Source organism: Phoca vitulina, unplaced genomic scaffold (genome assembly GCF_004348235.1).
Source record: "Phoca vitulina isolate PV1807 unplaced genomic scaffold, GSC_HSeal_1.0 scaffold1, whole genome shotgun sequence".
NCBI lineage: Eukaryota > Metazoa > Chordata > Mammalia > Carnivora > Phocidae > Phoca > Phoca vitulina.
The window spans coordinates 14,348,221-14,462,953 of NW_022589704.1; the positions used below are offsets into that span (position 1 = coordinate 14,348,221).

General features: G+C 43.6%; 2 protein-coding genes across 4 annotated transcripts; one reads left to right on the forward strand and one right to left on the reverse strand.

Annotated features, from left to right (window-relative positions):
- The first annotated feature begins 32,912 nt into the window (after positions 1-32,912).
- SERPINE2 (serpin family E member 2) lies at positions 32,913-93,229 on the forward strand. 3 transcript variants are annotated; one of them, XM_032401200.1, is made up of 9 exons: positions 32,913-33,141; positions 67,998-68,278; positions 70,982-71,209; positions 77,101-77,298; positions 85,122-85,320; positions 86,927-87,027; positions 89,120-89,206; positions 91,581-91,664; positions 92,582-93,229. In XM_032401200.1, the coding sequence occupies exons 2-9, from the start codon at positions 68,020-68,022 to the stop codon at positions 92,617-92,619; spliced, it is 1,194 nt and encodes a 397-aa protein (XP_032257091.1). In that variant the 5' UTR covers positions 32,913-33,141; positions 67,998-68,019; the 3' UTR covers positions 92,620-93,229. The 3 variants fall into 3 exon arrangements, with proteins under 3 accessions (XP_032257091.1, XP_032257086.1, XP_032257081.1); XM_032401195.1 differs by lacking the exon at positions 32,913-33,141 and adding an exon at positions 33,399-33,558; XM_032401190.1 differs by lacking the exon at positions 32,913-33,141 and adding an exon at positions 47,191-47,331.
- Positions 93,230-101,542: 8,313 nt separating this feature from the next.
- MRPL44 (mitochondrial ribosomal protein L44) lies at positions 101,543-110,621 on the reverse strand. Its single transcript, XM_032401207.1, has 4 exons — positions 110,370-110,621; positions 108,359-108,827; positions 104,457-104,635; positions 101,543-102,077 (listed from the first exon to the last, which is right to left on the reverse strand). The coding sequence occupies exons 1-4, from the start codon at positions 110,546-110,548 to the stop codon at positions 101,906-101,908; spliced, it is 999 nt and encodes a 332-aa protein (XP_032257098.1). The 5' UTR covers positions 110,549-110,621; the 3' UTR covers positions 101,543-101,905.
- Positions 110,622-114,733: the final 4,112 nt, after the last annotated feature.

Here is a 114,733-nt window from a genome sequence, read left to right on the forward strand (position 1 = left end):
ATTTAGTGGAAATGAAATACACACACACACACACACACACATATATACACACACTCTTTTGAAGTATATATATATTACTTTGGAAGTATGTATCTACTGGTTGTAAGAGATGTAAATCCAACTCAAACTAGCACTTAAGCCTAAAAGGTAAAGCGTTGTCAGGAAAGTCTAAGAAATGCATCTTGCTTCAGGTATGAGGAGATGGGGGGTGGGGGGCAGGTTGTGACGCCTGAACTTTCTCCCTCCCTCTCTCCATCTCCATCTTTCCACTCATCTCTGAAGAGTGTTAATGTCAGTCTCTTTCTCTACTTGGAAGCAAGGTGTCTGCTCATCATCCTAAACCCATTTTGTCCTTAAAACTTCTGATCCTAGAAGGAGAGAATCTCCTCCAGCTTTCACATACCAAAACTGGCAAAAGAGTTTTATCGGCTTTTGCTTGAGTCATGTGCTCATGGCTAAACCAATCACCATGGCCAGGGTAATGGTCTACTCCGATTGGCCAATCTTAGGTCAGGAGCCCACCCTAGAGTCAAGGCAAACAGGGCCAACAACTTAGCAATATGATGGGAGGGACAGTTTTTGGAAGGAAGAGAGGTTAACAGGCATACACAGAGATGGCTAGTACAAAAGACACTAACTTCCTGACCAGCACAGGTGCTGAAGAGCTGAAGATAAGCTTAGAGCTCAGCTAGCCTCCTCTTTCCTACACAAGATATTGCTGACGACTCCTGATGGTTGTGGTAACCCAAACCACATTTGCAAACCCTCTTCTCCCCAAGTAGTATTACTCCTCTCTGAGATGTTTACTGAAAGGAGACTTGAAACCTGGCACTCAGAAATGTAGTAAGAACAAAAAGATGAATGAGAAACAATGCCTAGAATCCAAAGAAAACATTTTTTAATTTACTTAATGAAAAATTGTGTTTTTTGGGGGGGGTTGGAGGGGAAAGGTAGGGACAGAGGGAAAGAGAGAATCTTAAGCAGGCTCCACACATGGATCCTGATGGGGGGCTTGATGGGGCCTCAGCTCAGGACCCTGAGATCATGACCCTGAGATCATGACCTGAGCAGAAATCAAGAGTCCCACACTTAACTGACTGAGCCACCCAGGCACCCCTAGAAAATTATATTTCATGTAGACCTCAGGAACTTCCTTTTTTCCCCCCTCCAGTTTGTAATTTCTTAAAGTTAATAAAAATATTTTTTATTTTTATTTTTTTTATTTAAATTAAATTAATTAACATATAATGTATTATTTATTTCAGGGGTATAGTTTGTGATTCATCAATCTTATATAATACCCGGTGTTCATTACAACACATACCCTCCCCAATGTCTATCACCCAGTTACCCCATCCCTCCACTCCCCTCCCCTCCAGGAACCCTCAGTTTGTTTCCTATGATTAAGAGTCTCTTATAGTTTGTCTCCCTCTCTGGTTTCATCTTGTTTCATTTTTTTCCCTCTTTTCCCCTATGATCCTCTGCCTTGTTTCTTAAATTTCACATATCAGTGAGATCATATGATAATTGTCTTTCTCTGATTGACTTATTTCGCTTAGCATAATACCCTCTAGTTCCATCCACATCATTGCAAATGGCAAGATTTCATTTTTTGAAGGCTGTGTAATATTCCATTGTATTTATATACCACATCTTGTTTATCCATTCATCTGTCAATGGACATCTGGGCTCTTCCCATAGTTTGGAAAAATATTTTTTAAATACTATCTTACTATCCTAGTCAAGTATTCCTCAGCCCAAGAACTAGTCAACCAGTATGAAAACTATAAATCACCTAATGATGAACACTCAATGCCTGAAGACGTTTGCTCAAGACCCAAGTAGAATAAATGATTCACGGTTTAACATTCTTTTTAAAATTTTGACTTGCCCTCTGAGTCATGGTTTTCACACTTGCTATTCCCCTGCCTAGAGCACCCATCTTCTTATCCGTGTGGTTGGGTCTTTCTCTCCTACATTTTCATCTCCACAGAGAAGCTCTCTTGTCCCATGTATAATAATATGTCACTCAGTTATTCACTATTAGATTAGAGCCCTATTAGATTCCTTCATACAGTTAACCACAGTTGATTATAGGTTTATTTATTTGCCTGTTTCCTGTTGATTCTAGTTTATAAGCCCTGGGAAGGCAGGGATGTGTTTTGTGTGTCAAGGCTCATCCAGCAATTAGCGTAATGCCTGGCATGTTGTAGAGAACAAAACATGACTGAATAAAATATACCAGAAGAAAGAAGTAACCTAGGGTTTCTTGGTCATTGGCCAGGCTGAGGAAAGCAAAGGGAGGCTAACCTACTGAGCATGGATCATTTCTTTCTGGCAGAAACTGAGAAGGTGATGAGACGGAATAAGGGGAGGGGGTCAGAGGCTCTGCCTTACCCATTATCTGCAATTCCTCCCATCTTCCAGTTCCCATTTTAGTATGTCTCCTCCACAGTCTGCCCTAGCAAAACTTGCTTTTAGGAAGGAGCAAATAAACTCCTTCACTGGGTTGTATGTGACTAAAAACAGCTTCACATGATAACCTTTTAATACAAATCAAAGCCTCAAACTCCTGGATAGATTTCAGTCATGGGGACTGGAGAGGACAGGAGAAGTACTGGCGTCCTTAGAGTCTGAAAAAAAAAAAAAAGGCAAATATGCAAACTGCACAATATCTTCAATTTATAAAGAAATAACATATTATGTATTTTTCTATACTTAATAGACACTCTATATTTCATATATATATATATACATATTTCTTATATATTATGTATATGAAGGGAAGGGAATCTTTAAAACTCACATTTTTAAAAAGTTCTGAGGCTGAGAGAAATTGGAGTCTTCTTGACTAGAAATAAAGAATGGGCAAGGCAAATAGTTTCACTCTCTGGAGTAATTTTCAAAAAAAGACTGTAAGGGAGGGCAAGGAGGGAATGAAGACAAGAGAGGACTCAAGGCAAAGGAGAAGGAGGAAGACGAGGACAAAAGGCCTCTTAATCTTAATGAGTTCTAAGAGAGCAGTTGGAAAGAAATATTTTTTGCCTGGGCCAGATTAACCAGGGTTGAAAGTGTGTTTACTTACATGTAGGAACATTGTTGTTGTTGTTGTTCTTATTGAGACTTGAAGCTGAGGCCTGAATAAATCCATCCGTAGCCACTGGCTCAAAGATCTGTCTAGCCAATGTCAATGCAATTCAGATTTGAAAGAAGTCGGCTCCCTCTGGGACCGCCCCATTGGTTTACAGGTTTCTAATCTCTCTTAAAACACAGAAATGCATTTAATCTCTCTCTGGGTTTAAGTCCAAACCATAGGCCCAGTCACAGTGCACTATTAATAAAAGCACTAGGTCATCCATGGTCACACGGATAAAGTCTGGCCTCTTTGTGTAGGGGCTCTCACTTCTAGGCCAGTCATTCTCAGCTGAGGTGGTGTTTTGAGCCCTTGCACCTGAACTTGCTTTCAACCTGTTACCTACTTCTTTGACTCAGTACTTCAGTCCTATGAGTAGTATTTATGCCTCCAAGTCAACTAAATACTTGATCCCAACTTACTTAGGAAATTATAAATAATGCTACTAATGATTATAGATGCTGGGACTTGCTTTCCATTTCTTCCTTCTGGAAGCCACCACTAGAGTTTTAAGAGTGACAAAATGAATAACTGGGTACCAGCAAACATCTCAATGCCAGAAAAGACTTGCTCATACCACAGACACTAAAAAAATTAGACATGACTTCCTTCTACTTGTGATACTGATGAAACTGACATCAACCTGTATGAAGGGACCTGAGCCCAATGCCATTTGCTCAAGTGACAACTCATGTCTGGGTCATGTGTTTCCATGAACCCTGATGATCACTTCTCTGTGATCAAAGAATAAACATGATGATGATTTAATGCCTTTGTCCTCACCAGTGAGGCTGTAAGGGTATTTCTCAACTTTTCAATATCTCTGTTCTTAGCATGAAAGAACAAATTGATACTCCAGTAAATACTGTTATTTCTTCAAACATTTGAAATATTTTGAAAAGATCACAAATCTTTGAGTTTCCTGTATCATTTGTAATCATTTTGAATGAACCCTACTGCTTAATTTAATTTGTATTGGGGATTTCTACACTGACTGACCATATTCTCTCTGTAAAGTGGTTTTGGAAATCATGAATACTGGAATTTAATTACATGGACATATTTTTCCAATAAGGGCTTGTTCAATTTTGGCTTAGATATGCCTTGGGTCAAAACAAGACGATCCATAAAAAATAAGGTATATAAACCAGTTAGAAAGAGAAACTCTTGAGTAAGACTACTGCGTGAAAACACAAAACTCCAGGATAATCACGATCAGTTTCAGTTCTAGTCACATAACTCTGGAGTTAGGATGAACCTCTACTAGCCTTGCATCTTATAGATGACTCCCAGAGAGGTTGAAGGTCTTGTCCAAAGTCACAGAATTGGTTAATGGCAAAGCTAAGACCAAGCCCAATACCTTGACTTTAAAATGAAGTATTGCCATTACCTTATGATCCTTTTCAGGACAAACTGTTCAGTACAATTTATTCAATCAATATGAATTTATTGATTAATCACAAGGTACCAGGCATTGGGATTTGCCTGTGAAATAATATAGTTGGTCCCTGCCCTTGTTGGAGCTTACATTCAAGTGGCTGAAATAGGTGAACATGTAAAAAAAAAAAAAAAAGATTGCAAACCGTGCTACAGATAACACATACAGGAAACAGTTAAGGGGCTGAGAGAGAGTAACAGGGAAGTATCCACTTTAGATACAGCTGTTATCTGCCAAATGATAGTTCCCAACTTTAGGCGGAAGAGGCATTGAAGCTCAGAGATCTGAAGGATGCAAAAGAGATAGCCATGAGAAGAGTTTGGAGGGGCGTAAGAAAAAGGTTCCAGACACACAGAGGTGTTTTCAATGTTGTTGAGCATGAGGCCAGTCTAGACCGTTCTCTGATGAAGGACATATTTCGATGTCCAAGGATGAACCCTGCCTGACCCTGGTACATACGTGGTTCAACTCTTCAATCAACTGAAGACAATGCTTCTTATATTCATAAGAAGGGGGCTCTTCCTGTTATTTAGAATGAGACCCACACTCTTACCCATCCTCTCCCCATCCATCTGCCATGAACAAGATAAGAAACTGAGGTTGTTCAGTTTCTCCTAGCCTCCTAGACCTGCTCAAGAAAGCTTGACTCCTTCCTGATTAAACTGAGGACACATCTTCCTAGCAGGTGAAAAAATTATAAAACACAGGACTTAGGAAGTGATTCGAATAGTTCATGAGTGGATGAAAATTCCACCTCCTTCATCAGTTATATTTATAACATAATGAGCTTGGTTCTCCATATTTACACACAAAACAGAAAAATGATGCTCAGAAAGTACAATTGCATTGGATTTGCTGATTTGATGACATGGAAAGTCCTGCTCACATCTGAATCCATTGACCTTTTTCAAATCTGTCCCATCAAGATATCCCAGAGCCACTAATGGTCATCTTCATTTTTAAAAAAATTTTATTTTCCGTTTTGGACATAAATAGGAATATTTTCTCAAAGTTTCAGCCAACCGCCTGTAGACTCCCTAGTGTCAGACCTCACACGCTATGATGTAACCATTTTGTAGATAACATGAACATAAACCCACCCCGTCTGTCTGACTTAGTAAATAACTTGACCTCTTGGATAATTCTAGATTTGACTGCTACAGTCTGCCCAAAGCCTGGTTGTTCTCCAGCCAGTTGATTCAGCTGGGATGATACTAATGAAGCTGGAGCTACAGATTCAGTTCCCCTGGGGACTAATTAGATTCACCCAGAGGAAAAAAACTTCCAATTTTCCCTTATCACCCCAGCCATTATTTTGGAAGTACACTCACTGGGGAAGGAAGGGTATTTTAATTCATTCTCCCCAAATTTACAGAATGCTTCTTCTCAGCAAAGTTTCTTGCATGAGAGGTTTACACTCGTTAGCTCAGTCCCCTAATTTCAGAGTTACTTCTTAATTATCTCCCAACACTCCATCGAAATAATTCCTGCCGAAACCACCAACAAAATGCTAACTGCCCTGAGTAAGGACCATTCAGGGCCAATCCATTTCTCCAGGGAGGAAAAACAATGGCAAACATAGTCCCACTCATGGAAGATAAATGAGCCCCAGTGGATACTGTGCTGCCAGATCCTTCGCCATCTGTTGGGGTAGTTTGGGGCTGAAGGCTCTCAGCTGAGTTGCTCTTTGGAAATCCATATCAGCTAAAGGAAGCTGCTTCCCCCCAAATCTTGTGCCTTCCAGGAGACAGCCAGCATCCAATGACTGGTTGGCAGGGGAGTGAATATGAAGGTTCAGCCCTCTTGCCTTAAATAAAGACAAACCTGAGGGCCCATTCTTATTCCCGGGCTCCCTGTGGGATAGACTGAAGCCTCTGTTGCAACTGCTGTGATATGACACCATCCCTTGGTGAGGACTACATTGGATTCTTTCCACCATGGAAAGTACAGTGATTGATTCTGATAGACATATAAACACATTGTAGAGGGTCTAGGTCTGCCTTTCCCTCCCCAAGGCTTCAGCTAGCAACACTTTCAAGGGCTTACAGAGCATTTGATCCACTGATATGAGTCCTATATAATATCATATTGAACCAAAGAATTCACTTTACAGAAAAGAGGTATGGAAGTTATCACACGACCTTGGGGTCTACTGGTTCTATTACTTACTGGACCACTCATAAACTGCCAGCCTGATAGAGCAACAGGATGGAATTTTGAAGGTGCAGTTAAGGTGCCAGCTTGGAGATGACACCCTGCAAGGATGCCCCCTGCCCCCAGGATTCAGCATATACTCTAACTCACTAACTGTTATATGGTGTTGGGTCCATAGAAGGTAGAATACATGTATCCAGAACCAAGGGGTGGAAGTAGGAGTGGTCTCATTTACCATCATGCCCAGGGATGTGCTTTTAGTCCCAATAATTCCAGTTTCTGTGGATTTAAAGATCCTAGTTCCCAGAGTGGAAACACTTGTACCAATGGGCAAAGCAAGAGTCCCATTCAACTTTAAGCTACATCCAGTCACTTCAGTCTTCTCATGCTAGGAAATAAGAAGGCAAACATCACTCCAACCTCTGACCCTGTGGTCACATTGCCTTTCCCTCTTCTGTCCCAACATGCTCTGTCTCTCTCTTAAAAGGACACTTGCCATTGGATTTAGGGCCCACATGGCTCATCTCAGCTCAAGATCCATAGCTTAATTACACATGGAGCCACCAGAAGATAGAAAAGGCAAGGAAGGATTCTCTCTGAAAGACTAGACAGGGCACAGCCTCTGGAACTGTGCAAGAATCCATTTCTGCTGGTTTAAGCCACCCAGTCTGTGGTAATTTGTTATAACAGGCCTGGTAAATGAAATTAGGGAGTTTCCATGAATTTGTTTCTGGCCCATCTTCAGAGAATACCACCAGCCATTACAGTAATTGAGTTTTTACTAGAGAAGATAGAGTCTACACTGACTGTATTCCCAGGCTGGTACAGGTGCAGGAGGCCTTAAGACCTAGGCTCTGGTCCCCTCAGTCCTCTGGCTCCAGACTACAAGCATGGCCCTTCTCTGAGGTTCTCAGGCCATTTCAAAGAAGCCACAGAACATGTGATCTCTTCTGTGTTCACTCAGGCAGTCTGGAAAAAAATGAGTTAAATTAAAGCTAATTGATTAAGCTGATTACTCCATTAGAAAGACTTCAAAATGCTTTCTGAGAATTGATGCAAAAGTTGGCTATTTATTCCACAAACATTTATAAGCTTCTCTGGTGTCCCAGGAATTTTTCTGGGTGCTAACTTCCCAGAGGCAAGAATCCCTAAGGAAAAGTAATGGTTGTTGTATTAAATGTACATTTATTGAAGTCCACATTCCTACTCTAGACAAGGGCTGTACATATGGTATGTCAAGGTAGAGAAGATCCACTTTGACTTGGATCAGTGTTCTGGCCCTCTGACCCTTTACTTGGGGACTGATGCTCATCCTGCTGCCCATTCGGTTCTGAAAGTGCTGTCTGGGCTTGGTGTACTAGAGGAGCACCATTCCCAGGACATGATGGATACAAAGGCCAAAATACCCACCAGAATTCCATCCATATCTTAAAGAACAACACCTGCAGGCTTGAAATAGAAGGAAAATAGGAACCTTCCCCCCATCCTTCCTGGACCAGTTAGTCCAGCCTCCTCCAAAATACTTCCCAGACTTTTCTAGCCCAAGTAATCCATCCACCAATGGTACTCTGGGCAAAACTGCCCATGCTGACCCAAGCATTTATACTGTTACTTACCTGTTTGGTTAAGTGTTATCTCTCCTGGATAGTGGATGAGGCCCTGGAAAGCAAAAATAGGACCCCAACACTGTCCTACCTCAGTAAAGCTAATAGATATTCAATAATTTGTTTGAATGATTATTGAATGAAATTGATTAAACACTTGGGGGAAAAAATGAGTGAATTTCGACACTTTTCTGCTCAAAGCCTCCCGCTGTTACACTCAAAGGAAAAGCCAAAGTTGTTACAGTGGCCCCAGGCTCTCTGGGACCCAGCCACCTGCCACCTCTAGGACTTCAACTCCCATCAGGCTCCTCTTGCTCCTGTCTCTGGCCTTCTCAGCATTCCCTGAATACGTCCACCATACTCTTTCCTCAAGATTTGGCAAACGCTGCCAGATTTAGCAAATAAAAATACAGCATGCCCAGCTCAAGTTGAGTGTTAGGTAAATGATTTTTTTTTTTTTAGTATAAATATGTCTTATGCAATATTTAGGACATACTTATACTAAAAAATTTTGGTTTTTTATCTAAAATTCAATTAAAACTGGGAATCCCATATTTTACCTGGCACCCCTATATACTACTCCCTCTGCATGGGCCGCTCTTTCCCTAGGTGTTTAGGTGGCTTAGTCCCTCACTTCCTCGGATATCACCTCATTGGAGAGGCCTGCCTTTAGCACTCTGTCTAAAAGAGCGTATCACCTTACCAAGTCTGTTCCTATCCCCATTTCCAGACTAATTCTTCTTAGCACTTATGACAACTTGACAGAGTACATTTTTATAGGCTATTGTATATCTTCCCCCACTGGCTTGTCAACCACATATGAGCTGGGGCTTGTTTCCTTTCCTGATATATTATTCCTCATTCCTGGGACAGAGTCTCGCACAGGGTGGGCCCTTAGTAACTACTTGCTGAATAAATAAATTCGAATGCCTTCTAATTTGCTTTAAATTATTGATTCCTATGGATGCTATTTGCAGGTAAAATCTAAGTTTTAAATTTTAATATCGCTCCCCTTCAAGAATAATACAGCCTTCCCACCTCCCTTTCATCCATCATGACAGACCCTCTCAATCAGAAAATGTCTCAGAAGAGAAGGGAGTTTACCTTGACTCTTGGGATTCTTCAGTTCAGTCTTTTCCCTACTTTGTTCAGTGCTGAATGCCAGCTTGGTCACAGATGTCATTTATTTAGAAGTCACAGAAAAACATTCAAGTTCTCATCCTTTAGTTGGTGGAAAAGTATTGCCCTAGAAGTCCCACTGACACTTAAATCAGAGACCTTGTTTGACCTTGAGTTTTTGCTGAAGTGTTGTGTGAGCCAGTTTATCTGTAATTGACAATCTGGGAAAGGCAAAAATAAACATTAGTAATTGAGGGGATGACCCATGTTATTCCATCCCACGTTCCACTTTTCTATTTGTCCCTTGCCCAGGGATAGGGAGAGAAATTTCCCTCTCTCTTATTATAGAGTTTGGGTGGAAAGAAAATTGTAGCTGTTGTATGAGCTGCCAGGTGAGACATGCTGTTCTCATTCCCATTTCTCAGGTACTTGAAGGACTAGGCATTGCTTGTGAGCAGCAAATAGGCATTACCCTGGTTTCTGCAAAGTTGACAATAAGGGGATCTCAGATTACCCATCCGCTATCCAACAGGACAGCTGTTGCCTTCTGAATCTTTGCCCAAGGCCGAAGTTTGAGCCAGGATAGCACTGGTCAGTCTAGACTAGCTGGGGCTCAGAAGAACCTACAGCTCTCTCAAACTCCCATAGTGAAGAGTCTCTGACTTTCTCCTGCCCCTACCACCACCGCCACATTGGGCCATGTTCCATCACCATGTGCCTGACTCCCTGCCAGCCAGCACTTGATTCCAAGCTCTGCTCAGGTATCTGCAAGTCCCCACCAGGGAGTGATCTTCATGATCTCTTTCACTTAATTAGGAATTGTTAGCGATCTGCCTGTCCAGGGTTTCCAGCTTGGCTTTCAAAACCCTCCATCACCTACTTTCTTCCTACCTGATCAGCCTCCCCACCCCCCATCCCCTCGTCTCTCTAATTTCTACCTTCTTTTCTAATCTACATTGCCCCCCCAAGGCATTTGTTCAGAGCAGCTCTTGGCCATCTCTCTACCCTGAGACTGCCTCACCTTCAGTAGCCACTCAGCCTTTATCAATCTCCCCTTGAAGGCCCTAAAACACCAAATTTAGCATTTGATGAATACTTGCTGCATTTCAACGTTTTCTGTTGCCTTTTGTTCCCAGCTGAATTGTAAGCGCCTTGAGATCTGGAATAACTACATGGAAAATAAAATCTATATCTGATGATTTCTTTTTAATGTTACCAGTAGCACAGCACCTAACACCGAGCACCAGCATCCAAATCGGTAGCTATCCCTCTGTTTCTCTCCTACAAGCAATAATGAGAAGAGAGATCTTTGTTGGTTCAATGGCTTCCTGACCCTGGACTTCAGACAGGCTTATTTTACCAAATTTGGGGAAGCTCTGGTATTTTGACACTGGCTCAGTAAAGGCTGGTCTATAGCCTCTTTTTGAGGAATCAAAGATAAACACTTATGTACTCAACACTGATTATACATTATCCCTAATTCTTACAATAAACTCGTGCAAAAGGATTGCTATCCTCATGTTAAGATTTTTAAAAAAGCTCAGTCAGATAAGACACATGCCCAAGTTCACATAGTAGAGTTCAAGTCAGGATCTGGATACAAGATAGGCTAACTTTCAAGCCCTCAAGTTTTGGCTTCCGGGGCATCTCCCTTTCATTCTATAGGGATCATTACAGAATTCAAGCACCAGCACCATTAGGACAGAAATGGGTGAACAAAAGGGTATGTGCTTAGAGGAGCTGCCAAACGTTCAAATACACCGGCAGCATCGTACTCTTAGGAATTAGTCAATACATCATTTATTTACATTTCCATGGGTATTTGGAAAAACTAAAATCACAAAGTCTTCAGAGAGCACTACATTTGCTCAAAATTTTGACATGCTAAACCTTATGGTGCTAAAAAAAATATTAAATATCTAAATATGATTGATTGACCTCCTTGGCAGGGAGGAAATCAATGTTTTGCTTTTCCTCTAGTTTGGAAGAACCTTTTTTCTTTTCTTAAGATCTTCCTTTAGAAATCTAAATGTTTAATCCAAATAAGTCCTGGGACCCCACAAAGCTCCTTCTTTCACAGCTGCATGGAAAAATGCATGGCTCAATAGCCGAAAAGTATCTTAATGGAAATTTCATTCTTTATTTGCATCTCTTACAGAGTATCAGAAGGGATCAAATTCCTAAACCATGAAAACACATATCCAAACCGTATTTCCTCTCACACCCATTTCTTTTTCTATACGGAAGTTGTTTGAAGCCTCTCATTTGCCAAATCCCCAAAATTCTTTCTGACATTCAAACCACCTGAACTCTCACTCTCCTCCACCCCCTCCTTTCTGTTTATTACCCCTCTCTGCCCATTCTTCCCGTTTGATGTTGCAAAAAATACCAGACTAGCAGAGTTGCAACATTCCTAAGTGTGGGAAATTAATATTGCCCCCAATGTTTTATGCCTCTCTATATCCATACCTTTTGTAATATGATTTCACAGCTCCTCCTATTGAGGTAGAAGTGACTGTGTACCAGTTCCAAGCTCAGACTTCCAAAAAAATATTTTGCCTGTCGTCTCTCTCAGAACGCTGACATGGCTATCTGAATAAACAGAGGCCAGCCTGCTGGATGATGAGTAGAGAAGAACCTCGTTGTTCCCGCTGAGAACATCCTAGACCAGCACACAGCCAACCAACCACCAAACATGTGAGTACAGCCAAGATCACAAAGCCAGTCAGGAGCTAGCCCCCCAACTCATCCCTGATTCATGAGCAAGCCCAGCTAAGACCAGAAGAACTAGCCAGCCAACCCAGAAACTCATGAGCTAATTAATGTTTGCTGTTTGAAACCCCAGAGCCGAAACTAGAGCAGAATAGAAAATACTCTTTCTTAAATATATTTTGTTTCCTTTTGATATGTATCAGTGAGAGTTTCTAACAGTCAATGGTACTGGGTTCAGTGTTATTTTCTTCTTTTGGTCTGATCTATCAAAATAACTCTGGTCAATTTTTTTTAAATGTCCATGGACCTCCTATTATAATAGTAGAAATCTTTTCTAACCCCTGCGTGATCATAACAATTTAATCTGCAATCTCCCTTATTATCCAAAGGAAAGGTCTTTTGCCACCACCCATATGGCTTCTGGTCAGAGTCTACTGCTTGAGGGTTTTGCTGAGAGGAGAGCCTATGTATCAAAGAAACATTTATCATAATCGTGAAAGGTTTATGTGTAAGTGACAGCAATGGGTAAGTCATTGGTTCCTGGGACAGAGCTATAATAAAATCTACATATTGGCTGCATCCACTTAGGAAATATTCCTCTACTGAGGATATTTGTTTGCCTTCAGACATTTTGGACATAAATTATTTTGAAGTTAGGGTGCCTGCTTCTGAGATATTGCCAAAGAACCGTTTTCACCACATCCAAATTCTGTCCCCACAAGACACTCTATAGCTAGGTTTTTAGACAGCAGAACTATAATGTAATCATGATGATAAAGCATTTCCTCAAGATTTAACAAACACACACATTTCGAGATAAATTGGATTAGGAAATAATATGTAATGTCACCATCTGGTGACTCCCCCAAAATGTTACAACTATCTCCATGCCAATAATCAACATTTTATTAATGCCTTAAAGCAAGAAAAGATAATATTTAAAAGGACATATGGGAATTGTTTTGTTGTTTTTTATAATCTCATAAAGAACAGTGCATCGGAGTGTCTTTGGGGGTTCTCTGTTTACAACACAGAAATCAACCGTAACTAAATTAAACAAAAAGGAACACACTGGGAAGGATATGGGATGGCTCTCATGATCAACAGAGAAGCTAAAAACAAAACAAAACATAGCAGACTCCAGAAAGATAAGGAACAGCAGAGCTCCAGGGATAGGGTGCTAGAAACTATTTAATGTGTCACCTCTTCAAGTTGCTATTGTCATGATGAACAACCTTCAGCTGTTTTCAGCCTTTCTGTACCATTTTGCTTATGATTCCAATTCCAGGAAGAGAGTGTCTACTTGGTCTAACTTGTGTCACCTACTCAATCTTGCCCAAGGGAGGGCTGGGGCACCACAATGGCAGGCCCATGAGGACTGCTCCCAGTAGGGCAGAGAATGTGTGAAGGGAAGGGAAATAGCTACATCAGGGTTCCATAACTTGACTCATGAAAAAAGTGCTGGGAAATCAAACAATAGAAGTCTACACAGAAGTCCAAGCTCAGGAGACTGTGGGAAGTTGAATAAAACCTAAAGCAAAAACCTCTTCCCCTCGTCCTCTATCATCTTCAGCTCTATGCAGAGACTTGTAAATATTGTCAAAAACACTCCACAGACAAGGCCTGGAGTGAAGGTGGAAGACAAAGTACTTTAAGGACAATTTGAAAGGAGAGAGGGTATTAGCTTTCAGCTTAATTGGTATTAAGAAGATCCTGTTATAATCACTAAGGCAATGTGAAAAAGGGAGTAGAGCATATATGGAAAAGGGAAAAGGAACACAGACAATGAAAAGCAAAGAAGGAAATAAATCTATTGTCACTAACAAATGCCATAATAATTATTATTTCCCTATGAAACCATGGAGACTAAACAGACCCAGAATGGATGCTTGCCTGTGTTAACATCACAGCATTTCCCATGTGAAATGTGATTTCATGGATACCTAGAACAATTCCAATTTTTGTACTTTCCAAGCTAGTTCTTACTAGAACTCTCTCTGTCTTCTTTTCTTTGTACCTCAACTGAATCTTTCTTCTTATAATGAATTTAACTTAATCTTGTATTATTATTGGTGATGGTGGAGAATAAGATGTCATTACCCTTCCTATAAATATCTTCTCATATACTTACCATTCTTAAACCTATCCCTGATCCCACTATGAATCAAGCTGAATGATCAGACAATCTTCTGCCATCAGTCCTATGTACTCAGCCTTTAACAAGCTATTTGGAAAGAAGAGGTGTCACTTTCACTGTGTTCCCAGAAGAAGCAGAAGTCTATTTGTTCTTCATTCAGAATGGAAATGATTTTTTAAAAAGGAACAATCCTATAGAGCTAACTTGGGTTTGATCCCCATCTTTCCTCTCAAATATATACACATGAACATCCCTTCATACAAGACAAGGACAGTTTACCTAGAGTGTATTAAGGAATCTCAACCTGAAGGTATATTAGCATCTCAGCATCTCAGATTGCTGGAGAAGGGGCAGAAGCCATAAGAAGGAGGATCCAGGGCAAGCTTGGCGAGCAGCCCCAGCTGTAAGATCAGCCCCCAACCAGCTCAGCCAATTGTGAGATATAATAATAAGCAAGTAGTGTTTATATGTGCTGGGCCTTGCATCAGATGCTTTACATGCATGATCTCATTCAATTCTCTTATTCACCCTTGCTTTAGGGTTATTTTTCTTACCTACAGATGAAGAAACTGGGGCTCAAAGGGTGAGGAAATATACTCAAGATCACACATGTAGGAAGTATCAGAGCCTGGAATTCAGACAATGTAATCTGGTTCCATGGCCTGGGCTGGAAATCACTGTCTTCCCAGGGGCAAAATCCAATGCTGGAGGTGGAGATGGACAACTCAGGCTGGTGGGAAGCTGCCTGAGGGTTCTGGGGGAGGGTGGAAGGTGGAAGGTGGAAGGGCAGGTATAGGAAATCCAGTTAAGCCTCCTGGGCTTTGCATGGGGGGTTGGGCTTGGTCTTGAGCCTCAGCGGGAACCCATGTGCCAAACAGCGTCAGTGCCTGCCTACCTCAGACGTGCTCAGGATGAGGACCGGCCACCTGTTACCTGATGGGTCATTCAGGCAGAGCTCCTGAGCCAATGAGAGATATGCCCAGTGACATATTAGCAGTTCCCAAACCACTAGGGCCAGGCTCAGTGTTTGGCCCTGAACCTAGATAGACGATCACACAAGAGTTCCAGAACCAGAACTAGAACATATGTACTTCCTCCCTACCCCACAACAGTCCCACTCACATTCGGTACTTCATGTGCCCAGTCACTATGTCCATCCAGGCTCCTGATCCATCCCCTGCTGGACCAGAACCCTGAGAACCTGCCCAGTTTGTTCCTGTCCCCTTCTTTCCCCATTGAGTGGAACCCTGTTCCTCAGCCTACCAGCCATTTGTCAGTAACACTGTTCGGTTCCAAATACATTCTCCCTGGATTGAAAATGCTACTATCCACTGATGCTGACTGCCGCTACTCCTCAGAGAGCTTACTACTGTACCCTCAGTCCCCAAACTGGACCACTAGGGTCCTGATGCCAGTCACATTAAACCTAATCTTTTTAAGATGGCTGGCTCCCTTCCTCAGACAGGATCTCCCAGATGGTCACTCCCCCCTTGTATCAGTCACTGTGACCCCAGCCCAGCTGAGTCAGCTTACCCCCATTCCCTACGAGTTTGTGGGCGGGGACCCCACATGCTTGGGGACCAAGTTTAAACATGTCATCACAACACAGGCTGCAAAGGAGAAGTCCAATTTTATTGACTGGCCCCACATGGTGAGGGGCAGGCTGTGGTGAGTGCAGATTGACGGCACTTACATGCAATTGCAGTCACGAGGATGGGCTGCTGGGAGCTGCCTGACTCCACACAAGCAGAGCTGGGGGTCACGGGGCCCACCAGCCCTACCCCGTCTCACACACCCTCCCATTTCTTGGCATCCATATGAGACGTTCTGTTACTGGGGACCTGCCTCTTAACTGTGGTCCAGGTTTCCCCTGGATATCCACTGGCTTTTCCCATTTGGAATTTGCATCTTTTCTCTGCTCATGGGAAAGAATAGTTATGAAAGCCCTTTCTGTGGCTGCCCCTTGGCCCATCTCCAGGCAGGTAGGGCTCTGCTTCGTTCAAACACTGGGCTGTTGAAGCTGACGGCTTCACTCATGTGGAGCAACATGGAACCCCTCCAGACAAGGCTCACAAAGAAGAACCTTAGCCTGGCTGGTGTCCAGGAGCTATCAGAAGCTGGAATGAAGAGGCAGTTTTTCTGGCGGTCTGAAACTACTCCCTAGAACCAGGATTTAAGCTCAGGAATGAGCACGGGTTTCAGGAGTCTGTAACAGGAGTCATTATGCTTGTATAAAAATTTTTGAGGGGCGCCAGGGTGGGGCAGTCAGTTAAGTGTCTGACTCTTGGATTCAGCTCAGGTCGTGATCTCAGGGTCCTGAGATTGAGCCCTGAGTCGGATTCCCTGCGGAGTGTGGGGTCTGCTTGAGATTCTCTCTCCCTCTCTCTTTCTCTGCCCTTCCTGCTCATGCTCACTTTCTCTCTCTAAATAAATAAATAAATCTTAAAAAAAATTTTTTTTGCATGTGAATTTCACTGAAAATAGGGTCCACAGCTTTGGTCAGATTCTCTCCCTTACCCCCTTCTTATGTCTTATCAGTACTGTCCCTGGACTATATCTGCACCTGCGTTCCTCTACCATCACCCTGGTCCGAGCTCTCCAGACTGTTACAATAGCCTCCCAATGGCCTCCTGACCTACACATGCTCTTGTCTGCTCCCCATTATCAGACTCAACTGTGGCCAGAATGATCTCCTGAAATGCAGATTTGATGGGAACCTATTAACTCATGCACTAAAATATTCTGGCTTTTGCTTCTTAATTTCTTCCCCTTTGCTCTGCCCTCTATGGTTGTTCTGCCTTTGCCAGCCCAATTCCCAGGATTGTTGTGATCTTAAATCAAGATGAATGTGTGGAGAGATGGTACACATAAAGGTGGGAGAAAAGGTGAAGTGCATGATAGAACAATGGCCCTGCAGGCTGAAAACTGGGGAAGAGTAATGGTCGAAGAAGGGAGGGAGAAGGAAGAGGTGACAGGTTCCAGAGCTGCCCTGGAATTGGGGATGATAGAAGTGGTGGTTTTAAGAAATACTGCTGTGTATTATAAATTATATCCTGGGTTAGTTTATTGTAGTGGGTTGAATAGTGTCCTCCCAAAATGTGTGTCCATTAGGAACCTCAGAATGTGACCTTATTTGGAAATGGGGTCTGTGTGGATCTGATTGGTTCCATTAAAATGAGGTCATAGGGATGCCTGGGTGGCTCAGGTGGTTAAGTGTCTGCCTTCGGCTCAGGTCATGATCCCAGGGTCCTGGGATCTAGCCCCACGTTGGGCTCCCTGCTGAGTGGGGAGCCTGCTTCTCCCTCTCCCACCACCTCGTGCTCTTTCTCACTCTCTCTCTCTCAAATAAATAAATTCTTTAAAATAAAATAAAATAAGGTCATACTGGATTGAGTTGGGCCCTAAATCCAACACTGGTGTCTTTATAAGGCCATCTGAAGGCACAGACAGAGACAGACACACATGGAGAAGAAACCTATATGAAGATGGAAGCAGAGATTGGGTGATGCAGCTACAAGACAAAGAACACCAAGGATTGCCAGAAGGACCAGAAACTATGAAGAGGGAAGGAAAGATTCTTCCCTGGACCTTTTGGAGAAAGCACGACCCGGCTGACACCCTGATTTCAGACTTCTAGCCTCCAGAAATTTCGGTTGCCGCTCAGTTTGTAGTAATTTGTTAATAGCAGCTCTACGGAGCTAATACAGTTAAATTACACCACAGTAACAAAGAAACCCTGAAAACTCAGGGCCTTAAAAGGGGAGGGTCTTATTTCTCACTCACCCAAAGTCTGATCTCTGCAGGCACCACAGCATTTTTACATCCTGCTGTCCAGAAAGATGACCTCCAAGTTCACAGTAGCAGGTGAAGCAAGGACGGACGGAAAGATCACACACATGTTTTTAAGAATCAGACCTGGAAAGGATTTACATCACTACTGCCAAACCTCATGGGCCCAACCAAATTGCAGGGAAGCCTGGAAAATGGAGAGGAGCAAATAGATACTGGGAGAGCTCTCATACTTTCTGTCAAGGATCCCCTTTAAGAGGCCCAAGTAATGATTAGAACACTCACTGACAGTGTTATGCATTTGAATGCAAGACTATGGCAAGACTGAGCCCAAAGATGCCCAAAAAGAATTGGTTAAGTCATGATTCTCAGAGCCCTTCATTATCCCTTTTTCTCTTAGGAGCGAGAGAAGAGTCCTTACTATGGTCTCCAAGATCAATCCTCTGTTGTCTGGAGCTTGCCAACCTCTTTAGTCTTAGATGTTCTAGTCTTTCCCCCATCTTTCCCCTTGTTCCACAGATCTCCTGCAGGTTCATCCAGGGCATCATGCTGCATCCCACCTGGAGGCTTGGCACATGCAGTACCCCATCCTTAATACCTTCCATCCCCTATAATGGCTCTCAGACCTCAGTTCACACATCACTTGCTAAGTGAAGTCTTACCTTAGTGCTTCCCTCTTCCCAGTCTAAATTGTATCCTTCAGTTATCCTCACATAGTTCCTTATACTTTCCCTTCTTCTTATTTATCATAGTTTGTCATTATATGTGCCTGTGATTATTTGCTCAATGTCTCTCTCTCTCTCTATCTCTATCTCTCTCTTGCTGCCATTTATTAGTATATATTTAGGAGAAGGAAGGGAAAAATGAAGGGGGGAAATCGGAGGGGGAGACCAACCATGAGAGACTATGGACTCCAAGAAACAAACTGAGGGTTTTAGAGGGGAGAGGGGTGGGGGGATGGGTTAGCCCGGTGATGGGTATTAAGGAGGGCACATATTGCATGGAGCATTGGGTGTTATACACAAGCAATGAATCATGGAACACTACATCAAAAACTAATGATGTAATGTATGGTGACTAACATAACATAATAAGATAAAATTTAAAAAATAAAAATAAATGGATGGATGGGTGGATGGGTGAGTTCTGAAAAGGGCCTTGGATCTAAATAAAAGTTAATAATTGTTTTAAAATATTCTAAAGTAGGACATGATTATTATGAGGCTTTTGGCTGTAAGTAAAAGAAATAATTCAAATTGCCAAGACAATAAGGAGTACCTACTATCTTACATAACAAGAGAATCCAGGGTAGGGGTCCCCTTGGGCTGGTTAGGAGCAGCTCAATGACATCATCAGAGACCCAGGTTCTTTCCATCTTTTGTCTCTTTGTCCTCAGCATGTTGCCTTAGTTCTTCTCATGGTCACAAGATGGCTGGTGTAGTTCTGGGCAGCAAGTAGAAGGGATCTCTTTCAGTATGAATCTCTTTTCATTATCAAGACAATCTTTCTCAGAAACTGTCCCACCAATTGACTTCCCTGTAAATTATTTCTACCTCTAAACCAAACATTGGCAAATAGAATGGAATTATCATGATTGGCTAAGATTAACCAGGATTTACTTCTGAAACAGCTCTCAGAGAGACAGATGAATAGATGGCTGAACAAAATCCAATTTCTGTGAGCAAGAAAGGGGGATGGCATTTGTGGTTGTCATTATATGTGCGTATGACTACTCAATCAATGTCTCTCTCTTTTGCTGCCATTTCTTAGTAAGTATTTGTTAAAAATGAATGAATGAGAATTTTGTAGGTAACTTATGTATTATAAACAACCATATTTGTTACATATTGGTTGGCAGCCAGTGTGCCACAGATATATTCCAGATTTTGATCTGAGTATTGGATTTATTATATGAGTACCTGTCTTGATGTGCTAACAGGTGTCAGAGAGAAATGCTATATTGAGCTGCTTGTACTGCTGCGGTAGGGTACAGGAAATTCTTTCCCATGAGTAAGATGCAAGGGGATATCAAATATTACCAAGCTGTGTGCCCAGGAACACATGAAAATCTTTTCTCATGGGTGAATCAGAGTAAGTAAGCTCTGAGACATAGGGCTAAAGAAGGACCATGTGGATTATTTAATACCTACAGGTATAATACCAAGACTTTAGCTTCCAAAAGCATTCCATGTCTTAGTAGCAATAAACACCCAGAGTGCCCAGATCTTGGTTTCTCAATCCTGTTCTCCAACAGCAGGAACCTGGGCTCTTTGAACAAATGACTGATTCTAGGGTTGGGTAGGTAAGTAAGATGAGCCTGGAGCATCCTGGAGTTCCAGAAAGCAAAAATGTTATCAAAGGACACTCTGGAAAACAGTATGGAGGTTCCTCAAAATGTTGAAAATAGAGCTACCCTATGATCCAGCAATTGTACTACTGGGTATTTACCCTAAAGATACAAATGTAGTGATCCAAAGAGGCACGTGCACCCCAATGTTTATAGCAGCAATATCCACAATAGCCAAACTATGGAAAGAACCTAGATGTCCATCCACAGATGAGTGGATAAAGAAGATGTGGTATATATATACAATGGAATATTATGTAGCCATCAAAAGGAATGAACTCTTGCCATTTGCAACGACGTGGATGGAACTGGAGGGTATTATGCTGAGCGAAATAAGTCAATCAGAGAAAGACATGTATCATATGATCTCACTGATATGAGGAATTTGAGAAACAAGACAGAGGATCATAGGGGAAGGGAGGGAAAAATGAAACAAAACAAAACCAGAGAGGGAGACAAACTGTTAATCTCAGGAAACAAACAGGGTTGCTGGAGTGGAAGTGGTGGGAGGGATGAGGTAGCTGGGTGATGGACACTGGGGAGGGTATTAGCTGTGGTGAGCTCTGTGAATTGTGTAAGACTGATGAATCACAGACCTGTACCTCTGAAACAAGATAGTAGGAAGGGAAAAATGAAGGGGGGGAAATCGGAGGGGGAGACGAACCATGAGAGACTATGGACGCTGAGAAACAAACTGAGGGTTTTAGAGGGGAGGAGGGTAGGGGGATGGGTTAGCCTGGTGATGGGTATTAAGGAGGGCACGTATTGAATGGAGCACTGGGTATTATATGCAAACAATGAATCGTGGAACATTACATCAAAAACCAATGATGTAATGTATGGTGACAAACATAACATAATAAAATTAAATTAAAAAAAAAAAAAGGATGGGGGCATGTCACAGGGATGGAAGAGAACTTGTCAGTGGCAAAATCTGGACAAATCTGAGCAATGAAATGAATAGGGTGGTATGGTATTACAGACCCAACTCTAAAATAAATAAAAATAAGTCCATATTCATAAATAAATAATTGAATTAAATATATTAAATAAATCTCCATGGGGAGAAGGGACAAATCTTCACCCATGGAAGATCTCCCATTTAATTTAAGTAGATATTGCTACCTCCAGGAGGTGGAGATCCACCTCCTTGTGGGTGTGCCCTGAACTGAGTGACAGGTAGCCAAAGAGCAGAATATGAGAAAATAGGAACTTAACAGTGGAGAAACACAGCAAACACTAGCTTACCCAAGGTTAACTACACCAGTGATGCTATTGATAGAATGCAGTCCTGATATGTTTTGCTGGGAAGGGCACCTCACCTTTGTGGTCTTCTCCCCCAAACCCACAACTCCAGTCTAATCGTGAGGGAGACTGCAAACAAACCCAAGTTGGGGGTTTATTCTACAAAGCACCTGCCCAGTATTCCTCAAACAGTCAAGATCATGAAAAACTAGGGAAGACTGGGAATCTGTCACAGACTGCGGACGCTACAGAGACATGACAGCTAAATAATTTTCTCAGGGGGAAAAAGAATGGTGAAATCCAACAAAGTCTGGAGTTCCGTTAATGACAGCGTGACAGCTACATTTCTAAGTTTTGACCGATGTTCGATGGACTGTCTATATTATCTCTGCAGCTTTTCTGTAAATCTAAAATTATTGTAAAATAAAAGTTTATTTTTTTGAAAAATGTGGTTTTTAGAATGAGGAGAGAGGGAGAAAGGAAAAGGAGGGAGGGAGGGACAGAGAGAGGGAAGATCTCTCTGTCCCGTGCTGCTAGTTATTGCACAAGTTGGCAGGATTTGTGGAATGTAAAAGGGTCCCATTGTCACTCTACTCAAAAATGTCTGCGCCACTGAGGGATACGGTGCTCACTATTTAGGGTTGAAGACAAGAAAAGATCTCATTAAAATGCAAATATAGGTGAGTGTTGAACTTGATTTATCACCTTAGTTGGCCAGTCCTCTGGGATGAAGCACAGGGCAGGTGACTTTTGACGTGTGGAGAGAAGGGCCCGAATTTATTAGGCCTCCCAGGAGTCAGAGGGAGGAAATCTGTAAGGAGCCCACATGAGAATGCCGGGGGCCCGAGGATGCCTACAGCAATGAGACAAAGGAGGAGAAGCACCCGAAAGCTGAGGACGAGCGTGGGCAAAAGCCTCAGCCACCTGCACGTTTCTCCAGGGGCTGGTTGGTTCCGCAGGACATCACGGAGAAGCCAAGTTAGGGTGCTGGGAGAGCAGGAGTCTGAGAAATCTCCCAGCTGTACCACATTCTATTTATTTTCTCTGGAAAAATGAGGAAACCCTTGTCCTCATTCTTTCAAACCCTAGAATCTAAATTAGACATAATAATCTCAAAAAGACCGAAGTTACTAAAGCACTATATCTCATTTCTTGCATCCTATATGGGATGTCTATAAGGCTGCACAGAATCAGGACATCTCAGAATAGTGATCGTAAAAGTTGTTTCTGGGTGCTTTTTACGTGCTTTTTATTGTATCTTCTCATCAGGCCTATGAAGTAGTAGTACTACTTTAACAACAACTAATTGAAGGCTTATAGCTATATGCAGGGAATTACCTAAGACTTTGGGGTAACAAAGGGGAGAGCTGGGACTTGAACACTGGTCCATCTGACTCCCAGTAAGGGCTCTTACCCAGTTATCTACATGGCCTCCTGGTTTACCTATGTGGCCTTGGGCAAGTCATTTGGGTTCTTGGACCCCAGCTGCCTTGTATATTAGGTAAGTGGATTAGACCAGTATCCTTAAACTTGAATGTTCGTATGACTCAAGTGGGGATCTTATTAAAATGCAGATTCTGATTCAGTAGGTTGGGGGCAGGCCTGAAATTCTGCATCTCTAACAAGCTCCTGGGTGATGTTGATACTACTGGTCTAAAAATTACATCTTCAGAAGTAAGGGCTCAGACTACATCGGTGCTTAGATGTGTGTGTGTAAGTGACATCTGGCAGGCTTGTTTAAAATACTCAGATTCAGATGAACGCTGAAGGAGTTGATCTTGGGATGGATTCCCAGGTGCATTTTTAACAAGAATCTCTCAGATGATCTTACAGACCTTCCTTGGACTACACTTCTAAAAAAATGCTGGACGGAGGATCTATAAGGTCCCCTCTTCATTTTAGAATTGCTGAAAAGATGTTCAATGCTAAGATGACACAGGCATTGACAGACTGTGTTATGAGATGCAATGAGTCAAAACTCACACAGACCGCCTCACAGCAAAGTTGCTTCTTTCTAGATTCTTTAGAAGTCTGCAGAGGGTAGACTGGAGAGGCTGAAGAGTGTCTCCAAGCAGTCCTTTAGGAGTTATTGCTTAAAAAGTGACTATGGGGGTGCCTGGGTGGCTCAGTTGGTTGGGCGACTGCTTTCGGCTCAGGTCATGATCCTGGAGTCCCGGGATCGAGTCCCGCATCGGGCTCCCTGCTCAGCGGGGGGTCTGCTTCTCCCTCTGACCTTCTTCCCTCTCTTGCTATCTGTCTCTCATTCTCTCTCTCTCAAATAAATAAATAAAACCTTTAAAAAAAAAAGTGACTATGGATCTCCGTGTCTGGTGTCACTTAATAATTGGCTTTTATTCTTTAATCAGAATCAGTCTTGGGGCGCCTGGGTGGCTCTCTTGGTTAAGCATCTAACTTGATCTCAGGGTTTTCTTTTTTTTTTTTTTTTGAGGGCGGTGGGCAGAGGGAGAGAGAGAGAAAATCTCGAGCAGGCTCCACGCTCAGTGCAGAGCCTGATGTGGGGCTTGATCCCAGGACCCTGAGATCATGACCTGAGCTGAAATCAAGAATCAGGCGCTTAAAGGACTGAGCCACACAGGTGTGCCTTGATCTCAGGGTTTTGCATTCAAACCCCATGTTCACACTGGGCATGGAGCCTACTTAAAAACAAAACAAAACAAAACAAACCAGTCTGTCCTCAGGGTCTCACAGAGATGAGGGCATCATTATCCTCATTAAATCTAAAATGGTGCGTGAGGAGAGGTGATAAGTGGAAGCAGATGGGGGGGAGGGGGGACACAGGGTCCTTCCCCGCAGTGGGAGGCTGGCGGCCAGGACCGGTGAGAAGTGCATTGCTGTGGAAGGAGATGCAGCGCTTGTCAGCTCCTGCCCAGTAACTAGCCGTGGAGCTGGTTCGGCAGCCTGCAATTTTTAAAAATTATTTTTTTTTCTCTCCTACTCAGAAGCTATTCTCTCCTACTCAGAAGCTCTTCTTGAGAAGGCTGGTTATTCCCCCCTCTTCAGTCTGAGTGTAATTTGATGATTCAGGGGTCTTCCTGAGCATTTGGAGACAAACCAACACAGTTCTCAGAAAGCGCTGGAACCGGGTGTAAAGGTCAGGACCTAAGAGCACAGACCCTTTCCTCTATTTAATCGCAGAACACTTAGCTTCACTTTCCCCTCCCCCAACATCTGTCCTTAAGGACTGGGAAAACAATAACAAATGCTATCATTTACCGATTTCGGCAAGGTGCCAACCACTACAGCACGCATGTGGAAGGTGCTGGTATGGAGCAGAATCAGCAAGGAACCTAACCGGACTAATGAAGATCAGTCGTGTGCTTCAGAATTAACAACAGCAACGTTATGGGCTGTCTGTTTCTCTACCTACCCCCAAATTCATCTGTTGCAGCCCTAACCCCAGTGTGACCGAATTTGGAAATAGGGCCTTTGTGGAAGAAATTAAGGTTAAATATGGTCATAAGGGTGGGGCCCTCATCTAATAGGATTAGTGTCTTTATGAGAAGAGATGCAGAGCTCTCTTTCTCTAGCTTTCTGCATAAGCACAAAGAGGTCATGTGAGCACACTGAGAATGAGGCCATCTGCAACCCCCCAAGGGGAGAGTCTGTTTGTTTGTTTTTTAAGAGGGAGAGGAGAAAGAGAATCTCAAGCAGGCTCCATGCCCAGCTCGGAGCCCAATGTGGGGCTCCATCTCACCACCCTGAGATCATGACCTGAGCTGAAACCAAGAGTCGGATGCTTAACTGACTGAGCCACCCAGGCGCCCCTCAAGGGGAGAGTCTTACCAGAAACCAACCATGTTTGCACCCTCATCTTGGATTTCCAGCCTCCAGAACTGTGAGAAAATAAATTTCTGTTCATTACTCCACCCAGTCTATGCTTCACAAAATACTTTCGCTTAAATTATCATACTCCTTTCTCACAACCCCAAAAAAGGTATTGTTATTCTTCTAGTAGACATGAAAAAACTGAGGCCTGGGATAAATCAAAGGACTTGCCCAGGATAACAATGTAGAGGTGGCAGCCCTGGGACCGGAACCCAGGCTCTTTGGCTCCCAGTGTGCCGTCTTCTGAGTTCCTCCCATGTGCAAGAGTTTGAAGAGCTGGAAGAAATGGAAGACTGAGAACATGCAAGCTGCTCAAGTGCCAAACGTCGCTTGGTCTGTGAGTGGCCACCAGTTTTGGGAACACTAAAATTAATTGCATTGTTGATTCATTCCACAAACATCTATTATGGCTTTTCCTGTGCCAGGCACTGTATGAGAACCTAAAGATATAAAAAAAACTATGGCCATTGCCTTGAGCCTAGAGCCTACACCAAATGCTGACATCCAGGGCAGGATGTGGTCATGTGAACTAAGCAACCCACACTTAGAGCTGCAGGAGTGCTGAGTGAGGACCCATCAAGGCCGGCCAGGCTGAGGGGGGAAATTGTGAAGGATGGAAATTATTTCAGTGGCGGAGAAGGGTGGTGGATGATGTCCAAAAGTGGGCACAGCCATCCCTCCCATCCTGCATGCGCCTTTGCCATGCAATTTTTCTACTCCTCTTGTTGTAGACTAAGTTGTGTCCCTCCAAAATTCCTACATTGAAGCCCCAACCCCCAGTGGACTATGTTTGGAGATAGGGCTTTTAAGGAGGTAATAGAGGTTAAATGAGGACATAAGTGTGGGGCTCTAATCCAATAGAACTGGTGTCTTTATAAGAGGAAGAGACACAAAATCTATCTCTCCCTCTCTCTCTCTCTCTCTCTCTCAAAGAACATGCGAGCACACAGCAAGAAGGCAGCCATCTACAAGACAAGCAGAGAAGTCTCACCAGAAACCAACCTTGACAGTACCGTGGTCAAGGATTTCTAGCCCACAGAACTTTAAGAGAATAAATAGCTGTTATCTAAGCCCCCAAGTCTGTGGTGTCTTGTTATAGCAGCCCGAGGTGCCTATGACCTCTCTCATCAGGAGGTAGTCTACTTCTCGTTCAGCCTGAGATCGTTCTGTGATCTGCTGTGAATGTAGCCAAAGTGACATCGTGCCAAATCCAAGGCTAGTCCTTACGAGGTATTGCAACTCCTGTTTTCACCCTCTTGGAGTCTTGAGCTATCATGTAAAGAAGTCTGAGTACTGCTGGAAAATCTGTAGAGGGAATGCCCTCCGTCTGAAATATGACAAGGGGAAGAGGCCCATGAAGATGAAAACACTGGAGGAGATGGGTGGCAGAGGGTTCCCGCTGTCCTAGCTGAGCATCCATACATGTAAGTGAGGCCACCTTGAATCCTGCAGCTGCACGAGTGAAGTTGAACACCGGTGAGTCAGAGATGAACCATTCAGCTGAACCTGGCCCTGCCAACAAACAGAATCGTGAACAAACAAAATGGCTAAGCGATTAAGATCAGGAGAATTTGTAGTGCAAGAGTCGATAACTGATACAGGTGGAACGAGAGAAGGGAATACACGGCTGAAAGGACAGTTTGAATGATGGTACAGTAGTGGAAAACTACAGTATGAATTTAGGTGAGTAATTCTGATTAGTAAAGCCTTTAGGACCATCTTAGAAAAAACGAGAAAATATGGCTAGCAAGGTAGGTTGGAGTTAAATCGTGGAGAGCTTTCATTGTAATAATTTTTTATTGAGCACTTACTTAGTTTACTCAGCTAAACCCCTTTCATGGATTAACTACTTAATTCTCACATAAATCTATGTTAAGCTTATACTATATAATCCTCCACCTTACAGATAAGGAAACTGAGGCTCAGAGGTTAAGTTACTTGAAAAAAAAAAATCACAGAGTGGTGAGAAGAGAATTTGAACACAGGTAGTCTAATTCCAGAAGCTGTGACCATGACCTCTACAGAAGATTGCCTAAGCCAAGGAATTTGGACCTTAGTGATAAACATGGAATTATTTTAAGTCAGAGCGGCATGATTAAAGCTGGCAACAAAATCTGAAAGCTGAGGGAATGGCTAGGTGTTATTGGAGTGGTCCAGGTATCAAGTGATAAGGGTCTCAATTAGTAAAGAAGAAGAAGAAGAAGAAAAAGAAGAAGAAGAAGAAGGAGGAGGAGGAGGAGGAGGAGGGAGGGAGGAGATGGGAGAATAAGAGGGATTTGGGGGAAAAACTTTTTTTTTTTTAAAGATTTTATTTATTTATCTGAGAATGAGAGAGAGAACAGGAGAGGAGAGAGGGTCAGAAGCAGAAGCAGACTCCCCGCTGAGCAGGGAGCCTGACGCGGGACTCAATCCTGGGAGTCCAGGATCATGACCAGAGCCGAAGGCAGTCGCTTAACCAACTGAGCCACCCAGGCGCCCTGGGGGAAAAACTCTTAATAGAAAGCAGAGAATGACTGGATATGGATGGATAAAGGAAAGGGGAGGAGTCAGAACACATTCTCATCTTTCTGGCTTCAGTGATCAAGAAGGCAGTCATTCCTCCAAAACACTTAGGGAGTGCAGAGAATAAGTTGGCTTTACACTCATTAGGTGGAGGTGACAACGGGACACTAGGTGGAGGTGTCCACCAGGCATTTGGAGATACTCGAGTAGGAACGGGGGACACAGGTCAAGGTCATCTGTAGATACGGGTGTGGGACGCACTCAGAACTAAGCAAAGCTACACACATCTAAGGATACATCTGTTAGGGGTCCCTGGTTGCAAGCAAAAGAAACCAAATCTAGCAAAAAGTGGAAAAGACTCAAAGAAATGAAGAGTCCACTGTGGACCTTTACTCACAAGGGGCAGGAACCACAACGGTGCTGGGGGCTCAGGTGTAGAACTCACGAACCATCTCGTCAGGCTGAGACGAGTCAGCTGCAATTACTTTCCCTACTCAGGATTCAAAGTCCTGGGAGGGGATCCTCTTGCCTTGGTCATATACCCACAGCTTCGCTAAAGGAAGTAAGGACACCTTGTCTTCCATTCCCAACAATGTGGCACAGAAAGAAAGCAGAAGTGATTTTCCAAAGGAAAGCAGATTCAGCTGTCAAAAGACAGGGGGAATAGAGGCTGCACAGGCCACGACCAGTCAACATTCACTCCCCTGAAAGAGTGTGCTGAGGAGAGGGAGCTGACCGCGGCGTGCACAGCAACATGCAAGGTGGAGGAGGATTTGATGAGGGTAAGATAAAGGCTGGTTAAGCAACTGGAAGAGAGAGAATAGGCTAAGGAGTTTCAAAAATGGGCAAAACACCAGAGTTAAATGCTGCCAAGAGATCAAGGGTGATAAAGAATGGCGAAAGCCTGCTGGGGCTGCGAGAGACAAGAGGGGGAAGGATGAAGGGCGTGAGACAGGCAGAAGACCCAGTGACGCAGGAAAGAAGGTAGATCGGAGAGAGGGGCAGGGGTCAGGAGGCAGCATCCATCGTGTGGCGGTGAAAGGAAGAAGACCTAGGTTGGGGATTGAATGGGGCAGTATCACAGTGATCCTCAGCACCGAGGGCTTTCCATCCCATTTGGCCAAATATAAGGACAAAAGAATACTCGGTGCCGCACTTACTGATATCTTTTCTCTGAAGCTCTTGTGAAAAGTAGTGACAATGGGAAAGTGTGAATTGATGCTCTGCCTTCATCTGTTTCAGAAATTATAGAAAAAGAAAATTGGATTTATTTAAAAGCCAACCAGTAAGGGAAATAAAAAAGACAAATGCCTTCTGTAAGCTTAAAAAAAAAAAAAACTTACACCGATGCAACAGTCCCAGAAACTAATTGTCCAAGTGAACTGTTATAAGCAGCCTCCTTTCCCCCCGTTGAAACAATCTTACATAACAACATTTGCATCCATAATGTTGTGTAACAAGTAGTCTTGTGGTGTAATGTGTTTTAAATAGAGTTTAGATAGCAGAGGAGTGACTATTATCTTACTATCCTGACATTGGTCACTCTTCCAGACAAAACACCATCACCCATTGGGAAGTAGGGATAGTTTTTCCTTAAATACAAGGTCATACTGTTTGGGTGTATGGGGGAGCAGTGGGGGTGGGGCAGGGAGATTTTCATCTTCTTCCAAAGCACTCAACACTGGATCTCTTCCAAGAGAGGAAACGAGACTAAATAGATCATTTGTTTTATTCTGTTTGGGCATTTCGTGCGTTTCTCTCAACTGCAGCTTATGGACACAAAGCCAAACTCAGAGACTGGCTGGAGCTGGCTAAATTCCAGGTCACTTTTGAAATATTTTTAAGGAATAAACAATTTGAAACTCTATCTGAGAATTAAGGCAAGCCACACAATTGAAGGACAAAATGAAATTCTGCTGTGACTGTGAATCGCAAAGGAAGAGGCAGGTAGGATAATAATTTGGATTTCTCAAATAAGACCAAGGTAGAGACAGGAGGAAAATGCACGTTGAAAGCATACATCCATGAGAAATACACTTCAAAGAGGGTCAAATACGAGAAGAGTGGCTGTTCCTGGGCACCAGCTGAAGCAGGAACACAGCTGCTTTGGGGCAAACCTCTAACGATGGATGTCAAAGTGCCTTGTCACTTGAACGTCATGGAAAGCTTAGGAGATTGCTTCTGTGTCCTCTTGCTGGAATCAGGAGGGCCAGCCAACACCAGCCATGCACATTCTGTGGCAAGCGTAGTTGGTATTCCCCACATATCCTGGTGGCAGAATGGGTCTTTGTCTTGAATCACTTCCCTTTGGGAGACACTCATTGGCAGTCCCATCCAATGTCCAAGGAGAGAGAAAGGCACATTCGTGGTTGGGCTTAGCTTAGCAGATTAGTTAACACTGCATCCTGTCTGATTTCAGAATTGACAAGTCATGGACAGTATTGCTCAAAATGTTCCTTTGACAGTACTGGGCAGAACAGGGAAGTGAATGGCAGTCATTAAAATGTAAACGAAAGAGGTAAGTCCCAAAGACTTCTGACTGTCTTTTATAGCTGAAGAGACCAGACCCTAATTACGCTCTAATTGGGAAAATAAAACGTTTTCTCCCTAAAAAAACATTGGCTCCATTAAAACAAGAGACCAAAACCCTTTAAAATAGTACCTGTGCATTCCTTCAAAAACTTAAACTGACTCTAAATTTTAATTTGCAAAAAATTAACCAAAGTGTTTGAGATATAAATCAATATATCAAATGTTAATCTTCTGATTGGGATATCATCTAATAGTTTTGCAAACTGTTACTATTGGGGAAAACTGGACAAAGTATACCAGGGACCTCTCTGTGTTAGTTCTTGCAACTACATGAGAAACTACAATTATCTCAATAAAGATTTTCAATTAAAAAAAGTGATTTGGCCAGAAATGGATGCAGGGCATCAGGCAGGCTTTCCTAAACGGGCTCTACCCACATTTCTTTGTTCTAATTTATTTCTCCATCCACTAGTTCCCTGAATGACTCCCTTCCATCTGGAAGAGGCTACTCCCAGCTGCTCAAACACAGCTCTGGGCTTTTCTGCTCTTAGCTTCTCCCTCCACTTCATTCCTCCCAGGTCCAGCTGGGCCTCCCAGTCTAGAGTAAGCCCTAACCCGTTGCCTGGAGCAATACTTAACCATGTCAATAGTCAGTTGGCCCTCGTTCACCTACCAGTCAACAAATATCTTTGAGCAACTACTGTACCTGTCATATTGGCTCTAGGCACTAAGGATGGGGTGAGGGGAAAACCATGGTGAACTGGTTTCTCTTCCCTGCTTTCTGGGAGTATATTTTCTATTTATTTATTTTTTTTATTATGTTATGTTAATCACCATATGCAAGCTGGTGCAGCCACTCTGGAAAACACTATGGAGGTTCTTCAAAAAGTTGAAAATAGAGCTACCATACGATCCAGCAATTGCACTACTGGGTATTTACCCCAAAGATACAAATGTAGGGAGTATATTTTCTAATGAGGAAGGGTGGAAAAGAACTAGCCAAGAAAAATGTAAAAGAAAAAAAATTCAAAGGATGATGAGTGCTATGAAGAAAGTAGTAAGTTGGAAAAAGTTGGAAGTGACTTTAGGTCAAGTGATCAGGGAAGGTTTCCTAGAGAAGGTGACATTTGAGTTGTGACCTGAGGTATAAGGAGGCAGTCATAAGCCGATCACGGGGGCCGGGGGGAGAGCATGTTAGGCAGACAGAACAAGGAAAAAGCTTTTATATCCTGCCCTGTAATTAAATATGATTATTAGGCACGACTGTAAAATAATGAAACAGGTTTCCTTTTTGTGGACTGGGAGCCAAGCCTCCCATAGCATACGTTTCCCTGTAAGAGAGTCTGTGAATACCCTCAGGCTGGCCCCGATTTTACACTTTTAAAAGTGACTCCTTCACCCCAACACACACATACACACACACCGTCTAGCATGGCCGCCTATACACCAATTGTAGATCATCCAAGTTGCTCTCACCAGGAGATGCAACCTTATTTCACGGCTGTGTCTTAGGAGATTTACCACATTTCCTTCTCACAGTCGGGGCCGTGGGCCTGCCGGTGAGGATTCTGCACTGAGGGCAACATAAATTATGTCATTAAAGTTGTGTCCCCACAAACCCAAGTTGACGCGAAGAAGGACTGCGTGTATGAGATCTGGGTAATACAGCTGGGAGCCAGAGGGTGATATGTCGCCTGCCTCCGGGGGCTGCGCCTCTGTTGCGCACAAGGTCCCAGCCGTTGTAGTTACCGACTGGGAAGGGCTGGATTGCCAGGACTCTGCGGGTACCTCACGCTGTCACCGCAGCCACGAATCCAGATTTCTAGACTCCCTTGTCTGCCATCCGCCTACGGCGACCAGCCGACCAGGAGAAGTCGGCTCCGGGTCACCCTGCGAAGCGTCTCGAGGGGCGCTCTGCCCCTCCCTGGCCGCGACCCGGCACCGTTATCCCCATCACCCAGACCGGTGGGCACGGTCCCGGGGCACCCCCGTGTTTCCCCCAGGGGGCAGCCAAGACGACTTGCCAGCGTCCCCGGGACGCGCCGCGAGCCCTTGGGTCCCTCCCTGTCCCCACACACGCCCGGACCCCGTCGACCCACGTGCAGCTCGGCGGGGGCTGGCGCCGCACCCCGAGCTCGGCGCGTCTCCCGGCGCGATCCGGGCGCAACCCCACGACGTGGAGTGTTTGGGGGCGGCAGCCGCGAGGCCGCGGCCGGAGTGGGGGCGTCCCGGCGTGCGGGCGCTGGGACGCTGCGGCCCGCTGGCACACAAAGGAGGCGGCGGGAAGGCGGGGCGGGGCGGGCCGGGGGCGGGGGCGGCAGGAAGGGGCGGGGGCGGGGCGGGCGGCGATAAAGCCCCCGCCGCCGCGGCCGCCCAGCCTGCGCTGTGGGACTGCCGGGCTGCTCGGGCTCCGCGGCGAGTGCAGGCGCCGCCGCCTCTTCGCTTCCCCGACCTGCCTCGCCGCCGCCGCCGCTCTCCGTCCTCCGACTCTCCGCCCCACCGCCACCCGGCTCCGGCTCCGGTTCCGGCTCCGGCTCGGGCCGCTCTCCGCCGCCGCCACCTGGGGATCCCGAGCGAGGGGTGGTGAGTACGGGCTGCGCGCCCCGCGGCCGATCGCGGGCGCCCGGGGGCGGGAGGGGCGCGGCCGGCGTGCCCCCTGCGCCGGCCACGGTCCCGGGGCTCTGCGCGCCGCCCGCTCCGCGACCTTGCGCCCGGCCCGGAGGCTGCGGGGCGTGCGGGGCGAGCGGGGCCCCGGGGCGGCGACGTCGAGGCGGAGGAACTTTCTCAGCCTCCCTCGGGCTGCCTCGGCCGAGACTGCGTGCGCGCCCGGCTCTGTGCCCGGCCCGCGGGGAGCCGGAGGAGGACCCGGGCCGGGCGAGGAGGGGCCGCGACGGCTGTGGCGTCCAGGTGTGCCCGCAGCTGGGGACAGTCCCGGGGCCGGCGTGGTTTGTGCGGGCGCATCCTCGCTGGCGCCGGTGACCCTGAACCTGAGGTACCCAGGTACTAGGCAGGCGTCCTCTACCCTGTACTTTGCGTGTGCGCTGCCTGTTGGGGAAAGACAAACCGACTCTGTGGTTACCGCTGCCCGATCAGGGTTGGGGTGACCCGTGGTTTGGGGGAGAGCCTTTAAATTGGCCTCTGGCAATCAATTCAACCCTATGGAGCAGATTTTTGCTATTTTCATCATCTGTAGAAATGGGAATCAAGACACTGATTAGTGGCTGCAGGTAAGGTGAAAGTGTACTCAGAAATTCTGGGCGGAATTAGGTATTTAATTTGCCTACGAACTGAGCGGGGATGGAAGGCTTCTATTACATAAGACAGCACTCCACCTTCAGGTGTTATGGGAGATGCTATTGAAGGTTTTAATGTTTTAATGAACGAAAAATAATCATGTGTGTCTCTCGAGAAATCTCAAATGCTGCTGTGTCTTGCTTTGACCACTTTGCAGGGAACGTTCTTATATTTAGCATCAACATAAAAAGGTGTTTGAAGGTTTGACTGGCTCTTTCAAGCCAGGAAGTGGTTTACTTCTCTGAACTGTTCAGGAACAATTTACGTGATAATTTTGTACTTTGGAGATTTTATATCCCAAGTTGAACAGAGATAACTGGAAGAAATGTAAGCATTGCTAATTTGTATATCTAAAAGCAAACTTCAAAAATTGAAGATACTTTCAATGCTGTCTGCATATCTGAATCAGTAATTGTTGCTGTTTGCAGTATTTCAGCAAAAATTATCTTCAGCTATGCAAATGAAGGTGTTAGCCTAAATAATCTAAGCATCCTTTCAACCCCCAAATTTTGATTCTAGATTAAAATGATGTTTGAAAATATTGTACAGTGTAGGGCAGTTACTGAAGGTCATAAAGATGTCATCCATCCTTTATTCTAAACAAAAATGAATCTATGCGGAAAATCTCTGCTTCCTATGAACTTCACATATTAGTGTAATTTTAAAAGAACAAAAAATGACTCAGTCTCCAAAGGACATTAGTTTTTAAGTTCCACCCATGGGTGAATAAATACCAGTGAGAGATTGAGGTATTAGAGTTGGAAATGAGCCATGTCCCGCCCACCCCTCTGTGTGACCATCCTCTGCCAGCTAGTCATCTCCTTCAGGGACTTTGGCTCCTGGGCTTTTTCCCTCTCCTGTCCCAAAGTCCATGTAGGGGATGCTCTCTATTCCCACTTCCTTGACCATCTCAAATCCAGTGACCTCCACCCGCTCTAGCAACTGAGTCCTCTAACTATATTGAAGTCTTGCCCTCGCTCAGAGATGCTCATCTTCTGAAATCAGAAACATCAGTGTCTCAGTGTCTCAATCACAAGTTCCTGCCTTCCAGGTTGCAAACTGGTGCTCCCATTGCAACTCTTGCTCAACACAAGAGACCTCTTTCCCTCCCTCCTTCCGGTTTAACAGGTGACTTCATGGCCCACTCTACCTGGAAAGTAGGGGCCACTGAATTGAAGTCTCTCCATGTCCTACCCCATTTCCCTCCTACAAACTTTTCCAAATTTACCCCCTCATCCAGGACATCTTCTTAAGTGCCTGCTGTGTCCAGGCGCTTTACTTGGCTCTGAAGTGTGATAAATACAGCAGATCCTTGCTGTCTTGGAACGGTCATTCTTGTGGGAAGAAACAGATGAAAAGCAAACATAATTATGCTATGATAAAATGAATAGGGTAGAATAATAGAAAAAAATCAAGTTGGGGCAGGGAACTCAGGGAAGATTAGAGAGAAGGCCTCCCTGTGGCACTGCCTAGGGTCTCTCCATGAACTCTTTCCTAATTTAACAGTATTTTTAGAATGCCATCATCTTCCTTGTCCCTGCACCCCCACCTCCTCTCTAGTGACCACTGTGTCTCCCGGGCTTCTCAAATGAGTTAACATTTCCCCCGTTCTCTGCTTTCTTCTCAGCTCCCTGTGAGCTGGCCAGAGGCTCCCCCAAATAGGAGAAGACCCCACAGTTCCTGAACAGTGATCCTGCACATTCTCTCTAGACTTCCCTGTAGCATTGGATATGGACCTTTCCTTCCTTTTGGATACTTTTCCTTTCTTCCCTAGTTGCCGTGTCCCCCTGGTTTTCCCTCTGCCTCCATTGCCTCTCCACTACCTCCTGGGGTTACCCAGGGCCCTGTCCTGATCTCTGTTCTGCTTTATACAGAGTCATTGGGTGAAGCACATTCCCCAAGCCTCAGCTATCTCCAATACAAAGTAAGTCCCAGATTGGTGTCTCCAGCTAGTTACCTACAGTCCAGTGGGCTTATCCATCCAGCCTCGTAGGCAAACAACCCACAGTGAGTCCAAGACTGACTGATTTTAGTTCTCACCATCCACCCCAGACCCATTCCATCATTGGCCAAAATTTGCCTTGCCTTTTTTTTGGTGGTGGCTCTGCCAGTCACCAGGATATTAAAGCAGAAACCTTCCGGAAAGGCTAGACTCCTTCAGCACTCCCCACATGCAGTCACCAAGTCCCGTTGCTTCTCCATGCTGTGAAATCACCTAACCCTCTGCTCTAGTCACAGTGGCCCGGCCCTGCTTCAGAGGCCAGAACCGGCAAAATGGTGGCCAGCGTGCCATTTCCAGTTGGCAGATGTGTTGTTGGCCTGAACAAAGTATACAAAAATTGAGTTAATATTAGAAATATTAAAATGCCACTTGCATTTATAGCTTCTCTTAAAAATCAGAAGACCTGGAACACGAGACCTCCAGTCCCATGTGGCAACACTTGGCTCGCGTGGAATTTCCAGCGCCCAACTACACTGGCGGTCGCTTGCTTCTTGGTTCTCCCTGGACCCGTGGTCTTCATTTACGGTCTCCTGGCTCCCACGGGCTCCTGAGTTTGCACCCACAGGCCGGGGAGGCCAGCGGCAGCCTGTGAATCCCTGGTGGCCTAAGTGTACAGCCTCCTGCCAGATTTCTCACATCCTAGCGTTGCACCCCTTTGAACTGTCTCCCACATCAGTGCTGGGGTGACTCTCCTCGGTTCCTCCAAATCCAAATCTGCTGGTGTCCCTCCTGATAACCACCCTGCTTCCCTCTTGCCTTTGGGGCAAACCCTGACCCTGTGGTATCACGGGCTAGGCAGCGCCAGTGAGAGGTAAGCGATTGTCTTTATGAGGTGCTGTCCCTCAGTTTCTCAACACGCCTTTGAGCTTCTGTAAGGAGAGTGGGGTATACATAATTCCAGCGTTACCTCACCTGTCGAGATGCAGTCCCTGCTGTTTAGAAACCCTTTCCACAGACCTCACCACCCTCCTGCTTCCTCACAACCACCTTGGGCGCAGATGGGACAGGGTGGATTCCACAGTAGGGGAGACTGTAAATACAGAGGCAGGGGCTGCCCCAGGAGCCCTCAGCCCTTGGAACATGGCAGGCTCCGTTTAACGCCTGGTGCCCAGAGTCCTATGGCGTGCTCCCGAGATCATTCTCTGGACCCTCGTGTCGCAGAAGTCCTCTGCATTCAGCCAGGGAACTTGCCGCGGTGCTCCACCATCTTCCCAGCAACCTCTCGGGCTGCTGGCCCTTTGCAATGACCTGACGAAGTCTACATTTTCTTCCAGTCCTTCCCCCTCCCCGCCTCGTGCCCTTCCCCAAACTTTATTTTCTTGCAAAACCGAACTTCCTGCAGACTCCTCACACTGCGGCGCTGCCATGCCTCTTCGCCTGTGCTCCTACTGGACCTCGGCCTAGAAGTCTCTTTCTCCATCCTCTGCGTTCATTGTCTGGCTCACTTCCCCCTTTTCGAGACTCGGGTCCTGTATCATCTGTTCCACAAAGTGTTTCCTGAAAACCGCTACCCCCAGCCCTCCCTGGCACGTGTGCACACACGTGTACGCTCCGCCCCGTGGGGGCCTCTCCGATGGGAGGTACCGCATTGTAGCTACGTGCTTTCCCCACTAGGCTCTAAGTGCAGTGAAGACAGACCTGTGTTTTAGCTTCATTTGCACTCACCATGGTGCATGATCCAAGGGCATTTAATGGATATCTGAACTGAACCATATTTCTATTTTTCATAAGTTTACTCCAAACTTTATGAAGGAGTGCTTATCTTTTGGGCTTGGAGGGGAGCTTCTCCACCGCCACTCCCCCACGAGGACCTCCACTCCTGTTTTGGTACTTCTGCATTAAGTATATATATTTTCACAGCAAAAAAAATTTAAAAAAATTAAAAAATTAAAATCTTTTTGATCAATCATGTCTTTTGAGATAGAACATTACTTAGAAAAAAGCAGAAGTCTAACCCAGAAGTACTTCTGTCCCTATATTCACTTCAGTTATCCTCATCTGAACCTCTTTTGGCTTGGTTCTGTCTTCCTTGAGATCCACTGGCTGGGCTGTGCCCTATTTTGTGGTTTGTACAAGGTAGGAGAATTCTCTCTGGCTTCCGTTAACCTTTTCAGTGATGGTGATGCGTGCCTTCTTGCTGACTTTTTTTGCCTCAGTAGTTTTTTGGCTAATATCTTCAGTCAAGTTTGATGGAAAGAGCCCTATGTTGAGAGAGAGTCTGGGCTGTGCCAATGATTTGTATAGTTAATCATCTAGAACTTAATGTTTTATCTATACAATGGGTGTGATGAAATCAAAGATGTCATTAAAAAAAAAACAAAAACAACCTGGGGCGCCTGGGTGACTCAGTCGGTTAAGCATCCGACTCTTGATTTCAGCTCAGGTCATGATCTCAGGGTCATGAGATCAAGCCCTGCATTGGGCTCCACGCTCAGTGAGGAGTCTGCTTGTCCCTCTCCCTTTGCTCCTCCCTCTACCCCTCTCTTTCTCTCTCTCTCTCAAAAAAATAAATAAAATTTTAAAAAAAACAAACAAAACCTAAAACTTCTTGACTTACTTTCCCTTTTGGTCCAGCTTTCTCATCAAGATCAGATCTAGATGAAATTTTTTCTTAAATGCATTATTTAATGTTTTTCTACATGAAATTCTTATCCCTCTCTTTCTCTCTCTTTTAAATCTATGAAATCACTCAGCTTGGCTCTTTAGTACTCAGAAATAGCATTGAGGGCCAACATGAAGATTTAGTTTGTATCCCCACTTAAAGGCATTTATAAAAAATGTTAAATAAATTGGGTCCCCTATACTTGATCTTTTTTGTAAACCACTGTCTCTACCCATGAATGTGCCTGTCTTCTCTTTCCCAAACCATCGTTCCTCATGAGTAGATTGTATGTCTGATCTGAAAGTCAAAGTTGGGTTAAAAAAAAAAATTACCCTTAGGTATGGAGTAGATTCAAATGCAGTAAACTACATCTTCAGGTTATTTCTTATCTTTTAAGTTCACAGTTCATCTAAGAGCACTGAAAGAGTAGTAGGATTTTATTTCTCTTTTGAGAAATGCTGCCTTTCACCCAACAGGGCGAGTCTATTTACACAGTCAATGATTCTCCCCTTATTCTGCTGTTAGGTTTCTAGGTCTGGATGTAAGCCCAGTCCAGAGAAGTTGGCATTCCTTCTGGGGCTCTTTTTTGTGCGTGGGGATGTACACTGAGCCTAAGCAATCCTCTGTTTGCAATTCCATTCCTGCATTTGGGCAGACATGTCCCCTATTTCATCCTTGAATTCCTTCAAAGGCTGGGGTAGACACCCCAGTTCAAGGTCAGCCCAGGAACACCTCATGCTCTTGCTTCAGGTTGACTGTAGATGTTGCTCTTTGCTTCAGAAGGGATAATTCCAGAATTGGAACCCACTGTGCCTTTCTATTTTTATTAGTTAATTCTTGGGAGAAAGAAAATGTGGAGGAGATTTTAATATAAAAGGGAAAAAATCCTATGAAAAGGCAGAAAGGATTTCTTGTAGCGACTGCAAATCTTGGTAAATGTACTTTGTTTTGTTGTTGTAACGCCCTCCCCCACTTGCTGCAGCGAGAACTCTGGTAACCTGGGGAATTTCTCTTAAGAGCATACCAAAAATAGCATCAGCGCTTTCTCCCCCCACTTTCATTTCTATTTAGTGCCAACTAATATAGCTACAGAGAAAATAACCACTTGTTTTTGCCTAAGTTTTTATGGACCAAATCTTGAAAGTGGGTGTGGGTATGTGAGAGAGTTTAACACCAAATATGAAGCCCACTTGAAAATGACTAAGGTGACTGCAAATGAAAATAGATTTTTCTTCCTTTCTTTTGAGAAAATGCTCTATAAATAATGGCAGTGCTTGCCTCTTCTACTAAATTTATTTTTCATTCTTGAAATAAGGAATCTGCTTAGGAAGAAACGATCTTGAGGGTTTGGTCACTGTTCAGATTATATGAGCTATTAACTACTGCATTATCTTTTGGTTACAAGTGCAGAAACCCAAGTCAGGGTAAGTGATGCAAAAAGATGGGGTGCAAGGGGCGACCTAGTGGCTTCCATTGCAGACCCTGAGATGGGGGGGTGCCTCTGGTGCAGGAGGTGACTGATACCAGAGACTCAGGGCTTTAGGGCTCTCTTCTCTCCCTCTGTGTCTCTTTGCAGGTGGTCTTTATCCTCTCAGGGACCAGCCTAATGACCCAAGAGGGAAGAGGGGCTTCCTGCCAGTTCCAGTTGGAAAAATCCTAGGGAGGCACTCTGATTGGCTCAGTTTGGGTCATGTGCCTTTCCCTGGACCAATGGCTGTGGTGAGGGGAATGGGGTACTGTGATTGGCCAAAGTGTGAGTCACATGTTCAAACCTGTGGTCGGGAGGGGAAAGAGCATTGAGAGGGGTGTGCTGGACAGGCAGGTTACCCCAACTGCCAGTAGTATTTGTTTTCAGTTGGCAGAGGCTCTCTGTTGTCTCCTGGAGCCTCATCCCTGTCTGTAGGACAGATAGTAGCATCCTCCACTCGCTCACTTGGGAAAGAGGAGTGTGCAGCAGCTGAAGTATCCATGGTCCTACACGCAGCCTGTATGTGGCAATGTCAGAGCCTGAACCCAGGTGTGTAAAGGTGCGAACTGTGGGCTGAGACCGTGAATGTTCCAAGATTTATAGCTCATCAATATTTATAACTTTTCAAAAATAAGTTCTTGTCAAATAACACGCCTCCTTTCAGAAGACCATCTTCTCAGTTGGATGCTTGATATCCTTCAGTAACACAACCAAAACTCACGGAAAGAGGCTAATATTTTTGCCTTCTGTTGGAAGTAAGCTTTTTAGACCTGTTGCTGCCCCACACCCCCGCCCAGTTTATTCCTTAGACACTTGTTTTTTGTTTTTCTTTCCTAGGAGTCGAACTCTAAAATTAGTACTGACCTTTGGACTGAAAAGGTAGAGTGCATTTATCCAGAGTTGAGGGAATAGCTTACGCTGAGCTGGATAAAAGTCAACATAATCAAACAAGGACTGTGACATGACTTTTAAAAGATGCCTAATTGAGGGGCACCTGGGTGGCTCAGTTGGTTGAGTGGCCAACTCTTGATTTTGGCTCAGGTTGTGATCTCAGTCCTGGGATCGAGCCCCGCATGAGGCTCCTTGCTCAGAGTGGAATCTGCTTGAGGATCCTCTATCCCTCTCCCTCTGCCCCCCACCCCATTTGTGCTCATGCATGCTCTCTCAAATAAATAAATAAATCTTTAAAAAAAAATACCTGATTGAACTTCACAAATGTGTGGAGACTTAGCTTAGAACATTGTTTGAGATATAACTTTTGTTTTTATAGGTTTTTATTTGAGAGAGAGAGAGAGAGAGAAAGAGTGCGTGCACACACGTGCACGAGAGGGGGGATGAGAGGCAGAGGGAGAGAGAGAGAGAGAGAATCTTAAGCAGGCTCTATGCCCAGCGGATTAGGCTCAATCTCATGACCCTGAGATCATGATGTGGGCCGAAATCAAGAGTTGGGCGCCTAACCAACTGAGCTACCCAGGCACCCCTTATAGTTTTTTTTTAAATAGTTACCTTTTTTTTTCAAAATTTGTCCTGTCTAAATGGTGTGCTTTCCCCTCCCCTCCCCTGTCCCCCTCCTCTCTTTCCTTAATACAGTGTAGTACTTAAGAGTATGGAAGGTTTGGAGGCCAATAGACTGGTCTGAATCTAGATTCTGTCAGTTACTAGCTCGAGATCAGGAGGCCATAGATGATTTACTAAACTTCTCCAAGCCTCAGTTTCTTCATTTGTGAGTTGGACATGAAGGTAACTGTGGTTTAAGTTTGGGAGGATGAGGTGGAGTATATACTTTAGGTGCTGAGCACAGGGGCTAGAATGGAGCTGCCTTCCAGGACATGACATGGCGGTAGGGTTCTGTTTGTCACCATAGTCCAGGTAAGCATTTCTCTCCTCCAGGACTCATGTTTTCATTGTGTCTTTGATCCGGTGAATGAGGGACTTGCTCTGTGTGTTCCCATGCTTGGTTTCCAGACCTGTAACACCCTCGGTAGGCAGTACTCCCAGTGATCAGCTGGTCATCTGTCCTTTCCCCAGGCTTCCAGCTCTTCTAATATTGGCTGTGGAGCAAAGGATGGTCAGTGCGGGGAAATAAACTCCCTCTCACACCTGTGTGAGGAAATGTAAACAGCTCTGGTACCAGGAGGTCTTTCTCGGGGCACATTGCAGGCTAGCCCTGTCAGGTTGGGTGCTTTATATATATATATGTTAATTATGAAGAATTAATAAATGTCTCGGCAGCAGAAAAATAATCTATTTGGTTTAACATTTGGGTCTTTGCAGATGTGGTACCCAGAGTCGTCTCTTTTTGTTCTTGTTTTTCAGACTGTGAAAAAGTCCTGTATCCAGTGATATCCACTGATATCCAAATACCCAGAAATAATCATTTTGAACACATACTGAATAGATTTTAAACACACAGTCCTTTAATTATGACTTGATTCCCTCAATATACAGAAGATTTTCTATGAATGTTGGACTAGCCTCAGCAAACCTTTCCGGATAGGAAATGTATTTTCTGCTGCCATTAGTAGGAGATTTTAGGATTTTACTGGCAAATAGCCATTTGGGATTTTGTACAGCACTCAGTGTATGTCCACACCTGAATTGTTGCTCGGACAATGGGATACAAGGTGCCAGGGAGATTGATTCTGTGTGACGACTTAATTATAAGGAGAGCTTCCTTTCCCTAAAGGTGTGGATATTCTCTTTGAAATTAATTTACAGATAGACTCATATCATCTTATGCCAAACCTGTGTTCATTTCTTAATGACACTTAATTAAAATAGCAATTTAGAGGATTGGCCAGAGATGCCAAAGTATGCATAGTCAACCTGTCCTTGTGCAGCACGGTGGTAAATCATGAGTATCAAAGTGCTAATCATACTCAACGGTGAATTAATTCAGCAAGTATTGAACACATAGTTGTTTCCATGCATGTATGTTACTCATTAGCCTACAATTTCTTTTAGGTAGGATAAGTATGTAGTTTTTACATGTACAATGGCAAAATCATGCTTTTTGTCTTACTCTCTACCTTGTGTTGTGGTTCTTTGTGTTTTATCTCCCCTGTTAGGAACCCTCGAGGATTTTTTTGGTTTATCTTATCCTCCTGGGTTACCTGATGCCGAGGTCCCCAAAAGGGAAGTAGGAAATGAAAGAGCGTGGATCTTGAGTGTGTCAAGTACTGTTAGGCACATTTTATACATGATCTTATTGAATCTCAACCACCCTTGGAAGGTTGAAATTAGTGCTGGCTGGCAGGCGAGAAAACAGGGATTGGGGTGTGTGGAGCACCCTGCTGAGAATCTCACCCATGGGATATTCACTCCCAAGTCTGCATGTCTCCACAATGGAGATCTTTCATCCTGAAACATTGTTTTCAGGGAGTGACTGAAACTAGACAGTGGTGTCTGGGCAACAGTGCAGGGCCCCACACATGAGAGGTCAGAGCATGCTGGACAGGGTGAACTTGGGAATCAGATGAACCTGGGTTTAAGCCCCAGCTCTACAGTTAGTCGTTTGATGTCCACAAAATACTTTCCTCTCTGGGCTTCATTTCCAGAGCTGGAGAATGGAGCTTATGAGGATATTCCCTTCTTTGTAGAGAAAGCTAGCATTGTTGCTGCTTCACAGACAGGGAGATAGCAAATAGTGACGTAAATCACTTGGCAAGGTCAGGGCTGAGGCAGGTTGAGCACTCGGGTCTCTGCTCCTGTCCCTTGTCACCTCTCCAATCACCAAGTCTGGGTACAGCAGCCAGAACTGCCATCACCTATCATCTGCCCTTGATTAGCCCCCAGAGTACCCCGCTGACTTGGGGACACTCACCATCCATCCCTTAGAGCCACTTGGCAGATTCATGTCTCCTCTTCTCTGTGTTTTTCACCCCCATCTTCTTGAAGAGGATTATTCCCAGAGAGTAAAGAGATTCCCCAAGACTTATTCCTGATGCATCTTCCCCACACAAGGCTTCAAAAGTGGCAGCCCTATTGTGTTTGGGTGCATTTGGTTTAAGAACTAGTTTTTCAGCCAGACACTCTGAGGGACCTAGAAGTCTCCATAACACAGGTTGACCTTTGAGGATCTTATATGTTTCGATTAGAAAGGGCATACCTGTGATACTTTAACAATCCAAGATGAACAATTTCACAGATTGGTGACCCTTTAACAGTTCAAGAACCATGGTACACTGTCGCGGGCGGACGCAACAAGGGGGTACATTTTCTGTAGAGGATTTCAGTGCAGTGGTAAAAATACCTCAAAATTGGTTAGCTTTTTATTATCATCAAGTACCATGGTGATCAACTCTTCTTCCCCTGGAGCAGACCCATCAGCCTGACTGACCCCCAGTGCTGCACTAGGTCAGTAATAATTCACTGCCAAAATGAGTGCTTTGCATGAGATGTCTGGGAGGCCAGACCGGAGGGGTTAGTGTGGGCTCAGTCACTGGGAAGGCTGCACAGAAGCCCTCTCCCTTCCCTCTTTGTGGGGAAGGACTTCAGGAGAGCAAGCAGTGTGTGATCCCGATGACTAGTCTAGTCGTGGTGCCAACGTAAGTCATGGGCTGTGGAAGCTCTTTATGTGCATGGCCCCCTGCATTCTCTTGACAGCCTTGAAAGGCTGGTGGCCCAAGGTGGTTCTGTAGATGAGGAACCCGGAGGCTCCATGAGATTCGGGAATGAGGGCAAGTGATGGATAGTCTCCGGGTCTCTGTTTCCTTCTGCATGAAATAAAGGTAGGAATGCCCAGCTTTCCAGGAAGCTAGGAGGCTCAGCAGTGCTAATGCTAAAGCCCTTTACTCATAGAAGGTTCTTAAATATCAGTTACTACCAATGGTCGTGCACGGGAGAGGTAAGTCTATGCACAATGTGAAATATTGTCAAGTAGCTGATAAACGCAAATGTCTAGCTAGCCCTCGTGGGTAATGCAGTCCTTATTTTTTTTCTTTTGCATTATTCTCCACAAAACCCTTTCTGCTCTAAATTTTGTCGATTGCTACTTACTGATTTGTAATAATAATAAGCGTTGGCCATTTAGTCTTTCAAGTGCTCTCCGTGAGTAAATACAAGGAGGTAACTCCTTCATGGAGGAGAGATCAGTTCTCTTAAAAAAAAAAAAAAGAAAAGGAAAGAATGTTAGTGGGCAACTTCGAAAAGGTGTAAAGCCTTACAGCTTTCCCTTTCATTGAATGCTCATGAATACAAGACACTGGAGAATATAAAACTGCATCAGGGCTTGGTCTCTTCCTGGTCAGGCATGCAAGGCAAAAGTAGTGCCAAAGTGATGCCTTAATAAGTTATTAAGAGGCACCAAAATGTATAATTTTTCTCTGTGAAAAAAGTGTTTTCTAATTTGAAAACTGTGTGCGTGAATACGAAAGGAAAAATTTCCCCAGGATCACTCCTCACGGAAATTGGGGGTTGCTATATATTAGGGTCCTTTCAAAATCTCCCATTTGCAAAGATCATGATAAGTTCATTAGTCAGAGTTCACCAAAAGCCCTGGATGGATGAGACTTATGAGTGAGTCTTGCAAACAAAGGGAGAAGGGCACATAAGCCTGCCATCCCCTTAATCAGTATTTATTCTGAATGTTCATAGAGGTTGCACTGTACAAGAGGGTTTTTTTTTTAAAAAAGGCACAGAATTAGAATACAGATTTAGTAATTATTCCTGAGGTCATGACTTCACAATTGCCAAATTTTAAATGCTGTGTTCATTAAGATAATGCTGATTGCTATAATAAATAAACCCAACTATGTACCATCTCACAAACTTCCATTTGCATAATGCCCAAAATGGGCACGTCTCTTCCAAACCTGGTGATTCAGGGAGCCAGCCTCTTTCCATCTTCCGGCTCCACTTGATTTAGCAGGCAGTTTCCAAGGTCATGATGCTTGGCAGCATCAAGCTGGTGGAAGCAGAAAGGTCACAGAGGTTTGCATATGGCAGCTCTTGTTGGGCCAGGTCTAAGAGTGGCATACATCACTCCTGTTCCCATTTTATTGAACACGTTTCAGTCTCATGGACACTCCCACGTACAACAGAGGCTAGGAAGTGTAGCCCTAGCTCTGTGTTTGGGGAGGAGAAGGAATGGGTTTGCTGAGGAGATAGCTACTCTCTGTTAAATGAAGTTTCATGAAGACTATAAGGCACTTTAAAAAGTCACACAGTAACATGCCGTGGCGATCGTGTATATATTTTCTTCTATGAAGGCAACTGTCTCGATGGCCTGTGAAGGACTTCGTATGGCTTCGGAGAGATTTTTCAGTGACAGTGTGGCACATAGATTTGAAAAGTGCTGTATCATAGGCAACTTGGACAAAAAGGAGATGATGTGCTTTGGAAAGTTGTTAGACAACTTGGAGTGATGACAGGCTTGGAGAAGATGTCTGGGAAACCTCTGAGTTAAATTGCTTCATGGAAGGGGAGAATGGAAAGAAAAGTACCATTTCTAAATCATAATATATGTGATTTCACATGTTCATCATGAAGTTTATTTAGTCAGGTTGACCAAAACTTGGGTGGGCAGGAGCGGGAGGTGTTGGGGATCTTCTCGTTGGGAGAAAGAGGAAGTCCGTCTTAAATGGGAGAGAACCATCTACTCCAGCACATATGGTAATTAGAACTTAATCAAAGAAATAAAGACTTTCACCCTACAAGACGGAGTGTCTTTCCAGTGTGGGAGAGGGTCGTCAGATACACTGGGAACACCATGTGGGAGCAAAAGGAAAGACGAAAGCTGGGGAATGGGATCAATGCCAATGCTGAGCTCTGACTGAGGAAATGAAAGGACCAGGGATTGGACAACGAAGAGGCAGGTGACAGGAGCAACTCTGCCCTCTCTGGGAGAAGCCTCTGGCAGCATCTGACTTGTGGGCATATCCGTGTGGTTTCTTGCTGTGTGATGTGGGCAGATTAGTCAGTCTCCCTGCATCTCTGTTACCTCAGCTGTATCCGGAGGGGCTCATGTGAGATTCAATGAGATGACATGTTCACAGGGCTGTGAACGCAGTAGGAGCTCTATAAATGCCCTTCCCTCAACCCATCTCCTGTGCAGCTACTCCCCAGCTCCACTGTTAGTGAACATCGTCTCTGTAGCTGGCTATGAGAAATTGGAGAGATGGTTCTCCCCTATAAAATGTGACTTGATGCTGAAAAGAAGCTCAGCTCCTCCATCCCTAGAGATTCCTCCATGCAATCAATATCTTACAGCAGAGGTTAGACAGAAATAAAGAGAACTTTCATTAAGTCATCGATTTTTAATTCCAGAATTCCTTATTCTTCTGCCTTTGCACTGGATGTGGGGAAGTAAAAAGCTGGTCTTGTGAGGAAAAGCTGTGTGGTGCCTAAGAGTAGTCACGTCGTTGTCCAGGATGGTGTCTTATGTGATCCTCTCAGCAACCTTCTAAGGTATGGGATGGGAGAGGAGGGTTATCATTGATTTTATAGATGAAGAAACTGAGTCACAGTTTGTGCGATTTGTCCGAAGCAATTTGTCTGATGCAAGCAGGTCCGGGGACTAGTCTATAGGCCTATCCCACAATTGTGTTAACGTGGACACAGGTTTCTTCTATGAAATAGCTGACACGCCCCCTCCCCGCCCCCCAAAATCCCTTCAGAAGCCATTAGCAAGATGCTCAGCAAGAGAAATAAAGTCAGGCTAAAGGAAGAACCTCGGTACTTGGGTAGCTAAAGCCAAGTTTGGAATCATGCTTCCCATTACTTCAGATGGTTTCTGAGCTTTGCAGAACTTTGCTGGTTTGATGGTTGCTTGCTGGAAATAAACATGAAAATATAGAGGGGTCATCTTTTAAAATATTACTTTGGGATTTTGTTTGTTTACAAACTCTTTGTACTGAAAGAAGTGAGCAGAGGATCAGAGATCACAGCAGAGGAGCCTTTCTTAAAGTTATTGACTATTTGATCTTCCCCATCCCTCATTCCCTCTTCCTATTTCAGAAGTATTTCTAGATCTTTCGCCTATAGATAGATACATGTGTATTTATTTCAGAAGATGTCTGCCTCATATAATTTCCCTGCAGAAGTTAAAATGAGGGGACCAGGGAACCATTCCCTGTTACACCCATTCCCAACCTCCTCTGCATGACTATTTCACTTGTAATAAATACCGAAAACTCACACTGAGAGATTCAGATGGGGTTAGCCTGTTTGGGTCTCCCAAGCCAAGACTGGGTAAAGAGGGGGCTTAGTCACCAGAACTGGACGGGAAACTGAGGAAGAAGAGAGGAAAGCGTGCCCAGGTGTCATAGGATCACTTTCTGGAGGCTGCCAAGCTTAACGTCAAAGCAGCCCTACGGCCATCTAATGACAAATGGAATGTAATGGCTCTGTATCCACAACTGAATCCAGTTTTAATACAATATCATTAATCTATTTAGAGGGAGGATAGGAAAGATGCTGCCTGTCCATTTGCCCTGAGCCTTTCGTTCCTGATCTGTGTCCGTGAACCTACCAAGGAGATGGAGGCATATCAGGAGGCTGATGGAGCCATACTGCTCTCTTCCTTCCCCGGCTCCTCAACACAAGTTCAGCCCTATCCTGCCTTCCTCTCATTTGCCTGGAAAATAAAAGATCATAAATAAGTACCCAGTGGTGCCAAAGGGAGAAGCAAAACACAGGATGGATCACTGAATGTTGTTGTATTTTATTTCCATGATGTCGGAGAAGCTGACTTCTCAGGTGGGCTCCCCTTAGACGGCATCCCTTAGGGGGTTGCACAGCACGCAGCACCAAAGAAAAACTCAGATTCCATCAGGAGCCCCAGGAATGTTGCAGATCAGAGAGGCTCACAATTACCACACTTGTAAGAGATGGAAGAATGAGAAGATGGTCCTTTAGCCAATTAACCTACTCCCCACTCTAACAGAACCTTCATAGGAAATCCACTTGCCATAGGAAGGTTCTTTGGTAAGTATCTCACAAAAGCACACTGGACAGTCGGTAGTCCAAGTTCTAGAATTCAATCTGGGTCAGTTCCAGATGGCCTGTGAAGTTCCTAGTCCATGAGCACTAGAGGCTAAGTATTGTCAACACAGTTCCACACAGTAGATGCCTTCATTCTCAAGTGGTGGGGGCTGTCTGTGTCTTAATTACAGATAATATAAGACATTAGCCCTTGGTGACAGGTTATTAAAAGAGATCATTTTTTAGTCCTTTCATTCTATCTAAATTCTGTTTCTTAATTTGTAGAACAAAAGCTAGGGGTTAAAGGTTTGCATACCTGAGGAACAACACTAATTTGTGAGTGGTACCATCATTTATTGAATAAATATATATTGAGTGTCCATTGTTGCTTTAAATTCCGATGCTTTTAATTCTTTGCTAGTATGGTTATCACTTGTCAGTTGCCGCCATTGCTGGTCACTCTTGTCTTGAGAGGGGACATTATGGCTGCTTTTCTGGTTTTCATCTCTTCTGACTAATTTTCTGTATAACGAGATGCTAATGGTCATATGCAATACAGTTGCATGTAAAGTAAAGGCTAACTGACACTTTTCTCATTTGCTTGGAACTCTTAACACTACGTATCAGGTCCACTTGGCTTCTGAGTCCCTTAAGTGCTTCTGTCTCCAGTTCGCCCATAGCTCTCGAGGTCAGGCTGTGTTTTCCCTTCATTTTGTCATTTCTACCCTTGTGCATTACTCAGGGCACAGGACCAAGGGAACTGTTTTGTTGACTGAGAAAGCACAAGAGTATTTTTGCAGCCTCTAAAGCTCTGTCAGAAATGGAAAATGATTGTGAATTTTGCAGCTCCCTTTCCCCAGGCCCCAAGAGTCTGGGCACTCCTTCTTTGGTACCTGTTACTTTGACAGCCCCTTTCTTTATGGCCACACACTCTGCCAGCCACCATTTGATCAACCATCGAGAATATTGAAGCATCTTTTCGCGCTCCAGGACAGTGCTGTAGGCACTGAAGAGATCACAGTTTGGATTCCTGAGTGAAGGATGTTACACACAGTCCCTTGCTCCTGGCAGGCATCTTGCTGCTGTTTTGGGAATTTTGTCTGGGCTGCAGAGATTTGAAGCTGTCAAGTCTGAGACTGTTTTGTTTTCTTGGGAAACGCAGCCCTATTAAAGCCATTGTTTTAAAAGTCGCTGGGAGCATTAAAATCCTCAGTCATCAATTAGTAGTGTGAAAATTTAGAGGTGGCTGGGGCTTCAGGCAAGCAATATTGACTTAAATGTGTAGGGCGCTTTAAGACAGCTCTTGATTGTACATTTTAAAATAGGGAATGCAAATTGAAATTCCTCCTGGGTGCTTTAAATCATGCATTATATGTGCAGTATTTTCAATTAGCTGCAGAAAAAATATGTTCCATGTGACTCTATTTTTACAGCTGGGAATTGCTCTGAGAACACAATTGACTATTTCATACATGTGAAATTTATTTAAATGACTCATGGGGCATTTGCAGTTTAGCCAATAATTGAAAATATTGTTGCAGTGTGGCAGGTAAAACTAGGATGTCATTTTGCATTCCTGAAGAGGTGCTCCAAGCTCAGTAGCATTACATTAGTCAAAGGGGTGGGCAATGGACAGGGAGTCTGTGCAGTATTGAGATCCAGTCCTTCACATTTCATTCCTGGGCTGTGCCACACCACAAAAAGACCAAGGATGCTTGACTGTCAGAGGGTTCTGTGGGTTGTGCACTCATGAAAGACCCCAAGCATGAAGGCGTTGTCTTGTTTCTCTTGTTTCTCTCTCCTGTTTTCACGTACCAGTTACAGACAAAAGATCATGTCAGACGTGGGGAACCCCATCCTTCCCCCAACTCTTCTCTTACCTCCCATTCCTTTCCCACCATGCTTTGCCAGCCATTTCATATCAGACATCACCTATGGTACTGATGCAGAAAGCTAAGTTGACTCTCAGGATGGACCGACCAGCCTCTCCATGGTCATTCATAAGTGTTACTGGGGATTTGGAATGCATGTTCTCACTGAAATGATGTTGTAAATGGTGGTTAGATAATTATTAAAATGCATTGTTGCTCAATGTGATTTAAAATAGGGGTTAATTAGGTATTTTATGGTCAGCATTAAAGTCCTAACCACCAATTTTTAATTTTTCTCTGGGATCAGTGGTTCTCAACCAGGGTGATCGATCCTCCCTTTCACCCCAGGCACATCTGTCCGTGTCTCCAGATGTTTGTCAATGTCTTGGAACATTTGGTTGTTGCAATTGGGTGGGGGGTGCTGCTAACATATAATGGGTAGAGGCCCGGGATGCTGCTTACCATCCTGCAATACACAGGACTGTCCCTCCCAACAAGGAATTATCCAGCTTAAAATGTAAATAGTACCCAAGTTGTGAAGCCTTGCTCTAGAATTTCTTAAAAAAAAAAAAGAAAAAAAAAGCTTCCCCAAATACTTCAGAATACAAGCTGCTTTTAAGATGGTGGTTTCTGTAATTGACATTAGTACATGAGGGGAGTTAAGGTCATAGTTGAAAACCTGGCTTTTTCATCAATGCCTTGACATATTGAGCACCTGAGTGTCCCCATGTACTATGTTGGACGCTGGGGAAGAGTGGTGAACAGGACAGACAGGGGCCTCCCCTCACTCACAGGCACAAAGAGAAGGGGAGATGGCAAGTTTTCCAGTCAGGGGGAGCATGAGCATGGAGGCCTGAGGCTGGAAAGAGCCTGGCAGCTCCTGTGAACTGCTAAGAGGAAAGTGTCTCTCTAGAAGGAAGCCAAATCCAGACAAGGCAGGTCAACTCATAGGCTGTGGGAGGGAATTTCATTTCATCATAAGAATTGGGGATGCCATGAGAGGGTTTAACGCTGGTCTTGGTGCCGAGGGTCGTGGTCAGCCTTCCTGGTCAGCAAGGTCACTGGGGTAGTACAGACAATGAGTTGGATATAAGAGACTACCGTTCTATTCCAGGAATGCTCGTGGCTTGACTGGGGGCAAAGGAGGTAGAGAGAGTAGACCATTCAGGAACTGTGTCAGAGGGAGAGTGGTAGAGTTTGTTGTGGGGTCAAATGGGGAAGGGAAGGATGAAGGGTGACTCCCACACTTCCAGCTTAGATTCTTGGATGGATAGAGTACCACACCAATTGGGTTGTAGAACCTGGAAGAACAGCAAGTTTAGGGATGACTATGTACTTTTCCCCTCCATCTTAGAATTTCTATGAAAATGGGTGAGGGGACTTCTATATGTCTTTCTACTTAATTTTTTTTTTAAAGGAAACTGTTTAAGTCGGCTCTGCTTGCTAAAATTTAGTAAGGTATTTCTCCTGTAGTCCCTCTGTTCTCTGCTTACCATCATAACAGGCTTTCCGCTGTAGCTTAGAATTGTTTCTAAATGGCTTCTTTGGGAAATCATCAAGCATTTTCTATATTAGATATTTTTCTGTCTAAGCAAGTAGAACAGAGTTGAGAGTCGGCTTACTGTCAGACTTGTACCATTGAGGCTTTTGACCACTAAGGCAAGTCTCATCTGGCTTCACTGCACTAAAATTTTTTTTAATTGTTTTAATCTAATCCCACCCTGTTTCAGTTTTAGCTGAACATTTTATCTTATTCTTGAGCCTGGCAGTCTTGGAAAGAACACAAGCAAGGTCCCCAGAGCCTGAGTCCATTTCCAAAGTCACCCAGTGACCATCAGTCATTTCCTGACCCCATCACCAGGGCCATTTTTGGAGGCTGCATGGACCCTGGCTGCTGCCCCCTGGAACACAAGGCCACCTTCCCTGAGGACTTGTGACCAGCTGCCGAGCTCTGATAAAATCACATACTAGACCTTTGAATTCCTCCTACAGCAAAGAAATGAAGGAAATGGCCCACAACTGAAAAAAGACCACAAGCAAATAGAAAAGACAGCTTTTAAAATTTTGATTTTTAGAAATTAGAATTTGGGGATGTTTTGCAATTGAGAGAACTATGAAGATAGGTTGGTGTGCAGCAGGCCTTAAGAGGCTGAGGAGAGACCCAAGGACTCCTGAGGCACCACAATGATGGTAGGAAGTGGCAGTAATGGTGAAGCCGGCTTTGGTTGAGCTCTTAATATCTTCAAGAACTGTCTAAAGAATCTGAGATGTGCTACCCTGTTTTACTCTCCGCAACAGCTCATTAGGCAAGACTGCTATTATACATACCCATTTTACAGATGGAGAAACTGAGGCACGGTTATGTGAAGTACTTGTCAAAAGTCAAATAGTTAATTGATAATGGAGCTGGGATTTGAACTTGTGTGGTTTGTCTCAGGAGCCTGCAGAAGCCAAGAAGACTAATCAAAGAATTATGAAAAGGCATAATTATGCAAAAACATATTGTTGGCATCTTTTTTTTTAGAATATTGAGTTTTTTTCGCATGCCTATTGGGAAAAGAATTAAAGTAAATTTAAAAAAGATCTGGGGCGCCTGGGTGGCTCAGTTGGTTAAGCGACTGCCTTCGGCTCAGGTCATGATCCTGGAGTCCCTGGATCGAGTCCCACATCGGGCTCCCTGCTCGGCAGGGAGCCTGCTTCTCCCTCTGAGCCTCCCCCCTCTCATGTGCTCTCTCTCTCTCTCATTCTCTCTGTCTCAAATAAATAAATAAAATCTTTTAAAAAAAAAAAAAGATCTGTCTTCAGGCGCATTTGTTTGCTGACAAAAATTTTTAGATAAGGTTGTTTTGTTTTTTACTTTTTTTGTTTTACTTTTTTATTTTGAGATAGTTGTAGATTCAGATGCAGTCATAAAAAATGATGCAGCGAGATCCTTGTACCCTTTCCCTAGTTCCCCTAGTGATAACACGTTGCATAACTATACACGAGAGTAAATACCACAGCTAGGAAATTGACACTGGTACAAGCCATCCATCTTCCTCAGGTTTCTGCAGGCACTCATTTGTGTGTGTGTGCACTTACTTGTCTGCAGTCTTATCACGTGTAGATTTGTGTGCCCACCACCACAGGGAAGATAGCAAAGAGCTCCATCATAAGGACCCTGCGTGTCAGCCCCCCACTCCCAGCCTCCCTGGCTCATGGTAACCACTAATATGTTCTCCATCTTTTGTCATTTTAAGAGTATTTTATAAATGGGATCATATGGTATATAACCTTTTGGGAATCGACTTTTTTCACTCAGCATAATTCCCTTGAGATCCATCCAAATTGCTGAGTGTACCATTAGTTCATTCCTTTTAAGCTGAGTGATATCCCCTGGTGTGGATATGCCACAGTTTCTTTAAGCATCCACCCATTAAAGAACATGTGGCTGTTTCCAGTTTGCAGCTATTACAAATAAAGCTGCTGTGTACGTTGGTGTACAGGATTTTGTGTGAACATGAGTCTTCACAGATGTGTAAGATTGCTGGATTATATGATTAAATGGTGTTTAGTTTTGTAAGAAACTGCCAAACCATTTTCCAGAGTTGGCTGTACCATTTTACATACCCACCAGCAGCGTGTGAGTTATCCAGTTTCTCTGCCTCTTCTCCAGCATTTGGCATTATCACTAACTTTTATTTTGCTACTCTGTGTAGTGATGGCCCATTGTGGTTTTAATTGGCATTTCCCTAATGGCAAATGATGTTTGACACCTTTTCATGAGCTTATTGGCCATCTGTATATTCTCTTCAGTGAAATGTTTGTCCATGTCTCTGTCCATTTTCTGCCTGGAGTGTTTGATTTTTCTTTCAATGTTGCATTAATATAGTTCTTTATATATTGTAGATACTAGTCCTTGGTCAGATGTGCAGTTTGCAAATATTTTCTCCCAGTGTGTATCTTGTCTTTTCATCATCTTTGTAGAGTCTTAGAGCAAGTATTTTTAATTTTGATGATGTCTGGTTTATCAGTTTTTCCTTTTTTGAGTCATGCTTTTAGTATCAAGTCTAAGAACAAATAAGGTTTTGATTCCTGCCTCTGCTAATGCAGTGGTCTCGTTGTTGAGAAAGAAGGCAGTGGGACAGGATGGACATTGGAGTGTGTATGGTTCTTACAGCTCCTGTCTAGTTTGGCCTCTGGTGTGTGTCATGATGAGCTGGTTGTCACGGTTATGGCCCCAGATTTGACGTCGTCTTAGAAACACTGTAAGATGATGATGGTGGGAGAAGAAGGATACTTCCAGAATCTCAGTTTCCCCATCCATTTATGATACCTCCTAACACAAGACCTTTTTGCACTTGAGATCTGTCTGGAATACTCCTCCTTGCCCTCCACTGTGTCCCCCTTTGTCCCATCATATCCAGCTCACCCTCCGAAGTCCCCCCTATGTGGCCCTTCCTCAGAGCTCCCCCTCAGCTCTGTTGACATTTGGAGCAGACAACTCCTTGTTGTGCAGGGCTCTCCTGAGCCTCGTAGGATGTTGAGCAGGATCTCTGGCCTCTGCCTTCTAGAGGCCAGTAGCACCCTCCCCGACACCCAGTTGTGACAACCAGAAATGTCTGCAGATGTTCCCTGAGGGATGCAGCTGCCCACGTTGAGAACCTTGGCTCCAGGCCCTCAGCTCTGGGAGAGTAGGTGCTGAGTCAGTCTTGTCCATGTTCTCACCTCGGCACCGTGCCTGTCACCCTGTTGTCCGTTAATGTTTGTGAAAAGTAAGTGGACAAACTGTAGCCACCGTCAAACCCCTCTTTATGTGGCAGCCTTGGAAATCCCACCCTGACTGCAAAAGAACCAAGTTGTGAATTTGAGCCTTAGAAATCTAGAGTCCTCTCTACACAGATGAATATGGGCTTCCTTGTCCTTCTTCCCGCGGGCTGAAATGAGGATGCCTGAGTCTTCCAGTTCCTGCCTGATTAAAGCCCACATCCTCTCAACACTGCCAGGGCCCTCACAGCCACTAACTCTGGACCTCCTTCTGAGAAAAAGAGGGCATCCCTGCAGGCAGAAGGGGAGCTCCTGCGGGTGGCATTTTTGGGTAATGTGGCGTAGGGCGCTCTCGGAGACCTAATTCAGCGTTCACCTGCTGGGTCTCCTTTTCCACTAAGCTGGGCTCTGCTCCCTTTTCATGGGGGAAGGGAGGAAAAGAGGGTTTTGGGCTCCGCTTGGCTTAGCAAAGCACATAACCAGATGTAATTAGTGCAGAAAGTTCCCAGGGAGTAAGTACAGTGGCCATAAGAATAATTTAGGGTATGTGTGAGTGATTTAGGTTTTTCTCTCTGTACCTGGTAGTTCTGTTCCCTGAGCCGGAATGATAGAACTGGCTTTGGCTTAGCAAAAAAAGACTGCCGTGGGGGTTGGTGGGGGGCAACCAGGCAGCAGAGGGGAGGACAAAGCCTGGTTATGTCGGCCCCGGCTCCCTGCTGCTGCTTCACGGGGAGGCTGTCGGACTCCCAGAGGCTGTGCAGCATTGGGAGGCTGGGGACTCATCCTCTTCCTGTGGAGAAGTCAGTGCCTGGTGACTCGGCGACTCGGCGACTCGGCCTGGTGGAAACGCTTTCCCCGGTGCTCCTGGCTGGAAGCTCGGTGTCACCCGGGCGTCCCCACACCTCCAGCCGCACAACTCCTTGACGACAGGCTGGAGGTGAACCTGATTTGATGAGGTGGGCCGACCGCCCAGAGCTTTAGTTACTGGTAACACAAACCTTCCCCCCTGGCATTGGCAGAAGGGCAGCCGCTGGATGCCCTCCTCTTCCACACGGAAACGGCTTGGATGGAGAATCCTAGGGAGAACTACCATGACAGTTGGTGTCCCTGCAGTTGTGGCTGTGACAGGAAACAGTCTTTGACTTCAGACTGAAGCCTTGATTCCAAATGAAGGAGAGCCGGTGGTGTCATGGCGTGACAGCAGGGGGGGAGAGTGGGAAGGGGTGCTTTCTTGTGCGTTAGCAAGGTCCTCTCTCACCCTTGGCACTAACGCATGCGGCCAGATAATTCCTCGTGTGGGGTGTTGTCTCGCACATGGTAGGATGTTTAGCAACATCCCTGACCTCAACCACAGGATGCCGGTAGCACCCCTCCCAGTTGTGACCACCCAAAATGTCTCCAGACATTGCCTAATGCCCCCAGGCGGGGGGGGGGGAGGGGTGCAGTGTCACCGCCCTCCCAGTGGAGAACCACTGTGTTAGAGAAACAAACATTCTGTTCAATTCTTGTGCCTCATAAAACTGTGGTGGCTTGTTTACTCCTAGTATTTGATGACTTAAGCACAGGACAGAGAGGTAGAAAGAAGGCAGTGTTTCTTGACTTTTTCCTTGGTTGACCCTTTAAACTCCATCACAGGATGCAGCATGACACATTGGCTAAGAGTGTCCATTTTCAGACGTGTCTTCACCCCTCACGATCTGGGCAGGCTATTTAATTTTTCCGGGCTTCCGTTTTTTGTCATCTGTAAAGTATAAATACTAATGCCTACTTAAGTTGAGGACTCAGCTGGATGTTGAATATGTAAAATTCTAGGTAGGGTGTCTGGTGTATAGTTGACATTCAGTGAATGATGGCCATTATTCTTGAGTACTTAAGATTGTGCTCCACAAGTTTTTTGTTTTGTTTTGTCTTGTTTTTTAAGAGAGGAAGGGAGGGAGTGGGGAGGCGGGGTGCAGAGGGAGAGGGAGGGAGAGAATCTCAAGCAGGCTCCACGCCCAGCTCAGAGCCCAATGCGGGGCTCGATCTCACCACCCTGAGATCATGACCAGAGCTGAAATCAAGAGTTGAACGTTTGACTGACTGAGCCACCCAGGCGCCGCTGTACTCTACAAGTTTTAAGCAAATTGGGATTTTTTTTTAATTCGCACTAACAGTTGCTGCTACTTAAAATAGTGATTGGACAGGTGATTACCACCGAACTACAATGTGTTTCATAAATACTGAGTTCCTGCTATATGCCAGGTACTATGGTAAATGCAGGGAATAAAAAAATTAATAAACTGTAATCCCTGCCTTTAAATATCTAATAGGTAGATTTAGCTATATAAATGTGTCAACTCATGTTCATCAAAATAGAGCCATCACTTACTGAAAAAACTCACCATGCAGTGGTCTGTGGGTTGGAATGGGGTGTGACATGCATCTGAATGTATATAAAGGGATCTCACTATATTTCTTAACTCTTTCTCCTTTTCCAATAACTACCATTTTTAATTCAGGTTTGTATGATCCTGTGACTTAACCACTGTTCTTGTGTCCTGTAGTCTTTTCTGCTCCCCCTTTCTATACATTTCAGCTGATCTAAGTTCCCACTGCTGTGGCTTTCTAAACAGAAAAAGGGATGCTTGTTTTAACGTGATCTGTTCAGTATAGAAATTTTGGGAAAAATACAGAACGGTATAAAGAATAATAAACTCCTCTTCCCACCATCAGAATAATGATAGAGATAATATCTGGATATCCATCTTTCTAGTCTTTTTTTTTTCTGTGCCATGTATTATTTTTACATAGTTAATTATACCATAGTTTTCCTTTTTCCATTGGGATATATCCAGAATCTATTACTATATCTTTAGATTTTCTTCCAGTATAGTTTCTCAGCAGCTGGTTGATATTGTGTTGAGTGGATGTCATGAACTGACCCTTATGCTCTCCCAGAAGCGGTCCCGAGCCAAGGAGAGAGTGTGAATGATTCACTGAGGAAGTGCTCTGGGGTAAAACAGTAAGGGGGCGGTGGAAGTGGGAATTGCAAAGGAAACAGCCAGTTAGGGAGTGATAGCGGTGAGGTCCCACAGCCCAATCCCATGGGGCCCTCCAGAGAGTCACCTCCTCCTTCAGGTGGTCTCTGCCACCTGGAGGCAAAGGAGCTAAGCTTTCCTACGCCTCGACCAGTAGTTGGTGGCTGTTGGCCTGGGAGGGCGGGGGGGGGGGGGGGGGGAGGCAAAAGAATGCTGTAGTGGTGAACTCCAAGCCACTTAAGGCCCACTAAGAAAATGGGCTCCAACTCCCAGAAGCAATCCGCTGAAGGTAACAGTTGCAAATATTAGCAACAAAGCACACAAAGCTGATAAAAGGTCACCCTCAGTGTCCCCTTCATTGAAAATTTAGGTTGCAATGATCATTGTTACTGCAATTATTTATTGCAAAGAATATTGCAATGATTCTGCTCTTAGAAATAACTCCACAGTGAACATTTTTAGGCCCAAATCTATTTGATTATTACCTTCAGATTGATTAACAGAAAGGGTATTACTGTTCTGATAGGTATATACATTTGTAAGGTTAGGCATGCCCCAAATTGCCTTTCAGAAAGCTGTTTTGTTTTGTTTTGTTTTTGTTTTATCGATATACACTTCCAACACCTCCTGGTTATTTTTTTACTAGCAATAACTTAGAGAGCATTGATTTCTGACCTATGAACTGAGGACCTATAGACAACATTAGAGTTATTCTAAGGGGTCAAAAAAGTCATGTTCCTAGTCCAGCTTTGAGTAGAGACTGAATAAGTAATACCTCAAAATATGATTTTTGGAAATGTATCCAGATGCTGTTATAGATAAAAAGATTTTGCATTTTATTGAACTGTTTATGAATTCATAGTAGTTTTTATCCTGTAGTTTCGCAAGTACTTTTTTAAAGCATAATTACTTGGGAAGTATCTGTAATACTTGTTTATGTGTAAAGAAGATGCTACCTTGTTTTAAAGATTGAGAACCACTGGTCAACATCGCTATAACATCTTAGGTCATCTCTTGGCTGTCAATTAGGGAATCACCCATTTGAACTGTTGCATCTTAAAAATTTATTAATAAGAAAGTGTACAGGACTTGATACCATAAATAAATCAGATTTAGTGACCTAAGACAACACACAGAAAAACATATCTCAGAACAAGTAAACATTTTTTGGAACATACCCACCTCTACTCCCATCGTAATAGAACCCCTCTGTTCTCTTATAGAGACAGGGAAATATGCTAGCATTATCTTACTCTGTCTTAAAATATGTTTTAAAGATACAGGGCTATATCAAGGTGGAAGTATTGTGTTCAACCCATTTTCTTAGCTTGATCGTTGAGACTTTAAATAGCTGTTGAAATAAAAATCAGATTATTTCAGGTCTTGAGCTTTGAGGAAGACAAGGGGAAGGGAATGAACATTCATTGGGTACCACTCTGAGGTGAGTACTATGCTAGTTACCGTCCATGTTTCTGTTCATGCTTACGGAATTCCCATGACCAGCACTGGAATTTGATTTCTAATATAGCATAGAGGAGAAAGCTGAGGCTGGTAAAGATTGTGACTTGCCTTGGATGTCTTGGTTAGTGGATGGTAAAATTGAAATTTGAACCTTAGATGAATTTCCCTTGACACACTAGAGGAAAATAGAATAAATGTCCCATAATCTTGTATTCTAAAAGATAGACAACTAACAAAGCCCGAGTTGCCTTCTTCCTCCTAGCCTTCCTCTTTACCCCAGAGGAGATTTCAAAACAAATGATCTGTACATAAAGGCACTTGGATGTCAGGAGAGTACTTAACAAAATGTGTCTCTTCGAAGGAACAGTTTAAACATTGTTGCCATCCATTTCAGTGGCTGCAAATTTCGTTCCTGACTACTTTTAAGTTCCTTTTGGTTAAATTCATTAGTGTCATAGATCAATCATGCACTTTGAAGTCTGATAAAAATTTAAGAAAAAAATCCTCAGAGGACTCTGAGCATCTCTCAGTAACGTGAAAGAACATTTTAGAACCACCAGTCTGCTGTCACTGTGGTCAGCTGGCATTTCCGGTTTCTTAAGTTGTAAAGATGCTGACTCATTCTACTAACACTCTGCACACTTCCCAGGGGTATCAAGATGCACTTCAGTGTTGCTTGTTCATCTATCATAAGAGAATGTGGTAGATATTAGGAAAATGAAGACAGGTTTTGATGCAATCCATTTTACTAACATCAGCAGAAGTCTGAGAGACCAGAGTCGTCCTCTTGCATGTATAGGGCCGTATTTGAGGCTTAACGTCAATTATTCGCGCATAACAACCACTATCACTTTGCAGATCCACTCTTAATCACCGTGGATCAACTCCTGAAGTCTCCAGAATGCCTCTTGCCAAACACCCTCAAAGAGTTAGACCTGTGCCTGTTGGCAGAGTATTGGAGAGCAGGCGGTATTTGGGCCCGACGGCTGGGCGGCACAATCCGAATTATGGCCACTTGGACGGCTCTCTTTGGCAGCCCAGCACTTTTCCTTCATGTTTGTTTCTCTGGGGAAAACTGGCAGGAGATGTCACGATTGCATATAACCTGATGTGCAGTTTTCCTCTGCCTCCTATAGCCCCTGTAGAAGAAATGGTTGGTCCAAAGGCAGAACAATACGGGGTCTTGGTTCTAAGAATCAGGAGCCTACAAACAGAGACCAGCTTATCTGTATGCGTTCCCAGTCCAAGAGAAAGGGTCAGCTTTCATTGAGGAGAAGGGCTGGTTGTCGCCCCTTCCCACCTGAGATAAACCGGGGGACTCTTCTTGTCATGCTGGATGCCAGTTGTTCACTCCAGGCACTCTCACTGTTTGGTTCCCACAAGCCATCAGGATGGGTTTGATCCAGGAGACTAACTGTCTTCACATGAGGATGATCCATTTTGATTATCCCAGCCCAGCTTTGAATGCCCAGCTCCCTCCCCCATCTTTTCCTCATCTGTGGCCAGGTAAGCAGTCTCTCTTTCATAATTTGAACTTTAACATTTGGCTATAGTCCAGAGAGTGCGGTCAGTGGATTTTGGATTTTCCACATTGCCCGGGATTCCCACAGTTAATTTGGAGTGTGTCTGGTGAGGATACTCAGATTGTCTCTAAATACCGTCTCCCACTGAGAGGAACCAGAACTCCTTCGGGAAGTGGCTGATTCTACCTAGGGCAAGAAGGGTGCACAATGAACCTGAAATATCTTGTCAACGCAGAACACAAGGAAGCTGTTGAGACTATGAGGTTATATGAGAGCTCCATGTGAAGAGGCTCATTTTGAGTATCAGAAAAAAATAATAAAATTTCAGTGGATCAGGACCCTTAAAATATGTAGAAAAGTGGTAAGTTCATAATTATACTAAGCAAACAAACAAAACAAACCCTCTGATCAACTCTGAGATGCAGGGTAACCAACTCATCATTTTAAGAACAATCTAAGAAAGGAATCACGCATTCATCCTGCCCTTGCTGTGCAAGCTGAACCTCAGGATAACAGAATTGGTTGGTTATGGAAAATGACTTTTTACAGAAGTGTTCCAACTAATAAAGTTAGAACCACCATAGCATCATTTGGCAATCCTAATAAATGCACTCAGGCAGTGGTCATGAGCAGCCTCTATCTAACATCCCAAAAAAGAGACATATGGCCACTTTCTCCTGCTTCCAGCACCGCTACAACACCTCTGTGAAACATTTTTGCAAAAAAGAAATGTGAACCTGATCAGCCTCTAGAGCAGAGGAGGCAGACCTTCTCTAAAGGGCCAGGTAGTAGCTGTTTCTGCCTTTGCTGGCGGGACAGTCTCTGTTGCAACTGGGCGACTCTTTTCAACTCGCTGTGGGAGCTCAGTGCAATCAATAGCCAGAACACAAAGTGTGGCCAGGTCTGGCCCAGGAGTTTGCAGACCCCTGCCCTGGGTCTAACTAGGAACTAACAGAAGTACAGAAGACAGAGAAACTTCTTAAGCAGCATCACGGGAATGCAGTTAGCAAAATCTAGACTGTGGGAAACTCTACAAGACAAATAACCTGGTTTCTTCCAACAGAAGAGTTCAGAGGAAAAAGTTAAAAATAAAGCAACTGGGGTAAGACTTTTTTTTTTTTTTTTTTTTTTTTTAAGATTTTATTTATTTGACAGAGAGAGACACAGCGAGAGAGGGAACACAAGCAGGGGGAGTGGGAGAGGGAGAAGCAGGCTCCCAGATGAGCAGGGAGTCTGACGCGGGGCTCAATCCCAGGACCCTGGGATCATGACCTGAGCCGAAGGCAGCCGCTCAACCGACTGAGCCACCCAGGCGCCCCTGGGGTAAGACTTTTTAAAAGGCAAGAGACCTATCAACCAGTTGCAATGTGTGGAGCTTATTTAGGTCCTGATTCAAATAAACTATTAAAACATTTTTGAACACTGGCTAGATATTAACATAGTAAAGAGTTACGGGCGCCTGGGTGGCTCAGTTGGTTAAGCGACTGCCTTCGGCTCAGGTCATGATCCCGGAGTCCTGGGATCGAGTCCCACATCGGGCTCCCGGCTCAGCGGGGAGCCTGCTTCTCCCTCTGACCCTCTCCCCTCTCATGCTGTTTCTCTCTCTCTCTCTCTCTCTCTCTCTCTCAAATAAATAAATAAATAAAATCTTTAAAAAAAAAAACATAGTAAAGAGTTACTAATTTTTGAGTGGGATAATGATACTGTGTATATGTATATATTCCTTAGGTATAGAATATATGTTGAAAATATTTTGAATTATATGATGTCTAGAATTTGCCTCAGTACAATTGTTGATTTTAGAAGAAATAAAATAAGCCATGAGTTGATCATTATTTTATAAAGGATGTTGGGTACTAGGGATTTACGTTATTTTTCATATATTTAAAATCTTTCGTGATATAAAGATTTTGATACATAGGTTTTATAAAATATATCACTTGAAACATTTTAAAGAATGAGAAAGGATGGAATACTTGCCATTTATTCGACACTCCTAGGTCCTCCTAAAACAGATGTGAATCATCTGGCTAAGCGTTGGAGCCAGAAGAGTATTCCAGTGTTTCCCCCAAAACTGTTTACATACATCTTATTTGCTATACTAAATAGAGCTGACAGATATCCTACCATTTATCATTTGAGCTGACAGATACCATTTTATTTATCTTTTGCTCATGTATTATATGTAAGATATATTTTATTTTGTAAAAAAAGACTGTTAGATTGAAAACAAGCGTCACCTTTTGTGACCAGCTGGGTTAATCTGCCCTTGTTGAATCAGTTAGCACTCATTCAGTGCAGGGGTCTGGCCACAAGCTTTCACAGCCTGGAGAGGTGATGTGAGTGGTGGCAAGCGGTGGACAAGGCGGCTGGGAGCAGAGGGAGCTCACGCCCAGCCCCTAGCGGTGGTTACTGTGCAAGATGCCTTGGGAAGGAGGGCCCGGTGTTACCAGGGTCCCATTCATTTTCATTCTTCCTGAGAATAACTCTAAATCTAGATCATATGTGACATCTTCTAACTTGTAGTTGCTTAAAATATTTTTAGAGTGCCTTTCATTCCAAACCAAACATTTGAGCAACTGGGTTAGTCCCATGAGTCAACCTCTGATTCAGTGACTAGCAATGATAAGGCCCTTAAAGAAGACCCCGTGGCCACTAGGGTTCTAAGGTCCCGTGGCCCTGCTTTCTGTGAGCTTCCAGTCTAGTTGGGAGGGAGAAACACACTTGAAAAACAAGATGAAGGGTACAGATAGGAAATACTGTGGAAATTCAGAGGAGGGGGTAAATAGACCCTTCTGGGACAATCTGGGGAAGCCTCCCACAGGCTGTGATCGGAGATGGGAGAGCACTGGTGTCACCAGGTGGAGAGTAAGGGAGAGAAGCAAAGACATGAGTACAGAGGCAAGACCCAGGCCTAGACCCTTTAAGAGGACAGTTGGCAGGTTTCACAGACCAGTGGCCCTCCATAATCCACCTATAAAGGATTTTCCAGGCCAAGATAATGTTCTGAACAGTCAGGTGAACACAGGCAGCAAATAGATGAAAGTATGAACCTGAAATTCAGCAGAGGGTTTGAGGATCTGAGCCTCAGATCTGAGCACCGCCTGTGTGGACGTGATGGTTGAAGGGATGGCGTCTGGGGAGGCTGTGTTTCTCTAATGTCTGCCACTGGGAAGGGAGACGGTGCTAAATGTTAGGATGTGCTCCAGATCTGGCGTTTGTAAAACCACCAACTCTGTTATTTACTACACTAAATCTCACTTGAAGCTCAGAGCAGTCCCCAGTTACTGCCCAGACATCCCCCACACTGGAAAGGAAAGGCTTGGAGTAAGAGACACTAGAAGTACGTGGGGAAAGAGAATCCCACATTTGAAAGGTTATGCCTCTGGTGATAGCTTTATTTATAGGTTTATGATCCTCCTCCAGTGATGGCCTCAGCCAGACTCTTGGTATGTGTGTGTGTGTGTGTGTGTGTGTGTGTGTGTGTGTATGTTTTACTGTTCTGAAAAGATTATTCAAGAAATGGAAACATTTAAACAGATTTATAATCTTCCATACTGATGATCTGCAATACATTTGGGCAACAGCTTTATTCCTTCTCTCTTATTTGAAAGTTTTAAGTATAATTTCTCCTAAAAATAAACAGGAGGTTACTATGTTCTTCCCATAATGAGAATCTGCTTATTGTAGAGAGTAAGCATTTTAGAGCCTGATTAACTCCAGCAGTTACTTCACGTAAAAGATTGTCTATTTGGATATGAATATGTATCAGTTAAGAATTTTATAAGCCAAAGTAATTTATGAATCAGCACCGCTCTCCTGCCTACTGAACTTTGGAGAGGAGTGAAAGCTTAGTCTCAAACATGTACGTAAGCCAGGTGATCTTAAACTAGGAAGCATTTAGCCTAGGAAACTGAGGCCAAGAAGAAGTCATGCCCAGAACATCAATCAAAAATAGCTCCGATTCCAAGTCCTGCGTAGCCCTGACACTGTCCCGGTGCGCTGTCATGAGACTGCACATAGACATCTCTCAAAAGCTTCCCAAATCCAAGAAACCAAGAAAAACACCCATGGCAGCCTTCCGCCACTTCATAATGAAACTGTTCTTTTAGCAAAAAGTCATAACCAAGCAAAATTCTGCTAAATAAGTTGGCTATTTATTTGGGAGACGATCTTTGCTGACTCTGAGACATTGGAGCTGTTAAATTTTTCTCTTGTTGATCCTTTCTACCTGTTTTATAGTCGTCTACATAAATCTGTAGCATGTGGGTGAATCAACTTTAAGCTATAAGAGGCAAAACCAATTTGATGTCCTTTCTGAGTGTGCAGATTCAAATATTTTATTCAAGTAGTTGCTAATCCAGGAGGATTTCTTTGGGAGGCTTGGGGAGTAGAGAGTAGGCAAACAGGAGGTAATGTTGGGGTACACTGTGATGCAGGAGTCAACAATCCAGATTGATGAAGTTGGCACTAGTGACCGGACTTGACCATTTGTAACAAAGATTGTGCAGATTGTTTTATGCTCGTGATGGCTTTGTGGCATATTAAGTTTTAAAGAGATTTATTTCCAGAAAGAGGGGAGGGAGGGAGGCTAGGAGGACACAGAGTCTAATTTTTAGATGAATGAGTAAAGCCTCCCTAGTCAGCATTTGGAAGCTCTCCAGCATCCAGCAGGCTGAAAGAAACTCAGGGGATTGTCATGGTATTAGAACCAGTCCTAGGTGCCAAAGTCAAAATAGGCCATGCTGGCCATAGGAAAGCCCCAAGTAGGAGCGTATGTAGGTCACTTGCATGTTTTGAATTTAGACAGGCTGTCTTAACACAATTATTTACCAATTAAGCCCTGGAGAAGCCTGTATGTTCTAAATTTTTTAAAATGTGATTGTTTCACAACATATGAGAACATTGTAACATCACCTTGAATGATGGTCTTAGTGGTTCTCCTGTGGCCCTGGGCTGGGGGGTCCAGGTGGGGAACTCTGCACCCAGCGAATTTCACTCTCCTCGGAAAATGTTTGAAGCTCACTCTGAGGCTCGGGACGGAACACGATCACTTTCTCAGTCACGCTCAATAAATATTATTTTGATGCAGTAAAAAAATAATTAACAAAAACCGAAAGTATATAAGCCATCACATTTAATCTCACATGTATTTATTGAACATTTACTATGACCTGGAGTAGGAAGCAAGACAGATGCATAGAAAGGAAGACAAGGAAAACCCCGAATGCCAATTTTGCCTAACGCTCCCGGTATGCTTTTCTCTGGAGCACAGAGACCTTCTTTCCCTGCACTTCAGGTCCCCCGTTTCCTAAAAGGCTCCCCTCTTATTCTTTGCAGACATTCCCATGTACATGCCAGGAGGGCACATTGGCTCCTCTGGAAACTTGTGCTTCGCAGAAGTTCAGGTCCCCAAGGGAGGAACCAAATTAGCCACATCACGAATTCTGCTTTTGTTTTGCCGACTGCCTCTTTTAAGTTCTTATTTAATGACAGTATTTGCTTTTCTGTAAATACATGTAAATCTCTTACCTCTTACTTGTCACAGCCGAAGGAAGTTCCGTAAGTGGTAATCAAGGAAGAAAGCAGACAAATCTTTCAGATCTATTTCAGACAAATCACTGTAATTGAGAATATCTGTGTAAACAGTGCCATTCTTACAATTGACAAATTTACCAATTGTTCTGCCCTATTGTAGATCTAAGAGTATCATTTAAGTTTATTTTAATTAACAATCCCTTAATTAAGAAAGTAACATGCTTATGGTAAAAAAAAAAAAAAAGTCTGAGGACATAGGGTTATAAGGTAGTCATAGCGACCCGAGGGATTCGCTCCCTTTTTTTAAAATCCTCCTGTGGTTTCTTGTGACCCTTAGAAGGAAATCCAAGAGCCATACATACTGGGGTCTCTGGGCCTTAGGGTTATGGGCCTTTCCTCCTCTTCACGTCCTCCCCCAACTCCCTCCTCAGTGGCCATGTGCTGGGGGCAGGTGCGGGGTTGGGGGGGATGCTTCTTTCTCATTCGGGACTCATCACAACTCTTCCCATGCTGTCCCTCATGTTGTCCCCACCTCATCCTTCATTTGCAGACACAGTGTTTTATTCCGGGGTCCTGATCCCTCTCTGAAGTTACTTTATTGCTTACTGGCTGATTTCTGTCTCCCCTCTACAATGTAAACTCCAGGAAGGCAGGGGTCTTGCCCATCTATTTATAGTTGTATGCCCAGCACTTCGAAAAGGGCCTGGCACATGCTAGTTCTCAGTAAATACTGCTTCAATTGGATGAAGGATGGTTGTAAGATTGAATGGCACATAACTGGGAGCCTGCCAGGTGGAGGCTTCCTTCCACTCCCTCCCCCAACCCGCTGACAAAATAGGGCAAAAACTGCTTGATCTGTGCTATTCTATTTTAAATAAATTAACAAAGCACTCAATTATACTGAGTACAATGAATCATACCTAGTTGAATATAAAGTAGTCCCCCCAAAGGTGTTCATTTAAGAATTCACATATTTTTTTAATCTAATTTTTCAGGTCGTCATTGCCGAAAGGAACCATGAATTGGCATTTTCTCTTCTTCCTTGTGGCCACAGTGACGTTGCCCTCCGTGTGCTCCCAGTTCAACCCCCTGTCTCTGGAGGAACTAGGCTCCAACACAGGAATCCAGGTTTTCAATCAAATCGTCAAATCCCGGCCTCATGACAACGTGGTCGTGTCCCCCCACGGGATCGCGTCCGTCCTGGGGATGCTTCAGCTGGGAGCCGACGGCAGGACCAAGAAGCAGCTCACCACGGTGATGAGATACAGCGTGAATGGTGCGTGCCCCGTGGGCTCTGGCCAGTGGGGCCTCAAGCGAGTCCTGCATCCGGAGGGGCTTCTCCGGTGCCGTTCTAGCATCCAGGACGGATGTGCCAGTGCTGGAAGTGTTTTGACTGTGCTGGTGACCACGTGAATCTGTGTGGGTGAGAGAAGTGCAGAGAGCCACACACACACGCATGCACACACACACATGCACGCGCACACACACGCATGCACACACATGCACGCGCGCACACACGCATGCACACACGCATGCACACACATGCACGCACGCACACACACGCATGCACACACATGCACGCGCACACACACGCATGCACACACACATGCACGCACGCACACACACGCATGCACACACATGCACGCACACACGCATGCACACACACACATGCACGCACGCACACACGCATGCACACACACATGCACGCACACACGCATGCACACACACACATGCACGCACACACACACGCATGCACACACACACAAATCCCTGTAAAAGGCATGCAGCGTGCACGAGCTCTGTGAGCTCCACCACGCAGTCTCCAGGTTGTGATCCTGTGCTGTAGTCCTACAAGGTGTTACCACTAGGGGAAACCGAGCAAAAGGCACAGGGGATAACCCTGTATATTGTTTTGCAACTTCCCATGAATCTATCATTATTTCAAAATAAAAAGCTAAAAAAAAATTTTTTTTTTAAGTCAGGCCCAATGGAAAAGGTTTCAGTTGTTGTTTTGAATTATCTGTGTTCACTTCAGAGTCTCTGTCTCCTAGCGGGGTGGTGCCTCATGGCTCCTGCTCAGGTTTCATCCCCCAGAGTCTACCTTGCACCCGCCTCTTGAGTGAGGGCCGCGTGTGAGGGAGCAGAACGGGCCCCGGAGCCGTCCTCTGGGGCCACTGGGCACCGTGGCCCTGAGCGAGTCCCTCTGCACGTCAGAGTCTTCGCTGCTTTATTGGAAAATGAGGGAGTTGCCCTTTCCATGTTCTTCCACTCCTGTTAGCCTCATAAAGTTCTAGGAATCTTGACTGCATTGACGCTTTTGGCTGGGAGAGGAAAACCAGAGGGACAGGCGGGGGTTCGAGAGCTCCGTGCCTCACTCCATGCCCCTCGGTGGCTGTGTTCAGGGTCACCTCCTGAGCTGCCAGCCCCAAGTGCCTAAACTTGCCCCGCTCTGTTTACATGGCCTTCAGTTTCTCATAAGTCTGCAGTTGGATCACCTATCAGAAGCATGGAAGGACTTAGTACTTGGAACACACCGTTCTGCCCCTTACTTGGACGCTCGGAAAACTCTTAGTGATTTATCGCTTCCCGGTGAATCACTGCTAGAATTTATGGCCCTCACCAGTGCCGTCGGGACCCCGTCAGCTAGTACAGTTCCAACGCGGGGACTGGACTTCCGGTGTTCCACACTGAGCCACGTTCATTCGAAGCAGCATTTCTAAAGTTTTGAGAATGTTGTCTGTGGGCGGCTTCCTTCCCCCACGCTTGTTTTCTCCCGAATCACTAGCCGTTGTGTTGTGGAATGGGGCTCCATCAAGAGACAGACTGTTTCAGGGAAGCCCGAGTGGTTTCTCAGGCCCTCTGAGAACTCCGGATAGCGATGCTCTTACCGAGGACAGAGGCAGAACGGTCTGGGGCAGGGGAGGAAGATCGACACCAGTCTTTTCCCGGCAGGAGACCGAGGCGTGGGGAGGAGGCCGTGTGGCTAAAAGGGACAGGTGCTGGGTCTCGGCCTCTGCTGTTCCCTTACCGATAAAGTAGGTCTGCCCCACAGAACAGCACAAAAGGTGGGGTCATGAGAAGCCAAACAAAGGGCCAAAGGGTCACCTCCCTGGGCCCCGGGGCCGACTCACCCTGCCCTTATTTAGTGGGTCTGCAGAAGAGACACTCGGCGTGTGGCAGGTCAGCTCTCCAGGACACCATCACTGTGACCCCTGCAGGCTGTTTTAGGACAGTGTCATTTTGAAAGGACTCCAAGCGAGTAACCCAAGAATCTGTAATTCTAGCTCACTACAGAAACACATTTCATCCTTATGATTTATTTTCCTCTTCTCCATGTTCTAAAAGCAAATGGAGTATGTATGAATGGCTTGTGTTAAAATAAAGCTTACATTGCCATAAAATTAGACTAATTTTATGCTTTTTGAGCTTGAGATCAGGTAAAAACCACACTGTTCTTGGATGGTGGCACCTGGCAATTTTTAATGGGTCTTTCTAATGCTTATTATATTCATCTTTTTTTCCAAAATAGAAAAAAAAGAAGTAGCAGTGTTAAATCTTTGGCAGGAAAGAGCACTAGAGATTGTTAAGAAAGAAAAAGAATGAATTAGGAAGATTCCCTGGATTTATTTCCCCATGGCTATGTAAGGAAGAGCTTGCCAGTCTTCCTAGTGACCTGGTACCAAGAAAGTCTCCCAGGAGGACGAGGTCTATGTGGGGAAGGTGTTGAGATGCCTTGAATATGCTGTTTTGGTGCTAAAAGCACCACTGACTTTTAAGAACTACTAATAAATTTTATCATCCCCTCCCCCCCTTTTCTTAACACAAGGCCGCTGAGGAAGCACAAGACTTAGTCTCTTGCTACTCAGGCTTATCTTGTCTATACTGTTCTTTATTTGCCATCCTAAGAAAGATATTTTTTTAAAAAACAGCTTTTCTGAATTCTCGCGGAAATATTGCTGCATTTTTCCATTTCTCCTAGGAGTCGGTAAAGTGTTAAAGAAGATCAACAAGGCCATCAGCTCCAAGAAGAATAAGGACATCGTGACCGTGGCCAATGCAGTGTTCGTGAAGAACGGCTTCAAGATGGAGGTGCCCTTTGTCACCCGGAACAAAGACGTGTTTCAGTGTGAAGTCCAGAATGTGAGCTTTGAGGATCCAGCCTCCGCCTGTGATTCCATCAACGTGTGGGTCAAGAACGAAACCAGGGGTGAGTGGCCTCAGTTCCCCAGGGAACTGTTTTGTACGATCTTACACTTGGTGAATGAAAGTGTGAGGGGGACTCTGAGCTTCTAACAGGTCCCATGGCCCTCCCGTTGTGAAACGCCTGGACCCACCTGGCTGGTGTGTCTGTGCTCTCTTAGCGGGTTCCGTGACTCCGTCTACCTTCCTTCCCTTTTCTTGCTGCCACCAGCCCCCTGTGCTGTTTGGGACGTTTCTCCCTGGGGCCCGGGCAGCAGAGTAGAATTCAGCCCCGCTGACTCTCCCTTTTCCTCGCTACATCTCCTCCTGGAGGCCTTGCCCGCAGGCCCTGGCCTAGTCTGAAGGTTCAGTTGCTCAGTCCTTCCTATGTTTCTGTGACTGCCCCTCTCCAACGTGCGAGATTCAGGATTGATCTGTCTCCTTGCTTTCCTTCCCTCTTGCTGCCGTCCCCTCCACGAAGTAGGTGCCTCCGCTTGGCTTACAATCAGCATGTATTATGCGTTGTTTATGCCCTGTTATTGTAGCACTTTGCACGCCGCGTCATGATTACGTGTTTACATGCATTTCTCCTCTCATTAGACTGAGGAAATGTCTAACGTGGGTGTTTTAAACCCGTTAATTTGCAAACTAGAGGTCTAGTTGGAAATGCTCTGGACTAGGGATGGGTCCAGAACAACCGAGGAAAGTGAACACTGCAGATATAGGCTGGGGAAGCTTTTTTCATAGGAGGTAGAGTTAAGGTCACAAGAAGGGACCCAAAGACTCAATTGGGACCCAAGGACAGAATGTGAGGAAATTGGCTTGTCGGGTCCTCTTTCTCCAAGCATGGTTCTGAGGGCGCCCGCATTAGAATTATCCAGAGCATTTGTTTTGAATGCAGGTCACTGAATCCCAGCCTCCTGGACCCGAATCTCTGAGGGAGGGGTCTAGCATTCTGCACTGAGATGAGTGCTCCCCCAGTCTGCCTCCCCCCACCCCCCAGCAGACTTGTATACGCAAATGTCTGAGAGCATACGACAGACTAGTGCAGAGATGGACCGGGAGGGCCCGGGAGGATGGAGGAGAGCCAGAGTGGCTTCGGTCAATCCACGGCATTCCTTCTCCACAGGGTCCTGGACAGCAGGATCCGGGCTTCCTTCCTAAAACCACAGAACAATCAGGAGACCTGCGAGTGTGGAGGGTTTAGTGGTTCTTTCTGGGCCTAGAGGACTAAGAACATTGGGTTGCTGGCACTCAGAGCTGGATGGCTGGATGACGATGGCATGTCAGTTCCCCCTGCCAGCCTTCTTTACCAAAGTGCTGGTAATAGTCACACTGTGTGCCACGTGACAGAGTTCAAACTACCTGGACACACACTGACTCAGTTGCTTACTTCATCTGTGGAGGGGAGTGTGGTAGGATTCAGCGTGTTTTTCAACCCTACAGACCCACTCCCTCTTTATAAACAAAGATTTTTACTATTAACTCTACCATCCTGAAATGAAATTCACAGCTCATGTAACCTGTGCACAAGTACACAAAATTTTTATTCTTCTTTTTAAATTGTTTTCAATTTTTAAAGATTATATTTATTTATTAGAGCGTGTGCACACATGAGTGGGGGGAGGGGCAGAGGGACAAGCAGACTCTCCACTGAGCAGTGAGCCTGACGTGGGGCTTGACGTGGGACTCGATCCCAGGACCCTCGGATCATGACCTGAGCCGAAGGCAGGTGTTTAACTGACTGGGCCACCCAGGCGCCCCACAAGTACACAAAATTTTTAAAAATTAGTATAATGCCAAACTGTAATACAAGGAAAAACAGAACTAATTTATGTATGTAGTTCAGTAGGTAAACCCTTGGGTACCAACTACACCTGAGAATGTAACAAAGCAGTCGTATTCTTAGAATAATTGCGAACTGACAGCTACAAAAACAGACTGAGACAGGTATGTCATACCAGTGACATGAAAACCACAAGCTGCCTTCTGATATTTCTGAAGCACTTTTTTCTAAAACTGTGCAAAATTCTCGGTAAATTTCAGAACACAATAAGAAGAGTCTCCGCTTGATGTGCACAGCAGTGACATACCTAGAAAATTCAGTGTACAGTAAGAACATGCCCCCAAACAGATACCTTTGTGTTTATGTGGAAAAAAGAGTGAGATTCTGGGCTCAGGGGATGATAAGCCGGTTTGTTGCTAGCGTGAATATCCACTGGGGGCATTTGGAAGCTACATGACAAGCAGGACACTTCTTTACCATGTGGGACCGTTTGGAACATCGCAGGACAAGTAGCATCTCTGGCCACCTGCCATTCAGCTGAAAGCTCTCCCACAAGTTCCCATGTTGCCCCCTTGGGGGGATCTGCCTCACTGAGGGGCACTTACCTGCCACAAGGACCCTGGAGATGGAACAGTCCACATTTGAAAGACTGCCCAGTGAGTGCGGCCCACAGAGATGACCATTCCTGCCCACTGCAGAGGGGGAGAGCCAGACACGAAGGTTCTTTCCAGTGTGAGGGGGTGATGGCCCAGCCAGGGCTGCGTGCCTGGGGCTCCAGCCTCAGCTGCTCCTTCACCTACTCTGTGCTCGCGTCCTGCATGCTTCGTCCCTGTCCCTCCAACTCACCAGGCTCTCTCCTGTCGCAGCCGGCTGCCCGGGGTGCTTTTCTTCCCCCTTCCCCTTGCTAATGCATATTCATTTTCACACCATCCCAGGAATGGCTTCATAGTTGAAAGTACAGGCTCTAAGTTTGAATCTCAGTTCTGCCACTTCCTAGCTGTGTAACCTGGGGCAAGTTACTTAACCTCCCTGTGCCTCAGAGTCCTCATCTGTATAATGGAGATACGATAATGACAACTACTAAAATAGTTATAACAACATTAAGGTTACATTAAGGAATTACATTAAGGAATGTAAATAATACGCATTTAGGAAAGTGCCTAGCACTTAACAGATGTTCAGCAAGTGTGGGCTGTTTTTTATAGCTATTAGATCAAGTAATACTTCAGGGTATCCATCCCTGACCCCACTGACCAGATCAGATCCCCCTCTTATTTGCCCTCACATCCTTGAGTACTTCTGCTTCGAGGTATTTATTACTATTGCATACACTTTCCTGAGTCATTTATGCCAACCTCCCCCTCTCTCTTCTCCATAGCTTTCTGAGGGCGGGCTTCATTTTTTGTTTATTTATTTTCTTACCTAGAAGAGTACTTAGCATATGGTAGGTAGGTATCCAAGAATGGATGGTGGGGTGGTAGATGGATGGGTGGATGGATTGATGGGTGGATGGGTGGATGGATGTATGGGTGGATGGATGTATGGATGGATGAATGGGTGGGTAGGTGGATGGATGGAAGGGTAGGTGGATGGATGGGTGGGTAGGTGGGAGGCTATGTGGATGGATGGATGGATGAATGGGTGGGTGGATGAATGGGTGGGTAGGTGGATGGATGGATGGGTAGGTGGATGGATGGGTGGGTAGGTGGGTGGCTGGGTGGATGGATGGATGGATGAATGGGTGGGTGGATGAATGGGTGGGTATGTGGATGGATGGATTGGTAGATAGGTGGGTGGCGAGATGGATGCATGTTTACTATACATAGTTCTTGATGGCAGGTCCTCTACATGCTTCCTTGCTTCTAAACCATACATTTCTTACCTTTTTATCATTTCTTGTTATTTCTTCATTCCCCGTTATTGTATCTAGTCTTGATAGTGTCAATCAGAGGCTTTGGGTCTGGGAAGATTTCTTTATAGACACTTAATGAGCACTGACTGTGTGCTGAACACAGAGATAGGCTTGATTGTTTTAAAAGTGAATGACAGGGTCCTTGCTCTTGTGCAGTTTATGGTCCAGCTGGGATAGAGAGACACATTAAATTTGGCTGGAACAAAATACCAGAGGTATAATGGTGGCGCTGAGCTTTATGGAAACTCCTGGGAGCTTGGGAGGAGGGTCTGAGGAGGTTTATTATAGGTACAGAGCGGAGCTATGTCTTAAAGGCACTAGGGGTTGGACTGGGTGATGTTTCCAGCAAAGGCAAGATACCACCTTCACTGCCAGGAGCCAACTGTAAGGAGTTTGCTATGGGCTGGAGCACAGAGTTGTAACTTCCTCCCACAGGACAGAAGCTGCCCTTGCATAGAATGATGACCATTTATAGCTTGGGGATTTCTCCTTCAGGTCCTGATTTATGGTGGCATTGGTGCCCTCTTGTGTGAGTAAGGAGTAGTGGTGAAGCTCTTACTGAGGACCCTGGGGTCTGGGCAACCTCTGGATGTGCCTCTTGACCATGATTTAATGCAAACGTTTGTTTGTTGGACATCTGAATCTTCTTGAACATCATCTAAAAGGACTTAAAGCTCTCTCACCTGAATTAGACATTCTTGCTTCTTCAGAAACTATTGATTTTACTCTAACCATTTAAAGAATTATAACTTGCATTTATATTATGGCACTACATTTTTTTTTTAATGCTGGGGCCAAAAGCTACAGTAAACTAATTTTTAGTTGTAAACTAATTAGTAAACTAATTTTTAATCTCTTTGGGTATCAGTAATCCCTCATAAACACATACACAGCTGAACCTTCAAAGACTGAGCAAAAGGAGCCTTAATGACAACCCAAGCCTTCGAGCACAGATAGCATTTGAGAAAAGGGTCTTTGTGGCCTCAAAGAACATTCTGAAACTATCACAGTTGTTTGCTCCTTCACTCCCGACACAAACAAGATGGATGGTCCTTGACATTTTGTGGAGCGAATTTCCCTTCAAAGTCGGGAGGCCTTCCAGGACAGACCCCATTTCTTTTTATCTCTATAATATTACCACCTCACTCGATCCCTAACTCATAAACGTAGACACTAATTTTTCATTCTAGCCCTTCCCTAAGTAGCTTTGAGGCGTTATGGTACCAGGGATTCCAAATGAATGCCCAACATTTCTAAAACCTTCAGAGAAATTAAACATTTATCCTTGATAAAATTGCACAGGCCAAAGAGCTTCATTTTTGACTGGGATTAAATCCACCCCATGGTTGAAAGAGCAAATGCATGTCTTGTGCTGATGGCAAACCCTCCTTGGCGGTTGCACATGTCAGTTATTAGCAAAGATAGGGAAATTCATCATTAATTAAGTATAGCTTATTTAGATGAGTAAAATTTTCTAAAACATGGGGTTCACAGGGAATTAATTATAAAATTTCTTTTTTAAAAAAATTTTATTTGAGAGAGAGAGCACAAGCGGGAGGGGAGGGGCAGAGGGAGAAGCAGACTTCCTGCTGAGCAGGGAGCCTGACGTGTGGCTTGACCCCCGACCCCAAGATCATGACCTGAGCCGAAGGCAGATGGTTAATCAACTGCACCACCTAGGTGCCCCAGTTATAAAAGAATTTCTTGATCCTCAAATAGAGGATCTCTAAAGACTTTTCGGATTCAGTGATTTTAGCTTTAATTTTTCAGTTTTCATTTTTAGTGGATCTCCAAAGTCTTCGGATACACTGATTTTAGCTTTAATTTTTCAGTTTTCATTTTTAGTGAGGAAAAAAAATGAGAAAGTACCAAAAGGGTGTTGTAAACAGTTCCTTTTTAAAGTCTTTTAAGGGCGCTGGGTGGCTCAGTTGGTTAAGCAACTGCCTTTGGCTCAGGTCATGATCCCGGGGTCTTGGGATTGAGTCCCGCATCGGGCTCCCTGCTCAGCGGGGAGCCTGCTTCTCCCTCTCCCGCTCCCCCTGCTTGTGCTCTCTCTCTCTCTCTCTCTCTCTGACAAATAAATAAATAAAATCTTTAAAAAAAAAAAGTCTTTTAAAAATTCCTTTGATTTTTTTCACTGTCCATGCTCCAGCACTGCCTTTTGCCCTCAAATGGACTGCCAATCCTGAGTTTTTCCCTTGCCTGTTCTGTGACCTTCCAGGTATGATCGACAACCTGCTCTCCCCAAATCTCATCGATGGTGCGCTCACCAGACTGGTCCTGGTCAATGCCGTGTATTTTAAGGGTTTGTGGAAATCACGGTTCCAACCCGAGAACACAAAGAAACGTACGTTTGTGGCAGCCGATGGGAAGTCCTATCAAGTACCCATGCTTGCCCAGCTGTCCGTGTTCCGATGCGGTAAGTGTCCGCGTGGCCACGCCCCACCAGCACTTTCACTTCATCCAAGAGCAGATCTGACTTTGATTTTTTTAAAAAGGGCAGGGGAACGGAGGGCAGGATTGTTTTAAAGTCCATGGTAAAGTTTTGTATTCTTTACAGAGGTTATGTATTAATATATAGCATATAGGCTTTTAGGCGGAAAATTTAAAGAGCGAGGATAGCTCACAAAATATGAAATATAAATAGGCCTTAAGCCTATGAAAGCATTATCGGGTCATCATAAAAGTAAAAATTTGATTCTTTTCCACTTACCAGAGTCACAAACCTTACAAAGATTAACAAAGCCCAGTCATGGCTCTGGTTGGGGGGGCGGGGAGGTGGGCCCCGATCACGGTGGGTGGAAGGAGCTGTGGGATGGGGGACTTCCTAGGAGCCTGTGTAGTGATCCCACACCAAGGATTGTAAACTCTGAAGATCATCTCACCCTAGCAAATAAATCAAAGCCAGATATGTACGTATAGTGGAACATATGGGATAAATAGATTTAGATTTACATAAGTGGAGGATACAATATAGGGTTGACTTCAGAAAACAAGTTCTAGAACAGCAGATGCTGATTCATCTCATTTACGTAAAATACTTTCTATATATTCCTCCATCTGTGGAGACACGTCTTGGAGGATGTTCAATAAAATGTGAATGGTGGTAGTATTTCAAGTGATTATTTTTCTTTATTTGAATCTGCAAATTTTTGAAACAAGCATGTGTCAATTTTACGATCCAGAAAACAATGACCAACCCCTGCCATCATCGCCACAGTATTGATAAACGAAGCCTGGTGATTCTTTTTTTAAGCCTGGTTTCACCGAAGCAGTTGTCATGCAATTTAAATTGATGCTTTTCCTCTGTAAGTTAGCCTTTGTGTCTCCGATCTGTACCTAGACACATGGGCCCCGAGTACTACCTTGGCATATTCAGTCTCTGTGAGCTCAGTGCTGCTCAGTGTTTCACCAGCTGCGTGATTCTCTAAGCGAAGGAATGGCTCAGGCCAGGGCTGCAATAAACAAAGTCACTTTCCTTCTTGCTTCTCGTTCATCAAGCTTCTAGGTAAAATTTTGTCATTCCCTCAAATGTTTCTTTACAAGATAATATGTATTTAAAAGCCCTGCAGAAAGATAACGTGCTCAGCAACTGAGAATAATAAAAGGCTCCTTTTGCCCAAAAGTCATCCCTCTTTCCCATGGTAGCCCAGCCCTCCCTACTCCCCACTGGTGTTGCCAGGAAGACCTCACTGGAACGCCCGCAAAGCCACCAGCTCGTATCTGAAGCAAAGCCCTTTTATTTGAGGTCAATCTTTATACACATTCTCTGTTCTAATAAAACAACTAAAAGTGAAGGGCCTTCAATGATTGTATGTTTCTGTTGCTGGAAAATAAATGTCAGTAGTGAAAGATTAAAACGCAAGGATCCTGTAGACATTCCTATGAAACACGAATATGTTTATTTTTACAGGAATGGAACATCTTTTCTGGATTAGAGTACGTTCCTAGAGAGGGAGTTCCATATCCGGGTAGCTTTTCCATTAAGAACCGGTTTGTCTAAGAGTGTATGTGTGTGTGTTACAGAAAGTAATGCACAAACGCATTCTTGTTGTCAAGGATTCTAACTGCATAGAACTACAGTAAGCTGGATGCCTTCCCTCCATCTTCCCTGAGTCACGCCCTCCCTTCTCCATCCTCTTCCCCCCCTGTTCTGAGCCCCCAGGAGGCTGCGTCGGGGCTCCCCTGCCTCCCGTTGAGTTGGCTGTGGGGTGAACTAGCAGGTGATAGGACTGCGGAAGGAGAGGGTTTGGGGCATTGACTTCCAGGCCCTCCCTGCGGTGCCCAGGGCTGCCGCACCCCTGCGAGAAAGGTCTCCACTCCTGAGCAGGTGTGGCCAAGAGCGCTTTCTCTCTGGGTCACCATGCCGCCCTCCCCCCTCCCAGCCTACATTTGGTAATGTTTGTAGCCCAAGGTACTATCCCGAATGGCTTCTCTGTTCTCTACCCATGCTTTATAAGAACTCTCGTCATTAAACTCCTTTTCAGTGACCCAGTGATCCTGTCTCTTCCTATCGGACCCTTCCTGGTCTGCACTGAATTCAGAACAGAAGGAAACCCCAGCTCTCCACCGTTCTCGTTCCCTCACAGTAAACACAGTGGACAGCCACCGTCCTCCTTGCCCTCCTCCCTGCGCCTTTCACGGGCATTTACTGACTGGGAATTGGAACCCGTTCTCTTCCTGGGCCGTGCACAGAGCTCACGGGGGTCCCACGTTCCCTGGTTTCCGTCTTGGGCCAGCACATCAGCTTCTCACAGTGAGACGGGGCGGATCTGTCTTCCTGCATCTGTGAGGACAGCGTAGCAGCTGTTTGTGTTCGTGACCACAGACTGCTTAGCTGGTCACCCCCTTGCTGCCTGTCGCTGTTTGTGTTCGTGACCACAGACTGCTTAGCTGGTCACCCCCTTGCTGCCTGTCGTTAGTCTGGCCAGCACGACCAGCCAGCGCTCAGAGATGGGCCGTTGCCGCTGAGCTCAGAGGCCGCCCGGCCCACTCACATGACCTCTGCAGCACCCAACCCACCCCCCCCATCCGCCGTCGCAGGTGTTCTGGACCTCACCATGACCCCTCAGCCCTTTTGTAGAAGCATTGCTATTCCATGTATCTGTCTTCCGGACCATCCCCCCAAGACGCCATCAAGACCTCGGAGAAGATTCACTTAGTAACGTTAAGAAGAGAGGGTGGAAAATGAAAGAGGAGAGGAAAACCCTTCTGACTATGTCCCATAAACTAGAGGCACTTTGAGGATAGAAATTCTTCTAATTAACTAAAAAAAAAAGGACTTGAAATCTTTTTTTTTTTAGAAGAAGTGTATTTCTTTTTTTTTTTTTTTAAGATTTTTTTATTCATGAGAGACAGAGAAAGAGAGAGACAGAGAGAGGCAGAGGCAGAGGGAGAAGGAGGCTCCCCAAGGAGCAGGGAGCCCGATGCGGGGCTCGATCCCAGGACCCTGGGATCACAACCTGAGCCAAAGGCAGACGCCCAACCAACTGAGCCACCCAGGCGCCCAGAAATGTATTTCATGCCCATTGCAAAATCTACAAATAAAACATTGTAATGAGGCAGAAAGTAAATGTTCTCCTATAACTCCATTTCCCAGCATAAGAACCCCTATTTAGCAGTAGGTATATAATTTGAAACCTTTTCTATGGATATAGAAAATATGCCTGTGAAACTTTTTTGCATACATAGGATTGCCCTGTAATTTCTATTCTGTAATCTGCTTTATACATTAGATAGTATATCGTGGAAAACTTTGTTAATTCATGTGGATTTATTTCATCCTTTTATCAGCTGTATAACATTCCATGGCATAAATGTATTATAATATTCTATGGATATTATTATATATAATAATATATATATTATTACATTTTTCCTGTAATAAACACTTTAGCGAGCATTCTTGTGCATAAATCTTTAGAAACTCAGAATTTATAAAGGTACTTTCATTGGATAGGAATTGCTGAGTCCAAAGTTGTTATAATTTTTTTGATTTTATGGTTATGAGTTTAGGCATAAAAGACTTTATTTTGAAAGAAGACCACAAAAAATTCCAAATATATGTATATATGTGTGTATATATAAATATATATATGAATATACAGTATATTTCAAGCTTCCACTCTCCTCTGAGCTTCCAACTCATACCTACCTATCCAAATACCTCTCTACTTGGTTGTCTATTAAGTTTTAGTTCCATAGATGAAATATATTATTGTCCTCACCCATTTGGTTCTCCTGCCATGTTCCTTAGCTCAACAAATGGCACCTATCCTCACCCAGTTGCTTAAACCACACCTTCCCCATCAGCTCTCCCCAGACCCCCTTTGCATTTCAGCTAGAATATGGACCACCACTACATGCACTGGATCTGGTTTTTGTTTTCAAATCTGTATTTCAATTTCTTCTGAAGTATAGCTGAAACAATTCCCCAAGAGCCCAGGAAATCCATAAAGCTACTTGTAGTAGAAGGTAATTGGAGGGATTTTCATCTATAAAGTTTTCCTGATGTTCAATATTTAAAATACTCTCTTTGATTTTAGGGGCCAAAAAGAGTTCTTAACATTTCAATGAGCCTAGTTACTTCCTCCCTTGTAGAATTTAAAGAAGGGATCAGAGTCTTTAGGGGGCTTTCCAGAAAATCTGGATCAGGGCGCCTGGGTGGCTCAGTCGTTAAGCGTCTGCCTTCGGCTTAGGTCATGATCCCAGGGTCCTGGGATCGAGTCCCACATTGGGCTCCCTGCTCAGTGGGAAGCCTGCCTCTCTCACTCCCCCTGCTTGTGTTCCGTCTCTCTCTGTCAAATAAATAAATAAAATCTTTAAAAAAAAAAAAAAAAGAAAATCTGGATCATCCTCAAAGTACCACTTACAGAAAGTTCTAAATCTTCTCCATGTTTTTGATACTTGGTTCTTTGCCTGTTACTTCTCATTAAAGGTTTTGTTGATCCCCATTCATCCAAGAGAAAAGATTTCTCTTCCCTTCTAATCTATTTCCTCATTTCCAGCATGAATGAATCCTGCTTCATTTACATTTTTCTATACTCCAGCATCAATCCTCATTAAAGAACACTCCGTCTACTTCCCAGATGTTAAAGCGTGGAGAACCTGGGCGGGACCTTTTAATGGAAAGGTATCTGGGACAAAGACAGGCTCCCTGCTCTGACACGAGGCTCCAGATCCCCATCCTTGCTTGATTCATTCTGCCCTGGAGCTGTGCCCACTGCAGCAGCCGTGGTTTCTCTTGGGGGATTGAGGCTGCGTTTCAACTGTTTGAGCAGGGACTGAGCACTCAAGAAGAAACGCATTTTGCAAAGCTTCTTCCATCAGTAGATGAAAGTTTTTACTGTGTGCAAGCCTCTGTGCTGAGCAGTGTACTACAGGTACAGTCTCGTTGAATTTTCACAGCAACCCTGTAAGCCAGGCACCGTGATCCCACTTTATAGACGAAGAAACTAAGACTTGGAGTTAAGCCACTTGCCCAAGACCCAGAGCTAGTGTGTCAGAAGAGGCAGGATTTGAACCCAGATTCTAGAACTCCAGATCTGGTGTGTTTAACCTCAGCCCTGGTCCTCTGTGAGAAGACACTGAGAGAGCAGCCCTTTAGTGATCAGGTTAGGAGAGGAGGGGCTGTGTACAGAGGCATCCTAGCCAACATTTGCCATCAGCTCCTGTGATCAGAAACAGAAGTGGGGCCAGGGAGAAACGAATCACTGGGCGGATGTGAGTGCGTACAAAATACTTAGCGGTTATTCATATTACTGATCAGTTAATGGTGTATCCAGTGGAGGGCGCCTGGGTGGCTCAGTCGGTTAAGCGGCTGCCTTCAGCTCAGGTCATGACCCCAGGGTCTGGGGATCGAGCCCCACATCGGGCTCCCGGCTCAGCGGGGAGCCTGCATCTCTCTCTGCCCCTCTCCCCTGCTTGTGATCTCTCTCTCTCAAATAAATAAAAATTAAAAAAAAAAAAAAAAAAAGACGATGTATCCAGTGGAGGCTGGATTCACTGGTGGAGGTAGAAGCTGTCTCCCCCACTGGAAAACACACCCCAGCTCGTAATTTTTCATTATTCATGACCCCGATTCTTTTTATCACAACAGTAAATGTTTCTAGAAGTGGTTAACAGATGCCTCTAGGTCCTTATTTCATGCCCTGGAGCAATCACTTATTAAATGCTTCCCAAACTGCAGTTTCTAGAACAGCTCTGCCAGAGTCAGGGCCTCCTATTTTCTTTGAAGATTAAAGGGCTCATTAGGAAGTGGTGTTTTTTCTGACTCTCCCATTGATTTTCCAGTTTCTGCGGAGGCCATTTTATTACACAAGGTAAAAGGAAAGTTAAAGAGTCCCATCTTTGATTCTTAGGCAGCCCCGGGACAGAAGCGACCTTGAGTGACAGTTCCTAGGCATCCGGAGCCAGGCTGGGCCTCTCAGGGTTACTGAGCGGCCCCTCAGGCAAATGCAGCAGATGGGAACGGGATATACTGAGCACCCCCCAAATTGCCCACAGTTTGCTTCCTGAAGGAGAAACTCAAATGTCATCCTGTCATGTCACATATTCTAATAGCATTGCTATTCTTTATCATATTTTATAGCTAAAAGTGTTCGTTATGTAACAAAGACAAAGTTCGCGGTCTCTCTCCCTTCTTCCCTCCCTCCCAACCCCCCACCCGTGGAGAACTGGCTTATTGAAGTTCCCTGTCTCACACGCGGTGACTGGCAGAGGTCGTCCCCAGAGAAAAGACAGTGAAAACCATGAGAGAAACTCGCTTTCTCTTTTCTCTTTTTCTTAAATGCATTATTCTTCTAGGTCATCTAGAGCAGGGGAAGGAGGTGGAGGAGGCCAGGCCCTGTTAAGCGCCTTACATATTATTTCTCATTTAATCATCACAGCGACCCTGTGAGGGGCGTACTTTTAATGTCCCTGATGTCTCCACTGTCCGTAGTAAGAGGCACGCAGAGGTTAAGTGCCTCACCAAGGTCACTGCATTCTTAAAAAGTCTGAAGTGCTTAATAAACCATTTCAGAGATCCGCCAGAAATCTAGAAATGCTGGCTTTCCATTCACATAGTTTTAGTAAGTCTCTCATTACATGCCTAATGTAAAGGTTTGACAGATCCTAAGGCACGCTCCATGGAAGACTCTTTCCCGGGGAGTCAGGGGCCTCCGTGGGCCCCGTACCCCTGAGCTGGGCCTCCGGCTGGGTCCTTCATGAACACACTAGCACCGGCTCTCACCAGTAGCACACAGTTGTGCTGCTCAGCTGCTGAATGTTTTGAATGTTTTACATGGAATAAAAGGGTTCTAGGAGCAAATGAGTTCAGGAAACCTGGGGATAGCTAAACAGCTCTCCTTCAGAACATCTCAGAGCCTTTACAGCACTGGTATATATTAGGAAGCTGCAAGAAGAATCAGTCCAGTGCTTCCTAAACTTACTGGGAAATGGAATCTCTTTGTCGACTGGGCGACATACAGGTTGTGTGTTCTCCAGACGACCGCCATTTTGAGAAGTGCTGGTCTAAATTGTTTTCAGGTTTTCATTAGTAAGTATAAATATCATAAGGTATCTAAAAGCCATAAGGACAGTTAGTGGAATGCGTGAAGAGTGAGTAGGGAGTCGGGGTAGTGGAGAAGGAAGGTCATCGTTGGCATTAGACATATTGAGTCCAAGTCCTGGCGTTCCACTTCTTAGCCCACGTGTCCCTTGGCAAGTTACTTAATTTCTCTAATTGTAGCCTCCCCAGCTGTGAAATAGGACTGCTTGTACTACCTCATGGGGCACGGTAGCTTCTAAATGTGTTGAAGTGGTTGGCGAGGGACCTAAACAATGGAGCTGTTCATCCCTTTCTCCTTTCTCTTCACATGCTCACATGGGCTCAGCCAAAAGAACCGTTCTCAGGCAGTTCCAGCTCATTCCTTTATTCACATGATAAGGGTCAGCTTCTTGCAAAGCCCTGTATTCTAAATGCCTCATGATCTAGTTCAATTCAACTCAACAGAATTAATGTTATTTTAGTGACGCCCAAAGGCATTCTGTTAAGACATGTCAAAATTGAAGAAAGATAATTCTTTACCAGAGAAAGAAGAAATAAGTGTCTCTTTATCCTCCTAAGGAAACTATATTTGGAAAAAAGTTTTTAAACTGAATCGCCCTCTTCCCTCTGAAGCTACCCATGTGATCAGCAAACACTCACGCCACTTCTAGAAGTCATCGGGGATAGACTGAACCTGCCTCTGATTTCTTTAGGGTCTACAAGCACCCCCAACGATTTATGGTACAACTTCATTGAACTGCCCTACCACGGGGAAAGCATCAGCATGCTGATTGCCTTGCCAACCGAGAGCTCCACCCCGTTGTCAGCCATCATCCCTCACATCAGCACCAAGACCATAGACAGCTGGATGAGCGCCATGGTGCCCAAGAGAGTACAGGTCATCTTGCCCAAGTAAGTGGTGCCTCTCCCTGAAGAGAAAATAATGGGAGTGCTCAGTCCCTGGTAGCAATACCGGACTTGAGGCTAGGAAAGGCAGAGCCTAAATCCTAAAGCTGATTTACTTTCCAGAAATTGCATGGTGGGAATACAAGGCTCTGCTTTTGTAGAAGCTTCCCCCCCACCCCCCAGTTCCTGTGCCTCTCATGTGGCAGGAGAATGATAATGGGGAGGGAAGGAAAGAAGGCCTGGCCTCTGAGTCTCCACAAGACCTCAAGCTCCTTATACCATTTTGAGGGCTTTTAACATATTTAATTTTCTTCAAAAGACTGAAAAACACATGTATAACTGTAAAGGTTAGTCATGTTTCTGGTATTTTGATAAGGAGTTTCATTTTAGTCTTCTTAAGTTTTAGCTGGAAGTTCCTGAAGACCAAGGTCCAAAAGCTAGGTGGTAAGGAAATATTTTGAAACCATCCAGGCAGAATTCTTACATTAGTATCATACTATGGCAGTTCTTTATTGCACCCTAAAAGTATAATGTTGGTGGAATTTGAACTGTTATGACTTGAAACCAAGGGGAAAATAATCCCAAATTCTGCCTGAATCCTAAATTTCTAACAGGTCAGAGAATGCTTTATACCCAGACCTGTGAAAGAGGCAGTAAACGTCCCTTCTGTGATCGTGTCGCCAGTACCCAGAGCTTTTAACCAGCCGCATCTCAGGGTGGGAAAGATACCTTCCAGTTCTAATAGCTCTTAATTCTCCAGTCACTAAGTTAAGTATAATCTGACGAGTCCATTCATCATAAGTATTAGTATCCTCCCAAGATTTTTTTTTATTGTGAAGTGAGCTTTCATGTAGGCAGGGCTTGATATAAATGAACAAGATGGTAGGTTGACATTATAAGTAAAGCACAATTATAACAGTAAAATTATCATCAGAGCCCATCTGTGAGGAAGATCTGCTCACTACCCTGATCGCTCTTCCACCAAGTGGGAGAAAGCCTGGTAAAACATCCTCTGATGATAGGTTTAATAGCTGACGTTTACATAAGTGTGGTTCTAAGGCCAGATAGGTCTCAAGGATCTGAAACTCTTGTGACACCCAAATAGAATGAGTGCATTGTCACCAAGTCCTAATGTCGGTTCCCGTTTTCCTAGTAAAATGCTTTCAAAATCCCAACAGGAAGGAGCAGGAATGTGTCTCCTCTCTTTTGACCATCCCCAATATGGCAGCCACCATGATGTTTGGTTGGTTAGAAATGGGGAAGAACTGTAGATATTCCAGTCACTGTTCCAGATACCCCCCCATCAGCGTGAGGGAAAGTGTTTCTGCAGATCTCCCTAAGAATTGGAAAGGGGGGGCCTGTAGCACATGAGGGTGAGGCCACCCCTGTTTGCTGCAACGGTGTACTGCTCATTTTGCCAGCTAAGTGTTTGAGAGATGAGTTGTTCTCTACTTATATCTTGGAACTACAATTTCAGATACAATGTAGATTGGTGTTCAGAGCATACTTAAAAAGGAATCAGTTTATCAACACTTCCCCACCGGCACTGATTATATCATTTTACATTGTTTATGGTATAATGATTTTCCCTTATCTTCTCCTTTCCTGCTAGGTTCACAGCCGTAGCACAAACAGACCTGAAGGAGCCTCTGAAAGCTCTTGGCATCACTGAGATGTTTGATCCATCAAAAGCAAATTTTGCAAAAATAACAAGTATGTTCAATTTAAAACTTTGTCTTAAACTTGAAGACTGTGTTACAAACTGGGTCTCTGATTTGTTCAGAAAGAAAAGATCAGGGGTGCTTGGGTGGCTCAGTCCATCAAGCGTCCAGCTCTTGATTTCGACTCAGGTCATGATCTCAGGGTCGTGGGATCGAGCCCCACGTCAGGCACTGCACTTAGTGGGGATTCTATTTAAGATTATCGCTCGCTCGCTCTCTCTCTCTCTCTCTCCCCCCCCGCCCCTCCCCCTGCTCTCTCTTTCTCTCTTTCAAATAAATAAATCAGTCTTTAAAATTAAAAAAAAAGAGTGAAAGAAAAGATCAAAATTAGGAGTATGCTGGCCTGAAACTCTCCAAGATTTAATCTGATTTATCACCAAATGATGCTGTTCATCCTCAATCATCTAAATTAGCAGAAATCATTCATCCCTATGTTTCACGTGTACATTTCATATGAGGCCCAAGTGACTCTACAGTTAAAGAAGACCTTCGTGTATCGTCTGTATTACTTACGAATTTAGCTCCTAAGTAGTCTTTCTTTTTCAAACGCAAACTATTCCCCTGTGTTTGAAGAATCAAGATTTTTAAACTCTCAGACACTTGCTTCCATCAAGCAATAGGCATGCACCATATCCAGATATGTATTTTGGCATTTAATGCCCATTAATCCGAAATAGTATAAATTCAGGGGGCTCTGATTGGAACCTTTCTTTGCCAAAGCATCTAGGATGCAGCTGGTATCCTATCGCTTCATTTGCCAATATATGTACCTTTTCCTAGAGTTATGTTCCTAGTGAATATAACTCAGTTCTTGGTCCTTTTAATTTGGAGCACAGCAACCTCCTTCCAAAGAAAAGTCATGGCTTAAACATTATTTGTACTCCTTTTGTGTTTTTCCCCTTGAAGTTCATTGCTGACCTCGATGGCCTGCAGGTAAACACCTGTGTTCCCGTCCTTGGGCTACACACGACATGCCTGGTGAACTTGCAGCTGTAGGGATATTCTGACGCTCTTTCATTCTTGGATAACCAAACTCATCCCCAGTCCAGCAGCCTGAGCATCACCTGGGAGCTTGTTTGAAGGGCACAATCTTGGGTCTCACCCAGACCTACTGAATCAGAATCATTTTAGCAGGATTCCTCGGCCCAGTGACGTTAGAGAGCACGTTCCCCCCCGAGGTTCTCTTCTGTGGCCCACCTCCTACACCGTGGCCACAGGAAGTTCACAGGTGCTCGGAAGGAGGACCAGGTGCCTGAAATTCTCTTGAGATCTTATGCTTTACCTTCCGGTGACTTGCACCCTGCAGACATTCCTCTCATTCCCCATTGGTCATATTAGAGCCCAGCATCTGTGCTGTTGAAAGTCCACTTTTCCCCCTTTGCTTCCAGACCTATGTCCCTCAAGGCTATCATTAACTTCTGTTTGCATTCTCCTCCAATGCCATGGCCAGTGGGTATTGCTGGAGTGATAAGGCTTTGCTGAGAAGGAAAGTGAATTCACTAGAAGGTTCCAGAGGCACAATTGCCGTTCTGAGTCTTGTTCTAAATCCTTCTTACGTTCAACAGTCTTCTCACTAATACGGCCTTGAGATGACTGGCTTTTGTTGTGAAAAGCCACTAACCAGCCATATGACCTGAGGGCCGATTTCTTCACCCTCTGGGCCTCAGTTTCCCCTATCCGTAAAGGCCATCTGAAATGGCCTTTCTGGATCTGATATGCTGTCCTTTGCAAATAATATTACTGCCTTGCTTCTTCTGGAAAACTGGACTTCCTTTTTAAAGCTCTGCTCTTTTTATTTTTTTATACAATGCTGAGTGATCAGAGTTGAATTGATAGAGCTACTGACACGTTCAGGGTCGGTGAGTCCCTCCTCAGAAGTGATACCGCAGTTCGCTTAGCAGAGACTGAAATTCACGGCAGGTGACCGTCACCCTACAGCCTTCAATCACCAGACTGGAAGAGGTCACTTCTCCTGACACCTTTTAAGAACTGGAATTTGCCATGGATTTGAAGTTACTTCCCCAGCCAAATGGATGGCCTGCGTATCAAACAAATGCTGTGTTTGTTTTATTTTCTGGAAACAGGGTCAGAAAACCTGCATGTTTCTCACATCTTGCAGAAAGCAAAAATTGAAGTCAGCGAAGATGGAACCAAAGCCTCAGCAGCAACAAGTAAGAACTGGGTCAGGAGCCAGGACGGGCTGCGGTGTAGGGGCACGAGCGTGCTGTCGCCCACCCAGCCACTCAGCCAATAGGTAGCGAACCCGGTTCCCCTCACCCCCCCCTCAGCACTGTGTGTGGGTTGCCCCCCAGGTGACGGGGGTGAATTTAGACAGAGTGAGGACCTGCCTCCTCAAGGCTCAGAGTCTGTTTCATTAAGGAAAGCCCCTCAGTGCGAGACATTCCAGGACAAGAGTCGGTAAGCTTTCTCTGTAAAGAGCTCGATAGTGTGTATTTTCTGCTTTGTGGGCGGTGCTGTCCCCACTGCAGCTTCTCAGCTCCGCCCCTGTGGCGGGAAAGCCGCAGAGCTGATGGGGGCCAGTGGGTGTGGCTGTGTGCCAATAAAGCTTTATTTATAAAAGCAGGATCTGACCCCCTCAGACTTGGCCCGAGGGCTGGGGTTTGGTGACCCCCGCCCTCAGAAGGTTAAAGCATATTCTGGCTTCTTCTTGGCAGAAAAGCCCAATCTTCATATTGAAACCTTAAATAATAGCAACTACCAGTAGGAACTAGGCAGGTCAGGTCTGTCCGGGACAAAGTGAAGAGGGAGCGAGCAACTGTTGCATTACAGCGGGATTGCTGGGCCACCTCCTTCGATAAGTAGAACATCCACATCTGCTTTCTCCTCATGGTTTAATAACGAAGGAGAAAATAGAACACTCCTAGATTGGTTTTCATACCCCCTAATTACCCATCTGAGGCTGAGTGGATAGATCTGGCCAAACTCTGAACTCATAAAGGGAATGTCCCAGCTCTGCTTGTACCTGGGTCACATATTTCTGGTCATTAAAAGGTACCATTTATGCTCCCAATAGACACTTTATGGCCTTTCTAGAATAAACATTTAATTTGTAATCCTTTAAAATAGCATTAAAAACAAAAGCCTAGAATACGAGTGCTTCAAATTTTTCAGATGCTTTTTGTCTCTTCTGGGTAATTGTGAGAGCTGAATTTTGCCAGTTATTGACTAATTGTGCCAATTAGCGTTGCTGTCGGGACTGGCTCCGTAATCTGCAGGGCGCTGTGCAGAATGTAGCGATGGCGCCCTCACTGAGCACTTAATTAAGACTTTGACGACAGCAGCAGCAGAGCACTGAGCCGAGCGTGGGGCTCTCGTGAGTGTGCCTGCCAGGCCACACGCCCAGGAGGCCAGCCCTGCTGGCTCCGTCACCAGGGCTGCTATTAGAGCGGGCCCACAGATGGGGTCAGGGGCGCTTGTGCAGAAGTTTATGCCTCATGGTTCCGGAGGCTGGGTGGCCAAGATCAAGGGCTGGTTTCTCCTGAGGCCTTTCTCCGTGGCTTGCCGAGCGCTGCTTTCTCCCTGTGTCCTCACGTGGCCTTTGCGCTGGGCACACACATCCCTCGTGTCTCCCTCTCTTCTTATAAGGACACCAGTCCTATTGGGTCAGGGCCCCGCCGTCGTGACCTCATTCAAACTTAAATACCTTGGGGGTTAGGGCTTCCACATAGGGATTTTGAGGTGGTACAGTTCAGTCCACAAGACCTGCTAACTCTTGATTGCTTTTCAGTAACCCTGGGTTGAGTGCTTTACCTCAACATAGCTGCAGATGGTTCCTTTGTGACATCAAGCCTAAGTCATTAGTGCTTCCCAGGGTTTGAGGAAGAGAACTGGGCCCTTGTGGCAAGAGCGGTGCAGTTTTATCCCCAGCACCCACCCTCCTGCAGGGCCGTGTCACAGGCTTATGAAATTGAAGCCACCGTGAGTAAGCATGGCCGAGGGAGCATGTCTAGGACTGTGGGCTAAGGAAGTTTGCTTTCTGACTCCAGCGTCTGCACCAGCTAGGTTGAACAGCAGCATGGGGTGGTGGGTCCCAGGTGAGAGGTCTCCGTTACCATGCAGAGGGGACCCACCAGAGGAAAAGGCACAGACAAAATGGTTGAAAACTAAGCTGGGCCTTGATATACAGGAAGGATTTGGCTAGGCTACAAGGACCAAGGGGCCTTCATCAGCAAGGCAGATGGTATGAATAAAAAATAGGTAATAATAAGAGTGAATGTGCATTAGGTGTTTGTTAAGTGACAAACACTTTTCTCAGAGTTTATAATATGTTCTATGTCGTTGAATCCTCATAAAAACCCTACGGAGTGAGTACATTTATTAAAGAAGATGGTAGCTGTGTAGACTGAATGAGACACGGAATGGAAAGGGCCTGGCCCATGAGAGGGGTTCAGTAAATGGTGGCCATTGGGCCTGTTCTAACCTGGCCAGCCCATGGGACGGGCATTGTGTCCTCTAACTCCAGCATCGAAGATCCTTGCTGGCCTCACGCTGGGTGTACAATACATTTTCTTTTTCTTCCCGTAGCTGCGATTCTAATTGCAAGGTCATCACCTCCCTGGTTTATAGTAGACAGACCTTTTCTATTTTTCATCCGACATAATCCTACAGGTAAGCGGCTCTTCTCTTCCATTGTTCGCTAGCTGTTAGAATTCAGAAAGGTATATGGAATCATAGTTAAATCCAACCTTGCTTCTCTTAATTCATCTCCCTTGTGTCAACGATTGCCAACACTTTGAATAATAGAACCGCCCACCTTGAAGAGATAGGAAAACCATGGCTGTGTTTACAGAGTGTGATGAAATCTTTTAAACACTGATTTTAGGTTTGTTGGTTTGTTTGTTTTTAACATAGAGCTCTGCAGCCCTTTCGGGGATTTTTGACAGCTGTTGATCTTTTTGTCCACATTTTTGTAAATGCAGTAGTTAAATTTTATAAGAAATTACCTGTCCTCAACCTCTGTAAGCCCCCTCTATTGTTACCGCCTGAGAATTGTTAATTCGATAGATCTTGGCTCCCTAAGTCATGGGTTCAGAGTTGGCTCTGTCCTTTAGCTTCATCTTTAAAATGTGGATAACAGTAGTTCTTACCGCTTAGTACAATTATGAAGAATAAGTCAGATTGTCTTTGTGGAGAGCTAACTAACACAAGCTTGTTCCTTAACCTTTTGTCTCACCGTATCTTTAATGTCGTAATTTGTGTGCTTCTGCACCAAAGTCCAGTATGGGAGCCTCAAGCCACACGTGGTTATTTAACCTTAACTTTTAATAATTAAAACTTAAAATTCAGTTTCTTAGTCAGACTAGCCATGTTTCAAGGGCTCAATGGCCACATGTGACTAGTGGCTACCATATTGGACAATGAAAATATAGAGTGTTTCCATCACTGCAGAAAGTTCTATAGGATCGTACTGCTTGAGAACAATAGGTTACTCGCAGCCTAGAGACTATCCCTCAAATACGCTTTATTATCTTATTTTAAGAAATGTTTTTTATAGAGTTACACCTTGTTTCCTTCTAATTCTGTAGGTGCTGTCTTATTCATGGGGCAGATATACAAACCCTGAAGAGTGTACAAGAGAAACCACGCAAAGCAAAGGCTCCTTTGCAATGAAAACAAGACTCCTTTCCTACATCTTTCATAGTTCTGTTAAATATTTTTGTACATTACTTTCTTTTTCAAAACTAGTTCTTAGGAACAGAGACTCAATGATGCAAGCATTTCTGTTCTGGGACATATATCAAAGGGAAAAAGGGGCAGGATGGCTGGAACACTGTACTGACAAATGAATAGAAAGGCTTCAAAATGTCTAAAAAATCCTTTAAACTACTGAGCTAACCCTCTTGAGTATTTACTGTCCAGTTCAGGAGTTTTGTTTTGTTTTGTTTACATGTGTGGCATTTCAGAAGAAATTGAATCAGTGTGACGGGGAAAAAATTTTAAAAAAAATTAAAAAAAAAAACGCAACAACACATTTTATGGTAGCTTTTACTTTTTTATGAAAAAAATATTATTGGCCTTTTTAATTCTTTTGTTTTGGTCCCATCCAAAGTCTTGATAGTAAGTATTATTTCGGGGGTAGAAATAGTGAAATCTCTAGCCTCTTTGAGTGTTTTTGTTGTTGTCGTTGTTGTTTTCTATAATGCATGTATTCACTAAAATAAAGTCTAAAATACGAATGTCTTGCTAGACAAGGTTTGCTGTTGTGCAGTGTGCCTGTCACTACTGGTCTGTACTCTTTGGATTTGCATTTTTGTATTTTGTACAAAGTAAAAAATAAAGTGTTATGAGTAGTAAAAAAAAAAAAATGCCATTTCTCTGTGATTGAAAATACAACAAAAGAAACAGCCTTTTAAAAATACTTTAACTTCTTCTACTAAACCTTTGCACTCGGGCACGCAGCAGAAAACCCACGGCCCCTGGCCTTGTCCTCCTGTGTTCCTCTAACACTGGCAATCAGACACTGTTCCCTGCTTCACCACCTCTCAGCTTCCAAGTCCCTGCCTAGGAGGAGAGGAGGCTGCGCCGGGGCGATCCCAGCCCTCATATCAGCAGTGGCTCCCTCAGCGCAGGATTCAGAATGTTCCCAAAAGAGTAGGGTTTTATAGCAAGTACACACAGAAGGTGCTGGGTCCTGAGACACTTTGAACTCGGGAGTGAACAGCGCATGTTACATTTTTGGCGATCGGCCGGAGTGTTTGTTTCCTGATAGGACAAGATTTTTTGTTTTCTTTTGTTTCTGGAGAACTGCTCACAATTCCAAGGTTACCATTTTTTGTTTGCCTAGTTTGTTGTTGTTTTTGCTTTACTAATTTCCTAACGTTTTGAGTCATCTAATATCAGAATGCTTTAAAATATGTATCAAAACTTAAAAACATTTCTTTTAAGACCCATGAGCTTGATTCATCATTCTTTATACATTAAAACTTTACACCCAACACTCCAACAATTCGCCATTTGTGATTCTTATTTGTCAAGTGGGCTGAGCTTTGCTGTTTGCAACTATTTAAGTACGGGTACTTGGGTTAGCCAAGAGAGAAAGGAAGGGGGGCGGGTAATTGCTTTCCTTAATTAAGAGTAAATGCCAGAAATTTATTTTGAAGGGTTAACACAGACTCCCTGTACTCTAGCGAACATGCTAGTATAGTTATTAATGCCTTTTAGAGGCAGTTTTACTCATTTTCTGGTTTTCTGGTCCCATTCTGTTATATTATTTTTAATAGTTTAAGATAGAAATAGTGTTAGCAGTGATCCAATAATTATACACTCCATTTATTCATTTGGGTACCTACTGGACACCAAGCATTAGGGGGTACAGAGATAAATATGTCCTTTCCCCAAGTAAGGTAATCATGAAAGGGAGAGCGTGAATTCTAGCTTGGCCAAATACCTAACCTGTGTAAGTGTACTTACAAGATATGCAAGTAGGACCAAGTGGGCATTAGTCCAAAAAAGAAGCCTAAAAGTGGATACAGGGCCAAGACTAAATTCCTGAGCTCTTGGCTCCAGCAGTGCTCATTCCAGAAAAGACCAGGAGAGTTTGCTTTACTTCCCCCCCCACCCCCCACCCCCGCCCCGGCAAGCAGGTTCCACACCCAGCGTGGAGCCCAGTGCAGTCCTCAAACTCATGACCCTGAGATCAAGACCTGAGCTGTAAAGATGAAGAGCCAGACAGTTTGCTTTTCTAATATTACCTAGTAGAGTGGCCCTGTTACATGTTACAGATAGTCTGTTCCCCCAAAATAGAAATTGGTCATATTTTACTGAGCACATTAAATTTTGAAGTATCTGGTCCCATTTCTGAATGCCTCTTCAGTATACTAGATAGTAAAGTTTCAAATTTATGATATAGAGAACTTGGAAGAATCTCATAGAGGAATCATAATTCAAGGTTCCTAGACTATATTTCTTCTCTGTTTCACTTGATCTTCCCAGCTCATCTTTAGCCCTTTCTTACCCATCAGCACCCAGATTCTGACCTGACTCTTGCAGCTTCTAGAACTTGTTGATAATCTCTGGACTGGGGGAAAGGTCTTCTCAAATTATTACTATTACATAATTCAACTTTTATCTTTCGATATACTTCAATGAGTCAATAGGCCTTGTCTTCAAAAAGATAAAATTTAGAAAAACTACTTTATTTGAGGGAAACTGAAATAAATTTAAGATATGGAGACTGCCACAAAAAATTGCAGACCTGTCATAAAAGATCACATTTGCTGTGATACTGTGATTTTTTTTTTAAGATTTTATTTATTTGAGAGAGAGTATAAGGGGGGTACATAGAGGGAGAGGGACAAGCTGACTCCCCACTAAGTGCAGAGCCACACCCGGGGCTCAATCCCAGGACCCTGAGACCATGACCTGAGATGAAGTCAGAGGCTTAACTGAGCCACCCAGGTGCCCCAATATTGTGATTTATAATAAGAGATATATATTTGGTTTTCATCCCCATTTCTGGCACAGAGCTCCCCCAACCCTTGGAATTTACAAAGTGACAGAGAGCTATAAAGGTCTCTTGTGTTATGTTAATGGAGTAACTTCTGGCCAAACAAGGCAAGCATCCAGAGAGGCTGGGTCATGGGAGGGAGCCCTTGAGGTTACAAGGCATCTACCTAATTCCAAGCCCTCACCTACATAAACGTGCATATTTCCACAGAAGGCAGACCTGCAGTAATCTGGACTGCCAGCCAGGGCTAGCTCTGGAGGGCTGGCCAGGGTATCCTCCAAAGAGAGACACCTGGGAGCCTTGATGACTACAGAATGGAGGCTGGTTGCTAGGAGACCCAACCATGTGATTGGAGGGCTGAAACTTTCAGCTCCACCCCCACTGACCTCTGGGGAGGGGAGAAGGGCTGGAGGTTGAATCAATGGCCAATGGCCAGATGATTTAATTGACTATGTGTTTGTAATGAAGCCTCCATAAAAATCCAAAGGACAGGTTCGGAGAGCTTCCGGGTCAGTGAGCACCTGGGGATTTGTGTGAGTGGTGCACTAGGATGGCAGGGAAGCCCCTCGCCCTTCCCCAGACCTTGCCCTATGCATCTCTTCCATCTAGCTGTTCCTGAGTTATATCCTTTTATAAACCAGCAATCCAGTAAGTAAGATGTTTCTCTGAGTTCTGTGAGTCACTCTAGCAAGTTAATAGAACCCAAGGAGGGGGTCCTGGGAACCTCTCTGATTTATAGCCAAAGGGTCAGAAGTACAGGTGACAACCCGGGTGGCAATCAGCATCTGAAGTGGGGGGTTGGGGGAGGCAGCCTTGTGGGCCCGAGCCCCTAACGGGTGAGGGTGAGATGTGATACTCCCTCTCAGTAGCTGGTGTTAGATTTGAATTGAATTGTAGGATATCCACCTGGTGTCTGAGTATTGGTGATGCGGGGGAAAATCCCCACACATTGGAATTGGGTGTCAGAATCTTTATTTGCTATGTATGTAGACATATGAGCAAACAATTTATCATATAGATTAGATGTCACATTGAGTGTGGGTAGGAGACAGGCTGCAATTTTCCTAAAGTAACAAAATGGTAGACCTATGGAACCGAGGCCAACAACCAGTAAAATCACTCTTCTGACACTTAATGAAATGAGGATTTTCCATTCTGCCCGAGACACAATGGAAAAAAAGAATAGGCACTGACCCAAATAAGTCGAAAGCTCTATGTCTTATTGGCCTTTGAGTCTTTGTCCTAAAAAGTTGATGACAAGTAACTTGGAAAAAATGCCAATCATAAGACACAAGGGAGTGACTTTTGTCCCAGTAACTCTTTGTTCTTCTGAAAGTGAAAAACCGAATGACCCATGAGTTCCACATTAAAGGGTCTAAGAAACTGAAGTGGGAGGAGCAGGGATTTGCTCTGACCCAGCAGAGTAGCAAACACCACTTCTTAGGACTGGTCATCGGTGGCTGCCTGGGGAGAGGAGCAGACCCAGTTAACTAACTGGTGGAGGACTTCTCTGTCCTTGGCCTCCCATGACCGCTGAGAGACCCCGTGTCCCTCAAGAGTCCACTTCAGGCCACCCAAGAGTGGAAGGCGCCACTGGCTGTAAAGCCCGTTTCTTCTGATTATTCCCCAACTGTCCCTTGGACCCTCTCCCAAATCTTGAAGAAAAAAGGAGGCAGATGTGATTTAAAGGAGAAATTTGTTAAATGAGAAATCACTGTTTTATATGATAGCAGGTACATTATTAGTGTTTGCAGATTAAATTATTGAATAGGAGGTACCGAAATGGAAGTGAATTATTAAATTTCTCAGCGCTATACCTCCTTCATCTGAAGTTTCTAATCTTAATCCCTTTACCAAAGGTAAAGAGAAGGGTAGTAGGCCTTTGCACTTGTCCCTCATAGACGAGGGAATAATGCAAGTACCCACAGCTCAGTCCCAGAGGCAGGTTTTCAGGAGCCCCAGACACATCACTGTCAGGTTGGTTAATCTGAGGATGATCAGCTGATTTTATTTTACTGTATTTGTCTTATTAACTCTATTGCCTACTGATAAATATCTCTGGCCCTGACTGATTTGTTGTCTTGCTGGGTAGACACTGATCAATAACATACATAGAGGAAGTGTCTTCGGAAAGTCAGGCAATTGCTCTGATTAGGAATATTCTTCTCCAGCACCCCATGACCTCATTACTCATCTCTTCTGCAAAACTCATTAGAACAAACTCATTAGTTCATTTGATGATTTTAATATATAACAGATGTGGTAAAAATGTATTCTGCAAACAATCAAATAATAGAGTTCTTCCTCAGTTGAAGGGGGAATATGTTAATGTTTTTAATTTTCTTAATTGCTTTTCTCCCAGAAATTTCTCTTAAAACTATTAGTCTTCTGTTGTGAGTGAGCATTAACAGGCACCCAGCTACCTGAACGAGAACAAATGAGTGTTAGTGGAAAGCACAGCTACTACCAACATCAAAACTGCTTTTTTTCCAGGAGCATGTGTGCTTGTGATTACAATTTTTGATTGCATGAATTTTCTCCTGAAAAAAACAAAACAAAACAAAAAACTTGTTCTTCGTTTGCAAGATGGGATTTAATCTAACAATCATTCTTTGGTATTCTACAGAGAGAACCATGGCTTCCACGTGCTCTGATAGCCATCCAAAGTTATAAGCCTCAGCTCTGGGTCCTCGGGGACGATGGTAGACAGGCTTTACACACTAGATTTGGAGATGACACCGGGGTCAACTGAAGGGAGGAGAAAACCAAGTGGGCTTAGGGATACACACGTTAACTTCCTTACTACCAGCAGGGCCTCCTCAGTGGGCCCCCCTCAGCCTGGGAGAGTTGTGAGCTGGTCCCCCACAGGGGAAGAACGTCCACATCTGGTTTCATCAAGGGTCAAGATGCACAGAAAGATTCCCTTGAGTCTGCAGTGCATCTTCTCCTGCCACAAAAAAAGGGAAGAAAAGAATAGGAAGAAGGGGCCATAGTATTATCTATGGCAACCCTACAACTTTCCCTCTTTTCAGGAAATATGAAAGAGCTCAAACATCCATACCTTGGCATCTTAGGTAAAGTGTTCATGTATCAGACTCTTAACATCCTAAGGGACAAGGTCAGCTAGTTTCTACAATCACGTTCATAGGATATTAGAGCTCTAAGAGGCCTTGAAAAGTCAGTTTTCGCTGTAATCCTTTGCTTTATCCATCTCTCCTTCCTGTGGAGGGAGAAAAGTGTTCCTCGCAATGGGCACTTTGCATACTAAACTATGAAGTAGGATTACCACACCACCTTGTGGCCAAAGTTTAAAAAATGTGAACACACACAGAAACAGCCCCTATTTGTTCCATTTTTACTTGGAAGGTAGAGTTTCTAGTAATAGTTCACTCTCTCATGACCACATAAAACACTTTAAGAATGCTGTTCCCTGTTTTATATATGCATATCATAAAAACAATATGGACTAAAAAGAATAAGGCTTATGTAATTGAGTCTATAGACCTCAATCATGCATTTTTGGCTCAATGTTACACTTTGGGCTTAGAGAACTAGCCAGTGAGAAATGGTGGGAAAGGATGTCAGAATTTCAAAGTAAATGACTTTAACATCTTTCAATGGTGCCAGTCCAAGCTCAAGTATTAGTGCTACTGTATTTCTCCAACTTCCTTATGGTCATGACTGTCTTCCCAACATGAATCAGACATTAGTCAAAAAGGCAGTGTTCCACATGGTCACTGAATGCTCTTGGTCACACACTCCGTTGACAACATTCTCACACCTATGTTCCTCTTGCCCACACATCACATTTACACAGTATTTATTGGTCCTTTTTTTTTTTTTAAGATTTTATTTATTTGACAGAGAGAGACACAGCGAGAGCAGGAACACAAGCAGGGGGAGTGGGAGAGGGAGAAGCAGGCTTCCTGCTGAGCAGGGAGCCCGATGCGGGGCTCGATCCCAGGACGCTGGGATCATGACCTGAGACGAAGGCAGACGCTTAACGACTGAGCCACCCAGGCGCCCCTTGTATTTATTGGTTCTTATACAGCAAATTAAAGTTCTCTAGAGGTTGGTTCCAAGTACCAAGCAATTTCATGTGGAACTGCGAAAATGTGTTTTACTTTCTACATTCCAGCCCATCATAGTTTAGTGGGTGCCTTTTAAAAGTACAACTTAAATTCAGGGAAGACTTAGAAATGTGTTGAAATCACATTCTTCCTAAGCGATTTGGATCTCTCTACTTGCAAAGTAGCTTTTATGAACTAGAGCTAGATTTGTCCCACATGTATATCTAAAAGCATTCAAGGTTCAGAAGCTCAAAAATCAAAGAATGAGTATAGTTCCCCTCCAACATTGTAGGATAAGGTCCTGCAAAATGCCCTAAACAGAAATTTGGGATCACATTATCAGCACCATTTATGGGGGAAATGAAGGACTACGAACTTTGCAGCTGAATTCTCCAAAGACCCTTGGAAAAAATGTCCACCTAAAATAACATTATATTCTAGCTAAACCTGACATTTTGCATATACTGGATGAGTAAGTGGTTAGAGGACATTTACTGTCTTTTGCTTCTCAGAAACTTTCTATGATCTCTTCTCTGGTGTCCAGGAGATGCTTATCAAATCACGTTTACTTGTAGATGACGCACCTGAGTGTGGCATTTTTTACTACTGGGTTTGGCCCTCTATCCCTGGGTTCAAGTGTTAGGAGTTTCTCAAAAGAAAGGTGAAATCATTTAACCTACCAATTTGGCCAGTTAGGTAGTTCTCAAACTTCCCCCTCTGAAAACAGCCTCTGCTTTACCTGTGATAGCTGAAAGCCCCCTTACATACGACAAAACTCCCACTTCTCTGACCAGTCTCAGGAAAGGGGTTTCAAAGGTCCCCTTTATCCTCTTTTATAAAAAGATTTTATGGCAAGCCTTTTGCCTCCTTGCATCCGAGAAAGCAAGAGGGGTCACCAGCAGCTCTACGGGAGCCGCGAAAACTCAGCCAGGGATCTCGTTCTGATCTGGAAATATGGCCCCAGTGTGTCCCACCAGCGTCTTCATCAGTAAAAGGATGCAGGCTTCAGGAAGTTGGATTAACCCTGAATGGTTCATCCAAGATATCTACCTTAATGCTAGCTCTTTGAACATAAAAATATTTCAATTAAAAAAAAAGATTTTATGGCAAAAGTGCTGTCAGGTGTTTTTTCTTTTTCAGATTTTTTAAATTTTTATTTACATATTTATTTTTTTTTAATTTTATCCATTTATTCGTTAGAGAGAGAGAGAGCAGGGTGAGCGGCAGGCAGAGGGAGAAGCAGGCTCCCCACAGAGCAGGGAGCCCGATGCAGGACTCGATCCCAGGACCCTGGGATCATGACCTGAGCCGAAGGCAGACCCTTAACCGACTGAACCACCCAGGCGTCCCAGTGCTGTCAGTTTTAACATTTCTATTCTCAACTCCCAAGTCCCATTTTTCTTGTTAACGCCTGAGTGACTACTGACAAATTCAAACTAAAAATTACCACTATTGCCAAAGAGCTAAAAAGAAACAAAGAAACAAAGAATTTGCAGTTGGAGGATTACTGAATTCAACACAATGATTGAAGAACCAGAAGGACATACTCTTAAGATTTGTCCTCTAGAAACTGAATGTGTTACAGTAAAATACTTAGAACAGTGTTTGGTACACAGTGGCTATGATTATGATTATGGAATACTCAATTGATAAATATATGCCTTATTTTTCCATTAACATTGATATATATTTTTCAGTTAGCTGCTTTCGACTTTCTTTTAAAAGCATAAAGTTTATCTTTTCTGTTATTTGTTTTATAGAAATTGAATAACTATGAGATGAATTAGTATACAGAATTTCAAACCTAGACAGAATCTAGGGGTCAGGTAAATACCCATCTAACTGTGATAAGCTGCACTTTTACATTTCTAAAGGTTAAGAGTTATTACTCTTTTAGCTAAAATCCTATTAAAGGGACAAAGTTCACCAACCTGGGTATATCAAATTAAACTACAGTAAAATCTTTAGAGTTAGAGAAAGAGTGACTTTTTTATTGGTATGAAAGTTCACGTAAAACACATATGCAAATTATGGTGATACCTCAAAGCTAGCCGGGAATAAAATAGACCTAACTATACATGTTAAATAAAATAATAAAATCAAGGACTTTAGAAAAAACTTACTGGAAAAACATCCAAAAAAGACTTTTGACAAAACAAAAAGGAAAAAGAAAAAAAATCAATGACCTGATAAATATCTGTTTAATTTTAGGAACTCATTATGAGAAATAAGACCTATTTCTTTACAATTTGAAAAATGTCCAGCTTTGAACATCTTTGACATTTATCTCATTCTCTGGCTCACAAATTTCAGGCTGCCACAATTCTGGCAGGTTAGCTGGCAGTGATAGCCTTTTCTGCTCTTAAATTCTCTTTGGACTTGGAATAGTCCCAGGGCCGTCTGTTCTCAGTGAACCCATAGAGTTTCCTAAGTGCCACTCGAGCCGCTTCTTCTTCTGCAACCAGCACTGTTTCCCCAGGTCCTTCTGCAATCAACTTCTTATCACTAGAAAAAAACCAAGAGTAGTCTGAAATTACCCGTGATCATAAGACACAGTCCACAAACGGGTTATGGTTTCTCAATCTTGTTTTGGCAATAATATCTACCAGAAGTAACACAGGAGCTTTGGATATAGTATCTTTCGAAAATTAACTAGTTTTGTTGCAAATTCATTATATATAGCAGTTAGAAAAGAAATATTTACATTTCCATAGAAATATAAACAACTCACTAGGTCCAATATTTTTCAAATCAAAAAACCAAGGCACATCTAAGTAAGTATGGGTTTGTTCTGTTATTGTTGTTGATGGAAGAATTTAAAGAATATATAAAAATCTTGCTATAAAGCCTGAAACTATTAAAAATATTCATGGAAACTATAACTACATTATTTTTAATTCATCTTAAATCTGTGATATGAGGAAAAATTTTATGGAAAAAAAACTGTGCCTTTCTGGTTTCTCATCTAAACTTTAAAATAAATGAGAAATCAGTTCTGTATTTTAAATTAAGAGCTTTAGATCTTTAAAACTTGCTAAGATTTAAAACATTATTTTATATATTATAATCCGCTCTAACTTATTCCCAGAAGATACTGAGGTAGCAGTGAACACTTAAGGTTATCGGTGTTCTAGTAAAGCCAAATTAAACAAAAATGGGTATTCCTGCTTTAGTGAGATTTCTATTATGATAACTAGCAAACTCATCTCCAAAAATGTAAAAGTGTTCCCACAGGGAGGAAAGGATGTGCTACTTCTCAATTACATTTAAGTACTTCCAAGAAATTTCCTGACCCCAAACTTTACCTATCCAACTAAAAGAAGCATCTCTGAAAATCTCATAAACAGCAACTTTACTTAGTAGCTCAGATTTAATATAAGTTGACTTGAAAGCCAAGGAAGAATAGAACCAAATTAAAGAAAAATGAGCAAAACTATACAGGGGAAAAAAAAAACAACAACATGGAAGGAATTTGCTAAGAACTATTTTCTGTGGCAGTAATTTGAAATGAAACAAAGATTAATCATATAGGTTAAACTTTACAGTAATAATTCTACACATACATATTTGTAATAGTATGGAATAGAGAAAATCATCTAAGTGAATTTCAAGCACAAGATGTATATCATGTTTCTAGTCCAATGATGGTCTTAGTGTATCACGGATCATTTTTTAAAATACCATTACATAAAATCTAGGAAAAATTAAATAATTCTACTACCCAATGACAACCACTGTTAGTAATAGGGCAAACTGCTTCGTTTAAAAATAAGAGAGCATTCTTCAAAACTTCCATATGTCACTAAAAATCCTTTAACAGCATCACCTGTCCTCGCTGTACTATATTCTATCATGTGCATTTATTATTTCCCTCTTACTGGATACCAAAGTTATTTCTAATTTTCTAACTGAAAAAATGCTGTTAGTTCAACAACTGTTTACTGACTACCATGTCCTAAGAACTGTTCTAGGCATGGGGTACAAAGAGCAAACAAATGAACATCTTTGTTTACACATTTTTTATGTAACCTGGAGAGACACACCCAAAGTGAGAATACCAAATCAAAGAACATGAAGAATTTAAAGACTCCTGGCATTTGGTCAAAATTACTGACAGAAATACTATACCACTCTTTTCTTCTATTAGGAATATATGAACTGCTGATAAAGGATGTGTTTAAGACTTACCAAGCTAATAAGCAAAAGAGTACCTCGTTATTTTGCTTTGCATTTCAATTAAAACTACAGTTGAAACTTTTTACAACATTGTCCATTTTCTCCTTTGTGATGTCCTTCCATTGCCTTTAACCTATAAAATCCTACATCATATAAAGATCAGAAAAATACTGACCTAAATTTTAACCAAGTTTCTTAAATATTCAATCAGTGGGGGCAAGCCAACTGTTTACTAACAAAACTAAAACAGTCTCAATGTGGGCTGATTTATATATTTTGATGGACAACTAACTAAACCCTTCCTTTTCCAGTCCTAGGCTCAGTTGAAGCTGTTACAAGTGTGGATTAGGGGTAAATCTCTAACACTTATGAATCAGAACTTTTATTTGTCTACAGAAATGTTTAGGTTAACATGAAATTCTTACTCATTGAAATGAATGGATTCTACAATGTATAGTTGGTTAACAAAAGCTACTATTAACAAACCACAGATTACTGACCTTCCCCTAAGACTGACCAGCAGAAAAGGAAGCAGTATATAGATAATCATGGGAATGAGATTTTTTTAAATCCGTTAATGCAATTAGAGCTTATCTTAAGGAATTGTGAAAGGTCAGTTGTTAAGGCTTCCAATCAATGTTATGAAGTCAAGATTAAAATTTTACTAACCATAAAATCTTTAAAATAAATAAATAAGATTTTACTAACCTGTATAAGCCAACAAAAAACACAGGCAAAGCTGTGGTGCTTCCAGACTGCCTGGTAAGTCTAGATTCAGGAGCTGAAATATTCCTTTTCTTCAGTTCTTCTACCAGTAGCCCCATGGGATTTATTATCTTCCAAATCTCGAAGAGTTCTTTTCCAGTCATCTGAGTAATTAAGAAGTCCTGCATATAAAAATACAATTTATACATTTAAAGTAGTATAAAGAAAATAAGGATCATATTCAAAGTACACTTTTAACAGAATTTAAAAACTTAATGGGGATTGAAAAAGACAAAATGTACTATTCCTTTTCATGTCCATATAGTTTTTCATGTAAGTTTTATTATAAAAATCATAGTTGTTGCAGATGCCATGATACTCTGGCAAGAGTACTCAAAAGATTCCACCAAATAGTTGCTAGAACTGATACACGAGTTCAGTAAAGTCTCAGGATACAAAATCAACGTCCAGAAATCTGTTGCATTTTTACATACCAATAATGAAGGAGCAAAAGAGAAATCAGGAAATAGATCCCATTTACAACTGCACCAAAACCCGTGAGATTATCTAGGAATAAACTTACCAAAGAGGTAAAAGATCTGTACTCTGAAAACTACAGAACACTTATGAAAGAAATTGAAGATGACACAAAGAAATGGAAAAACATTCTATGTTCATGGATTGGAAGATCAAATACTGTTAAAATGTCTATACTACCCAAAACAATCTACATTCAATGCAATTCCTATCAAAATACCACCAGCATTTTTCACAGAACAAACAACCCTAAAATTTATATGGAACCACAAAAGACCCCAAATAGCCAAAGCAATTTTGAAAAAGAAAAGCAAAACTGGAGGCATCACAATTCTGGACGTCAAGTTATATTACAAAGCTGTAGTGATCGAGACAGTATGGTCCTGGGGCACCAGGTGGCACAGTGGGTTAAGCATCCAACTCTTGATTTCAGCGCAGGTCATGATCTCAGGATTGTGAGATCAAGCCCAGTGTCAGGCTCTTTGCTGGGCGTGGAGCCTGCTTAAGATTATCTCTCTTTTTCCCCCGCTGCCCCTCCCCATCCCAAAAATAAAATAAAAATATTAATGAAATAAACACATAAATAAGTTAAAAAAAAAAAAAACACAGTATGGTACTGGCACAAAAACACACATAGATCCATGGAACAGAATAGAAAACTCAGAAATGGAACAACAACTATATGGTCAACTAATCTTCAACAAAGCAGGAAAAGAATATCCACTGGAAAAAAGATGGTTTCTTCAACAAATGGTGTTGGGAAAACTGGACAGCAACATGTGAAAGAATGAAACTGGACGACTTTCTTACACCATACACAAAAATAAATTCAAAATGGATGAAAGACCTAAATATGAGACAGGAAACCATCAAAATCCTAGAATAGAACACAGGCAGCAACCTCTTTTGACATAGGCTATAGCAACTTCTTACTAGACACATCTCCAGAGGCAAGGGAAACAAAAGCAAAAATGAACTACTGGGACTTCATCAAGACAAAAAGCTTCTGCACAACAAAGGAAACAATCAACAAAACTAAAAGGCAACCTTCAGAATGGGAGAAGATACTTGCAAATGACATATCTGAAAAGGGTTAGTATCCAGAATCTGTAACAAACTTATCAAACTCAACACACAAAGAACAAATAATCCAGTTAAGAAATGGGCAGAACACAAAAAAAAAAAAAGAAAAGAAATGGGCAGAACACATGAATAGGCATTTTTCCAGAGAAGACATTAAGACACATGAAGGCCAACAGACACAAGAAACTATGCTCAACATCACCCATCATCAGGGAAATACAAAACTATGAGATACCACCTCACAACATTCAGAATGGCTAAAATTAACAACACAGCAAACAACAGAAGTTGGCGAGGATTCCCACTGTTGGTGGGAATGCAAACTGGTGTGGCCACTCTGGAGAACAGTATGGAGGTTCCTCAGAAAGTTAAAAATAGAACTACCACATGATTTAGCAATTACACTACTAGGTATTTAACCAAACCATACAAAAATACTGATTCGAAGGGACACATGCATCCCAACGTTTATAGTATTATCAACAGTAGCCAAATTATGGAAAGAGCCCAAATGTCCAACAACTGATGAATAAAGTGGTATACACACACACAATGGAATATTACTCAGCCATAAAAAAGAATGAAATCTTGCCATTTGCAATGACGTGGATGGAGCTAGAGAGTATTATGTTAAGCAAAATAAGTCAGTCAGAGAAAGACAAATACAAAATGATTTCACTGATATGTGTAATTTAAGAAATGAAAAACAGATGAACTTGGGGGGAAAAAGAGAGAGGAAAACCGTAAAACAGACTCTTAACTAGAGAGAGTTAACAGGGCTGCTAGAGGGGAGGTAGGCAGGGGGGTAGGTTAAATGGGTGATGGGTATTAAGGAGTACACTTGTTTGGATGGGCAGTGTGTGTTATATGTAAGTGATAAATCACTAAATTCTACTCCTGAAACTAATATTACACTATATATTAACTAAATGGAACTTAAATAAAAACTTGAAAAAAAAAAAAAACCAAAATTCATAGTTGAAGGTAAAATCTTATCTCATAACTAAGAAATATGCTTTCATCAGTAAGAAAAATATTTTTAAAACAAATGAATTAATGAATAAGTAGTAGTAACTTCTGGCAGAAACTCCTATAAAAAAAGTACTATGGGCCTCCAGATAATAGTACTTCACTATTTAAATTCATGATTTAAAAAAAATCATTTAAGTAATTTCACATTGTCTTTTAAAACTGTTTAAGACTTGATAATATTTTCAATTTATAAGACTAAGAAAATGGAAAAATTATGAACATTCAAAGCAGAATTCATTTACCAATAAAAAACATTACCAATGTTGACAGAAAATACAGGAACGTGAATTTTCACAATATATTGCAATTAACTTGTGTTAAAAAACACAGTATATAATAAAGGATGTGTAAATGGAGACATGAGGGGAGAAATGTTAAAAAGAAAAATAACAGTTCACAAAATAATTTCCTTACAACACTTGCCCAAGCACCGGAACTCTAGTTCAGTTTTGTTAATAAAAAATATTTATCACCTGAAACTAATATAACACTGTATGTTAATTATACTGAATTAAAAAAAAATTTTTTTTAATTTATTAAGTCCTCAGTAGGGGATTTTCAATCTTTTAATGTACAGATATAGAGTTGCCTTATGAGACACATATGGTTACTTACACCTATGAATGAATCCCTGGATTATCTGCAATATAGAATAAGCAACTGTAGGGTGAAGGAAAAACAATTTTAATGCCTAAGGTATTGGTAGGAATGTAAAAAGAAATCTAGATTTTTTTGGTGATCACATATGCCTATTTTTTCCCTATAGATTTCTGGTCTTACTAGTTTATTATTAGAACTTTCAGTGGGAGTGGAGGTTGAATATTCTAATCCCATTTCCCAGAACAGGGAGATAGTATGAAGAAGTATGTTCCTAAAATGCACATGTGGGGGTGCCCGGGTGGTGCAGTCGGGTAGGCCTCCAACTCTTGGTTTTGGCTCAGGTTGTAATATCAGGGTCGTGAGATCGGGCTCTGCCAACCCTCCACACTCGGCGCTGTCTGCTTAGGACTCTCTCCCACTCCCTCTGCCTGCCCCCATGTGCACACATGCATGTGCGTGCTCTCTCTCCCAAATAAATAAATAAATCTTAAAAAAAAAAAAAAAAAAGCTTTAGGTCTTTCTCAGAATTTGGTAGGGAGAAAAATTCACAGATCACCTTCTAAGATCATATAATAAAGAAACGAATTACAAAAAAAGTTTTCGTCCTTTCCACCTCAAGCAGGTCCCAGCATGTGCAATTAAGCATTACCTACCCTGATGAAAAGAGCGGTCCTCTCAGGGCCACTGCTCTGTAGCAGGGCTCCAATCACTGCAAAGAAAGTCTGCTGTAAAACAGGCGGGGGAACTGGAAATTCTGCACTCAGTGTTAACTGCTCCACAGCCAAGTTTCTGGCCACGTGACACACCACTTCCTCACCAGTGAGAAAGTCAACAAGACTTTTAATGCCTTCAGTAGGCAAGTCTGGGTATGCATCCTCAAATAACTGTGTGAGACAAGTTTTTGAAAAAGATGTCCCTTGTTCAGAGAGTTCTTGATTATCTTTAAGATTCAGACGAACAGCTTCTTTCTCTATTCCAAGGTTTTGGCGCTTGGCCTCCTCACTTTTAATATAGCAGCTATTAACAAAGGCAGTTTTGAGAAGATCTAAGGAAAAGGTTTCCTGTAACCGATGTCCAAATGCTTGTATTTCAGCATGGTAATCCCAGTTGGGCTTCTCTGAACTGAAAATGTAAAACAGAAGACAATAAGAGATGGTAAAGAGAACAAGATGTTAAAATAACACGAAAACTTTAATTGTGATACAATTTTATTGATTATGTAAAGGAAATAAAAAAAGACCGAGTTTCATTTTAACACCACGGTTTGATTTTCTGGAAGTTAAAATTTAAGTCAGATGATAACTTGTGGTTCTTTGCTATATTCACTGGTGGATTCATTTTCCCTTTGAGCCAACTGCCACATTAAAGTTCTTCAACGTCAGAGACTAAGCCATTACCCTACCTTTTAGATTCTTTACTTCTGCTATAACCATGGAATTATGCTTTATACCTAGGTATGAAATAGGAGTTATAATTTCACAGGTTCAAGCTCTAAACAAGAAGTATGCTATATTTATCTCTTATTAAGTGTTAAAAACACCCATTTAAGTTAGCATCTAAATAATCTAGTATCATTACAAGTAGGTTAAAAGTTCGTAATCATTCCCAAGAATGGCTAAAAGGTCTTTTTAAAAAGAGACAATAAATTCAAGTAAAACTCTTTTAAGTAAAAATGGATAGGAAAATACAAAGATCGTGGTTCTAAGTCATAAAATGTATGTTAACCTACATAATCCTTAGTTTCTTCCAACTATAAAAGCCAAAAGTGACTAACCTCACAATAATCAAAGAAACGTGAATTAAATACTATTTTCTGCCTATTAGAAAAATAATATTGTTTTGAAAGAGTATAGGAATATGAACAAGTATATTCCTACGGACAGATGTATAAATTGGTTCAATTTTGGGGGGTAATATTAAAGTACCTATCAAAGTTTCATACTAAATTTCCCAAGGAGTAATAACTTCAAAGCTAATCACTCTTCCATCGGTTATAATAGCAATAATATGGAACTCAAATACCTACGAATGGAGTCAAAAGAATGAGATGCGTCTATTTTACATCGCCACGACTACAAGTCAAAGTCACATTATTAGAGAAAAAGGTTCGAGACCTCAGGTACAGTAGATCTCATTTGGAGCTATAAAGATGTCTTTCTCTGCCAGACTACTGGACTTCTTTGCCAAGCTACCGCCAGACACTACTGAACAAGATTAAGAAGAAACAAAATTAACTGGGGCAAAAAAAACCAAAGCTCAACTGGTTTCCTTTTATTCTGGCAAATGCACTTGTAGTTGCATATACTTAATTTTGCTCTCGCGATGCTGTGGAATGCTTTCTGCCCTCTTATCTCTCTCTCCCAAGAATTCTCGGCCATTACAACAGAGAGACTGCAACCCCAAGCCCACATAAAGGTTAGCCTCAGCAGGCCTCATTTCTCCAAACTCAGCTCATAGGCTCTAAGGACGAGTTCCCAGGCGTCGGGCGTGCACCCTTGTTCCACCCCGAAGCAGAGATCTATCCCCGGTGCCTCAGCCCGCGCGTCCAGGTTCCTCCGGTGTCTCTACCGCAAACCTCCCAAGCTCCAGCCAGGCGCGCTTTAGCGAGGAGCAACCCGCCCGGTCCTCGACCCCCACCCCGACCCCTTCCGAGGCGGCTCCTACCGGCGCACGGGCGGCGGCGGGCACCGGAGCAGACGCCACCGCTCTAACTCCTTCTGGAAGCGGAAGGCGGCGCGGAATCCCTTCTTCACGCCCCGAACTGGCGGGACGAGACTCGGGGCGGCCGGCGCCAGGAGGCGGCGAGGCCCCCGCAAAAGCAGTCTCCCCAGGCCGGATGCCATTACAGGGGAAAAGCAATGGAGGACGGAAGGAAGAAAGTCGGACCAGTGGCGCGGTAACCCAGTCCCCCCGGAATTGGGCGAACTGAGCGAGGCCCGGGCGGGACTAGTTCACGGCGGGGGGCGGGCGGCTGCCGTTGAGTTTTACTGCGCATGCGTGAGCTCTGGCTCCTGCCCACCTAGGGCTTACTTTGGGGTGAGTCCGGACTGTGGGGCCTTTGGATCCGGAAGTGTGTGGAAGAAGTTGCTTCACCCGCAGTTGCTTTCTTGTTCTTTGCTTTCTCATTAGCGCAAAGACCTGTTTCACTCTCAGTCTAAAGTAAACACGTAAAAGTCTCAAAAAAAGAAAACACTTATTGTCAGTATGTATTTAGTCTTAAGAGTTACAGAACATCAATCCAGCCACTATTTAGGAGCAAATATTTACCCAACATGTCTCCAGAAGCCTTCTTTTCAGGAGCCCTAGACTAAGGGATATTGACTTAACCAAAATTTAAATTTCTAACAGTACAAACTTTTTAAAGCACCCCCCCCCCCACCCCTGCAAAGACTGGGAAAAAAAATATATCAAAATGAGAACAGTGGAATTATAAGTCTTTTTTTCCCCTTTATCTTCCACTCTTTAGTGGAAACTTTCCTACCAAACTGTTAATATAAATGTTTTGATCTAATATTAATTCACAAAGGAAGACTTCTCTGAATTTCCAATTTTGAGTTGCATGCTGAACATCTAGACCCCAAAAGTCACCTCTTACTGTTGATCTATTTGTTCATGGCATCATTGTCCCCCCACAGTTACCCAGTTGGGCTCCTATGTATTCAATTATTCCTATTTCCACAAAAACCCACTTTTATCCAGGTGCCAAGTCCTTTTTCAATTTATGTCCACAGCGGCTACCTGATGGCAATCCTTACCTCCTTGCCAGGCCTCCAAACACGGGTTGCGCCTTCCTCTCTTCCCTAGACACAGTTCGTCTTCATCCATTTCCCTGAAACGCAGACTCAGGCATGTTACTACTTAGCTCAAGAATCTCTAATCTTAGGCTCTGGCAAAGATTTTCCCCTTGACCAAACTTGAGTCAGGCTCCCCTAAGCCCTCGTTTCGAAGAGGCTCAACCTTAGGCTTTGCTGTCTGTCAGGCCTGCATAGCCCACTTTCAGCAAGAATCCTAAGTCAGTTTAGAAAGGATCCCCCACCCTCAATATCTGATTACCCTTAATATCTAATCAAATTCATCACCCACCACTATCCCCAGGTGGCCTGCCTTCAGAAGAATCCTGTCAAGTTGGTTTAGCTAGACTCTTGCCCCCCACCCTTACTGTGATGTTTCCACTTAGTTCAATGTTCACAGACACCTCCCAGCCCCCATGGCTATAAGTTTCCCCTGGTCCATGCTGTATTTGGAATTGAGCTCAGTTCTATAGAGAGGTCTCTTTTCCCTTATTGCAATAGTTCCTGAATAAAATCTGTTCTTAACTATTGTCGGAATGGTTCATCCAAGCCTAGAAAAGGGTTTCTTTGGAGAGGGAGAGAGGAAATGGCGGCTTAGCACATACCATAAAACAAGCTGATGGATTTCTGGGTGAAGCAAATTCTCTAAGAAGGGATGAGAGAAGATCATGATTGGTCTTTGTGTTTCATTAATTTACACTGCCTGTTAAAAAAAATTCATTGAACATTCATCAAATAAATATATTAGAAGACAGCACAAGGAACTGTTATTAGTCCATTTATAGGGAGGAATAATCTAATAATCTAGTTGAAACAAATAATATTATGTTAAAATGAGGTGTCTCTGTATTGAGAGTTTCTCAGTAAATACAACAATGAGAACCTTATTTACGGAACCAAAAATGTAGGGTCTCAGGGAGTTTTTACCACTAACTCACAGAGTTGAGGAATCAACCAGTTTTTAAAATTCAATCATGAATTTGTTTATGTATTCAATAAACATATGCTAAGGGAACTACGTGGCTCTAGGACCCAGGCCCAGAAAACAGACCGTGCCCAGGGTGGCCTGGTGCACTTCATTTACGTCCCTTCAAATCCCAAAGTTACGTGTCCAGTACAGGCCTTTCTGCTCTTTAGTGGTGTATACAAAACTCCTGCACCTGGACATCTACTGGCACTTCAAGCTTCATACATCCAAAACCAAACTCCCTGTTTTCTTGGCCAAACACCTTCCCCAGACTGGTCAAAGGGCAGCTCCATTCCTCCAGTTGGTCATCCCACAAATCCTGACTTCTCTTTCTTTCATACCCCACATCCAACAAAGTTCACTGGCTCCACCTTCCAGAAATGTCTAGACTCTGCTGCCTTCTCACCACCTGCACTCTGTGCTAAGCTATCATCATCTCTCAACCGCCTTATTTTATTAGCCTCCCAACTGACACCCTTGCCTTTTAAGACCAAAAGCAGATTAAGGAAGTTTTCTGCCCTCAAAATCCTCCACTGGCTTCCCATCTCATTTAAAGTAAAAGCGAAAGTCCTTACCATGACCTCAGGGCTCGACATGGTCTGTCTCGTGACCCTTCTTCCTCATCTCTCTGTACTCCTCACTCACTCTGCTCCAGCCACATTGGCTGCCCTGCCAGCCCTAGAAAACCCCAGGCAGGTTCTCACCTCAGGGCCTTAGCACTTGCGGTTCCCTTTCCAAGAGAGGACTTCCTCTATACTTCTACATGGCTTACTGCCTACTCTCCTTTTTGGCTCAAATGTCACCTTCTCCGTGAGGCTTTCCCTCGGGCTGCATTCTCTGGAAGCAGATGCTGAGACAGAGATTGGGGTGCAGGATATTTATTAGGGAGTGTGGGTTAGAGAGGGGAGGTCTCTAGGAATCCACAGCTGTGAAGAGAGGCAGATGTAACAGGAGTAGGCAGGAAAAGTCAGCTGCGGTACAGGCCTGACAAATCCTCATCCAATCCGGGAGAGAACTCTATCAGCATGTCCTGCACCAGACCGACACGGCCAGACCTTTATATTCCTCTCTCATTTAGTTACCGAATTTGGGCTGCCCCATGAACGGCATGGCTGAGCCATGGTGGCTCTCTGCAGATGAAGCAGACCCTGAAGGAGCTGAAAGCCAAGATTGTCTGCTGACCGCCTCCCTTCTATGAAGGCGGATCTATGTAGTGCGTCTTGAAATCTTCCACACTATCCTGTTTAAAATTGCAATATCCTCTGTTGTCCCTATCGCCCTTCATGGTCTTATTTTTTTTTCACAGCACTTAACACCTTCTAATATACTATGTAATTTAGTTATTTATTTTATTATCTGGTTCTTTCACTGGAATATATGTTCTAATGGACGAGCGATTTTTGTGTCTTTGGAGCATAGCTGCATTTAGAATGGTGCCTGGTTCATAGCAACAAATAAATATTTGTTGTTTGAAAACATCATTCAGTGGCCTGTCTAGTCATCACTCTGTAAAAGCCTTGCAAGAACCATGTCTTATTCATCTTGTCAGCATATGGTCCTTAGTGGGTGTGTAATACATGTTTGTTGAATAAAGTCCACGAATGATTGTTATGTGAAACATCTACATAATTTAAAATTCATTAGCTATATTAAAAAATAATGAGAAACAGGGAACATTAATTTTTAAAATATCTAACTCAGTATATCTAAATTTTATCATTTCAACATGTAATCAATATGAAAATTATTAATGAAACATCTTTTTGTTTTGTTTTGTACTAAGTCTTTAAAATTTGGTGTGTATTTTGCACTCATACCATAACTCAATTTGGACTAGTCACATTTTTAGTGCTGGATAGCCCTGTGTACAGTACATCCTCTATTGGAATTCTGCAATTAATGAGTCAGAATAATACAGTGTGTGTTGGAGGGGGAGTGTGGGTTAGAGAGGGGAGGTATCTGGAGTCAATGATTTTCTGGGTCCCCATCATGACCCTTTAACTTAATAGCTACTGATGTGTTCCAGCCAAAAGCCACCAGGAACATACTCATAGTTGAACATGTTGGGTTGATTGCTTATTGGCAGGAGAAGGCATATCATGGGAACTATGGGGCATTGGTGATTGAAAGAACTTATTGTGGGATTTAGGTTTGTATTAGGTGATTTTAGGGAGGGTTTAAGGAAGAAGGGCTTTCCTCTGGACTGGACTGGATGCTGTCAGGAAATGGGGATAATTCTATGATTGGAGATTTTAATTTTGTCTAAAGGG

Coding starts and splice junctions, on each gene's coding strand:
- SERPINE2 (XM_032401200.1), top strand. CDS start 68,020: ATGAATTGGCATTTTCTCTTCTTCCTTGTGGCCACAGTGACGTTGCCC. Junction 85,321..86,926: donor GTACAGGTCATCTTGCCCAA/GTAAGTGGTGCC, acceptor CTTTCCTGCTAG/GTTCACAGCCGTAGCACAAA. Junction 87,028..89,119: donor AAATTTTGCAAAAATAACAA/GTATGTTCAATT, acceptor TTCTGGAAACAG/GGTCAGAAAACCTGCATGTT.
- MRPL44 (XM_032401207.1), bottom strand. CDS start 110,548: ATGGCATCCGGCCTGGGGAGACTGCTTTTGCGGGGGCCTCGCCGCCTC. Junction 108,828..110,369: donor CCGCCGCCGCCCGTGCGCCG/GTAGGAGCCGCC, acceptor TTACATTTTCAG/TTCAGAGAAGCCCAACTGGG. Junction 104,636..108,358: donor GGACCGCTCTTTTCATCAGG/GTAGGTAATGCT, acceptor TTTTATATGCAG/GACTTCTTAATTACTCAGAT.